The 144,179-nt window shown below is 39.8% G+C and overlaps 2 protein-coding genes and 1 long non-coding RNA gene across 7 annotated transcripts in view; 2 read left to right on the top strand and 1 right to left on the bottom strand.

Moving 5' to 3' along the window:
• The first annotated feature begins 29,838 nt into the window (after nucleotides 1–29,838).
• SLC18A2 (solute carrier family 18 member A2) lies at nucleotides 29,839–62,555 on the top strand. Of its 4 annotated transcripts, XR_005933511.1 has the most exons (17): nucleotides 29,950–30,151; nucleotides 31,921–32,272; nucleotides 39,901–39,959; nucleotides 41,700–41,783; nucleotides 44,399–44,491; nucleotides 44,925–45,014; nucleotides 45,123–45,166; nucleotides 45,242–45,302; nucleotides 50,535–50,630; nucleotides 54,107–54,185; nucleotides 54,433–54,484; nucleotides 54,946–55,009; nucleotides 56,114–56,233; nucleotides 56,797–56,930; nucleotides 57,468–58,124; nucleotides 62,322–62,324; nucleotides 62,542–62,555. XR_005933511.1 is itself a non-coding variant. In XM_030031319.2 (16 exons), exons 2-16 carry the CDS (start codon nucleotides 30,031–30,033, stop codon nucleotides 59,603–59,605), a joined length of 1,557 nt encoding a protein of 518 aa, XP_029887179.1. In that variant the 5' UTR covers nucleotides 29,839–29,922; nucleotides 30,009–30,030; the 3' UTR covers nucleotides 59,606–61,109. The 4 variants fall into 4 exon arrangements, 3 of the variants coding, with proteins under 3 accessions (XP_029887179.1, XP_040983115.1, XP_040983116.1); XM_030031319.2 differs by lacking the exons at nucleotides 57,468–58,124; nucleotides 62,322–62,324; nucleotides 62,542–62,555 and adding exons at nucleotides 29,839–29,922; nucleotides 59,498–61,109 and having other exon boundaries at nucleotides 30,009–30,151; XM_041127181.1 differs by lacking the exons at nucleotides 62,322–62,324; nucleotides 62,542–62,555 and having other exon boundaries at nucleotides 57,468–58,479.
• A 478-nt stretch (nucleotides 62,556–63,033) lies between these two features.
• On the bottom strand, nucleotides 63,034–130,271 carry PDZD8 (PDZ domain containing 8). Its single transcript, XM_030030881.2, has 5 exons — nucleotides 129,236–130,271; nucleotides 108,802–108,924; nucleotides 103,049–103,151; nucleotides 70,029–70,191; nucleotides 63,034–67,659 (listed from the first exon to the last, which is right to left on the bottom strand). Exons 1-5 carry the CDS (start codon nucleotides 130,150–130,152, stop codon nucleotides 65,462–65,464), a joined length of 3,504 nt encoding a protein of 1,167 aa, XP_029886741.1. The 5' UTR covers nucleotides 130,153–130,271; the 3' UTR covers nucleotides 63,034–65,461.
• A 12,615-nt stretch (nucleotides 130,272–142,886) lies between these two features.
• LOC121233659 overlaps nucleotides 142,887–144,179 on the top strand; it is a 2,768-nt gene continuing 1,475 nt past the window's right edge. For both annotated transcript variants that reach the window (XR_005933590.1, XR_005933589.1), the window contains exon 1: nucleotides 142,887–144,179. This exon is cut by the window's right edge and continues 732 nt beyond it. This is a non-coding gene — a long non-coding RNA (uncharacterized LOC121233659).

Raw genomic sequence — 144,179 nt, 5'->3', positions numbered from 1 at the left:
GTGCCTCTGGCCTGGGGAATGTTTGCGCAGCCAGCCCACAGCTGGAGAGCCCTTCTTAGATCAGCGCGGTGGTCGTGGTGGTTGGGCTCCGGCACAGGTCTCACTATCAGCAGCCACAGGCAGGGCAGAGGAGTTTGTGCGAGGAAGCCTCCCGAGAGATAAAACAGTGGCAGAAAGAAGATACGGAGACTGAACCGAAAAGCCATTAATGAAACCATCAGAAATATTCCTCTTACTCTCTGCTTTGTCATTTAAAGAACAGCAACCCATTCAGAAGGAACTTTTACATGAGTAATACGTCTAAGGATTCAGGAAATTCTTAATGGGATGTAGGACTTGTCATCTGTGTGCCAGTAGTTCAGATGTAGTCCAGATTTTAGTGGGCTCAACGTTAATAACATCTGATAGCACTTTGATGGCCTTTATGCTTTTTCAACTCGTTCCAGGTGGAGATGCACCCACATCACAAAAACACTCTCATATAATGAATGTTAATAGCACGTGTGGTGGCAGGCTCGGCAGAGGCAAAAGCTGAGACTCCAACTGAGAGGAGTCCCTGTAGTCCCTTTTGCTTCCAGGTTCCCAGCATACCTTGTGATTCTAATTTCCAGACCGCAGGGTGCATCAAATGTAGCATGTGTGGCTGTTGCATGCAATATGAGTGGTTTGTGAACCCAGAATGATGAGTCCTACTATTTTCCCTGGCTTTCACAATTGGAACACTTTTATTTTTATGTATTATTATTATTTATTATTATAGAATTATTATTATTATTATTATTATTATTATTATTATTATTATTATTAAGGACCTCCACAAGCTGTACTCAGCTGTTCTGCCAGGACATCCTATATTCTAAGAGCAACTTAAAGTATTTAGTTAGGCTACCTTACCTAAGGCTTCTTCCTCACCTTATGCACCACATGGTAGAAAAAATATTTCTCAAGCCATTCAAAATGATAGCCTGCATTACACCCAGAGCAAGGGAGATCAAGTTGCTCAGGATAAATTTCAATTATCTTTGTTAAAGTACATAGGCACAGATTGGTGACAGAAATACCAGGAATTTGCTTCATCACTCATAGCAAGTAATAGCTGCGTGGAGACAACAGATCTCTCATATACAAGGCCAATATTTTTAGCATAGTGGCCCGAGATCTAAGTGCAAACCTTCATGGACAGTGAAGTCCACGAATGCATTGCTTGTGCGTGCCAATAGCTGGTTGTCTGCACATGGTACTCATCAGAGAGTTTTGGGAAGTGCTTGGACAAATGTTAGTTGGCTTGTGTGCTCACGGTTTTGCATGCGAATGTGAGCTTTTTTTTTTTTTTTTTTTGCTTTGAGTTAAAAATTCAGTCTCTCAGTAGATAACATCTAGTTCTTTTGAGGTTAGTTCATACTTTTGCAAGCTGATGGAGCTCTCAGTGGCTGGGCACCACCAGAATCCTGCTGACACTGAATTTGTGCATAAACCTTTATGTCTGTGCGTTTTCAGGATGTACCAAAGACCAGAGGAAATGGAAAGAAATGAGCAACAAGGGAAGGGAATGCAAAGCAAGAAGAAAAGAGTAGAGATTTGACAGTGAAAAATGAATTGCTGTGTTAAGCATCTACTGATGAGAAATCAGGGTAATGGTGTTGTCTAAGAACATCGACTCATTACATTATCTGCTTCCACAAAGTCCTGTGTGAACAGGAAAACTGAGAGAGAAGACACCACAAAATCAGCATATAAAATTGCCAATGTACTCGATGCGCTGCTGGAAGAGAGTTATTTGATCTGCTGTGCGATGCAGACTGTCATCATGCTCTCTGATCAGTGCCCTGTAGGGGAAAGCCACCCCTTTGCTTGTCTTCTGTCACATGTGACAACAAGATTTGAGAAGCAGCGCCAGAGTTGGAGGCTGGGGCTCTGCCTGTGGGTTCCACAATTTCCCCACCTTACACTGTTCTTGTGGCAAGTAATAGAAGTTGTTGCTGCTACAGGAGTTTGGGAGTTTAGGGAATTCGGTGTATGTATGGAGTCTTCTGCCCACCAGCTTGACTTTAGGCTGTTTTTCTCTCACACAACCATCCAATGTCTCAGGAGAGCATTGACTGCCTAGATTTCATTGATGCTTAATGGATAGTTTTCCAAATACACTTGCCAGCCAAAAGCGCAGGGCTGCTGTGCTTGCCGGATGGTAGAACTGGCTGACGCCTGGATGAAAACTTCTGACGATACTTAAAAGAAGTTTGAAGAAAACAGAAGGTTTGAATATATCATAGCAGCATTTTCATAAAATGTTTTCAAAGCAAATCTGAATTCGTAGGAGGATGTTTGGCTGAGCTGCAAAATGTTGATGGTCAAAAGAGGGCTTTTGAAAAGGTTTTAGCAATTTCATCTTTGAATGACTCCCTGAGATGAGCCATTCATGTGAGTAAGAAAGGAAGGACCTGAAAGATAAAGCTCTTTGTGATCCCCCCATGCTGTCGCTGTAACTCCAGTTTCTCACACAGAGATGGTGACGTGCCAGGTGAGGAAAGAGGACTGGCTTTCTCCAGGGCTGATTCCAAGTTTTTCCATATCTCCCAGCAGAAGACCAAACTCTGGTATCATCTACTTCAGACAAAGAAATACGTGGCCTTCTTGTTAAAAGATGTTTCTCAAACAGTTTAAATAGCCTTATGTTAAGACAGCTTTGTAGTTACTTGGAAGAGAAAAAAAAGAGCAAATGAAGGCTCATGAACTTTCCTTGGAGTTTAGGAGCAGGACATGATTTGCTGTACTAAGACGTTTGATTTACTGTCTGGGTCTGTAAATAAAAAGTGCGTGCCTGGGCTAACATTTGACAGCCAACAGCACTTCTTTTCTATCTGCTCTGCAAGAAAAGTTATGCTGCCAAATGCTTTTTACAGCAATTTGCTATGCCGATGAAACAAATATATTTTGTGCTCAAAGAGATTAAGGACTGGCATGTATACATGTTTTTACTTTATAGAAAAGCCATTTCTAAATGCTTCCTAACAAGCAGAGGGCTGAATTCTGATCTTCTTGAAATCCATGGCAAAGCTCACGGTGCCTTTAGCAAAATCAGGTTTGGAAACAAGTGACAAATAGAGTATGTTTTGCCATTAATCCCTTTGATCCTGGCTTTAGAAGAGCAGTTTCATGTCTAAACTGCCATCCCATGGAAGGGTTTTTTCCTACACACAAACTGGCTAAATTCCTAATGGTTGTTGCTTGTCTCTTCTTTTTCTAATGAAAGGGCTGGCTATTTTTCCTCGCTATCAGCAGTGACCTGCAATCAGGACATGATTGCAGACCCTGGAGACAGGGAAACTTCTCAATGAAATACAGCCAAGTTCTTTTTGGTCAATAATGGACAAACATAAGAAGTATTTTATACCTACATCAAGCACTCTTGTGGTTACTAATTATTTTTTCTGTGGCCGTGTTTTGTCATTGGTTTTGGGCAGAGTTCCCTGTCTCCGTTCCTGCCAATGGCCCAGCATGCCTTCGGATCCTCAGGCAGAACCCAAGATGTGTGACGTGCTCCCTGGGACACGGCGGCTCACCCTGTGATGGGCCAGAGGTTCACTTCTTCCTTGGAGAAGCATGGACATTCCCTCTGTTGGCCTTGTTTTCCATTGAAAGAGAACAGGGAAGCAGAAGCACCGATATTAACAATGCTATAAACACAGCAACTAAGGAAGTCATTTAACCCAGTCTCCAGGTGATTTTAAAATAGATTTTAGGGATGATGTTCAAATAAACACTTTGACCAACTCTTGAGCTAAATCAAAGCCCAGTGGTTTTAAAGTCAGACATTTTATTTTTTTCATTTATAAGCTTTTACTCATGGGAACAGGAAACCATGTTAGAAACTGTTCTCAGTATTTATACTGTTTGGAAAAAGGTGTCATAAAAAAACATTAGGGAGTCTGTTCCTGTAAAATTCTCCAGCCTACCACTTCAGACAGAAGAATTTGAAGTAGTTGACTTTGGTAAAAGCTTCTTTGATCCAAAAAATCTCACCTGCTTTTTGGTCTAAATAGCATCACCGAGGAGCTATACAACCTTTCATAGTACTTCAATTATAAATAAGGAGGACAAAAGATTTGGGCTCTGATTCTGACTTCACTTTCAGCAGTTTCAGAGGGAAGCAGCTCTGTCAAAGTCAGCAAAATCATTAAATTATAAATCCAGCATGGGATTAGGGTCAGGGTCAATTTGAATTCTGTTAATAATTATTATTGCTCGTGTTTATTATTTTTATTATGGCAGTTCCTTGGAGCATCTTAGATAAGGACCTTAAGTAACCATCCTTTATCGAAGAGTTTCTAGCTCCATGCCTGCTGCAGCATGCATCTCTCTGTAACTAAAGCAGACCTTATCACTTCCTGCCGGTGCTGGCTAAGCAAGAAAGAAAAAATCTTTATGGCGACTGTACAAATATGTGTCACTGGGTGATTGAGTAGATCTGTGAAGCAGCTGCGGTGTATTTCAAAAAGGAAGGAACCTAGTGAAATAGGAGCCGTCAATGTAGAAGCTTCATGCAACACAATGAAATTTCATGACAAGGAAAGTGTGTTCATTGCCCGGTTGTCCTGTTCCAGCTGTGTCACTTCACCCTACCAGCTGTGGTCCAGCTCATGGGCACTTGACCTGACCAATCAATCAGTCAATGCCTGACCAATGCATTAGTTTGGGGTGTTAGTATTTATAAATACCTATTGTGATCTCTACATAAACCTCTTGGGTGACTCCTCTGAATATTGGGAAAAACATGAGTTTGTCAGTCTTCAGTTGTTAATTTAGCGTTCAGCAACGATCTGGATAGCTCTCGTTCAAGGTTCTTGCAGCTGCCTGGAAGGCTGGAAGAATGGGCTAATCCAACAGAGCAAGAATTTGACAAGCACAGTGCGAGTAAAACACTTTTCCCCTCTCCAGAGTGGGGAAAGAGAAATGTGATAAACTTGCAGAATTGCAAATCATTGAGCACATTTTATGAAATTGGACTAGAAGGCATGTACATCAGGGAAGTGATTATATAGAAGTATTTATGGTCGTACTATTATATTGTCAAGATTATGTGATTTATAGTAAAAGAATCTGTATTCATGAGTCCATAAGCATCACTTGTTCACAGACAAAAGTTGCCTTTGAACCAAGCTGGAATGGTTGCAGAAAAGATATCAGTCAGGAGAGCAACCACACTTGAGTGCTTGTCATTTGGTGAGAACGGACTGACAGAGAGTGGTAGATCCTCAGAGAAGAAATGTTTCAATTCAGAGCCTGCCTGACTCGCTCTCTGAAACATTTGTCAAAATTGGGCAGATATATGCTAAGCTGGGAGAGACCTTCATAGCAAGAAGGGCTTGAAACAATGTGATTTAAAGGAAAGCAGATTATGATGTCTGAAAGAGAGCTGGGCAATGCACAAACAGTCCAATAGGTTATAACTGTCAAATTTGGCAGGGAGATGAACTCCTGGACCTAGGATGGCCCTTTCTTCACTTCTGCAGTCCTAGATGGATCTCTAGAGTCAGCAAAGCAAGACGTATCCTTGCAGTCTGCTAGCACTACAGAGGTCTCTGGGTCCTTGCAGTCTGGAGAATACACCCCTACTCCTTCCTGCAAGATTAACATAGAGATAACCTCCCTGGACTAACTGCCTACTTTAATTTAATTTATAGTCCCAGAAAACACAGTGAGTGAAGGGAAGTTAAATTTGCATTGCAACTGGAAAGCAATATACACAAAATATTGTCCACTTGAGCTGAAGTTCTCTAAAATTCCCAGAGCCTTTTAAACCAAATAGGCTCCTTACTGCCTCCTACTTGTTTAAAATAAAGAGAAGCCAAAATGCCAACAGAAAAGCAAAGCAGAGAAGCTGGCCGCAGCCTAAGTCTGTCCGGGCCCCGAGGGCACTAACAGGTCATAATGTCCCTGCGCAGCCCCCCCGGGGCTCCCCCCACCCTCCCCAGGAGCAGCCCAGGACCAGCAGTTCCTGCCCCAGCAATGGCATAGGATGCCAATCTCCAGCTCCCCACAGCCCCGCTCTGCCCGACCACGGACCCCCCTGAGCCGGGCTGACCCACAGACCGACGTTCCAGCCGGGCCTCTACTGCTCACGATCTCAGCAATTTCTGTGTCTACATATTAAGCATAAGTTCTACACTCTTGTAGAGTTGTGATCATTATTATATTGGGGGTGTCTTCTAATTATTTATCAGCACACTGTCCTCGTGGGTGCAGGAACTCCTGTCTCTGTTCCACGGAGAGAAAAGACAGGAGTGGAGACATTAAATGATTTTGCTTTGGGTTTGAACCTAAATGTGTTGAGTGTTCATGTGGGCTTTTTCATCATGATGTCCTGCTTCTGAGAGGAGGAACCTACATGTGTAAATACGCCACGAGAGTATCTGCTTTTGGAGCTGGGGTCTTTGATTACAGGAGGATGCTACCTACCTTGCAGGTGAGTTGCTTCCACGTCTTGCCACCACACTCATCTTCGTGTACTCTGTGACTCCTCCTGCTTCTGGACATGCAGAGTTTAACTGCTCTTCCCGTGGCAATAAAAGCTGAGGTGTCATAACGTACTGTCGATCTATCAAAACATTTTAGCAATGTCAGATTCATTATTCTTTCAGCTGAGAGTTCACAAGAGCGCACACGATCTGTTGCCTCTGCTAGGCGTAGGGCAATCTTCAGAAGGACAGTCAAAACAAATAGGTTATGGCAACCAGTAAGTGCTTAAATTCCTAGAAAGGCTTTCCAAGTCATTGGGTACTTATGCTCTGACATGACCTGAAGACCATTCTGAGTGACGGATATAATTTACAAAGAACTCAGTCCAGGTGGTTTAGCAGGTCAAGTGCTTAGCTTGTAAAATAAATGGAGTCATAAATATTAATAAGTATCCTGAGTCCTTACCTAACAACACTGTGATAGGAACCATTTTTCTGACTTCAGCTTTTCTTTTTGTTCTGGAGCCAGAGGCCTTTGGTGGAGGCAATCAGCTAGGTAGGGCAGGTAGGTTCTTTGGGGTACTGGGAACCCCAACACACTGACAGAATGCTTGTGTTTACTGGCAGCACTTCCAGTTTGAAGGCTGGTTCTTTGAAACTCATCTATATGTGGTCATCATCAAGATACAAATCTCAGCTATTACATCTACCCCCCCCCAAAGTTTTATATTTCTATTTGTCCTGAGGGACATTAATTGTTTCCTAATGGGTTAAGCTCAACTTTCTATATATACACCATACTGTCTTGATGAATGTATCATTTGTATTTGAGGAATTCCATAGGCATCCATTAAATATAACCTGGAACTTCACAGCCATGTGCCTGTCTCAATGTTTCCTGGATGCTTTACATCCTCTGACATGATTCAGATGGATCTCCATGGTGAGAGGACAAGGCGCTTCTTGCATAGCTCAGGTAAACTCCTAAACTCGAGCAACCGACACCAATTGCAACTCTTATTTTCTTCAAAGGAAAAACAAGGACCTTAAATGTGACCCTATCCCTGAACAATGCAGCTCCTGCCATTTTAGTTGTACTGCTGAAGTCCTGGGGGATGCCTCAGTGCATTTCAAAGACAATACCATCGTTCAAGTCAAGGGAAGTATTGACTCAGTAAGGCCTGTGGAGTCAAGGCCTTTAATTGCCCTCTTCTCTGTAATTGTGTGTGCAGAAGAGCCCTGGTGATTCCCAGCTGTGGGCACTCCCCACATCTGCCTCAGCATCCGTTGCAACGGTAATATGGAAAGTCATTCACTGGAAAATAATACGCCACAATAATACTCTATATTTCATACAGAGTATAGAAATAATGCTCTGTATTTGACAAGTATATTTCTAAACCTTCCTCAAAGCTAAGAAGTTATAATTATTTAATGAAGTGGGGAGATGAGGGATGTGGAGGAGTGAAGAGGCATGCCTGAGGTCACCCACTGGCAGAGTTCCCGTAAACTGCCAGCTCTGGGCTCCCAGTCCTTGATCTTACAAAATTTATGTTTTAGTCCTGCTAAGTGCTGGACTCAGGGGCTCTTAGTTAATATTTCTCATCCCTACCCTAGGCAAGGTGGGAGGAAAGAAAGGAGGGGAAGGAGAGGTCATTTCTCATTGAGTTGACTTAAAAGTAATTTGGAAACCCACAGGATGCTATGAATTAGGCTGCTCTCCTGAGACAGGGGCACTGCTCCAAGCCTTCATCCCCATCTTCAAAAGCTTGTGCCTGAGTGTGGGTGTCACAGAGCTACCCACCGTGAGCAGACCAGCTCTGCTCCAGCGCAGGCAGCGTGCTCTCTGCCTTGTCTCGTCTGGACAACAGGTATGAATCCAAGGGAAGGTGAGAGAAGAAACAGGGCAGAATTGTCAGTACTAAAGTTTGCTCTCGCACTTTGGGTCAGAGATCAGGTTGTCTCCTACTGCTGAAGACTGATTTTAATATTTTGGCTTTGGCTATCTGCACCTCTCAGAGCTTGTGCCCTACCAAATCTACATCTTCACTGCTTCTCTTTAGTAGAGCTGGCATGAGCAAGGTGTGAAGCAAGCACTGACGTCAGTAAATACAGAAATTTTCACACTGGGACAGCACATTTGGGATGGGCAAATGCCCCAGATTTGTGCTAGGCACTTGTTTTTATGTGGTGTCACAAGGCAAGCTGTGCTGACACAAGGTAGCACTGATTAGTGTAACGCTCCCAACACAGCAGCAGCCTTTGAAGGAGAAGAGCTGGGAATTTTTAAAATGCCTTGAGGAGTTCATGGGAAAGAGCTTAGCCAGCCAGAACATCCCTCCTAACGGTCAGATTTTCAGACAACTTCGTGGTGGGGGTTAGACACCGAAGGGATGCATGGGGTGCTTCTTCCCACCACACAAAAACTCATCTCACTGGTGTAGGGCTGGTTCAGACGGCACCAGTGGTCCTACTGGTGCCAGAACCTGCTGAGTATCGCTGTATTGCTATGCTTTGCCACATGTCTCTGCCAGGTCATACTGTCCCTATCTGAATGCACCTGAAGATTTCAACACTGGCCTATGAAGCCTGCGGAAATAAGAGTAAAAGGCTTGGAGGTATTTACTTCTGGGAATACCTAGGAAAAAACTAAGTTACTTGATCCCAACACAAGCCATCCTGGTTTGGGATTACGTTTTTCAGTATTACGGTTGCCACTGAAAAACAGTAGAAATGTATTTATGGAAAATGATCTTTTTCTTTAACATTTCTTCCTAGAAATGTCTCTTTCTTTCCATTCTTCACTCAGTAAGGATGACAGGATACTCTCTCTGCAGCATCCCTTTCACAGCTCTACTTCTCTCTGGAGGAAAGTAAAGCTGTTCTTAAGCAACTGCAAAACGAAGGATGTGTGATAACGATTATGGTCTGACCTCCATAATCTCAGCCCTCAGAAGTGAGGTTGGAGTGATGCCTTTTTAGGTATTATTGTGGAAGAACCTTCCTTCTCATGTTGTTTCTTACAGATTCTGCTTTTTGTGCTTTTAGTGGTGATAATATGAAATAAAAATAGGGAAAAAAAAAGAATTAACGATTAAAAAATTCTCATTATATTAGCATAGGTGAGTTTTTGTGCAGGTAAGTGTGCTTTTTGTATTTCCTATGTTCACTTAGAGTTAACTGTAATTGCAAATGCCTTGTCTCTATTTTTATTGTTCAGGCTTGTTGGTTATTTGGGCTGGGAATAGAAAATCCCTTTCGCTCTGTTACCTTAAGCCACTAGATGGTGCAACCAGCCCTCGTTCCTTCGGGAGGCCAACTGCCACCAGATGGCAACGGCTGGGAGCTCAAGAGCTGCACGGAGATGGCTTGAGTCAATCTTTGCATTTAATCTAATACTGACAGCCATTTGACACCGCCTCGGGATCTGGTCCTGCACCGCTAGTGTCCATCTGCTTGGGTAAGCGGAGAATGACTTAGAAAATTTTATGCGACGTTAGGAACAAGTTGCTTTGCGTAGGAATAGCGGCATTTGTAGGTGGAGACTTGAGAAGGGGTAGCAGGTGAATACAGCTTAGGAAGGAAAGAATAGCAAAATGCTTAGACTTTACATAGAAAAGTCAATCTGTTATTAAAGTGAGACCACAAATATCCCTTAGTGTGATGCCTTACATTTACCTACACAGAGGGAGCATAGATTTTAGGATGCTCATCAGTCAATTCCTATTTTAACCTTTCTTTTAGACAAAAATATATAGCATGTGTCGAAACATCTCAAATTTCTTAACCATGGCCATATGAATGGGTAAATTGAGTCACAGAAATCCCAAAGTGATACAGCAGCTCAGGGCCAGCACCAGAAACTGGGGCTGGTGACTCTGCAGTGGTGCTGTCCCCCCGCCCTGACCGTCCCCAAATCCTCTTCTATTCCTCCGCAGGTGAAAAAAGAATTTCCTCCAGAGGAAGTGACGGAGCGTCTGTTCCTCAGCCAGACCCACCCAAACCGATACGGGAGGCGGCCAAGGAAAACCGAGGCCTTTGCAACCCTTGTTCATGTGTGAGGAATGCCACGAGGGGTACAGCCACTGCCCCACGCGGCTGTGCGTGTTTCTAGGGAGAGCCACTGGGTGCTGGCGAGAGAATATGATCTAGAACGGGGCACTTTCTGCTCTGTTTTTCATTTTTCATCACTTTGGCTGAATGACCTAAAGCAAATTACAGACTTCCTTGGCTTCATTTGCCCTCATCCACTGAAGTGTGGTAATAATACCTTTGAGGACTGTGGCAAAGCCTAATACGCTGTTTGTTCAGCATATGATAAAACATTTAATTAATACTGGAGGAGGGGCTAGATTTTAATTCTTTGTTCTCAGAATTGATCTCTACAGGCCTTTCTAGCATTAGAAAATCAACATACAAACCATCTCAGACAGAAAGACTTATTTTGAAGTTTTTCTGTCTAAAAGTGCCAAAAAATCACTGGAGAGGAAAAAAAAAAAAAAGATTATAAAAAAGGCAAAACAAACCACCACCCATCACAGTAAAATTAAAACAATGGTCAAAACAAACCATAACACAGTCAGAACAATGTTGAGTTCAGGGTGTGTTGGAAGACAGGGGAGCTCTTGGAAGTCATGTCACCAAGCATACCCCCTCCACAACTGGTGGTGGAAGATGGGTAATCACTTCGGGAGTTCAATGGGAGGGTGTTTGTTACCATTTCAGGATTAGGAACAGAGTGAGAAAGAAGAAATAAATCCTTCGGTACTTGATTTCCTTTGAGCAATAGCTTTCTTAAAATAAAGCAGCTGCAAGAGCTCACCCTTTCTGCTTTCTGGAAATAGTTGAGGAACAAGAGTAATGTAAGGTGGGTAGGAATATGGTTGCTCCAGGAGTTTTGTTTGGACCAGGACTGCACTTGGAAGTGAATCTCTTGCTTTTCCCCACTTGCTGCACTTGGATTTGCACCCCAGAGTGGGCACATGGGATCCCTGGGAACCTGCGGGGTCCTCATGAGGAACCTGCCTGAAGCACTTCCATTGCTGATGGCTGCTGGGTCGACAGGAGCAAACCAGACCTCATCCAAAGTAAAACCCCTGAAACATAGACAGTGTGGACAGGAGTCCCCATTGCAGCTGTGCCACCCTGCAGACCTGCTCCTACTGCGCTGCTTTACTTGCTCACGTAGACATGTAGTAACTGGTGCTGAATCCTGTTGGAGGCAAGGTCCAGGAGACTATCCCCTGAGGGTGAATACAAATGGTGATATTCATCCTACCTAACTGGAGTGACTGGAGACAGACAGAGGCATGCAGTCTGAGTCACGTCAAGACCTCCTTTGTGGTCAGAGGAGAGAAATTGGCATTTCCAACCCATCTCTCAGCACTGATGAGGGAGGGAGCCCAGACGTCTTCCTTCTTGATGGATGAAACAACATGAGACATTTCTGTGCACGCATTCTAGCAACCAGCTGTGCTAAGACAGTGATTTGCTGTTGTAAAATGGTGAGCATTGGTACCATGGCACTTATGGTCTTCCTTACCTTCCTTGCCTTTTCCTCCCTTTCCCTTCCATCCCATGACCCTTCCAGTCCATCCGTGCCCTATGCTACCCCACAGTGCTTGTCGTGGCACTTCTGCTTGTGTGGCCAACCTGGAAGCCGGATTAGGGATCAAATCCAATTGAACGGTACCCTGAATACACAAGTTTTCTTTTCAGGCAGATCAGTTCCCCCATCTGTTTCACACCATGCCCATGAAAACAGCTGGGGGAAGGATGTTCTCACAACCGCTCTTTAAAGCTGGTGCCACCACTGAGCACTTCTAAATGTCACATAGCAGCCCAGGGGTGAAATCTATGTCTCCACTCAGATTTCACACTGAAACAGCATCCCTGAGATAGCCCCCTCAATGTGTACCGTGCCTTTTTTCTGCTTTGGATTCCTGGCCTTCATTGGAAGCCTCCAAACATCATTTTTGCTTTACAGGTTATCTCTGAAGCAAACTCTGCCATTTCCATCCCACTGCAAGCAGTGATTTTCCTATTCTGTAGCTGGTCAATATTTGAATTGGCAAGAAGGTGGGTGTTTCAAAGGACAGATAATCTTTTGTTTGTTCTCTTCCAACCTTGCTCATACTCAGCCCAGACTTCTGCTTAAATGTCGCCGGTTTCTCTTATTATTGTTATTTTTAGTGGAATTTAAGTTGCAATGGTAGATGCCATAGGGCTTGAATCATTCCAGCTAATAGTTTTGGTAGCGTGGCTGATTATAACTGCATGAGGCAGATCTGATGTAAATACACGAAATGTCAGCTCCGGCACCGCCGCCCCATCCCAGAATAACACCGACCTTACCACCCCTTTAAACGCTGCTCCGGCCGCTGAACTTTTCCTGCCCTGAATGCAGGAGGAAATACAATGCATGGGGAAATATAATATAATGGCTGCCAGCAATGGCAATAAATAGATCGTGGATGACTCCGTTGAAATCGGGAAGGAAAAGGAGATGTTAACCAGCGGCGACATGCTCCTAAGTGTCATTCCCGGGCCACGGAGTACAGCGTGCGACCTTGGGGTGCCTTTCGGCGAGGAGGGGGAGAAATGGGCGCAGATCCCTGCCGATGGCCCCGTGCCGCCTCCTTCACCTTCCCCGCAGCCTGCCAGCCCTGCACGTTTGCAGAGGTTTCTCTGTGTTTGCTTTTGAAGGGGGGGGACAGGGCAGGTGCTGAGGGTGCAGAGCAAACACAGTGGCCACCGTGTCCTCCCCCTGCGCCCGTCCTCCCCGCCCGCCTTCTCCCCTCTAACGTCTCCCCCCGAGCAAATCTCACATCGGTTCGGACAGAAATCCAGGCAGAATTTAATGTTGCTTAGAGCAGCGTGAACTTGCCAAGGAAGGCTTCAGAGGGAGAAAGAGAGCGATGGAGAGCAGGGCAGCGTGAGCGCTGTGCCAATCGGGCTGCTGTGCAGATCCACCTCTGCGCAGGGGTGCACAGAAGGGTGAAAACTGACCCAAATTCACCTGCCCGACACGGATTTATCACTCTGGGCTTTGTCAATGTCCTCATTTACGTTTGCACAAGCCTTATCTGTGACTCCGTGGCTTGGAGCCACAACAGGCCATGTTTTCCCAGGCAGTGGTTATTGTCAGATAAGAGTAAGAGAAAACAGAAGTGCAGTTCACGCACAGAGGGTGATGGTGGCTGTACGTGTACAGAAAATAAGTCCAAGTATTAATTTTGCTATCTGCCCAATGAATGTGGCTTCTTTTATTAGAAAGGAATGACGGGAAATCACTAACAAAATGCTCAAGAGTTATACCGGAGCAAGCAAATGATTTTGGTGAGTATTAGTTAACATTTGCCAATTAATTTGTTTTGGGCAAACACAAATTTTAAAAAGAGCAAGATCTGTTCCCTAAAGGTACCATCTGAACACCTACCATCAAAGCATTGTGCTTTAAATAGTGTCATATATCCATAGACAATTCCTGGCAAGGCTTACGTCACCCAGAAAGGAAATGTTTAACATTTAAAAGATGTCTTTGTTTCTGTTTATTGACCTCCTCTATACACTTCCGACCTGGTTCTTTCGCTGGTTCTCCAAGTTCTGGATATAGAACTGACAAATAGAAACAGAAGCATGTTATCTGTGTAATCAAATAAAACTAAATCACATAGAAAAGAGTTTCTAATATTATCAGCCATTTACACTGAATGGCTTGTTGCCTCATAAAGAAATTCAAATTAATTACAATATTTGATAAATACCAAGAAGGTGTGCTCTGCTTGTGCAATATCCACAAAGAGAAGTTTCAACTACAGAATATTGCTTCTGCTTTTGTAAACATTTTAAATACAACACTGCTAAATGGTTAATAGAAGTGCTGTTTGGACTTAGGTAGTCATGTTCGGTCTGCAATGGAACAAACTGCTCAGCTCGGTGCTGTCTAATAGAGGGGTGTTGTTAATAGTAATGATAAATCCCTACTGATGTATTAGTATCTGTATGGAGGTAGCTCGTAGTCCCAGTCCAGGACTAGAAGCCCTTTATGCTATGCACTGTATCACTAAATAATATAAAGGTAAGGACTGCCCAAAGTAGCATATAATCTACATCAAGCAGAGGAGAGGCAGGGAGAGCTGCATTAAGGAGCACAAGGGGAAAAATGGCATCATCTAACAACAACCAAGCAGGCAGCAATTTCTACGTGCCAGATGTCCACCTGCTTGCCAGGATTTTTCTACTCATCATGGGCTGAAGGATAACACTGTTTCTTTAATTTTTCTTTGGAGAATGCTTTTGGTGTCAAGAATAACAGGAGAGAAAGCACAAGATATTTCTTAGAAACATAACAAAGTCTGAGCATCAGCAGCAGGGTGAAAGCATCCTGGCAGCATAGAAGTGCCCAAGGACACACCTTCAGCCAGGCTCTGCGTTTATTTGTAGCAGCGTGCCTTACTTTGGTATTCATGGACACAGCCACTGCACTTTCCAGCAGGTGCAGTAAATGCAATTAGTTGCTATGGATATTGATCCTGCCTTTAGAGTCTAACTTTGAAGTTGTTTCAGGTTATCTGAAAAACAAAGATGTAGCGTGATGCTTTGCCTTAACTATGCTTGCAAATTATTTCTTTTATCCTTGATTTTTCCCTTTATTACTTTGCTTTCTCTCTTTTATTTATTCTTGTGAAGAGACAGTCTATGCAAATACTGTGATTTGAAAATATAGGTGATGGAGGCAGCCTATTGAAAGCTCCTTTCATGTCGATGTAGGCTCTAGCAGAGCTAAATTAGAGGTTATTTTTTGCAAAAGGTGGAAGTTGGTCTACCTGATTATTTTTGACAAAGAGAAAGCACATGGGAAGCAAAACATACAGTCTTTAATGATAGGTGAAATTAGGGAGATGTTCAAGCTACGTTTAGATTCAGAGTGAGACTGGGAACAGTCCAGAATTCAGAAGATGTCCAGCTCCTAACAGAAACAAGGGCTGTTTACAAATACCTAGATGTGAGCTTTGCATTTCCAGAACTCCTGAAGTTTACAGGAGCTTGATTCTCAGATCCTTGGCTTGGGTCTCCTCTCTCTGAAAGTACGTGGGATCTGCTACAATATACTTACATCACAATCTAAGAAGATACAGAAAGAAAATAAAGTTTCTAGAATAACAGAGGTGTACTTGTCAGGTTAATGGAAGAGAAGACGCAGTGCTCCGTGAGATAATTTTGCGTCTGAAAACTGCTTTGAACTATCAGGCCTGCATCTGAATGACTGCAATCCAAACAAAATATTATTTCACTACAGCCAGATGGTTGACAGTGTGTTGTTTAATATTTAACATAAAATATAGCAGAAGGATGTGAGGCCTCTTGCAGTTACAAAGAGGGAAGGAAATTCCAGTGTTCACCCTGGGCCTGATCTATGGTCCTCTAGAAAAAGAGGAAAGCCTCTTCAGAAATGATGCTAATTCAGGTTTCGTTTGCTGTAGATCTGTAGCAGACAATCAGTGGTGTCCAGCAGACAGAAAAGTGGATCAGGGAATTTTGGAGATATAAACAAAGATGTGAGCAAAATGTAAGCTACATTTTAAAAATCAATATTTAAATTTGGAAATTTATCAGTTACGGGTATACAATGTTGAACAACTACGTTCTGTTAATATTTTGGTGCTTCATATTTTTATCAGAAGCTTTTTCGTATGGTGATTGTTCACAACGTACTATTTCAAACATCCTTCATTTCCCAAAAAAGGATTTTTAATGAGACTACCAGGAAGAGTTATCAGGAAACACATCATTACGCAGAAGCCAATTAGCACCTCCATCAGTTCTTCACCCTCTTTAGTGTAGGCGATCTAGGTGGTTAATTATAATTGTAATTACAGTTACAGATATAATTTACAGCTTTCAGTGGATATATCTAACCTGGATTCCTCACGAAAAAGGCACAGAAAAAGAAGGAAAAAATGAATGAATATATGCACTCCTGCTAAAATCCAGAACCTTTTTTCCCCACGTCAGGGACTTAAATAATGAACTAGACCAGACTGCAGAGATGATAGTCATCTGTTAGTGCAAGTCAGCGTGCTGCTCTGTCCATTTCCATTTAAATCCAGAGTATGCCCACAAAATGGACAAAATGGGATTTATGCTTTAAATCTGTGTATAATTCTTGTGTGAAGCACCCGTAGTACCTGGATTTCACGCCACTAACTGCAGTCATTTCTGAAAACGCAAACCCCACTTTCTTTATATAACAATTTCCTTTGATAAAAACCGAAACAAATGTAGCCTGTAAACCTGCAAGTGTTTATCCTTAAAGCTATTCTTGTCCGTAACTTCACACATATGATGGGACCCCCTAGAAGCTAAAAATCAAGTAAGCGTGTGCAAATATTCACTGGCATAGAGCCGTAAAGCTCAGTAAAGGACCTGAAAGTTGAAGGGAAGAGGTTATGAAAATGGCTTTCCCTTAATTTAACCGAATGAAGCAAACAAACCTTTGGAAAATGAAAATGAGGAAATCAGATAATGAATAACTATAAAGGCTCATTAGAACTTAGACGTGCTCCCCTCAAATATAATTATGCTTAATGTGATTTCATCAAATGTCACTGAAGAGCTGGAAACTCATAACGACGAAACACTTTTCGCTCCTTCTGCCCTTCAGTGAGAAGGTCTCATCAGGCTTTATAAATATTGACAATGACTGACTCTTCCTGCAGGGAAAATCTGGTGACTGGAAAACATGGATGCTTAATCTAATACACAGCCCAGCCAGCGTCACACGTCGGGCGCGAGATCGAGCCTCTTGGCCCCACGCCGCACCGCTCAGCCGCGCTGCCTGCGTCCCGCGCATCCGCAGAAAGCTGCTGCCGCCTGCCTCTTGCTCCAGCACCCCCGTGTCAGCCTTAGATGGTTTGCAGGTCGACCTGCCGAACCTGGCACATGAGATCCTGGAGCAGAGGAGGGACAGCGATGCTGCCCCGTGCCTCTAGTAACGTCCTACTGGCAGGCACTTAAGCAGGTGGACCCCCCGGTGACGCTCAGCGGTGGGAAAGTGTGTCCTCTCCGCTCACAACTCACGTATCGGGATGCTAAACATTTGTCAGACCTGGATATCTAACTGTGGAACTTCCCTCCCCTAAACCGTTTAAACTTTTCAGTGATTAACTAACCTGCATTGGATCAAAACTTCAATTGTGGTGAGCTGCCATTGAAAGCAGAGGAACTAGAGTGATTTATGACTGGCCCCAAACATTTCATATGTGATTGGCTTTGTTCACACAGAAAAACTGAAGGGGAAATTATATAAAACTATATAGGTTATATAAAACTACATAAAGCCAGGATTGTATGACAAAGAAGATATTCCATATCGCAGAATCCTGATTTTACATAACTTCTCTCCTTCCTTTTCAGAAAGGTAGAAATGCTCTACAGTGGAAGTTTAATTCCCTTGATGTCATGCACAGAGGAATCCCTTCACTCCCTTTGTAGAAACACTCCCCTACTCACAAGCTCATCCCTCATAAAGATGGATGTACTGCAGGTTTTTAAATGCAGTGTTCAGCAGATCACATTGTTCCATTTCATGGCTTCTATGGTCTTATCCATCATGTTGCATTCTGCTATGTTAAAGGAAAAAATCTCCAGTTGCCAGTCTAAGCCTTTTTAAGGCTTTCAGGGAAAGGTCTGGGCTCAGCTTAGTTTTTACAGTTCATGGCTTCTCAGTTCGAACAACTGCATCTTTTGACTCAGCAGTAGCTTCATTATTTATAGTTAACTTTTCAACATGAAAGGGCTGAATCGCTCCCTTCCCTGACTCTGTGAAGAAGCTTGGCACTGCTCACTGGCTCCCAACGACCAAGCAGAGTCTCATCGGAGAGATGCTGCAAACTCTCTTCTCCATGAGGGCCCTTGCTCAACTCTTTTCCCACCTGTGTTAATGCCGATAGCATTTTGCTCGCTGATACCACCTGCTTCACGCCTACGCACCCCCCATTCCTACATGCCAGACACAACTAGTCAAGATTTCTTGCCATTATATCCATTGATTACTGGTTTGTTAACTGTCTGACACCATGCCAACTTCACTCCTCTGTTACATTAGTATCAATATTTGAATACAATGGGAAAAAGAAAGTCATATAAGAAAGTACAAGTGTACAAGAAAGCATTTTATTGAACTGCTTTCCCCTGGAAGATCCGTGGAAATCCTCTAGCCCATGTACTATTGAGAGCTCATCTTAGGACTCCTGTGCTCCTGAGAAGCTATCGCCGATAGCAGATCTAACACCCTGAGAAAGATTTGGTCCTTAAAAGAGGAATCTCACACAAAATTGTGCAGCAAGCTTGCCAACGGCTAGAACTTTCTTCACTGCTTGGAGCTTTCTGGCTCATATTTGCTTCCTCTTTTACTGAATGCATTTAACATAGCTTTTGCTCAGTCGGAGTCAGAGTTCATTAATACTTTTGCTCTTTGTGTCCCTATGGAGAATATCAATAAAGACATTAGGGAAAGCTCGGCCAAATGTGCAGTTGCAAAGCATACATTATATGAGGTTTCACATCTCTTTGCTAAGTAGGGTTGAAAACAAAACTGCAGAGCACACTTTATATATATAGTGTACCCACACATATACATGTGTTTATATATAAATCTGATATTACATGTCCGTGCTCATGGACCCCCTGCATGTACTATGCAAAATTACCTATCACATTAAGACTGTAAAAGGCTTACAAAAGCTCAAAAAACTGACAGAAAGTAGGAAGTAGCACAGTTAATTTTGATGGCTTCCAACATGAAATGGTAACCTTTGTTTTTCAGTTATGTCAGTACAGGCCAGACATCATGCGTATGGGCAAACCCTGCTATAGCTAATGGAAATATATCCATTAGCAGCACCAATTTATTCTTTTTTTGGTTCTATAAAGCAAAATAAAATAAATAGCAAAGCAGGCTTTATGCTAAGGGAAATGCAATTTTGAATTTAAATGCATGGAATCAGTTCTGGGAACGGATCAGGAAAGAATCATTTGCTCAGTGTTTTGGGGGTCATTAGTCTGTAAGACAGCACAGTGCAATTCAGCACAGTCTAAGTTTGCCAGTGATGGTTCTCATAGACCATGAAGCTAATTAGCCCCTCTGAAATTCCTGCTTGATCCCTTGTGGATTTCTTTCTGAGAAGCCTCAGAAAGTCAGTATAAAAATTCCTCTTAATGCTTTACGTCTCCAGTTCACTCTAATTTTCAGTGTAGGACCGGGAAGAGTATTGCAGTCTTGAAGATTACGCACAGCTCGCCACACTTGTAAACACACACGCTATTCTGATCTTTAGTATTGCTGCCATTAATAAGAAAAAAAGGAAAAGGTTTGTCCTGCTTTGATTTTCTATTGCTAAAGTCAATGCTGAAGAAAAGAGCATGTGTAAGAACCCCGGCACTTGCACCTTCAGGTCCAGGCTGTAAGCACCACCAAGCGCGCGAACACTGGCGCTGAGAACACCGTGGATTTCAGCGGCTCTTCAGGGAAGCCAAGAGCTCTACTTACAAAAGAGCTAATGGTTGCACGCCAGAGTCCTGTTTTCTGCCGTCTCCTTCACTGACTGCTTCTTCCTTTCCCCCGTTCGCCTCTTATCCCGCCCTGCTTGCAATGTCCGTCGGTTACTTCTGCTGCCTCAAAGGCTTTCTGTGAGCAACCGTTACGAAGATGCCCTCTGCCAACGGCAGCCCAGACGCGCTGTCTCAGGATCGAGCCTGATACCCATGTTATAAACTCAGACTCTCACCATTATTTTCTTAGCAGACTGACAACATGTTTTCTCTTCGGCTGAGCAGTGCCATCAAGCAGCTGCAAAAAATTACAGGCTGTGAAATCTCTCTGTATTGTCCCCTCTGCTAGTGGTAAGGATCTGTTGGAGCTGAGATCCTTTCCAAATGTGTAAACTGTTCTCCCCAGGAATACTCTAGCTAGCTCTGCTCTAACCAGCCACTGTTGGGTTATTTCTAGGCATTAAAAAGATTTTCTTCCAATGAACACATTTAGGATTTTCTAATAGCAATTTAAACCTAATCTGAGAATGTCTGGAAGTGGAAAATGACTTCTACATGCTGAGGATAGTGTTCCATTACCAGTAATTTATTGTCTTTAAGAGCATCACTGGAACATTTATTGACACAACAAAACACAGACATTTCTGGTTTATTGTAAAATCTCATTGGGCTCAGCCATTTGTGACTAAGCACAGCAGTGCCGTTTATATTCCCAGGCAGGGCTTCCTATTTTTCCAAGTGTGTTTAGACTCATGTGAAGACTGTATAATCCAAGGGACAAAAAAAATCTCCTATTGAAAACAAATGCAAAAACACATGCACTCTTGGCGGAAGAAAATTGAATAAGATTTTTAAAAAGGAATTTGGCTGAAGAAATTTACTACTGCATTTCCAGTAGTGTATGCAGGTATCTAAGAGATTATGACAGATTTGATGAAGCAAAGGATTTCAGTCATTTCAGATCATAAATCATGTTTTTCTGTGTTAAGAATTGTAATTCAACAAGCTCATGTAAGATATAAACTTAGTTTGTGTCTATTTACTTGACTCTAGAACAGATATTCCAGAGAAATATAATCTTTATTAAAAGGTTACAGAAAACAACACTGTTAAGAGACCAATTTAAAAAAACAAAACAAAACAAAACTTAAATACTTATTGTTATTGCTAGCGGGTTTTAGGACCCAGTCCTGCAAAGTCATACTTTGAGGTCAGGGATTATATGTGTGAGTAACTGTTAGGGCTGTCAAAGTATTAGAGTAGAAATCTTCCTTGAATTTCATCCATTAGCAATGGGTGAGGAGGGAATAAGTCCATGGATGGTTTTAAGCTACTTCAGATGCCCCACAACAGCCAAGTGTTTGTTCCGGGTGTCTAAGGAGATCCTGAGTGAGTCACGTGTAGCTGAGAGGTCGAGCTCATCCACCCCACATTTCACTGGTATTTTACTGCAATATTCGAAACAAACTCAGAACCAAAGTTTGCAAGAATTCAGAGCCGTTCAATGTCAATTTTTAACCTTCAGATCTTTCAGAGACAGTCCTGTGTATTTCTTTTGAATGTATTTATTTCTTGGTATCTTTGACCAATCTGTCGTTCAACCTGACCTCTATCACCTTTTAAAAGGGAAACCCATTGGTTTGTCTAGGAGAGCCACATTGCTCCTACTTGCAGAGTTGCACCTCCCTTGGTTTTTTCTGATGTTCATTAGAAATCTTTTGTTGTGTTTGTGGCCAGATAGTTTTAAATAAAAGAAAACAAGCTGGTTATTCAATGATATCTCTCATGGAAGACTTTCAAACATAACTTATATATGTTAACTAAAAAGGCTGTGCGAGGCTACCGGAGATTAGGTAAAGAGCATTACACACATTATACTGAGGCAGCAAGTGATTATGTCGTGGGCTTGTGACTTGTTCCAAGTCATATAGGTTAGCACAGAGAGAGGCAGGCACAGAGGGCAGTTCAGACCGCAGCCGCCCTCTGAAAGCGCCCGTCACCCTTCCCTGAGCTCTCAGGGAGCCCGAAAGGGAAAGAGGTAGGTGGCATAAACCTCTCCTCTTCTTCTGCCATCTCACCTTTCCCACACGACCAGGATATTTTATTTAAGACCTTGTCCTTCTGCAAAACTATAGCAATTCCCTCCAGACCAGGCAGTTAACATTTCTCATTGACTGCATTTATATATAACATATTACATACAGGTCTGAAGAGATTTTATTTATGCCAGCAATATAAATAAGGCCACACAAAAGCTTTTCATCTCCCAGCTAATCTAGTATCTTTGTTCCTGCATTACAGTTGTTTGTTTTCTCACAAGCTCTGAATGTTTCTTTGTGCTCTTATCCCGTAATTATTTCATTAGGATCCATAAGGCTGTTGCATCAGCACAGCACATTCAGCCCAGGTGTTGCTAAAATTGTAATCTATGGGAAGCGATCACACTATTCAGCAGCCTGCAGGTCACGCCTGCTCTGTGTGGTTGGCTTGTCTTTCATTATGAATTTTCCACAGGGTTTAATCCAGGATAATATATTTAGATGTAGGTCTGGCATGTAGGTCTAGGGATTTTAGAGTGGATTCACTTTCCACAATGGACGGGATTTGCTCTTAAATGTTAATGAAGTAGGCCAACTTTTTGGAGCCACTTCCACTAATGATGATTGTGTATTTGGGGGATTCTACTACAATATCATAATTCTTAAACACGGAAATGAAACCTTGTTTTATTTTATTGACACTCAACTCGTCCTTTAGAAAGACAAAGTTACAGATTGGTTTAACCTTTTTACACAAGCAGAAGCCATCTGTGCTAAAACTGTGTTAAAGAACAAGGCATGGCTCCACGAGAAGTCCCAGGCATCCCACCGCTCAGTGTGGCAGCCCTGACGTGACTGCTGTGCCCTTGTGACGCGGTGTGCCGTCAGCTGCCATCAACACCAACCCCAGGGGAACCAGAGGTCCCTTTCCGACAGTGCACAGATACGGCTGAGCCAGCCAGCTGGTCCTGAAACGGTTCATCTTGGTCACGCTGGAGGATTTGGTAGTGAACAGGCTGAACACGCTGTCAGGGAAAAAGCAAGCATGAAAATCCTGGACAGAAGAACCCCAACAACTACCTGGCCCAGAGTTTTACTAAGCCAGGACCCCTGGTATGGCTTTCAGGCTCTTGCAACACACTGTGCCTTATCATGATGGCCCAGCAACTGAACTGAAATGCAACCAAGAGGTAGAAGTGCTTCATCATATGTTTTAACCATCTTTCTTTCTCTGTTTGCACATCTTTCTTTGTGCTAAATGAAGGTTTTCAGATCTATGGGAGGTATGGACCCATCTCTTTACTCTGGTGGTTTCAAAGGTATGTGGAAAAAGGAGAGCCTGCCCTGACCGTCAGCTATTTCCTCCTATTGGAGGCAAATATTTCACATAACCCCCTTCACTGACCCTTGAGTGATGTCTGGAACCTGTAGAGATACTTGGGTTGAGTTCAAGCAGGATATTCCCTACAACTGGTTCAAGACCTGGCACAAGTATTTCCCTGCCCGGCAGTCCTGCTTTATATGTTTCCACCTCTGCAGTTCCGCTTCGTGAGCTTTTCTGGCTTTGTGACTGTCGCTGTCTCTGAGTATTTCCTTTTTTCTACCAACACCACAGCTGATGGGGAATGCATGTCATACTTCAAACTTGCCTTACATCACTGTCGGCATCTCTTTTGCTCAGGAGACCCCTGCATTCATGCACTCAGCCTTGGCCAGTTCTGCGAAACTAATCGGTGCTAATGCAGGCAATATGTTCTATGCCAGCAGAAAGAAGAGGTTGAATACACTTTCTGATGTAGAGCTATGTTGTGGTAAAGGGCTTACGATGTGTGCGAAAGCTGGCTAATCTTTTACCGGTTAACAAATGTTAAAGGTGAACAACTACTTAAAATTGACCTTAAGGCTTCCTGTACACTTCTGAGTTACTGCACAGGCTGACGCCTGGGCTAAAAAAGCAGGATGGTATTTGCCTCTGAAGCACAGCCACCGAAGGAAAAGCTGTTGCTTCTTTTCCCCACAACCTGCTCGCCCTCTGCTTTGCCTTCAGACTTCCCAGGGCGTGCGGCTTGTGCACCGTGACCTGAGTAACTGATGCCCAGTGGCATCTTACACGCACACACATATATAAGCAGGCGCACACACACACGCAACCATTTATGTGCATATGTCTCTGCGTGTACAAATACAAACACATACTACATTCTTATTGCTAACCATATTTCTTAATATATGGAGTTCACAGTTTGTGCCTGGAGGGGACTGGGTTTTTCTTGCAAAGCCGCCTAAAAGGCACCAGTTTCAAAAGACATGTAAGCAGTCAATATAAACACAATTTACATGCAATGACTGAATTCCTCTAAGCTCCAGGGATAGGAAAGATTTTTTTGTCAGCTGCCTTTTAGTTTCAGACAAATTTCTGAAGAAAATAATTAGGTTTGTAAAACAGAGGCCAGCATGTCTTCCCATTGATCACGGAGCTAACAGTGGGCTGCCCTCAGGGTTGCGTTCACTGCAAACAGAATACCAGCTTGGAAAGAACAGATAAAACAAGGTGTTATTTAGCCTAGTTATCTTCCAGCTTTTAATGTGCTTGGCAGACCCTTTTTTCTTGTCAGAGCAATGAAACCTGTCAGAGCTAGACCTCACCATCACTAACCTGTGGTCAGTAATACCGGAGTGGTTAGACAAAGCCTGCCACGGAAAATGCTAAAAATAGCTTCCCTGGCCATCTTGCAGCACGATGGCTCTCCTGACAGATCCCGAGGACAGTCATGTGAAACCCTCAGCATCACACACCTCTTGCTAGCGTTTGCTTTCAGGAAGGAAAAATATTCTGGGTGCAAAAAGCCAGCAGAGGAATGATGATGTTCTGGGGCGTGGGACCAACGGGGACTGCCCTTCCCTCCTCACGTCTCGCAGACAGGCAATAGTAACACAGCACCAGAAGACAGGAGGAGAAATCAGGGCCAGTGCTGATATCTCACCCCTCCTTCAACAGTTTCGGGTTTCTTTAGGTTAAATTTTCAAGCAAGTCTAAAAGGTGAGGTTGTACACCTGAGGCATACCATTGCACTGATCAAGCATTACTGGTGTTTTTTCTGACATGACTTTAGCTACTGTACCCATATGTAGCTAAATATTTTCTCATATATAGCTAAATATGTTCATGCTATAACATGCTAGCTTAAGTATTATAGGCTGTGTGTTTTCTTCGGGGGTTTAGATAGGGAGCAGGGTAAGCGGTGATTTTTTTACTCAACCACTTCCCCAACTCCGGAGTAGCCGAATGTTTTTTCTAATGTGAATAGCAAAATAGTTTAAAAAGTGAATTTTAGAGGAGGGATGTTGTGCTGTAGAATAAAATTTTCTAGTTCTGAAACACTCTGAAAATTTCAAACCCTCACTGAAACTCTTACAATACTGTTTCCCAACCATATCAGCTTTGGGTTGTGGGCTTTTTTTTTTTCAGTGTGAATGGTACAGAGAAAACCTGAAGGGACTGCACCTCATGCACCTCAGACTGCTGCTGCTACTTTGGGCCACGACTATGTGTGAACAATATTTTACAATAAGTGCCCTAACTTGAAAAGCTTTACTTTTTAACAGGTTAAATTATTTTCTGCATAGAGATAGCCTATGCCATTATGTATTGCGGTCCAGGATTTTCTCCATGACACATCTGTATGTCTCCTGACGTCTATCACTTCCCATAAAGATCACAACAAAGCATCACCTGTTTATCTTCATCTCTCCTTCTACCTCTCTTCCACTGCAGCCTTCCTACCTCTCTAAAAAATTCCTGCCACAGTTTCTTGGTGCTTGGGGAAATGGCTGCCTGACGTTCCTACATGAAAATTAACGTCTTTGTTCCTGTGCGAAGGGGAGCAAGTGATGTTTTACTTCTTTTTAGTGGAGACACATGAACTCTGTAATATCTTTTCTTCCCCCGCACACCCTGTCTCCACCCTGAGCCTTTCTGGCTTTAAAGATGAACCCCTCATAGTCTCAGACCTGGTTATCATGCACACCGTTGTTCAGCTAAATAAATGCTTAGCATTATAGATTAATTGATAAGTGACCCTCTTAAAAGCAAAATATCTGCTTTTTCTCTCTCTCCTCTGAACATCACATGCCACAGTGAACAATCATATATATAAATATACACGTTCACACATACGCTTACTGTGGCACACTGCACACCACTCATACTGCACTGTAGGCTATACGGCAGAAGATTAAAATACAACGCATATCCTCAATGCCTGGAGAAAAGGAGATGCATTATTCAGTGGAGCTAACTACCACATAGTCTTACTGCAGAGTAATTAGTAGCATGACTGTCGGGCACGAAGAAAAAAGTCTTGAAAGAGCTACAAAGGTTGAAAAAGCTGACTAAGTATATTACTTGTTATTAGTAAAATATAAGCTGCCAGGTATGTCTTCCAACTGAAATTGTAAAAATTATTTATAGCAGGAATTTTCCCCAATAGCAATAACTGCAAATAATTAATTCATACAGAAAGCTAAGATAATTATGAATTATTGCAAATTAAACTCCAAGCACTAAAAATAAATGTAAATCTTAAAAAGAGACAGCTTTAAAAGGGATTACTTTTCCCAAAGAAGCCAGCAAGGTAGTGCATTTCTCAGCCTGGATGGTGAGAAGCAGAAGTGTTTTTTTTCTAAATTTCAGCATTTAAGGAACCTGTAGGCAAACAAGCAAAATGTAACAACATCGTGCCGCTTCCCATGCCAGCATTCAGGACATCTTGCCCCAGAGGAATTTTCAGCTGAGGTCAAAATTTTGACTGCTAATAAGTACTATTCTCCAACATCGTTTCCAGACTGGTGATTATTTGCAGTCATTGCCTATGTGTTTATGGTTATTTTATTTGTCTGCCTAGCTCATTGGGCTACGCAGGCTCTGTGGCACCGGAGAGGTGATTCAGGAGAGTCTACTATTCAGTCTGCCAAAGCCTGAGAATCAGACACCACATTAAAACATTTTTTTTTCATCACCAGCTTCATGATGCTCCATGCCTTTAAGCCTACGCCCTAATGGCTTAGGGGCGTTTCACGCAGAGGGGAGTATTTGTAAGTCCTCAAAATTTTGATTCCTAAATAAATATATGCTTTTGGAACTCATTTCAGAGTTTATAATTATTTCTTATTAAAACATAATAAAGAGAGAATATTATTAAATCTAGGTATAATAAGCACATGTGTACTTTAAAGGATAGTTAAAGCAAATAAAAGGTAGAGACTTAACAAAAGAGGTGGAACCGACCAGCATTTTTCAAAGCATGAAATTTTGCTCAACTGTTCTGTTGAAAGCTCAAATAACAACTGGAAAAATCCCATGGCTTTTCTTCCCTCCTTTTTTGACCAATCTTAATTAACAATTATATAATAGGAAAAAATTCAATCAGAAAACCAAATCGACAGCTTCCCAAAAGTAATTGCTGATTTGGCGGTGGTCCTATTCCTTTTCTGCTTGTTCTTCAGAAGACACAAAGATCACCGATTAAAGGTAAACAAATATCAGTGAAAGATCGTTATTTGCCAGAACACAGTTTACACCCGCAGAGCAGCAAACCTAGCAGGTTCCTGACCTGCTCACTTCCTAGAGGTTACCACAATTTCATCGGCTAGATTAGTAAAGCAGTAGTATCCGTGCACAAGTAGGCATCTTTACATGCAAATAAATATATTCAAATGCTCTCATGCTTATCCATGCTAGTAGTGCAGGCATGATTTTGCATAGATATTTTAGCATTATTTATCAAACAATCGATTGGCTGAAGGCAAGAGAAACTAGGGCAGTAGGAAAGAGGAGTGATGTAAAGTCCAGCAAAGCAAAGTGGCCAGATGCTGCCAGTGTGAGTGACAGCACCGCAGCGATAGATGGATGAAGAGGAGAAATATTCTAGAAGAAAGGACTGGGAGGGGAGGGAGGGGGAAGGGGAGGTTCATCTTGTCACGTAGATGATACAGAGAGAAGCGAGTTGCTTCTACAATCATGTCCCTCATCAGAAATGGCTGGAAAAGGATCTTATTTCTCTCCACATCTGCTTTCTGACAGGTGACAGAAACAGCAGCACCACTGTCAGTTAACTCTCCAGTGAACTGCTGGGAATACAAGATACCCAAGCCCCTGTTTTCCGGGTAGAATATTACTACTGACACTTCACTGACATGCATCCCGTATTAACGCTGCTTCTGCTGCTAATGAGAGCCGGTGTTCCCCTTCTCCTTCTGCACTCCACACAAGTTCTCAACTAAATGATGTAGTTTGCTGTCTAAGTGCCTTCAGGATCTGATACTTGGAAGATGAAACATTTCTCCCCAGTCCAGCCCAGTAGATCATACTTTTCTCTTTCCTCTGAGTACAGGAGCAGAAGCTCTGTTTTGGAAATTCAACTTCAAACATGAATGTGCCCAATTCCCAAAGTTGCTGGTTAAAAAAGTTTGGGAAAGACAAACCATCTATAAGCCATCATTCAAGAACTAATAGCTTATTAATAGCCTTGGGTGGTATTTGTCATGTACCAGCATAATAGGTCCCATTTAAAAATAATACATGGTGGACACGTCAAACAAAATCAAAGCTACCTGCATGCAAACAAAAGAGAGATGTGCTATCAGCATATCCTCTCCCATTTTTCATTAGTTTTAGAAAATTCTGTGTACAGCCAGTAACACACTGGACTGCAAATTTCCTCCCATTCCCCAGGCCTGTTCAACTTCATCCAGAGACGGATTAGGACCTAAGAGAGCAATTTAGACCATAAACATCTATCTTCTACTGTTACTCACATTGGCAAAATTCCACAGTGTAAATGTCTTTTGATATTCCTGAAACTGGGTGTTTACAGCATGAGATGACTGCTGCCACAGAAGCACCAGCCTAAGTTTGAGCACCGCTTCCCAAGAAACCTGCATTAGTAATGAAATCGCATCGCATTGCAAATGGACACCACTAAACCGGTTAACATACGCAGCAGGCAATGTAGTTAGAGAAACAAAGGATTTGCGTAGTGATGATGTCATCAGCTTCAGCCTGACGTTTGGGTCTGGGACCATTAAATTCATTAAGAGACTTCCCTCACGTTCAGTGGGCTTTGCCAAAAGTGGAGCCCTGTGAAGACAGTGAAGCAAAGAGTGGTTCACGAAGTTCAGTACTGGGCTACTAAAAGAAAGCAGTGTAATACGTGATATGAAAGACAATGTGTTAAAAAAACGCAAGTCTTTGTTAAACCTGTTTCTTGATCGGTTCAACGCAGTTAATCCCTTTCATAACATAGATTGAGAAAAATTCCAAATGATGCCGACCAAATGCCCCAGGCTGGGTACACCTCTTGGCAATCTGTGCGGAGCGGACAGGCGAAAGGAGCGATTGAAATGCCAAACGGGGCAAATTCCTCGTTTCGGGAGCAGAATCGATCACTGACACTCTTCCGATTTAGCTCGCCGAGGGGGCACGCTGCTCGCGTGTTTAAGCGTACGAGCAGCGGTGACTTTTGCCCACCTTTTTGCCCACCTTGCCGGGCACACAGAGCTTTTGGCGTGGCCCTCCCCGCCGCCCCCCGCCCCGCTGCTTGCCCCGGAGGGGAGAGAGAGGAGCGGAGAGGAGGGGAGTCCCATGGGGGTGTGTGTCCCGCGGTCCCTGCGCCTCTTCCAGCGCTCCCTGCGCTCCCACAAGGACCCGAGGTGCCGCCTCCTCCTCCTCCTCCTCCTCCTCCTCCTCTTCCTCCTCCTCCTCCTCCTCCTCCTCCTCCTCCTCCCCGCTCCAGCCCAGCCGGCTGGCAGCGTGCGGCCGGAGCGGGGACCACCGCCGGGAGCCGGGAGCCGGGCCGGGCTGCCGGCGGCTGGAGGTTTGGGGGGGGGGGGGGGAGCGGGGCTTCGGGGGGGTTCTCCTGCACCCGGCGGAGGTCCCTAAGGGCCTTTCGTGTGTCCGCAGGCAGAGCCGGCGGCCGGGGACGATGGCTTGGGGCGAGTTCAGCCTCCTCCGCTGGCTGCGGGAGAGCCGGCAGTCCCGGAGACTGATCCTGCTCATCGTGTTCATCGCCTTGCTCCTGGACAACATGCTGCTGACGGTAGTCGGTAGGTAGAAGCGGGTTTGGGGTTGGTTTCTGTTTGGTTTTTTTTTTTTTTTTTTCCCCTCCCGATTTATGCCAGGAATGATCTCCAGTGACAGATGTACTCCCCGAATGCATGATTAATGCTCGCAACCCAAACATTTCCAAGCACTGATTTTTTTTTTTTTTTTAAACGCGACTGATATGCTAGGTATTGCAAACACGCTGCCATGCACAGCAAAGGCTCGCTTTATTTCCACGCTAATTGCAGGACGAGGAATGGTATAAAAAGGTCTTCGTAATTCTTTTTTTCTACTAAACGCCACTAACACTTCACGGAACGACAGATAACAGTATTTTTAGCTCACCATCGTTTTTTCTCCTGTGGTCATGCAACTGAAACAACAGGCTAGATAGCATTGGAGATGCCTGTTTCCTGGCGATAGTTCCTCTTTCCCCCGCATTGGTCTTAAAATGATAGGTTAATAAGAAAACTATCTAACTGGGTTTTAAGAAAAGCACTTCCGTGAGCTGGTTTAATAAAGTAATCCAAGTTTTGATCAAAGTCGAAGATGCAACTTCTACTGGCTTCAGTGGCACAGTGTCAAGATTTAGGAATCTACTCAAATAAAACGCTTGAACTTTTTTTCACTGGTAGTTTTAGAAGTCCTCATATTCAAATGTTTATATGAATTTAAAGAAAAAGGTTCAGAGAAACTAGGGCTTCATGGCTGCGCACACACACACACACGAACGCACATGCTTCGCTCAGAAGTGAATGGGGCTGTGCAGAGCCGGCTCTTGGATGATGCTGCAGCGTCAGCTTCTGAATCAGACTCCTGAATTTCTTAGGGGACTTCAGCTTAAAAGCTGATGCCACAGTATGGACCTTAGCTAAACACATCTATTTTTGGCAAGTCGATTTGGCATTTTTTTTTTACATGAATATACCTTCTTATAAAGTTATTAACATTTAATTACTTATTCAGTACGATGTATGCTAGAAGCTTGAGAAATTATTATACCCTGCAGACTTACCAAAAGAGTGGGCTTTTTCAGGGTGAGATGCAAGGCAAGGAGGGGTGATTCTGTCGCTAGTGTTAAATTGAATGAACCTGACATCTGTTTTTACACATGCTGAAATGCTAATGTCTGAGATGCATATTAATGCAATTCAATTGCAGCAAAGATCCTAAAGCATACAAAGAAGGTCCCTTCTGGATGATCTTTTCAGTGTAAGTTTTTAAAAAATAATGAGATATGCAAACATCTACACATTAGTTCTGAATACTTAATACAGGAGTGTTGCTGTTAGTTATCAATATTTTTGTGGTTTATTTTAGAAGTGTGTTTTATTACATTTTTTATATTTTGGTTTAATAATAGTTTCAATGCTTTTCTTATCTTTCATGTTTTCACAATCTAATAAATGGATTTGCATAGTCATGTGCAACAAAGAGACTCTTCAGACATGGGTTTTGATACTTCGTACATTTTGCTTTCTGAATGATGTCTGTATAGAAAATCTTATATTTATGAAAACTGGCAAAAAATAAAGACTAACGTAAAAGAACTTTTTGTTTTAAACTGAACTTCTGAGTTACTGGTGTGTTTTTTCCCATGAGCAAACTCCTATTTCAGTTCTGTGTTTCCGCGTTCAAAATCCTTACTAATGTGCTCTGTAGGAAAGCCTTGTATTTCCTAATCAGTGGCAAAGCAGACAAGAAAATTTGGTGATTCCATTTACAAATAACCTGATAGTAAGATGCCAATATATTCTATTTGTTTTTCCAGTGCCAATAATTCCCAGTTACCTTTACAGCATCAAACATGAGAAAAATGCCACAGAAATCCAGACTACTAAGCCTAACGTAGTCTCAACAACGATGGACAATTTTCAGAGCATCTTCTCCTACTATGACAACTCAACGATGGTTACTGGAAATGAAACTGATAAGACACGACCCAGAGAGTTGCATCATACTCAGACAGAACAAATGATAGTAAATGTGACTCCTTCCCCGTCTGACTGCCCTAAGGAAGATAAGGACCTGCTGAATGAAAATGTTCAAGTCGGTCTCTTGTTTGCCTCCAAAGCAACAGTGCAGCTAATCACTAACCCCTTCATAGGGCCGCTGACAAACAGGTATGTTATTTCTGCTACGTTACTCAGTTAGGATTTTATATTGATGTTTTAGTCCGGATTAGTGTTTCAAACAAAATATCTTTAATTCTATTGTGGCCCTGGCTTACTGGCCTTCTCACTTTATCTGGAGGAATATTTTAGTGAAATACGTTTGGTGAACACTTCTAAACACCTATATCATTTTCAAAATAAATCGCTAAGCTCCACGTGAGCCATCTGATACGTTCAGTATCGTACACTTTTCCTCCAGCTCCTGAGGCCTCTGGTTTTTATAGAAACTTTTGCTGAAATGGTGTTGAAACGTCTTCAGTGCAGTTATATGGGGCCAAAAGACACTCCAATGTAGTATTTACAAAGCACCGTGAATTGATGATATATCTGTTACACCTACATTAGGCAAACATAATATTGAAACTGTAGGCAGCGTTCATATCCCTCCCTTGCTCTCACAGAGATGCGCAGCTCTTGGTGTGATTTAGTATTCAGTGATTTGGAGTCATCTGAGTTAAGAATCAGCGGGAAATTCATGTGGACATCAGTGAAAAATGAACAAGTGTCAAACTTTGCTGATGCCATGTTCATCATCGAGTTCAGTGGATCACAGATTTCCATCAGTATATGATCTAGCCCAGCCTTCAAACTGTTCTCTCTAAATTCTTGCATATATATGATGTCTTGAACAAAGTATGTTTAAATGGTACTTCATAGAAAATCTATTTGAGCCAGGATCAAGGGTATAGGCACCAGTATCGTGACTTACAACCCCCCCAATCCAAGCACTAATGATGTTTACACGGAGATTAAAAAGTGTTTATAATATAATTTAAATTTCTGATGTTAATAATTAATTTGATTTTATTGTTAGCTTTTTGTGTAACTGTTCCCCAGAGAAGCAGCTGCAGTCCTCCAAAACAGAATCTCTGCAGGAAATGAACTCTAAATTGTATTTAGTCAGGTCACTAATTTTCATATTTCTTATTTAAGCTGTTTTTATAAAGAAGAATTTTTCCTTTCAGAAAATAATATGCGGCAGAAATTTGTCCTTGCAAAACACTTTTGTTTAAGCAGTCAATGCCTATCATACATGACAATATCCAAAACAACCAACACACTTTAATGCTAGATATTTCAGGTTTTGAAGCCAAAACCACCTTTCTTAGGTTTTACAGCTTTATATATATATATATATATATATATATATTTTCTGAGCATTTAATTTCAATCTGATAGAAGAGTATCCAACTGAGGGCTAAGCGGTGGTTTGACTCGCAGTGTTATGAATTCAAAACCTGTATTCAATCTGTGGAACTGATCTACACACAAAAGCTTTAAATGAGATAGTTCCATTTCTCTCTCATTTCACCTTATCTCCTACTGCAAACCACCTACAAAGATACAAGTATGCCACTGTAAAATTACTCTTCCACAAATATTGCTGCAAGTTGAGGAGGAAAACAGATTTTTGTTACCTGGATTTTCTTTATTGTTTTGTGAGGATATGATAGCTCATCCCCAGGCAAAGTAACACAACGTCAAATAATATTTTCGTAATAGTTCTTTAGGTATTCCAGATTTTCCTAAATGTCTAAATTATTGCCCTGTCGATATTTACTTTCCTCTGTTAGCATCATCATTTCCACAACCTGCCAAACCAGGAGAAGGGCAATAATAACGCCGCTCCACACGGTCGACGCCTTTTTCAATAGCGCAGTTAACGTCATACTGTAGCTAGGATCTCCGCTCTTTCTTTGGTAGACATCTGCCTAAGTCAGAGGGTGCGTGTCGCTGCCGATGCCTCCCCGTCTGCCTCCGCATCTCGGGACCGGAGCCTGGTGCTGCCTGTGCCAAGGCACGGGGTAACACCTCTCCCCCGGAGCCGGCTGCCGGGACACGCGTGATACGTCCTTACGTTTGGCCGTGGGGCAGTAGCTGTTCTTGTAGCGTCTCCCTTTGCTGTTAGGAGAAGGGTTGGCAACACACCGGGGTGAACGTTAGCGCTGGGAGCCGAGATTTCCTCCTGGAAACATCCTACAGGTTTTTGCACGGGGCTGAGCGTGTCACTGCAGTCACAGGGGCAGGTCTGCAAGCTCAGAAGGTCAACAACTGCGAGAAGAAAAATCAAGGAGCACATCATCCCGGTGTCCTGTGCGACAAACTCATCTCTCGTACAGCAGAAATGAGTGCCTTAGTGGCAAAGTGGCCCTAAATTAGATTTAAGGATAACTGGTTTTCCTTCATGTGTTATTTGTATGTTGGTACCAGTGTCTGCCTTTCTTTTGAGAAATGTTTAGTGGGAAATACCAGTTAACACATTTATCAATTAACTGTAGAAGTAATTGGCAACCTGCCCCCCAAAGCTGACATTTCCTAATAACAATGTATATGATCAGTTAAAAAGCAGTGTGAAAATTGTGATTATTATAAATGAAACAGAAAATATCTGAGTTATCATTACAAAGACTCTTCCTTGCCACTGATAAGCTGTTCAGTGATAATTGTTATTGCCATTGTTACTTTTGCAAAATTTCAGAAAAACATCACAGCTTAAGGAGAATTGGTTTCTTGGTTCAAGATTAGTGTGCGCAGTTTGTTAAGATGCCCAGTAAGTTTCTTTTTCAAATAGGTAGCACACTGTGTTTATGGTTTTTATTTTTCAATTAAATATAGTCATTCAAGAGCGGTTTAGATTTTTAATCGAGTATGGAGTTACTGGCCTTCAGCAGGCATTGGCTTTGAGTGCTTGAGTTTGTACAGGATGCAACAGGATGTTCTATTCATACAAGTCTGTGCCAATAATTACTTTATTTTAGGTTTTCTGGGAGTTTTGTAGGCTGTTTTTCCCTTTTTCTATAACTACCGGAGGTATAGATTTTAAAAAATAAATTTCAAAATTGGTTTCATTCAAGCAGTATATTCTGCTAAAAATATTTCTTATTTAAAGACCAGCTCTTTCTGCGGAGTACCAGACGAAACACACACCTGGCTTAGTGCACTGGTTTGCAATTCATGAAACAACGCAATTTACCCTTGGCCTCACAAAGTCCTAGCAAAGGAAGCGCTAGGTGATGGCTTTGCCATAGGATGTCAACAACACACCTCCCACCGTGGCACGGTTTCAGGGCAGAGCTGATAAGATTTTGTGGCTCAGATGCACGTTATGTTTTCCCCTGTAGTGAAATTGGTAAGAAACTATACAAATAGCACACCACTTGGCACAGGGCACTTTGTGAGGAGGATGCCCTGGCAAGGGGAGATCGAAGGCTCTGCCTAATCCTTTCCAGTGAAGAGAGTGGGCAGAAGGCTGCCGTGCCCTCTATAACTAACTGATTTGCTCCATTATTTTTTTCAGACTCTTGCCAAGCTCTATGAGCGAGGCTGTGAGCCCAGCCGTGTTAGCCCCCCAATCCACTAGAGCCAATGAATGTCTCCGCGCCATGTCTCTCTCTCTCCCTTTAGTTATCAGTCTGAAAAAATACATAGTTTTAACCTTGTGCTTATCCATATTGGCCTCAAAAATCAGTGACAAAGGAATAGATATTTTCATCATCATTTTTACACCAGCCTGACTACATTTTTAAACTTCTTTGCATGAGAGAGAGAGCGGCTAGGACCATGACATGTTCATGACCAAGACACATGCAAAGAATGAGGCAGAGAAATAAATAACATTTGTAACTACAGCATGGAGGTGGAGAATGCATGGATCACACTCCCCGTCCCTGCTGACCCTGCAAGTTCTTCCTTACCTTCACACACATTCAGCGGTTCATTGGTCCATAACCTCGAGGAAAATATTCTTCTTGCCATACGTCCTCCCCAGTCCTCACTGGAAGGGAAGAAGGTAGCCAAACTGGCAACCAGGACAGACTTAACAAGGGGTGCTCACACTGGTACCGGTGTAGCTGTGTAACAACAAGGTTGAAACCACCGGATTTGCAGCACTGTAATGGATGGATAATTAGGCTCTAATCACCCACAGCTGCTAACCTGGTTAGTGTAACCTTTATTTTACTGCTGCACAGGACCCATCACTTGGTTGTCTTATTGTAGGGTAACCTCGTTAATGGGTATAATGCACTTCCAAACAGTCCTGCGATCTGGGGCCAACGTGGGACTGAAACGGAGTAATTTCGGTGTTCTCCATCAGTGGCAGCCTCTCCTCTCCCTCCTTCAGCTAATGACTCCGGCATTTTCAGAAGTCAGAAATGCTTGTAGGAAGCACTTTTAGTGCAGGTAGCCTTGGTGAAACATGCTGGACTCTGCTTCAGATTCTCTTGGAGGGTTTTGCAAGGAGTGCCCAAGAAAATCACATGCTTGAGTGTGGTAACGAGAAAAAAGAAAAGACAGGCTGTAATATTCTTTTGTGTTGCACACATGCAGAGGAACAAAATGTAGAGATAACTGTGATGGAGTATGCCATGTCATGGCCGAGAAGTAGAAACTGCACATTCACAGGTTTCACCTGGCAAGAACACGAATGGCCCAGGACCAGGGGACAGAATCACTGAATAGTTGGCTGTTACAGGTAGTGCCTCTCCTTTTTGTGATTATTTATGTTATATAGTGTAATTGTTCACCAAAACCTCCCTGTCTGTGCTCTCTAAAATCCTTTGGACAGATCAGGGAATGCAGCTGCAGATTACACATTTGTGGTAGCACAACTGCCAACTAATTAGTGCTGCTATTTCAGGAGGAGGCAGGGTTTGCTAAGAGGCAGGGTTTGCTAGATTATGCAGGAAAGGACAATCTGCATATCTAACTAAATGTCAGCTGGATGTGGGTAAGACCATCCCCTGACCAAGAGCAACACAACTTCTAGAGGTTCAGCAGTCTCATGCAGGGGCAGCACACCAGAACCGTGCATCTCCAAATTGTGCGTGAAGCTCCAGGCAATTTTTAGCTTTTCAGGGGATTATAATGACTTGTTTAATTCAGCACAAATGCATGCCCTGTGCTGACCTATATACCTTTGCATCATCTTGTATGATGGATCACTGGCAATGCAGACTTTGGCTGAAATGACTTGCCGTGCCCACACAGAGTCTAGTTCTGAAATGATTCATTTCTGTGTGGAGGAAAAGGTACGTGTTAGACCTCGGTATGTGTGATAAAGCATCATGGTCTGCTGGGTAGCAAGAGTAGGACTGCGTTCTGCTCCAGTTCTGCCCTCATCACCCTCTGCTATGTATCGCTTCACACCTTGCTGTGACCCTGTTTGTCCAAGATAAAGGAAGAATAATATATGTGACAGCAAAAATTAAGAACAATGCTTGAACAGTATTTCACTGAGCATTAAAAGTGACTTCCAAAATACTTGTTTTCTTACAGCCTTCAACCACCAGAAACTTTCCAAGTGTAGGAAGCCTACTGGAAGAATTGAAATCTGCTTTAGCTTGATAGAGTATCATTCAGAACTAGTATGATAGCCCATCTCTTTGTTTAACTCATTAATGTTTACGGAAGGTCTCACAGCTCGTGTCTCTGATCTAGTGGTCGAAATGTGAATGGGGGAGCCAATCTGGATGGCATTTGTCTTCATGCAAATAACTGAGTTTTAATTCAGTGTACTTGTAGCAGAAGCAAATTGCTGTCTCATGGCCCCTTTGTCAAGTCTAAGAATTGCTTGGTTTCTGTACTGAAATCAGATTTCTCCCCCGCAGCGTCCATCCTAGATACCTCTGGGATAGCCTTGACTGACACAACTCTACTTTACTTTGCAATGGAGGAAGGCGTAAGGACATTCAACTTTTGCTTTCATACCACAGAGAAAGATGCTATCGCTCACCAACAGCAGTAGCCATACCTGCAGGGTTTTTTTTTTTTTTAATCTGTACTTCTATCAGTGCTTTCGTTAACTGAAAAATTCAAAATCAAAGCAATTACGGTCAAACTCGCTGTGGCCTGTTCTACTTGAGCCCACTGGGAAGGGAAGTGCCCACTTCAGCTCTGAGGCAGGCATGAAGTTGGTAACAGGTAATTTTTTATTTCCTCGTGTACGTAGAAACTTCAGTGGAGATTAGCACCCCATTGTACCACAAACACGAGCAAGAGAAGAGACAGGCTTAGAAAAATCATCCACAAAGTAAAGCAGACAAAAAAAGGTGGTAGTATTCTCTGACAGGCCAGGTATCAAGGTCCTCGGAGATTAAAATGATTATAAGGCTACAGAGGAAGTCTGTGATAGTGCCAGGGATTTAAATTGCTTTGGAGATACCAGTCCAGTTAAGCACCACATGAGTAACTAGTCTCTGCTGGATATTTGTAACACCCCCTTACAAATTTCAACTAGAAGAATCCGCGTACTACCTTTTTGACATATTGTAATGTAGTGATGATATTTAAGGCAAAACTGTTCTTCATTAGAGATTTCTGTGGCATGTAGAAATGTGCATGCTAGATTTCTTTCATTCACAAAACTCAAACAATTGTTACAATGAGACATATAATGAACGTCGAGCCCTGCACTTCAGACAGTTTTCCATTATCCAAGGTCCTTAATTGTATAAAAATTATATTAACAAAAAAACAAAGCACAGAATAATTATTTTGGTTTCCCTATGTCGTGACTGCTATTATTAAAAATTAAAAGGGCCATTATAGACTCTTCCCTTATTTGATTGACCTACTTCAGCCAATACTGCCAATATAAATGCCTAATACTGTCAAATCATTGGAAGTTGAAGTCAGTCAGTACTCCTTGGAAAAGCATCACCCATTGTTGAAGAATTTGGCCATGAAATAATGTCTTTGCAAATACATTTGAGATGCCCGATCCTACAAAAAAGAAGCCGTGAGTAAAGTGTGCTGAGTAGAACACACAGACTGTCTTCAGAGTTACCCGGGTAGTGTTTTTGATTCTAGGGTAGATTTTTAATGGTGTGAAAAATAGTGTATTTTGAATTTTTTGTTAAAGTTTCAGTTTTAGCTGCTCAAAAATTGTATTTGCTTTCCAGACAAAAAATTCTTCATTTCCTGGAAACTTGAAAATACTTATAGCAACCAGGCATTTCTACAGGCTGTTTAGAGTCCTAATGAAGAAGTGGGCTGATGAAGAAAGCTTTGATCAGCTCTATTTTTACTCCTAAACCCATGGAAAGCAAAAGGCTTATTCTCAGGCTCTTTAGGACTCTTCCAGTGCTCCTGGCTGAGGCAGAACTCTCAACAAAGCTGATGACAAATTTTTCCAGTAAAAAAGCCATTGGTTTGACTGTGTCTCATTATAGTCATTGTCTCATGAGGATGAAAACAGATGAGCATTGAAACACCACTGGGATATTTCTAAGTTCAGCATGCTCAGACAAATCTTCCCTTCTCATATCCTTGGCAACCCCATGGAGGCCCAGAGGGGCTTTATTGAGAACAATTATGGTGGAACGAGAACAGGGCAATCAGATTCTAATGAGAGAAGGATTTCTTCCAGGGATTTCAGATACAAAGTCTGCTGTGCCAGATGAAACGGCGTTTGTAACACGGACAAATTTGATCATGTGGTCCACAATAAATAGTTCAAAGCCTACCAAGGAACTACACGTTGGGTTTTTGCGGTGTGTGCACTCATGTGAGTTAAGTCTAACTCAAAATGTCAGTGAGACAATCCCAGAAACGTGAATGTTCATTTTGTTTTCCAGAATAGGCTACCAGATTCCACTGTTTGCTGGCTTCTGCATCATGTTTGTGTCAACAATCAGTAAGTGTCCACATCTTATTTGGTTTGGCCCACATGCAACTTTTAAATAAATGATCTATAATAATTATCACTAGGAATTCTTGTTGATGTAGAGGGACTCATTTCTAAGGAAAATTTAAGGGCGGCTGCTCCATGTGGATGGTGATGCTGATGAGATTTGACAAGTATGCTCTTATGAACATGCTCTAAGGAATTCACCACCTTCCATCCTACGTCGGCTGGTCTCTTCCTTAGCTGAACCTTTCTCTCAGGTTCTTGTAATCTGAAGTGGTGCTCAGACAGTTTTAAACCGATAGCCATGGGAGGGCCATCAGCCATGAGAGGGCTATTTTGCAGGGCCCTTAACAACTAGCTATCGCAGGGGCTTATCAGAAAGATTGTGAGGCTGCAGTGGCTCATGGGTAGAATATGAGTCAACAGTGTCACAGCGTTGCTAAACATCGCTGTGGGATGTGCAAACAGGAGCATAGCCTGCAAGTCAGCTGAGATCATTTGCTCTAAATGACACTGATACAGCCTCAGCTCGTGTTTTATGTTCAGTTTTGGCATGGCATTTAAAGTAGTGGCCCAGATGGAAAGAGTACAGAGGAGAACATCGAGGATCATTAGAAGCCAACAAAGAACAATGAAAGAACCAGGTTTGCTTCAGAAGGCAGATGCAAAACATACCAGAGTCTATGACAAAAAGGAAGGGAACAAACAGTTTTCCATGTCCACTGTACATAAGAGAAGGAATAATGAGCTTAAAACTGTGTCAGAGAAAATTTAGGTTAAATATTAGGAAAATATTTCTAACAGCAAGGGGGCGGGTGGGAGAAGTGCATGTGGATCTCGTGTTTAGCTGGTCTGTAACAGCTTCCCCCAGCTATAACTTGTCTGGCAAAATTCCTTAGGCGGCCAACAGATAGGAGCTGAAAAATTTTTTAAAAACTCACTGTAGATATAATGCCACTGACCACGACTCAGGCTCTACAAGCAGAGATGCGCTTGGGTTTCTGGGACGCTCCTACTTTCCAGTGGTGTGGATGGGGACTTTAGCTGGACTGATGAACGCAGCATCCAGGGGCTCTATCCCAAAAGACAGAGTAGAGCCTGGCATAAAATCTCTTGGGGTGAGAGAGAGAGGCACCTCCTCGGGTGAAATTTCTTTAGTGGTCCGCTGTTGGGAGGATCAGGAACTTGCCACAGCCCTTGAATGAGTGGAGCTGGCTTCCCTGCACCTTCAGCCAGCCGTGCTGCACAGCATCTATCGCAGAGCTGGCAACACCAGGGTAAAAACTCTCTCCACCCATTTACTTGTTGGAGGAAACATCGGTGCATGCATGCGTGCGGGTGCATGTGTGTTAAATCCTGCTTTCCCTGAATGCCTGGAGCTTCAGACTGGGCAGCCCTAAATGAAGCAGTGTGGGGAGGCAAGGCTGGAAAGAAAGGTCTTATAACTCCTTCTGTGTGCAGCTGAATCAGAGCAGGATGTAATCAAATCCTAAGTAATTAGTTAAAACTGCTTGTGTGCCTGCGTTGTGTGTTACCAGGAGGCTTAGACACCTGAGAGCAATTCAACACTGACACATCTAAATGCAATAAGAGCAAATAATGCAGTTAGCATCGAAAGTGGCACAAGTTGCTGTAAACACTTGACTAAATTGTATGAAGTTTTTGTGGTAGTTTCAAGAAATCTAACTTTTTAACCTAGTTAGAGTTAACCTAATTTTAAAAATTTACCTCTATTTTTTTCTGTAGTGTTTGCCTTCTCTGGAAGCTATACATTACTGTTTATTGCCAGGTCCCTTCAAGGAGTGGGTTCCTCTTGTTCGTCAGTGGCAGGTAAGAGAAGAGATGATAGAGTAGAATGCAGATCACTGATTCTGTCATTTTTAGTCATTTTCTGAATTGTATTTTGTCTGTGGTTTTGATAATTAATCCAAAAATATTTAATTACATCAATTTCATGTTTTTTCTGTCCGTTTCATATAAAGTAGCTCAAAAAGCAAATGTCTTCTCAGACTTCCTTGGTATTTGGGTTGCGGTAAGGTAGAGTACTAAATGAACTGCGATCTCCATGGGATTTCTGCATCTGTCCTCTCAACATTTTAAATTCATTTTTAGCCATTTTAAAGGTCATTGGGAACTTATGTTGGTACTTATTATAGTAGGGATAGCAGTTCTGTCTGCTACTGAAATTTCTGTTATAAAATATTTTCAAGGACTTACCATGCCATCTGCAAGTTTGGACTCAGTTTACCTGTACCAGATTTCCAATACTAGGTTATAATTTTTAAATGAGTAGGTGAAATGGAGTATGGGTTTTCAGCCCAAATTATTCAACCATTTCTGAGACTGAGATGGGAGAAAATATGTTTTGTTCATGTTAGAACATTTCGCAGTCTTTTGTTGGAAAAATTTCCCGTGATGGCAGCAGCAAGATAAATTTGGCTTGGGAAGGGAGGTGAATACAGTGTTTTGTCAAGAATGTCTTTTGGCTTCCTCGGGAAAATTCCCCCTTCCAAGTTGGACTGGTCTATAAGCAGGGTTCACACACACTCCATAGAAACTTCACAAGAATTTGGCAGCTGAATTCCTCCTCGGTTCCTTTTGCAGGGATTTTGCTCCAGCCCACATCTGGGCAGCACTGCTGGGGGCAGCGGGGGAGATGCAATGCCCCAGACTGAGCATTTGAACTGGGAGCAAGAAGCTTCTTGTGCTTAAGATGGGCTTGAAGCTGTGCAACAAGCACTGGTTAAGCAGAGAGAATTAAGCCTGGATGAATAGTGGAAAGAGCAGGGATATGGCTAAGGGAGCAGGCAGGGGCTGGGATGAGGAGCGCCTTGAGATACGGCTCTTAGATGAGTACATGACTTTTTTTCACAGGCATCCTACAAAATAGAGCAGAAAAGACCAAGAGACCACCTAGTCCACCCCCTTCCTGAAGGCAGGATCAGCTTTGTATCTGTCATTCCTCATGCATACTTGACAGGCATGTTCTCAGAAGCCTCTCATCTAAAGCCTCCTTACTGTCATGTAAACCCATTTCTGCTTCCCATACTTGAGAGAACATGAAGAACAGTTTCTTTTCTTTATCTTCATGGCTCTTTTTCATATTGCAAGATGATTATCACATCTCGCATCGTTTTTCTCCTCTCTGGTTTTAAACTGAAAGTCTTGCAGTTGCCCCTCACAGATATTTTTCTATGCCTTTGCTCACCCTCATTGCTCTTCTCTGGAGAGTCTCCAGTCACCCCCCACCTTTTCTTCTTGTCCTGCACCAAAACCAGACCCAGCACTCGGAATAAGCTCTAACTCCTTACAAGAGCCAAGGGCAGTGAAAGTCACTTCACGTATCTCACAGGCAAAGGAAGTTTTCTGTAGTATTGCTGCCAATCAGTCTTTTACCCCCCCTGCAGTTGTGCATGTAATCATTCCTACCGAAGTGTAAAACTTTGTGTTATCTTGTTTGTATTGTGTCCTTTTTTTTCCCCAGAATATTTCTCCAAGTTTCACAAATGCATTGTGAATTCTGATATTGTTCTCTAACTTGCTCTTCAACTGTTCATGCAAACAATTTGATGTCATCCGCAATTCTCTAAGCATGTTCATCCACACAGGACCTCTGCTTTTTTGGTGCACATGATGGAGGGTATTCACTTAATGATCAATCATGCAATATTTTTTGTTTTCTTTTTCTGGCTCACTGTATAGCTGTGGACCCTATTTACTGAGTCCTACTTAAACCTTGATTTGAAAACAGAATTATTAATTTCTATGAGGACTCTTCTGCAGCATTTACCTCTACAGTGTCCGAGTGCTTCACAGAAAACACAAATAAATTGAGCTTCATGTTTTCTTTTGTGAAATGAAGGCTCATCACCAAATGCAGAAGTGAGGCGTGTGAAAATAAAGGTCAAAAGAATCCTTTAATTTTGGATGCTGAACTTGAAATACTAATTTTCAAAGTAATCAGCTCTGCATAATACCTCATGCCCAGAACAAGGCTAGCACTGACTACAGTTACAGCTGGGAGTGGTCACCAGACCTTTGTGTCAAGTGCCCCGGCTATAAATAACAGATCCTGAATAATTGTCAAAAGCTTTGTTTCACCTAGCTGAAAAGCGGCATCTAAAAGCTCTGTGAAAAAGATGGGGACAAAGAATCTAGCAAATGAGGGCATCATTAAATTACCTGAGTAATACTGTATAATAGAACATGGTCTTAGAGACCATTTACATTTGCCAAATGTCCTTTTTGCTTCAAGGTGAATTCCATGTGGAGGGGATATATATATATTTGTATTTATATAGAGAGAGATACCTGCTGTCATGTCTGTATAAATGTTTAGTTGCGCTGACAAATGATGACCATAAACTATAGTACACAGCTGCCTAATTTTGCGTTGTGCTTTTTTAATTTCTTTTTTCTTTTTTTTTTTTTTTTTTTAATTTTAGGAATGGGTATGCTTGCCAGTGTATATACAGATGATGAAGAGAGAGGCAACGCAATGGGAATTGCACTAGGAGGCCTTGCTATGGGAGTATTAGGTCAGTGAGATGGAGGCTCTGCTGGCAAGAGAAACCACCCCCCAGCCTTCCCCAAAGCATGTATTTGGGATCTATGAAAGCAGCAGAAGAGTCTCGTCGAGTGCAATGTTATCGCGCTGTCTCCAGATTAGATTCATGGTGCATGTTAAGAATAGTTTTTCCCACAGAAGCACATTTCTTATGCGGATACATATGTCAGGCAATAGTCTCTGAGATGTTTGGGTTTTATTTACATGGAAGAGTATTTTGGGGAGTGAAGAATATGGTTATTGTCTTGATCAATGAGCTTTGTGGTTAGGTTTGGTTTGTTTTTTTTTAAATTGAGCTTTTTGGGCACTGAGTGCCAATAGCAGGATGCCCAAACGCTTGCAGAGGATGTTTGCTCGGTCAGAGATGTGGCTTCACAACTGTGTCCTTTCTTTCCCCCTGGCAGTGGGCCCACCTTTCGGGAGCATCATGTATGAGTTTGTGGGGAAGAGTTCTCCTTTCCTGGTGCTGGCAGCACTAGCTCTGTTAGACGGAGGTCAGTAAATATGAAGAGTCAATATCGCCATGTAGTACATCCCTTTCATATTACTACCATCTAACCCCCTTCTCGAAGAAATGTTACAATATTGATTTCTTTTCGCAGCTGTTCAATTATTTGTTCTGCAGCCATCCAGAGCACAAGCAGAAGTAAGTATTAAGGAAAAACACTCTAGGCAATGGATGACACTTTGCCTTTCCTAATCCCAAGCTTTTGTTTCATAGAGTCAGAAGGGGACACCGTTACTGACACTTTTGAAGGACCCGTATATCATTATTGCAGCAGGTACAAGATCCTTTCCCCACCCCCACCCACCCCCCCCTCCTTTAAACCAACCATGGGTGTTATACCTGGCATCCTGGAATGCCTCAGGTTGAGCTGATTTAAAAATACTGTCATTTGCTGGTTTCATTTACATAAAGCTCAAAGAACTTGTTGGTAACACAGGATGAATATACCAGTAGAAACATAATAGGTAGAAAGTTTGAAATGTAGGTGTCTTTCCAGCTGAGAGGACACTAATGACTTGTGGTTGCTCGTTAAGGCAATGAGATGTGACCATGAAACTTTCTATGAGGCACGTGAATAGGGCCAAGGCTTTTGGAGGGAGGGATTGCCAGCATATCCCAGGCAGGTATAGGGAATAACAGTGAACTTTGTTTCCGTTTGAAAACTGAGTGAATTTGGTCTCTAGAGCATGGATTATATTTCATAAAAGGTCTAGGTTGAATGGTGAATGGCGTTTGGTATTACATGTATCGTTTGTCTAATGAGTCTTTCTGTCTCAAGGGAAGTTTGCCTTTTTGCGTTGCATTTTGTTGAATATTTATTCTGAAGTCTGTAATTAAGCCTGGCCATTTTTAATGTTCATAAAATATCAGAAAAGAGATCATAATTTTTGCAGTTTTGTTTCTTAATCTTAACCTGTATGTCCAAGAAAGCAATTCTTCCAGGTATATTTGGGGTTTGCTGTTTCTTGGTGGTCTTAGGGAATGACCATTACCCTAACTCTTTGACCAGACACTTGGTCAAGCTGTGACTGAAGTTATGCAAACACTTTTACTTGAGATATTCTTAGAGCATTAAAAGACTTTTTCATAGAATGAAAGCATTTGAAGGAAAAGAGTAGCGAAGACAGTACCTGTCAAAAGAGATCAGATCTATCATTCATCTAACTCAGTACCTTGTCTCACAGTGCTTAAAGCAGGTGCTGCAAGGTGAGGTTCACCTAGCATATAAAGTAGATTTCTGGAGAATAATGTAAACCCTGCCAAGGTCTAATGTGTGACAGAACTTGGTTTAAACCACAAAATGTGACCGGGGACTGATTTCAAGGAGTACTTTGCTTGATTAAGACTTAGCTGCTCATGCCAAACTAGTCTTAGCCAAGGAAGAGAAAAGGTACCAAAGACCGTGGATCCCACTATTTTGACTACATCCTATGTCCGCTAAGAGCGGGGATGGACTTTGTTCCCATTTTCTAGCACATTCACATGGCATTCAATTCCTGCAGCTGTTCTCTTCTCTGAAGCTGTTTCAGCTGATGTTTCGGGGCTCTGTAAAGCAGGGCTGCACAAACAGTCTCAGGGCAGCAAAATAGCGAAAAGATTCAGGGCTGGGTAGCCTGAAATCAGGACAGCGTGTGTCAGAGAGACCTTACCTTTACTGCCCTGGCTCTTTTTGCCTCTTGCTTCCCTGCACGTGCCTGCAGGTACTGCCAGTGCCTCCCGTTTCCCCTCCCCATCTTCGATCCAGAGCAGCTGGGCACGACCAGAGAAGGGAAAGGAAGGATGTACAGAGGAGCAGAAACATAAAGACCCTCTCTGTTCCGATCCCTCCTGCTCTTGCCAACTGCTCTGGGCGACCTGTCCTGCTCCCACCAAGCATCAGTGCCGAGGATCCGAGAAAGTCCCTCCCGTGGGTTACCGGCAGGGTTAGGTACAGCACCCAGGGTCCCTGCCTCCCAGGACAGAGACTGCCCGCGCTTTGACAGTACGGATGATGTTGATGTTCCCTAACCACAGCCTCTTCTCCCTGTGCTTAATTTCCCTTGCAGACCAAATTTGGTTTTTTCAGAGCTGAATGCCAAATACCAACTAGAAATTCAGCCTTTTTTCTGGCCTACCAGTGCACACCAGTCCAAAAGCAGATTTCTTGAAGCACCAGGAATACACTGTTTAAATGTTAATTGCTTCAGCCAGGAAGTTGTTTCCTTTTACAGTGAAAAGGGTCGGGAAGTTTCATTTGCTCTCCCTTACCCCAAGGAGTCTGGTATTTTCCTTGCTCCGTTTTCTAAGATGGGAGCTTCTGATTCTGATACTAACGGGGAAGGTTGGGTAAGCGGTTGGTCGGGACGGCAGAGTTAGCTCCATGCTCTGACACCTTGAGGCAATCATGCCGCATTTCTCCATATCTAAGCCGGGATAAAGTCTCCTGCTTCACGGGGATGCTGTGAATGTAAATGTCCCACACTGCGTACGATGTTCAGATACAATGATTATATGAGGAGAAGGTTAAAAGTCCCACTGGGTTTGCACGGCTCAGGGAAGATTAGAGGTTTTGAATGGCTTTTAAGGTGGTTAACTACCTCATTAAAAAATTGACTGCATCTCTAGTGGGCCGACTTGTTAACCACAACTAAAAACCAGGAACATTTTAGGCATGCTGCAAAGGGACTAGCAGCTTAAGTGTTCTTTGCACTCTTGATTTAGGTACACTAATTTCATGGTATAAACTCGGATTCAATCTCCTGAGTGTGCGTCATACGCTTGAGTCATAATTGTTTGTATTCTCAAAGAACAAGCACTTTCTGACCAATTTGGCTTATCGATAGCACAATATTACTCTTTAACACAAGGTGTCTTGAACTCAAGCATGGTGCTCGTCTCTCTTCTTTCTGAGAGTATGACTTTTTTCCCTCGATAACCCACGTTGCCTGTGAGTTAATAACGGTGACCGTCAGACGGGAGGCCAGTGCTCTCATTCACTCGCTGTATATATCGCAGTCCCTACGGCCAGTCCTGCTGCCTGTTGCCTTTGGTGCCAGCAATAGCTTTTGCAGGATGCGTTGTGGCCATTCCTGTTGAACGTGCACTCGCCAGTCACGGTGGGAAGCTCACAAAGATGTGGGCATCAGAGGGACAGGACCAGGCCATATGGCAAGCTCGCATGAAAACCTCTGCAAGAGAAAGGAAATGTGAGCAAATACAGGCTCTGCCTCCTATGTGGATTGTGTCAGAGGTGATGCTTCAAAGTCAGTGCCATCAGTACTCACTGACCCAGGCGAAAGAAACGTTACTGATGGTTTTTGTCGCTGCTGGTAAGAGCTAAGTGAATGAAGTCAACGTCATTCTCGCAGCCAGACCTCACTGACAGCGATTAAAGAAACTTTAGGCGTTACTGGGTGACAAAGCTGCCTTGACGGACAAGTTAGTTTAAATTATCAGGTCCAAAAACCAGAGTTGAGACAGATGTCATCATGAGCACGTGGGTTCCTGAGAAGGTGTGTGACAGCTTTTTGCTGGGTACCTGGTTTTTCGCAGAAAAATACCAGTGATGTCTATGGCACTCTGCCAAAAGCTGAGTGGGTTCTCAGCTGCGGAGATGGGATCCAGCTGGAAGGTTGCAATTTCACACCTTCTGGCCAGCAGAGGATGTTTAATCTAATTTAAAGAAGAAACAATGTAGGATTTATGCCTTTGAGATATGGCCTTCTAAAGAGTGGTCAGCTCCATACAAGACAGAGGAAAAAAATATTTTATCTTCATTTGGGGAAGCTTTGCTAAGGTAGCACAGTCTTTATTGGACTTTACCCTGAGTTTGCAGAATATCAGCTCAAGTTCTCACTTTTCTTTTGGGGCACATCCTCAAGATCTGAAGCACCTTTGTCACCACGTACCTGACTAATTCGGTAAGCTGTGGTGATGCTCCCTGACCTAATGAGAAATAGATGCAACACACGTGTGCATGCACACCTGTTTCTCATTTCTTTGTGAAGTTTAAGAGTAGAGTAAGACCTTTGCTATTGAAGCCATCTCTGTTAGAATGGCTCTGCACTTTTTGTGGCCTGAAATTTTTTCCAGCATCAAGGAAGCCGTTCGAGCATGGCTGATTTTGGCTCGGAAGAGGGCAGCCCTGAGGTGTTTAACTGAGGCTGCTTACAGACACTACACTAGTGGGAGCTTGCAGCAGAGTGGAAAGGTTAGCTTTAGATCTAACCTTTCGTCCGCAGGGTAGAGCAGTGCTGAACTGTTTCTCCTTGCCCTGGGAAGGGAGTGAGCCAGCTAGCCTGGAAGTTCAGTTTAGGAATTGTGAATACACAGTCTAATATATTCTGACAGGTTTGAGCAAAGAATGGCATCAGTGCTCATTTTGTTTTGAAGAGTATGATGAGGAACTTGTTCCAGGAGAAATAAAATTTCTCTGACCTCAGACAAATTAAGCGCTTTTTTTTTTTTTTTTTTAAAGTAAAATTTGGATGGTAAATGACTGTAAGACCCTAGAATATTTTCCTAAATTTCAGAGATTGTAAATATTAGGAAGAAAAGTGGGAACACAAGTTTGAGGCTGTCACTTCTAGTGACTTCCAAACTCCCTTAAAAGTCATTTTGCAAGGGATTAGCAGAGGGGACGTGTCCTATTGCCCTGCATTAGGCTCTGACTGCCTTGGGTTCTTTTCAGTAAGTGGGAAAGGCATCTTGAATCCAAAGAAATACCATGGGGTTTAATAATCCCTGCACTAAAGCTGAAGTGCGCTTCTGAGGATAGACGCACTTGACACAAACCCACTGGAGCCTGGATCTGCAGGCAGTGGCATAGGGCAGAGCCGAGCCGGCGGGCAAGACTGAATCAGCATTTCCACTGCTTGTTATCCTTTGCGTCTGGGTGACTAAAGGTCCAGAAATTCAAAAGAGATTTGGAAGCATTTGAAATTCATAGGGGTGGGCAAGCTCAGCCAGACCCATGCTGTGCCGCAAGGACTTACTGGCTGCTCGCTCTAGGATCTCTACACAAAATTCGCTTTTGTAGAGGATAGACATCTCTGTGGTTGTCTCATGGTATTTTTAGGATCGAGACCTCCACATCTTACTGTAGTCATTCTCAGATGACGGAGGCATAGGGTCAGAACCTGTGCCTCTTACACAATAGGGTTCTGGTTTTGCCCCAGGAGACTAGGTAAAGACCAAAAGATTGTAGTTGTAGCTAATCATTTGTACAACAGTCGGACCTCATGAACTTTCTAAATGTCATCAAGCTCGCTGCAGAATTTCACATTATGAAAATAGCTTAACCTTTATTGTAGAATTTCTGGGAGAATAGAAATATATAGAAAGTTAGTCTTCAGTGATTTTTACATTCTACTCTATTTAACATTAATCAACATTTGCTGCATGACAAATAGGACTGTAAAACGCAATGTTTTTTGTAAAAGCATCCATTCTTTGCATGGCTTATTGTTCACAGTCAAAAGAAATAATAACTACTTTTTTTCCCCTCCTGTTCTTTCCTCCTGATAAGGATCAATCTGCTTTGCAAATATGGCAATTGCTATGCTTGAACCAGCATTACCGATCTGGATGATGGAGACCATGTGTTCAAAAAAATGGCAGCTTGGTAAAGTACAGCATACTATTTGTATCGCTATGTTTTGTCTAATGACTGTCTCAGTTCTGGTCCTGTTAATGATGGTCCCCTTACACGCTTCAGGGTAGTAATTTTTTTTACGATCTTTAAATTGTCGGTGTTATACCTGCACACCTGCAAACATCAGTTTGTAAGAAAAATAGGTAGTGGATTGATGTTATTGCAATAGAGGCTCCAGTAAAGGGCAACACTCACATTGCAAGGAGAAATAGATGGAGGCAGCCACAGCACTGTGCTTGTCCCGGCTCCTTCGGGAGCCCCAGCAGCACCTCTGGCAGTGGCTGCAAGATGCCCGTTGAGCCGCAGAGCCAGCCTAGCAGGGCAAAATAATTTGTTTGGATTCCCTTTGGGAAAAACCCCATCCTCAGTTCCTAGTTCGAATTGCCAGGAGCAGGCAGCCACAGGAGGTGCACTATGTTTGGTGCAGAGCATGCTCATGGCAACACAGACTCCTTCCAGGGCTGCTCCTGGTACCATGTGGAAGAAGGATGGACTTTACTTTAAACACGGCCACCGAGGACATAAGGAACACTTTCCCTTGAATTTGATAATATGACACTTTTCAGTGGTTACTTAGTCATCCCATTCAATACCAAGCAACAGGTCCCAGCTTGGACCATCTTATAACCTGTAACAGGGACACAGTCTCAGGAAACCAGTGTCCACAGGCAGACTGAGAATTTGTCCCACGTATCAAGTTAGACTAAAGAGTAAAATTGCGGCAGTTACTTTCTCTTTGAGGTGAACAGAAGCGGGGGGGCTGAAGAAAATGGACTAACTTCAAGCGTCAGACTGTGTGCGGGAGGTTGATGTGAATTGTCTTGGGTGGGGGGTGCCTGGCCTTTGTGTGCCACCACGCATAGTGCCGATCCTCTGTATCGATCTGACTGATGTTTACCTTTTTAATAGTTGTAGGAAAGACTTACCGTTACAAACACAACACATATCTATTTGATAAAGTTAATGAAGTGTTCTGTGCTGTGACACTTTGCGAGGGTATTTTTTAATATCAATATACGGTGTTTGAAAGAAAAAGAAAAATCCTTCATGAAAATGGTGTTCAGCTAGCATCCGACTAATATCCCTACTCTGTGTAAACATAGGTGTTCCTACATTATACAGAATGCACAAACCTGAGTTCTAATTAATGCAGGGTGGCCATAGGTAGCAGCCCTTAATGTGCTGCTGTACTGTTGAACATGGTAATGACTGCTAGCCTGTAATATAGCAAAATTAACACACAAACTTAGATGTTTTAAACCTCACAAAGAAAAAGGAAGATCGCTTATCTACATTCCTCACTACAGTTTTGTATTACTGGTACAACGAAAATGAGATTTACAAATCTCTTCGTCGAATAGAAGTTCCTAGAAGGAAAATATCCATTTTAAATTAACACTAATTTTACCCCTTAATGATATAAGTAATTGACTCCATTATGCTTTGTCTGATTTGACAGCATTAATTAAAGTTTTTTAAGCCTCTGAAATTATATCTTGAACTGCAGGGTTTTAAGCAAATTATTATCTTATGCAATTTGGAGATCCAGCTGTTTGAAGCATGATCTGAAGAAGGTATAAAGAACCTTGATTTGATCCATTAATGTTACTGTGCATAAAGCTTATTTAGAAAATGATGGTTCTGCTTCAGTATACCACAGCTTACACACCAACCTGCAAGTCTTACTTAACGAGCCTTTGCAGTTTTGGGGTTTTTTGACAGTTGTCAACGTCTGCTATATGTGACCATTTGGTATAAAATGCTAGCTCCAAGCAATACAAAAGTAGTTGCGGTTACACAGGTGAAAATATTTCCCTGGTATCACCATTGTAACCCACAGGGATTTTAATCACAGGATATTGCTGTGCTAAAAATTACCTCTTGATTTTTTTTTTTTTCTTATGAATATCAGAGAGATAGGAAGGAAGATGGATAGGCAGGAAATGAGAAAATCTATGTTGCCTTGGTGAAAGATGAGGAGCATATACACTTAAAAGAAATGGTTTGATTGTGCACTCTAATGTCACGGCTGCTGTCTAAATCTGTATTACCTGATTTAACAGTGACCAAATGGAAGGCTTGTCGTGGTGTGCGCTATTTTGTCGGACTCACCCAGTTTTGTCAGGTTTCCCAGCTTTATTTTTCTTAAGAAAATGCAAAACTTAGGGGGAACAACAGAAAAATACCGTGTGTTATTACTTCCAAGGCACATGAACCATTCAAGACCATTGCCCAAGCATCCAGCATCAGGCACAGCCGCCCTGTTTCTCTGCCTCTCGGATATTTTTCATACAATGCCTTCTCCTCAAGGGCAGTCCCTGCTCTCTCACACGCCTGCATCATCCTCCCTGGCGCTTTCCAGACAGCGGCAGCCAAGGCAGTAGCACACTATAATATTTATTAACATTTCTTCTGCAAGGCAGCGGCTTCCTTTGACGCTTCCCCTCCGGCTGGGTCCTGCCCTGTGACTTACCTGTAGGGAGAGGATGAATCCTCAAGTACAGGCTGTAATTGGCTTTTAAACCAGAGATATTTCTGGCCACCGTGCAGGCGGCATCTACTCCAGCTACAGCCGCTGCTGTGGAAACCTCAAGACTAGAAAAAATTGCTGGTCCCAACAGTATGTTCTTCTGAGTGGATGTGGGGGAGATGGGAGGGTTTGGGTACCCTCCCATCAGGCTCCGAAGGAATGCTCGGGTGCCCTTATCTGCAAGTCATTACATATAATTAGTTTTTTTTAAATTTAAACCAATAACTAATTTTTTAATTTTAAATTTTACTGGAAATATATTGGCTAAATAATTTCAAAACCGTGATTTTAAGGTTTCTTCACCTTTACATTATTGATATATACTTGGCTTTGGTCGCTGCTTGACCAAGGACCGTATTGCAGCATTACAAACTCACCGTAACACAAAGCCTCACGGCATTCACAGGCTTGCAGGGGGACCGTGACTTGCAAAGCCACAGCAGCAGTCCTGCTGCCCACTCCTCCAGGGAGAGATTCACCCACCCCTGACTGTCCTGGGCTTGCTGCATGTGCTGAGCATATGCTCCATAAGCCGTGCAACCGCAAAAAAGTTGCCTTCCTTGACCTATCCCAAAGCTTATTGTAGTTAGAGATGAACTTTTTGCTCTTTGTTGTTCCATCCCCTCTCCCATACCAGTTCTTGCAGCTGATGCTGAAAATCTTTTTTCAAAGGCGTTGCATCGCTCCTGCATTTCATAGATGATGTCCTTAGATTTCATGAGAAGGCTGCAACAAACCGGATATTTGATTTTTTTTTTTTTTTTTTTTTTTTTTTTTTTTTTTTTTTTTTTTGGGCTATGCACAAAGAGTCTATTAGATACCTTCAAATCAAAATTGCAGTGTCTGGAATTTATTAGTTTCTTCTAACACTTCACTAAAATCATTGCTGATAAAACATCTCATTCATATTTTTCAGGCGTTGCTTTTATTCCAGCTAGTATCTCTTATCTCATTGGGACTAATCTTTTTGGGATACTCGCACACAAAATGGGAAGGTATGCTTAATTTAAAAATACTAATAATCTTCCAGTCAGTTCATGTACCATTTCCAGTATTTCCTGGGGCAGTTTTTTGATGATGGAAATTATTAAAGTTTGTTCTATAGTAGCAAGATTGCTTTTTTTGAACACGTTGCTGCTTCGGTTGTGTAACTCGGCACTTCATACATGACTTTGAAATATTCAAGATCAGCTCTAACATCTCAGTATCACCAATCTCTGAGTGACGTTTCTTCTTTGATAGGTGGCTTTGTGCTTTACTCGGGATGCTAATCGTGGGAATAAGTATTTTATGCGTAAGTAGAAGTTCGTGTATCTTTCAAACCACCTGAATGTTTGTGTGTTCATCTTCAGATATGTGCTTTCCCCATGAAATTTTGCTGAAGTTTCTGCTTCATAAATACGTTATTAAACAATGTGTAGTTAATAGGTTCTAGATCAGAGTTTTGAGTGCTTTCAAATTTCAACGCTTTAATTATTTTGAAGGAAGACTGGCTCTGAAAGGAGGAGGATGATCATCCTTTTTTTTTGAGCTGTCACTCAGCAGTTTATTCTTGCTTGTAATAGTGTGTCAGTGGTTTAATGCCACAGTTGTCTGAAAGAGTAGCCCAGAACAAGGATCAAACTCTAAGTTGCACATAAGTACCAAGTGTGCCATAACTACTCTGAGAATTTATCTTGGGGAAAAAAAAAAAAACCCTAACCTCATTAGCATGTGCAGTGTGACTTAATTAACTGTCTGAAATTTCCTTTGTAGGTACCGTTTGCTAAAAACATTTATGGGCTCATAGCACCAAATTTTGGAGTTGGATTTGCCATTGGTAAGAAAATTACGACGACTTCTTACAGTCTGTTGGTTATTCAAAAATTATTTTACATGAAGTTACATGGAAAATTACTTTTGTTATCATTCTGATCTGACAGTGGTGAAGCCTGAGCTGTGGCCCAAACTGGTAGATAAAGGAGAAAGGCTTAAAGGAGGGTGCACAGGCAGTTTGAACCAGGGTGCTGTTAGACAAGCTGGATTCTAAGGTCTGTCCAGAATTGCCCCATTGACCTAAACAGATTTTTCTAACTGTCCATGAATTTATACCTTGTTTTCAGAAATAAAGCGATGCGCTGCCCAAAACCCACAGTCTTTCCTGTTGTGGAAAAGAATTTATAGAGGCATTTTCATAGAAAAAAGAAAAAACAGGCTTAAATTTTTGTTCATCAAACAGGAATTCCCAAGCCCATGCACATGTACTCTTCTTCCAAGTAGTATGTGTGAGCTTTGCTTATGCTGGGCCACGCAGTCAAGCTGGAGTGGAGACCACAGCTTGGGTTTTAGCACTTGGCTGGTCAGCAAATGTTCTGGAGCATCTTCACACACAAGGGATGTGTGGTTAGGAAAGAAGTTACAGGCACAACTACAAATCCTCCGGTATCTCAGCAGTTTCATCAGCTGTCTTGTGCTGTTTCTTGCTAGCAATGAAAGCGTGGCTCAAAAGACGTGTTAAAACCACTGTAATAATTTTGGTTAACTGGAGGCTAATGCAATCTTTTAGGCCTACAGTAAGTGTAAGTTCATACAAAATAACTTTCCCCTAAATGAAAGCTACTTGGCTGGTAATGTGAGATAGCCTTTGCACGGGCAGTTGCTGGGAATTGGTTGATGTGCTCTAAGCTCGCATCTCTCTTGTTCTCTAAAAGTGTCACAGGTACATGTCTATACATGTCCTTACATGACTCAGACACAGTAAAGACCATAAAAAGCACAGATAATACAGTCTATTTTTACACAAATCTTTTGCTTATTGAAGAGTAAGCATCCTTTTAGTTGCTTTTGCATCCCTTTTTAGCACATAGTTGGCCAAGACGTTAAAAGAAAAAAAAAAAAAAAAGGTAGCATTTTCCTGAAATATGTTTCCCTCCCTCCCGACCAGGAATGGTGGACTCCTCCATGATGCCAATTATGGGCTACCTCGTAGATCTGCGTCATGTATCAGTCTATGGTAGCGTGTACGCAATAGCTGATGTTGCCTTTTGCATGGGCTTCGCCATAGGTAAGTCCAGCCTTTTCCTGCCTATAATGCACAGTTAAGGAAAAAGAATATGCTACGATGCCAGGTGTGAAGTCCAGTGACTTTCACAGGCTTTATGAGCAGGGGTTCTTATTTTCTGCAGGAAATCAAAGCAGAGGGAATTGTGTTTGGCATCTGTTCCCCTCCTCTGCCGTGATGCCGTGCTCGGCTTCATTAGCTGTAAGAGGCTTAAAGGTATCGGGCACTGAGCACAAATAGGATATCGCTAGGAAAGAGGCCTTGGAACATTTAAAACTAACACCACAGCTGTGCTCCTAATAGTCTGCGAGGGGAATAACTCCCCACTGACCCCCAGCCTCCTTGAGTGCTCGATTCAGATGCCCCTAGGACCATCTCTAATTTCTTCAATGAATGTGGAGTACGGAGCCAGGAAAGGTTTATGTTATAATTACAAACATGTCTTTACATTCCTCAAATCAATTTGTAAAGCGGGAGTTTTGTATATAAAATTACTCTTGTTTAAAGTGACTGCTGCAAATTTTGTGTCCGAACCATCTTCAGAAAAGGGGTTTTATTTCTACAAGGTCCCTCTGCTGGTGGTGCCATTGCAAAGGCCATTGGATTTCCATGGCTCATGACAATTATAGGGATTGTGGATATCCTCTTCGCTCCCCTGTGCTTTTTCCTTCGAAGTCCACCTGCCAAAGAGGAGAAAATGGTAAGCATAACACGGCTTCTTTCTTTTGGTTTTGTTTCAGTGAAACAAATGATAACTTAATTCTGCATCTTTGCCTCTAATTTCCCCAAAGAGGGACTAGCACAGTTTATTTCACCCTCATACATCATCTTTGGAATGAACTCCCCCTTCCTTTTACGTCCAAGATGTATAAAGAAAAGCTTTTTATTAGTTACATGTTACAAAGTCACAAATTTGATTATCACAAAACACGGTGCAGCAGACATTAATCTGCAACAGCATCCGCTGTGGTGGAGTCAATATAATAGGCATTTTTGTTTTCCTTGAAGTGCCAGAACTGTATTGACCAATTTTGTTTTATTCCTTTGTGTGCCTCAACCTGTTTTTTTCCCATGGTCCTCTACAGTATATTTTGCATCATATTTTTTCCTTCTTCTTCTCCCTCCATACAGATCGCCTGTCCTTACAAATTCATGGCTTCTCTTATCCTATCTATACCACAGGCCTTATCCTGACTCTTTTTTTTAATGTAACTTTGCCAATGACTTAATTTTCTAGAGCAGTCAGTGCTCCCCAGCCACCGTGTGGTGTGTAGGAAGAATGATGCTTGGCCAAATCAGCATCTTGCCCAGTCCCCTGCAGCCCACAGTGGGTACCTAGGGACGAGTCTCAGAGCAGGTGAATGTCTTGTGATACATCCCTAAAATCAGGGGCTAAGAGACCTAAGTCAAAAGTGACACTGTGATTAACAGCCTTTAACAGACTTTTTCCTCATCGATGTTCACATTTGCTAAGTATATGTAAAAGTCTAGTTTCAACAAGACCTGGAGTGAGGAGTTCTCCTATTTATTCTACGAGTTCTGCCCCAGGACACTCACAAATGTGCCTGCAGGAACGTTTCACTCCTTCACTCCTATTGCACACTGTTTGCTTAGCCTGTCACGCAAAAAAAAAAAAAACCCAACCAAAAAACATTCCTGCTTTGGTTGTAGTAGTCCTTTTTTCCTTCCTTTCCCCTCCTATACTGTTCTTCTTTCATTTCCCATTTCTGTAGCTCAATTTGCCCTTTCATATAATGTCCTCTATCTGCTCCTCTACGCTGCTGTTCCTATAGATTTATACTAGATCAGGTTCAAAAGGCGTCTTACTGCAGGAGGGGATCCATTGCTTTGCTCACTAGGTTTCCTCTGCTCAGCAAGAAGATGGGAAGATCCAGTGCAGTCAGTAAGCAGACCAATCCCTCTTGTGATTCCAGGGCTGGGGAAATCCTGGAAAACAAGTACCAGTCTCTGCTGAAATGTGTCACCATTTCGGTGATGTAGGCCTAGCCCATCCAGCGCTCCATCCTTGCTCATGCTGAACAAGGTTATCTGGGGCCCAAAATGTAGTTGCTAGTTGTTTATTCAGGTGAAAAGAAAATGTAATTTTGCACTGCCATGGTCTTACTATGCAGCACCACATCTCTGCAAGGTAAGGACAGAATCTGCTGCATGTGCTGCTCACGCTTTGTGCTGACATGAGCAGAACAGAAGATGGAAAAACGAATCTTGCCAAAATAGGTGCATATGTGAGACCAGAGACCTTTCGTTTTGCACATATTCGGACTGCAGAATCCCAGAGATTCCAGTTAATCCCTTGTCATGACCTTTGCAGACTGCACTGATTTTTTTTTTTTTTTTTTATATTGACTAAGGCTGAGGAACAGAAAGAAGGAAAAAAACCCAAAAGCTGTTGTTTGCTAGAGATACGCCATTTATTGTGTGCTTCCCTAGTCACTGCCAGGGTTTCACCTGTAACACAGTAATTACTGCAGGGTCAGAATCTCTCCCCATGGCTTAAACACCTTCCACTGTCTGCCCCCCCTCAACATACCTTTAAATGCAAAGTGACTCCTATGCCCACAGTGGCTTGTGGCAGTGAACTGATGTGCCATCTCTTTTGGGTTTGAAAAGAGTCAAAAGGAGGGTCCCTACTTTGTGCTCTTTGCATAATTAATTAAAAACCAAACAATTACATTCAACACGAAACACGCTACACAACTACTCCAAGTACAGACCCCAGTTGTCCTAGGAAAAATTCATCCCAAAGAATGTAATATTGCAGCTGGCCTCCAAATACGATAATCGCTTTTAGCTTGCCGTGGATGTCAAGTCACAGCGTTTGGACGACAACCCTCAGCGGAGCCCAGTTGTGCTGATCCGGAGCTCCGCAGAAAGGGGTGGGAAAAGCAAAGCCAGTAAGGGAGACTCACCTTGAGCAGTAGGACTCTTCTTGCTCGTTCATCTGGCTTTTAATAGCTGGAGATTAAATACAGGAGAGGTAAATTACTGGAGAGCGGGTAGATGTATTTCAATTTAAGCCCATGGATTAAATACTGGTTCCAGTAAGGTAATAAAAATGTGCTGGTGATGTCTTCGGGGCCAAGATCCCACCTCACACAGACCTACAGGCTTGATTTACTCTAACTGAAATCAGTTTGGGTTCTACTTTCAGGGAGGAGAGGTGAATCCCTGAGTGGTGGGGTCAACCACAGACCTCACCTGGATGCTAAGCAGAAGTGCTAATATTCATATTCCGTTTTCTTTTAGGCAATACTCATGGATCACAATTGTCCCGTGAAAACAAAAATGTACACCCAGAACAACATCCAGTCCTACCCCATAGGTGATGAAGAAGAATATGAAAGTGATGAATAACATGAAAAGCCATATAACATATTTTGGTGTACAAAATGCAGTGTTTCATGTGAAACATCTCATCCAGAAATAGGTTTTAGTTGTACTGTACGTTTAATAGTGAAATGGTCAAAAAAGCCAAAGGTATATTATCCATCGCCCATGGTTATAAAGCAGACTGCTAACTGCCTTATAAGGGGGGGAAAAGCTTTTATAGAGGATTTGTATAGTGCTAATCTTTATTTTGTGTATTTAATTTTATTGAATATTAGACTATATTTTTTATTAAATGTGTAGTACAAATCTGTATAAACATGTGAATTTTAACTATTTGTTTTTTAAAGTCAACTCATTGACATACAGTATTTCATATTTTGTTTGGAGTTATGAGTTACTGTCAAGAGCTTGGGTCTTTCTTACCTAATTGGAAGAAAAAAAAAAAAAAAGCAAAGCTCAAAGAAAACCTATCCAATTTGCCTCCTTTCAAACTGTACCCTTGTAAGTACATTGAGAGGAGCTGAAGGCTGGAATTCAGAGCGTGGACATTGCTACCACTTTTTTGATCAACGTTAGGTCATACATTAGTAAAATAAAAGGCACAACTTCTTTGCCAATTTAAAAAAAATGAGCTCTCCTTGAACCACTCATGGAATGTTGGGGAAAACAGTGTTTTAAACAGATGAGCGTATTGCTGTTAGTCAGTACTATTTAATGAAGTTTTAATTAGTTAACTAGTTGTGCAATATCAAGCTCCTGAAACACACAACACTGGGTAAACAAGTAGGTATGAATGTGCACTGTTCCTTTCCCTTAAAGGGAATAAGGACGGCATGAAGATACTTTTTATATTTCTATCTTTTGAACCTTTTATTTTTAACATAACTTTATTTTAGATGCATCTTAAATGACTGGTTAAGAAAAGCTGCAGTATCACAGTATTTAGTCTTAGCATGTACTGAAAGTTAAGCTGATAACTTAAGCAGTTCAAACAAAAAAAACTTTTACATGCATTTGCATACACATCTAGAAGTTCGATATACATTTATTTTTAAAAAATGAGCTAAAATATCACCTTTGCTAAAAATAATGAAAAAAATGACCAGTTTGTTGCCAATATCTCTTAACATTTGGGGACAGAGTCTAATACAGGTAAAGGACTGTATTAGGCAGTTCCTATCTGCACTGAGAAAAATCAGACTTTGAAAGAAAACATTTTAAAACAATCCCGATGTCCTTATCAACCGTGTTGTATCTTTTCATTTGTAAAATTAAAATCTTTATGTGCCTTCTTTCATGTAATTGCAGATGTTTTATGTACTGCAGCATAGATACTATGTTTACATATAGTTTTGTAAAGCATATATACTATGGTCAGAAAATATAAAAAAATATAGTGGATCGAACTTCAAGTATTGCTTTGTCAATAATTATACATTCAGACCACATTAAAATAAAGTTATCTGAAAGAAGTACATGATCTATTGTAATAAAGTAAAAATAATAAAAAAAGAATCATCCCCCTCGTTATTTGCCTTCTGCATTGTGTTTTACTGTATACTAGGGGCACGGGGAAAAAGCCGACAAATATTTCAGGTTGTGGGAAAGCACTCCTCATTTCTAGTCCGTTTGTAACTCAGGACAAACATTTTCACTCCAGGTTACAAATACATGCAACTTGTTTAAGTAACCGTGATAGCTTCTACAATCATTCTGTCACGTGGCTGCGGGTCTGAGATTTAACCTTTTGGGAAATCGATAAGGCCAAAATGTGCAGTACCAGGGGACACCCCTGTATGTTCTTTAAACAAGGGTGAGGATTCTGAGAAAACATCGTAAGAGGCTTAAATGGCGTGGAAGGCCAAGCAATACGTCCTATGGTTGATTTGAAAAATCCACTTACAGATTTTTGTAGTGGTATATTTTCAATTGCATTCTTTTGAGTATGTAACAGATGGAAATCCTTCCTTCAAAGCTGAGAGGTGTTTGGAGAGAGACATTAATACAGCATAAACCAAGATACTGTAATACGTTGACTACTTCACTGTCACTGAATAAGTAACAGTTGTGTGGGTTGATGATTATTTACATTAAGTTCAGATTTTAATGTTGTACATCATTTGGATACTTGAAACTTTGCCCCCAAATAAGTTATTTTACTTAGCTTCACTGAAGTCTTTTGGTCAACATCAAATTGTTAATCCAATTAAATTTGAAACTAATATACCAATGTTAGAATTCTAAATTATCACAGGACATTTTCATTTATTTGCCAGCTAGAGTAACCAATGTACTGCTTAAATTCACAAGTATAAAAGTAATGCAAACATAGCAACTTACATATATTTTTTTTTTTAAAAAAGCATAGAATGGCTTACTTCATGGCTTGGTTTTGTACTTGCGAGTACATCAAAATTAAGGAAGAGCTCACATTAATCTGCAATGCAGAACGAGTATGAGAAGGAGGCCCAAGGACAGATTAATTGATCACATTTCTCACAGACGAGCATCTTACCACGGTTTGCTCAGCAGACCCACACAGCTCAGTCTGGCTCCCCTGTGCTTTTGCTCCGCTCCTGGTCCACCAGAAGTTAGAGAAAGACAGAATTAAGAGGCACACAGACAACCACGTTTGGGCTCTCTATGCCACCTTTTCCCCTAAAAACAGATATTTAGGAGTTGTTCTGCATTTTGTATTTTTGGAGGAGTAAGTAATCAAACCTTGTTTGCTGACAGTCAGGAAGTAACTTTAGTCACAGAAAATATACCACCCCCCCCACCCCCCCCATTCTGTCCTGGAATAATTTGGGTTCTTTCATATTTTGTGTATTGTGATCTGTGTCAATTAAAGTGTGATAAAGTCACTTAGTTCATCTGCTTCCACTACTTAGTCCTCCCCTGTAGTTGTAAACTTCCATACATGTTTTATTTCAAAGTTGAAGGAAAAATGCCAAGGATAGGGAATTACAAGGAAAAACTGATTAGATAAAAATGAGCTAGTAAGCAGTAAGGATTTGTTTAGTTATTATCCCTTAACATTTTCTGAAGGACAGGGCAAGTCAGAAGAATTTTTCTCGGACCATTTTTTCCCCTAATGTAACTCTGGTGGTAGTCACTATCACCAATGTAATTTCTGCAGTGCCTGGAGGTCTTATAAGAGACCCACAAATATCCTTACCTTTTTATAAGATTCTCTAGCCACACAAAGAATCAACTGGAATCACCGTTTCAAAAGAAATCTCTGTTTACTATTAAACTGTGTAAATAAAAATAAATGCATATGCAGATAGAAAGAATGCATAAAAGCCCAATTAATCCAGCAATCAGCAGTTTTATTTAATGCAAAATGTGTGTTTTTCTCCCAAAGATCTTTCCTTTAAGGAGTGGCTTTAGATGATGAACTACTGCAATACAAGTGTTTAAAAAACATTAACACAATGCAAAGAAGTTGATAATTTAGCAAAACTATTTTATTAAAGCTTATTCTCATGATAAAATAATAGCCAACAAAATCATATTAGGCAGATCTTCTGCAAATGTGTGCAGCTGCCACCTATTCAGATATCATTAAGTCAAGATATTCTTGTTTTCTGTGGTATTCTTTATTTTCAGCTATTTACAATCAAGCATGAAGCAAAGATTACATCAGGAATGTAGTATTACAATTTTCCCCTCAAGACTCACCGTTTATTTTAATTAATGCCAGGTAGGAATTTATGTTTTCCTTCTTATCACTAAAATACAACTATTTTGCCCTTTTCCCATTCGGTATATTTAAAAATATTGCACTACGTTTAATTTATCTCTTACAATCATCATTAGCAATACTATACGAGGAAAACTATATCCAGCTTTTCTTACCCACTGTATCACACAAGTCAATTTAAAACCACGAATGTGTTTTTGAAATCAGTATTTGCATTGTTTTCACAGCTCCTTCATGTGTACCAGGGTTTAAATGAAGTACTTGGATATATTTGAAAACCTCTATAGTAGTCCATAAGAGCAAACACTGATGGAGATTGAATGCAGATCACCACCAATGGTAAGCCACTGAGAAAATGGAGTGGGGAAGTCTTAATACGCATCTCAAGCAAGTATAGGTTAAATAAGTTTTAGTCAATAAGGGAAGCTAATTTTGTGCGATTATTTGCTGAAGCTTAATTTCAGGTGTGTCACATGCCTATTTTAGCATGGATAGTGTTTTCCATACATCAACTAAATAAGTATCAACTGCCCAGAACTCACAAAGAAGTGCAAGTAGTTGCATGAGTGGAAGTAACCGTTTTGTTTAGAAGTACAAGTATGCTCTTCCATCTGTGAAAACCATTGCTTCTTAATTTTGCCCACCGCAGAATAAACCGAGAAGCAAATTTAATGGAGAGGTACATTACAGACTGCCTGAAAATTTAAATCAGTTATTTCACCATCTTAGATTCAACTCCATTTCCACAAAGGCATTTTTTTTTTCTACTACCAGTGATACCAGTGATAATGATACCAGTACCTAACACAGTACCTAAAATAAAGATGATATTTTATACGGCATTTCTATACACAAAAGATGAAACAAAGACATGTTTACAGGAAATAAATAAGAATGGCCTTAGCCAGGTGATGCTAAGATGCACAGTTTACACGTAGCACAAGACCAGATAGTTCTTTTCAAAAGCTGCTGGCTGAAATTCTTGCTCATCTCTACTGGACTCACTTATTTTGACTCAAATAAAACATGTTATATACACTATAGGACATTATTCGGACAACGGTGATAATTCTGCTCAGACTGTCTCTTCTGTCTGAGAAGCTGAATGCAACTTACCACTATATGATTACTCAAAAGTGATGAGAGAACATGTTTAGCTATTTTGTAAAGTATTTTGTACCTTAAGTTTTCTGAAATGATAAAGTCTGCAGCAAAATATTGGGTTTTTTTTAAATTACTTAAACCATCATTACATGCTTTTTCATAGAATGCAATGAAACCTCCAACTCTTGTGAAGAACAATTTTCCTTTATCAGGTTATCAGATAATACAACAATACTTAAACATATAACTTTGTTCTGGAAGGCAACCAGCCTCATCTCAAAAATATTCCCAATTAAAATTATTACAGGATACTGGCATGTACTTTGATATATAGTATTATTCAATCAGGACACAATAGCCCAAAGTTCTAAGGATGACTTTTTTTAGCATTACTGTATTTCATGTTAATTACAAACTATGAAAAGTTCCTGTACTTAAAAATATGGAAAACAAATGATATGCAATATTAACTTTAGTAAATACTAATAACTGACAAAATGAAAGACTTTTGTTTGCTTTCATGATATGTTTGGCAAAAAAAAATACACAACTACCTAGAAGATGTACAATAAAACTGTGATCAACGTTGTAAAGCCTGGTCCCTCAGTGACTTCTGTGTCAGTCATCAGCTTAGGCATGCAACAAGCTTATCATTTTTTCATCATACGATGGAAACTAAACATTTTGAAAATCCTGCCAGTTTCCTGTTGAAAACACTAGCTCAAAAAAAAAAAAAAGAAGGGGGGGCAGGGGACGGCAAGTAATACATTAAGGACACCACACACATTAATGTGAAATGGTAAGGTTACATAATTAGAAAAAATAAAAATAAGTTATTAAAAATAAATTTCCAATATAAACCTCAAAATGTAGTTGTAACCAGCCAGTTTGACAAAACGATGGTGCTGTAGCTGGAGAACCATTATCAGCTGTACTCTTACACAGGCAAACAAGTGTGGAGAAGCAGGACACGTACATTATACCAGTGTTTTAATTTACTTGGTGTGTGTTTGTAATTAAGTGCAAAGTATTCTTTTAGTCCATTCCTTCAAAGGCTAAATACGTAAATATCAGTCTACTGATTGAGGTGGATCAACTGGTTCTTCCGATATGATGTTGAATGTTGGAGCCTCTGTCAGACTGACATCTTCATTATCCATTTCTTCTGCTATATTGGGTTCCTCTGAATCTTTAGTCACTCTTTTGGACTGCCGCTCTATTGACATGTTCTCCAAAGACTCTATATCCTCAATGCCTGCTCTGTAGTGGATCATCAGCAGCGTAAGGGCCTGCAGTCTTTCACCCGACTTAGCCAGCGCAGCAGAAATCAAGGCTTTTTTCCTTGCATCGGTTGTCTCTTTTTCTTCTTTAACAAGTGAATTATTATTTTCCAGCTCCTGGTCTATTTCATTCTGCAGCTTATCCAACATAAATTCTAATTTCTGAAAACGCTCCTCTGTGGGTAAACTTCTGTAGAGATCACGTCCAATTTCTTTAACGGCAATGAAGACACTGTCATCTAGACCACCCTCCTTTCGGACCAACTTTATCCCAGTACCTGCTGCACGTTTTGAAGGACTGCTTGGCCCACTGATTTCAGTATCGCTACTTTCATTATCAGAAGTGTTTGGTGTGTGCTTTGGTGAAGGTTCTACCACCTCTGTTCCTTGCTCAGAAAGGCGAGCTTTGGGGACTTGACGAAGGTTTAACAAACGGGTGCTTGTATTGATGATATGCCTGGTCAAACCTGTAGTTCTGTTAACAGATTTAGATTCTGAATCAACGCGAGAGGATGCAGCTTGGGGAGCTTCCTGTCCTTCTGCTCTACAAACTCCCACAGTTCGATCAATTCGCTTCTCAGCTCCTACACAAAAGGGTGTCTCAGCTAGACACTTTTCTTGACATTTTTTATGGCAAACATAAGCACAGAGCATGCACTGCGAAGCCGCTTTAGTCCATACTTTCTTTTTGCAGTAATCACACCAAGTTGGATTCTGAAACTGAGTATCTTGAAAGTTATGCTTGTTCTCCGTAAGAACAATTTGTCCCAAGTAAGGATCCTCTTTCTGAAGCGCACGAGCTTCTTCTTCCAAGTGGCATTCCCTTTCCTTCTCCAGAAGGAAGTTTGAATCATCTATTTCACCTTCTTTTAAATATTTGAAATGTAAAGTCACATCGCCATAACAAAATTTTTCATTGAATCCCTTATGGGTTGTCAAATTCCGCAATGCTGTTCTAGTGACTGCTGCTTTAGGTGTAGGAGCATCCAGTTTAAATGTTCTAATATATTCCATTGAGGATGTAGCTATACAATCTAAAGCAATTTCTTCAAGTTTTATGCTTGCATATCCTAAGCAGATAAAACCACCTGCTTTGAAAGGGTCTCTGCACCACAGTGCAACATTAAGGTACTTATGGTATCCTTCTACTTCAAATAGGCAGGAGGATGTTCTCGTCCTTGGCCATCGGCCTTGACGGATTTTATAAGGAATTTCTGGCGATTCCCATGTTTGATGATCATCTCCACTATCTTTGTAACTACGTGCATTTTCTGAAAGTCCATCTTTTAATGTATCTTGTTTTGGTGCTGTTATTACTTTTGATACCGCTGGGTCTTCTATTTGATCATTATTCTTTACTACCTTCTCTGTACACTTATCTCCATTATTTGTAGGTGGAGGTGGTCTCTCTGGTTTTTCAGAAGATACACCTCCAGTTTCCAACAGATTTTGAGTTTCACTAGTAGGCAAAATAGGCTTACTTTGTGGCCTAGGTGGCACAGGAGGCTTAATACTGGATCCTTGTGATTGTTTACCTGATAGCTGTGATGCATCTGAACCCTCCATAGTTTTGGGCATTGCCACTTTAGCTCCATCTTTTTGTTGCGTTTTTGATGTTGTCTGATAACTTCCTAAATGTAGTTTTCGATTCAGAATTGGTGATATAGTTCCAAGTGGTTTAGCAGCAAGTATTACTACTGAACGTTTGGGACTCGGAGTTGTTGGCAGATCTTCTTTTTGGTCAGATGATTCACAAGCTAAGTCCTCAAATTCTGAATCAAAATCTCTGTTATCAACATCAGCTGATAAACTAGCTTGGTCATCTTCTGGCTGTGTCAAGAAAGCAGTGTCTTCCAGTTGTCCAAATCCATCCTGCAGCGCCGAACCATGCTGATTATACCCAACAGGCCTTTCATAAAAGACTAAAACTCTGTCCCCAGCCTGTCTAATAAGCTTCAACACTTGGACAGTTGATGTGATTTTAACACCTATTAAAAAAAGACAAAAATTGTTAAGTGTTAATTATGATAAGAACCTAAATGGCCAAAAACAGTCAACAAACATTTAGATCTTTAATAGTGGTAATAATACTGTTGCTCACTAACAGAGGAAGCTCTTCTGTCATAACTGACTTAACTAAAGTGTAACAGATAGATCCTTCCCATTTTATTCATAGAAATATATCACTTCAGGAGCTGGAAAAGATACTGACATAAATACTCCAGTTTGCTGTCTGTTATTAATGCTGTAATCTTGTAGAGTAATGCTGATTTTATATGCTAACATTTTTAACCTTGATCTTATTGCAAGTTTGGACTTTTCAGCAGCAGGCATGTAATAAAGGATTCAAAAGAGATGGGAATCTTTAAATACAGTTAGAATTAAAACAGACGCAGGCTAACAAAGAAAATAGTTCCAATATGTTAACAAAACATAGGCGTGATGCTACATTTTCAGTGTGGCTGAACAGTGAACTGAATCATCTCCCTTATCAGAACTTTCAGAGCCATTTGACAGTATCTCCAACCTGTGGTAAGATTCGACAAATTATATGCAAGCTAAAATATCTTAATGAGCACATAGTCCAAACAAAGTCATGCAGGGGGTCATGTAAAAATGACTTTTCCCTTGTTCTAGAGCAATCATCAACTGCCTGTCTGAAGCAACTCAAAACCCTTTTAAATCACTGGAGCAATGCAATGGGGATTTAGGCAGTACCTAATCACAATAACTCATTGTAGTGATTAAGGTCTGGTCTGTAAAACCTCAGGTAAAAACTTAAAAAAAAAAAAAAATTAATGCAACCGTGCTAGCAGGGAGTTTAAGTAGTTCATGTCATAAGTGTATAAAGTTCTACCTTTATAGTATTTTACCACACTAACTCTTTTACGGTATCTTAATGACTTAACAGAACCAAATATAAAATTACTTTACCTCTTATTTATTCGGTTAACGTTTGGAGAAGAAACATGTGTGCTGTCACATGCAGGGATATCTGGGATACTATATATAGCTCATAATTATGCAGTTCTTTCTGCATTTCTTTCTCTACCAGTGACATGATGGAGATAATCTCCAAACTCACAATATAACCCTAACAGAATTTCTTTTACCGTTTTTCCCCTAGAGTGATTTCAGTTTACATTCTATTTTATCAGTGGTACCTACATTTATTTCTAAAATGTTATTAATATATAGTGATACTCCCACTCCTTTTTAGTCTCTATAAATCCCTGGACAGTATACAAGCCCAAACAACTTTAAACTAAGCTACTTATGATTCCTACTCCATAATGTTTTATTTAGTCCCACAACATCCAGTAGAGTAGAAAATATTGCATTATTTCTTAATGATGATAAACAGGATCTCATCTGCTGCTTCCACTAAGTTGATTACCCATGGTTCTTGTTAATGGTTTATTTGTCCTTCTGTCCACTGCCATATTCTGTAGGTCCCCTCCAGTTCTCAAGTTTAAAGCAGTAAGATTTCCAGGATCAGTTTCTGATTATGGTTTATGATTATGATCTAGTTCTTTGTTGGTGACAGGGTCCATATACAACAGAAGCATTCAAGCTATATCTGGAGATGGTCTAATTTAAAACTGTAGAATATAAACTAGTATCAATCCACTTCATAATGCCCAGGCATTTCAACAGAATCTTTATTAAAAAAAACACCACCAAAATACAGTGCCCTTCCCTACAAAAGTCAAGGGTAACTTTTGCCTCAATGCAGCACTTACCTACCAGTTACAATTTGGACAAAGTCTTCAAATATGAGAACTTCAGAGTAGATTTCTAAATAATAATTAGGCTCCCACATGTCAGAGCTGACAAAAATTGATACTAAAAGTATAAGAATACTATCAAATACTCAGCAGATCTTCTTGAGTCATTCTGGCATTTCAGGCAATTACTCTGTTAGTAAAAAATATATTTATACTACTTGTTCCATACTCTATTTAGTACCTTTAGGTTCAAAGCTGAGTATGCAGGCCTAGGATGTAAAATGTTATGGTTTTCCTTGTAAACTAAGCACATTTTATAACATCACTGGAAGAAACTAAGTAGAAAGCCTCACAGCATCACTATTACAGCAGTTAATATATAACTACACTCAAATGTTTATTCAACTTTATTTTGGCTTTTACCTAGCAAAGAGTAAATAAACATGCAAAAAAAAAGAATAAAGTGAATGATAACCTTAAGTGGCCGTAAAAACTAACATTTATGTATTTATTATGAGTGCCAGGCATAACTGTAATTGCTGCAAAAGGCAGTCCAGTTGAACTGTATGCAGACATGTCCTCCTAGTTTGCAAGGTGACACTTATTTTGAAAGCTGACATGTTACTCACTGCCAATTGCTAGAAGTCTGTCTCCTCTCTGTAGATCAGCAGCTGCAGCAGGTGAGTTTGGAGTCACAGTTTCAATGACAACATGCCCTGCATCTTCTTCCTTGGACTGCACAAGGCGGAGCGTGAGCCCAACACTTTGCAGATTCCCTTTCACTAGTTCTGCCTAGAGAGAAAGAAGTTAAGAGTATGTCAATTAAGCTGACTGCAAGGATTCATTACTACTAATGATAGCTTAAATAAAATTATACAACCAATATTATTTAAAAAATTACATTAGGACATTCATTGACTTCATTAAGCAGGTTATCACATAACAGATTAACTGTCTGCCAATCCACTTTACACTCTGGATGGAACCAAATGACACCAGTTCTGAAAAGCCAAATATGCCAAAACTAGAGACCAGTGCAAGGAATTGTCAGCAAAATAAATATATAAGTGTATGTGTGCACACATCTGTTCAATAGTTTATATATAATTAATAACAAAACTGAGCTAATCTATGCAAATACAAATCAGCAGGAAAGGCAATACATGGCTCACCTTGCAAAAAGCCCCGGTCCTAACAAAGCTACAACTAAACACAACATCATCATCCATTTTATTGGGAAGAAGTTTTGTTAAAAGGAGCACTGTGCAATCAATCTAGGTATCACTTTGAATATACCACATTTGTGTTATAAAACATGTTACTACGAGTAGCTCTTCAGTAGTCTACACAAAAAGGTGTTTGGAATGAGAAAACTATCATGTACTTAGATATTGCTAAAGCATATTTAGAACAAACTTAAATTAACAATAACCTAAGAAGTTTCTTCAAAGACTCAGAACACTTTCCTCATTTATCTTGCAAGGTAAACACAAGATAAAATTTAATTCAATAATCTCAAATACCTTATTCTTTAAAAAAAAAAAAAAAGACTGAGGTGCAATGCCTGTAGTAGAGTTTCATCCCACACCCACGCACAGATCTCTTATAATTTGTAAGTCCCTCTTCAAACACAAGGATTTGGAAATCTTTTTCCAGCCTTAATCCTTTAGAACAAGACTTTCAAAGGAACCATCATAGGAAAATTGAGATTTGAGTACTTAAACTCTATGGCAAATCTCAGAAATAATGGTATACACCATTAGATATAAGAATATATCTAGGTAGTGGTCAATTGTTTACACACCTCAGTGTCTGAGATCTTTGGCAACTTTTTTCTTAATAAAGACCGTCCTTAATGAATTTAAAAATATACTCCCCCCCTTTAAAGCACATTCCTTCTGGACTGTTTCAGATGACTGTCTACTATCATTCCACTGAAGTATATTCTGTCTGTTTGAAAGGGGAACTCATAATCTATGTTTCAGCTCCAAGGTCAGAAATTTAATTTGCTTTTTTGATTCCCAAGAACAGAGACAGACATTGTTTGTAGAAAACCTCCATAGGAAATTTTCTATTTGGTTTCAATTTACTGAGTTTAGGTAGACAGTCTTCTCCTCCATCCTTCTGCATTTACTTTGTTTCTATTCATTTGTCAATGTTTGAACTGTCTGGAGTTGATCCTCCTCTTTGGAAATGTGTTCGTTTGCTTAGTTGTGTACAATGGCTTTCCACAGATGAAGTGGATCACTTAACTTTGGTACATGACCCTCTCCTTGGCTGAATGGCTTTCACTCCTTTCCTATAATCTTAATAGCACCACATCCTGGATTTTTGTTAATTGTTTTTCAGTTCTTTATAGAAATAAAAATGCTATACTATGTAACAGTTTGCTTAACAACAACATGGAGTTTGAAGAAGCAGACTTGCATTAACTTTCTAAGCTTTGTCACTAATTTTCTGCATTTCCCACAGTCACTTAAAGATAATATTTTCTCTCAAACTTTGTTAACGTCTATTGTGAATACCCAGTAATGTAAGAATACCAAGACCAAATATAAACTTATTTCAAGTTCCAAGATTCAAGGTTCTTCTATAATGCAAGCAAGTAAATAGCTGCCCATGCAGACAACTGTGGTAGGGTTTGGGGGTTTTGTTGTTGTTGTTGTTTGTTTGTTTTGTTTTAATTAAGGCAGATCCCATTTACACCAAAGAAACTCTGATACATAATTAAAGTTTAAAAAATTAAATAATAAACTCTTAAGTGTTAAGAAACAGAAAGTATTAGAAATACCTGTGGAAGAAAATAGAAATGTTCCTTTAAAGAAAAGAATTACTCTTCTGCTTTAGTCTTTTATTTACATATAGTATGGCTTTAAGTTAGCAATTCACAAATGTTGCATGTGCTGTATGGAAACAACATGAATGAGGATTACTACAATTTCAAACAACACTAGTTGAATATTTTAACTGTCAAAACCACAGATGACATGAATTTGCTGTGGAGGCATATAAACCTGCAACAAAAACTCCTTCCAAAAAATCACTCCCCTATGCTATGTAGCTCTGCATATTATCAAACAACAAGGAGACAATTATTTCTGAGATTTGCCACAGAGTCTAAGTACTCAAATCTCAATTTTCCTACCATGGTTCCTTTGAAAGTCTTGCTCTAAATGACTGAGGTTGGAAAAAGATTTCCAAATCCTTGTGTTTGAATAGATAATGAAACTATCATAATTAAGATCAGAAAGTAAACTCCCACTTAAGGAATGCTGACAAACATGAATATTACAAAGGACAATATTACAAATTTCCTCTTAACACAAAGTTATTCTGGCCATTTAATTACGCTCCTTAGGGATACATCTATTTTGATGAAATATAGTTTCTTCTGAAATCTTACATTAGTTCTGGATCTTAACGCCCAGAACTGGAGTTAATTAATAAGACAAGATGTTTTAAAGTCATGGCTCATCCAAGATGGATAAGTCTGTTAGTTTGCATCACTGCAGAAGAAATGTTGCTGTAAGTTTGTTTGCAACATGAGATAACTCTTGTGCAATCAGTCTTTGAGCAGATCGGAAAAGTATCCGACTACTGAAGGAAGCTGGCCATCATAACACTTTTACAGGAGTTACCTCATGCAAATCTACTTTCTTTTACAGTTGGATATTTTCTCATCCATTCAAAGAGTGGCACAAAGGAGTGGTAAGATTTCTAAAGACCTGTTCTTCAGAAAGCAACAAGTCTTATTTGAAGGAGAATGTCAGAAGGAAAACAAGACCTGGTACTGCAACATCTAGTATTTTGAAGAAAGGCAGCAATGACCTCTAGCCACTGTTAGTCCTTGCAATCATGGCAAACTGCATGATGAGCAAAATATGGGAAAAGGGCATAATTAGACAGTAAAAAGAAAAAAATGTTACCAAAAGGTCTCTTACAGAGTTTGTCAGTACAGACCCTCATCCTCTTGAGCTTCCTTTGAATCCAAGGACTTCTTTGAGCAGATCTCCATAGTGGATGACTTAACGGTGAAAATATTCTCTACTAGAAACCTCTGAGGTGATTCCCAGCATTTCACCCTTCCCTCCTCCCCCAGGGTGAGACCACATAAAAGAAACGAGGGACAGCTGGGACCAAAGACACTTAGGTATCCCTGAACATTTGGCTCCCATGCAGTGACACCAACCGCAGATTACAACGCGTATGACTCACTGATGGCAAGGAGACTTCCAATATTCTAGCAGTATCTGATGGAAAGCTGTTTTTGGAAGGAGAGAGCCTTTGAACATAACAAGCAAAGTTCATCTCAACTTTTTATTAACTTTGGCACAGTCACAAGCTTTCTCACGAAGTAAACTGGTTTTATTTATCAACCCAAACCAGATGAATAGTTTCCTTGATTTTTCTTTCTGGCAACTCCCAAGTTTCACCAAGTAATACCACAATATTTCAGGCTAGCTGCAGTGCAGGTAAACACTGTTTCAAGCTCTCGAACACCCCAAGTAGTACACTCACAAAACCGAGCATCTTCATACACCCAGCACAGCTACTTTATGCCTTCTGCCTCTCCCTCAAATTAAAACTTGATAATAAACGTAAAGAGCCAAAGATCTACTGGAACATGAAACATCAGAAGGACAAAAATCAGCTAAATGAGAGAGGTTAGAAGAAAACTGCTGATAGTGAGAGGACATTTATTATCAAGGAAGTTTGCTGCAAGGGAGAAAAATTAACAGCTGTGCCTAGGAGAAAGGAAAATTTTAACCAACTAGCTATACCATAAGAAAGCAAGTTTATTTTAATTTGATCTAATTAATAGCTGGTTTACTAATTCCTGCAAACCTTAGTAGTTACTTAAATAAGGAGCAAGACAAAGCAAATAATACGAATTGCTTGTCAGTGACAGGCATACATTCCAAGTAATTTATATTGAAAGAGTTAGAGCTAAACTGTGTCATGGAACATAGAAAATGCACCTTTTTTAAAAAAAGTAAGCAAGCCCCAGACTATTTATCAAATACTTGTTGAGATTAAGATGCAACAGAACAGGAACAACTATCTTAGGAAAAAATGAAGAGAAGTAATTTCCTTAGTGTTTTATTATTCAAGAAAAAAAACACAAGAAGAGGACACAAGATGTCCATTCACTTTCAAATTAATAAAACATTTTGATGTGGGGCTGTGAATGCCTGACTTTTACAGGACAAAGTCTATAAGCATTGATTTCACATTACAGGCTTTAGTTCATTTATATGCATCAGTGTATGAGCCACCGCAGAGCATAACCCCACCACTACTTTCAGTTCAATATTGGAAGTATGCTCTGGAAATAAAATGCAGCAAATAATTATGTTGTGTCTCATAGCCTTTCCTTACCTTAGCCTTGTCATTCTGAAAGCCTAGCAGATATTGGATGTCAATGAAAATCAATTTTTCCAACCTTTCTTAACATACTGATACTGAACTCCACAGTGATCATTCAGAAGTTTATAGCTTGCTAATACCATTTAAATGGCCAAATATTTACACGAGTGTCAATACAGGATGCAGTTTTAATGGTCGAATGCTTCATTAAATTATCAGTCTGAAAGAATTTGCAAATGCAAAGGGACAATAAACAAACATCCCTCTTAAAGGCACCACATTTGTCTGTTGCCATCTCATTTACTATTTGCTTCCAAAACTGTACCTACAAAGTTAGGTTATTTTTGAAAACAGAGGTAAGAATGTCATCAGTAATACTGTAGTCTCATAACTACAACATAAGTTAACATTAGATATAGCACTTCCATTCAGAATTTCTAAGACAAGACACAATAAATAACGTCCATCAATAAATACGGAGATTACAACATACTGAAACAGTATGTATGACAACCTCTTACTAGTAGTGCAATATCATTCAGCTAAACTTTAAAAACTATTAGATGCATACAAAAAAAGTCACAAAACTAAGCCACAGCATGATAGTTAGAGCATAAGACTTTTGCTTTTAAACCAAACTACTTGTTTTCAGGAACTAAAAAGGAAATGTTTTTTTGAAAGCTTAATTTTACTCTATAACTAATACTTCATATTTGCTTAACTATTTGTAAACATTAACATAATAAAGCTTTATTAGAATTTAGTAAGTATGTCACATTCTTTTGAATAAATGCTAAGAAAAGCTTGTTCATCCAAGCACATATAAGAAATCTTATTTCATTGTCTTTACATCAACTAAAGAAGAATATTTTTACAAATATTTCTTATTCCCTATCAGTGGTATGTAACACGCTGTATGTATCAAAAATTGACACCATGTATGTCAGTGCTGTACTGTAGATTAAAACCTTATTTTTTTCCAACCTGTCAGAGTCACTAAGTGGATCTTAGGTATTCTTGAAAGGGATGGTCTAATGTGTTTTGGGGGAAAAGAAGAAATAATGTCGATGAATACGCCTGTAAAGTATTACATTCTCCTAGACGACTCTGCATGCTGAGAGGAAAGGAAGGAATATTTCATGTCAAAAAAAAGTAACATTAAAGTACAAAACCAGGAAGCAGTTCCTTCTATTCTGAACACTCAGATATTTGTATTATTAAAAAAAGGTTTCTGGCATGTATCTTTAAAATATGGACTTTAACATTATTGCTTTTTTCAACCCTATTATTGAATGCAGTCATTATATATGACCTGTACAGTGAAGTGATTGCTAGATTATTTATATGGGCTAGAGGAGACAGTGAAAGGAAACAGGTATCACCAATCTCACGATACACTCCTTCGTAACACTAGACTCAAAAGAAAAAAAGGAATTTTTTTTGATGTTCTGAGATGATTTCCATCTCTGCTTTAGAGAAGGACTAGATGTTTTTCTTCTCTTTGTGACATGGCCCCAAAGCCCAAAACTATGGGGCCAGTGTAGCAAAAGCCTTTTCCAACCTATTCTCCAGCCCTCCTGTCCACATGGCAGGATAACGCCTGAAGTATTCTGGGGAAACTGTCAAGAAAACAGTCTTGCAAAGAAAAGTGTCTGATGTAGACCATGACCAAGGAATCCATGATGACAGGCACACTGTAACTTCCCAGGCATAGAGAAAACTCCCAACAACAGAAAGAGGAGAAAGTTTTCTAAGCATTTGAGAGCTAGCCTTGTTCTTGGGATGCTTAAGTAGTTCAGTAGTCAATAAAGTATGTACTAATTATCAGTTATAACCTGTGTTCACTGTTATGTCTTATTTGTATGTAGGTGAATTGATACATACATACACTCACACAGTCGCACAGAAATCCACTAAAAATTTTGGTTCATAAAAATAGGCTGGGATTCCCAAGCAACCTCCTGGTTAGTATGCATTCAAATATACTGCAAAACCAGATACAGATGCAAAAAGAACAAGCCCAGGAATTGGCTACCTAAAATTGGACATGTACTTCCTTCTTAATCTTTGTATTTCCTTTAGCAGGTTCAGACATGTGAAAACATGCTGACAGAAGATTTAAAAAAAAACCAACAAAACAAACAAAACGAAACAGGGAAAAAAAAAATCAAGAGCTAGATTAGTATTATAGGATCACTAGACTATACAATGTGCCAATGAAAAGAAAGGAAATAATTTCTGTAATTAACTCTAGGTAGAAAATGGACTCTTTTTAATATTTTTTTCCCCACCACTAGAAACAGGCATTAATTACAAACCACTATTAAAAAAAGGCTGAAGGTAATCTAATGCAAAAGATTGTATACTGGCTCCTTAAAACATCAGGATACACCACAGCCAGAAGCAATACTATATTCTAAGAAACCAACATATACTAGGAAACATATTTACAAACTTGGAAATTATCTTACTGATTTGTGGATTAATTTTTTCAAATTGTTCATAAAATGTGTTTCCTAAGATTGCTTGAATAAAAATCTGACTTTTGTTTCCATATCTGAAGCTAAATCTTAAAATCTAAAGTTGTTACCGTTCCAAAATCTCGATCAAGGCTTCTACAACAATAATTAACATACTCTTTCTTGCTATGTGATGTTTCCTCCTTACCAAAGAAACATATACCTTTAATATCAGGCTTGGTTCAAAATTTTCGTGTATTTTTTCCCCCCATTCCCAGGTTTGCATTGATTCAGTTAATTTCAACAAACATGTTTATTTGTGTGTGTGTGTCCCCAATTTTTTTTAGTATCTTGCCAAAACATATTAGACAAATATGTTGAATGAACATGTATTTGTTCTAGATGTACAAAAAATGGGGGGGTAGGTTGTTTGTTTTTTCAAAATAATTTACAAATATATTTAAACATTTAAATATATATATGAATAAAACTTTCAATAAGAAATTAAAAGGAAATTATCTGCTGCTTATGAAAAAAATTAATTTGTTGAACAGCAATCCTGAAGATCCAAATTATTGTTCTTGCACAACTCATTTTACAGTATACAACTGAGCAACTGCCAAAAATATATCCTTCTGCCCATTTTGCTTGGAAGAAGAAATTTGATAAAACCATTGAAAACTTCACATGCAAAATGAAAATAAATTTGGAAAAGCTACCAACTGCAGAATGAGCTTTCACTACAAGTAGATACCACTGATAAAAATAAAACTTCATGGCAAACAGGACTGAGTTACAGTGAACATAAAAATATGAAAGTTTTATCAGAAATCTATATCCACAGGGATATTAGGGAATTTATTTAGGTGTGTAACCACATTATCTTAATCCATCCTATACCACTTAGTTTGATAGTTAAACCATCCCTTGCTTCTCTCTACCCAATGTCCACTGTAGTGTTTCCAGTGGGTTTCTGGACCAGGCTAATCCTTAAAGTTTTAGACAATTTTAACTATGTGCTTTTTGCTTTACCTGGTGTCCTGCTTTCCTCTACTGCAGCTCTTATTCTGCTCTGAAAACCCACGACTCTAGAGAGGTTTTTCCATACTTCCATAGCTGTCCTCAGCAGCTGTTCACTTGCCTAATCTCATCAACTAAAAAAGTCCACCTTTTACATTGATCACCTTTCTCACCAAAGAACTCTGAACAATGCATTGTCATGAAAACAGTCTTCATCAGTAAAACAAAGGAATCGGCTAACACTCAAAATCATCTTGAGAATGAATATTCACGTAATTTTTCTAGTACAAATATTTGCAATATCAGAAAATATGTTCTTCAGCTTGTTTAGTTTTATTCAATATTGCCAGTTTTGCAATTACTGCATTTTTATACATATATTTGTGTTCTATATCATACCAGCTGAAAATGCTTGCAGACTGGAGTATACATAACCAACTGAAACACCAATTACTAACTGGCAAATTAGGTACCCATGGCACTACTGATCATTCATACTTTATGGGACTGGCTAAACCTTCGTGCCTTTTTGGATGTCACTGAATGGATATTAAAATCATTAGCTTGTGGACTCTTAATGTTTCCTTGAAAGGAATTCTATGAAATTATCCACTTCTAACACAATGGATTGACTCAGGCGTTCACTCACCACCACAAGTATCTCTGCAAGTTTAGTGTGACTGCCACAGACTTCTCAAAGGGAGCTCTGACCACTAATGAAAGCAGAGGAATTACACAGCCATTTCAAAAGGTACAGTTTAAGTTCAAATGCTAGAAAATAAAGCATTCAGAGAGAAGTTAAGAAAGAAACACTGGAGTCCTAATAGCACTGGACCTTTTAAAGATCTTTTTTTAAGTTGTGAAAAACTCAGCTCCAGAAAAGATTTTTTTTAATTTTTTTTTTTAAATTGTGGTTACTGTTCTCCCACTCAGCAGATGATGCAGATGACCTGCACACCACTTTCCCATTTTTTTCTCCCCTTCACTAAAAGCAATAAACCCCAAAACCAATCAACCAAAAACCCCCACAAACACACACATGAAACACCTTTGCCTTCAAAAGACTTGTTACATTTACTGGCATCTGGAAATGGCCAGTAAGTCATCAGTTCTTACGCTCTCCCGTGACTAAAACATAGAAATGTATACACTGACTTTAAACCTGTTAGTCTGTATTCTAATGTCAAAGTAGTCAGCACAAGATGAATTAGCCTACTCTGAGTTTGATGTTGAGACAGCGCTACATCTTAGTACAGATAAGTTGGTACTGCTGAGTTATTTCAGGTATAATTACAGTGCTGTACTGCAGTGTGGACCTACCTTCAGTTACTTTGAGAGTGTCTATCTAAGATTTTTACTATTCTCCACTGTTTTTAATCTCTTGTCCATTTCAATTACCTCTAAGCCTAAACACAGAATTTTCTCCAAGCTATACTGGAAGCAGTTTTTAAGGGACAGAATTTCCCATTAATGGGTACGTTACAATTCAGCCACCCCAATTAATAAAAATAAAAAAATAATTAAAAAAATTAAGTGTGGCACACACTTTGTATTTAAACAATCAAATAGCATTATTAATGAAAGTCTGGACAGTAAATGTGTCACAGAGAAATTAGGCTTATAAGCAATGGACTCACTACCTCTGCTTTCTTAACAAGGTCTGGAATAATCACCATCTTTGCTTTCTATGGAATACTAGGAACAACAGATTTTTAATGACAATAAAACAGTGAAAAAAATGGAAGTGGGATTTTAGACCTTTTTCTGTTAATTTTTCCACCTATGTGAATTGTGGTCTGTGCACAGGGAGACACAACTATCTCAGATGAATGTTGCAGTTTTCATATTTGGGTTTTTCTACTTTTAGGAAGAAGCATATTTATGGATAAATTTCTTGAGATTTTTTTACTAGTCATCTTATATAGCAAGCTAGTAGGGCTCATTATTTTCTGTTCTATATATCTTACAAAAACCAAAAAATACAAGCTACAAAATATGATGGTAATTTCATTCTAAAGTGAGTTACATACTGGACCAAGACCATATTTAAAGTAATAGTTCATTAAGGCCACAACACTGCAAATGTTACACACATGTCTAACTTCATCATCATGCGCTATTTGTCTGAAATAAATGGGACAATTCATGGTAGTAAAGTTAAACACCTGCATGTCTGCCTGATGAGCACTAAAAACACTGGACATCAGAAAAATCCAAAACAGGCTAGTTACTAAACAAAATAAGGAGCTACATCTTATTTTCCTCAGTACTTCTGACACATTGCAGGCACTCTTTGACTAAGCTACTACTAAAAAAAGTGTACCTTCCAATTGCAGGGTGAAACAGGTTATGTGACATACAGAAAGTAAACTGTTTAGCAATTATCATGAATTGCTGAGGCATTCTTACTAAACAGCAATTACAGGCATTGAATGGAGGAGTTAAAGACAAACAAGGCAGCAGAAAACCTGCATTTAACTTCAAAGTGTCAGAAGCAGGTAAAATGCAGACCTTCAGTTTTACGTGTAGCTCTTCTTTGGAGAGCAATTTAGTACAAACACCAGTGTAGCTCTTCTTTAAGTGCTCTTACTCACTGACATCCTTTTAGTCTTTATTAAACCCAACTGTGATGATTTCCTTTGGCCCTGAAAAAATGGAAAAGATTGATTTTTTTTTTTTCAAATCTTCTATCACCATTTATGTCTTTGATAGGAAAAAAGCTTCCTCCAATATTGCTTAAGCATGACTCAGTCATCATATAAATGTTTTGTAAAAAACTCAGGTAGTCTAATAGCAAATAAGGTTGCTGAAACTGGATATTATAAAGAACAGAAGTTCATTAATAATACCATGTGTGACACCAAACCAATAAAAAGTTTACCTAGTTAATGGTTTTCTTTGTATAAATTTGTTATGAATCACCGCAATGCAAATTACAGATTAAGGAGATTAATGAGAACATAAGAGTTTATGCACTGTGAATATGTGCACACTGAGAGGTCAGTCCAGGGTTTTGTTCATTTCTGAGACGGAAGCAAAAAAAATGAAAAACATTCAAGTGTATACATTAAAAGCAAACCCTCTAAAACACCTAGTAATTACTTATATTTACCTTGGAAGTACCTAATTAATAGTGATAAAATGGTTACTATTAATCTTCATGTAATAAATTCAAAACATTAGACTATCAGGTAAAAGTTCTTTATAATGAAAATAATATTCATGGTAAAGAGTTTTCTTCTCCACACAGAGAAACTGCTTGGCAATTTTGACTATCACACCCAGCAGCATTAACCACCTGATTACCGACATGGATATTGCCATCAAAACTAAAAATACGGAAAGTTATTACCCACTGTAGTTACAGTAACATGTATCACAGATGCTAGTTCCCATGGAAATAAAATATACAATACTACTTTTCTAATGAACATAAATCGTAACTCTTAGATCTCACTAATGGGCTTAAAAGTTACATTTTAAAGGGCTTAAAAGTTACACTTCTGACAGAAGAACGCTGATGGAAAGAATAAGTGCATTATTTATAGGTTGATTTTTATTCTGGAGCAGAAGTGTTTTCTTTCGAGCAACAGCAATGCTAATTGCAGAGTTACATCTGGAGGACAGTGCATCTTCTGAAACGAGCAGGAGGTTCACAAATACTCCTTGCCTGGGAATCTTCAGCAAAAAAGCCTCCCTGGATTTGGGACGGGAGCAGAGCCCCTGCTGCAGCTCTGCTCCGAGGAAGAGCTGGGTGCTGGCAGAAGCAGCGCCCGGGCCGGTGAGTACCAGCGGTCCCAGGAGAGGCCAAAGCGGCAGGCACGGCACCCGGCTTCCCAGCTCTCCCCCAGCCCTGCAGCCTGGCTGGCCCCTGGCACTGCCCTCAACTCCAACAGGATCGTCGGATCAACCTTCGTACCCCCCCGGCACTGCCCTCAACTCCAACAGGATCATCGGATCAACCTTCGTACCCCCCCGGCACTGCCCTCAACTCCAACAGGATCGTCGGATCAACCTTCGTACCCCCCCGGCACTGCCCTCAACTCCAACAGGATCGTCGGATCAACCTTCGTACCCCCCCGGCACTGCCCTCAACTCCAACAGGATCGTCGGATCAACCTTCGTGCCAAAGGTGAGGACGTCAAGCAGTGTCGTTTGACTTATTAAAGACGCGATGTATTTAAACAGTTACCTACACAAGAGCGTGCAAGAAATATGTAAAAAACTACACTCTCGCAAGCAACGTCACAATTCCAGGTAACAGAAATTACATTCTTTTCAATAACGTAGTCAAAGCAACAGGGGCCTCACGTGTACCTCGAACCAACCTAATTATACAGTTTGAAATATCGTAGGACTTAAGTGAACACAGTTTGTTATTTCTGCACTGCATAAACACACTATCTTCTTGACAACTGTTACATTTCTCATCAATTTTAACGGCTACATGGCTATTAAAGAAAGCACAAGCCTGCATAATATCCTGCGTGACCCAATCAGTTTTCAGACTCCTACGTTCCCACAGAACTAGCTAAACCCAAAGGAACTAAAGCAGATGTAGTAAAATGATTCATTATAACAGCTCTTCAGAGATTAAATACAAGATCCATCTGTATCAAAACAAAGTTCCTGTTGCATACAACCCCCCCCACAACCCCACCCTTTGCCTGGTAAAACCAGAAGATGGCTTTTCTTCTGAAATTCTACATTACCAAGGCCAGAAGAGATGAGGATTTATATCTAGCTTATTCCAAATAATTGCTGTAAGAAGGCCAACGTTTTGTATATAATAATCTTTCCCTACATAGAAAGGCAGCCAAACCACACTGAGTTGTTTTCAATTAAGTTCTGGACACAACACTGCAGTACAAACACACAACTATATAACCAGTAAAGATTTCCACGACCATACATCTATTTCTGGTTATTTTGTTGAACACATCACATCAAATCAATTTGTTTATGGTTATAGGGCACAAGTCGCTGCCAGGCAGTGAAACAGCAGCTCAATGTCACATCTAATTAGTAGCACCAAGACAACAGCACACCTAGAAGCCAGATTTTCATACTGTTACCATTCCTCACTTATAAAAATTGCCACAACTATTAAACTGAAAAAGATCTTTACACCAAGTCAAATACTGACAATTCACTTTGCAAAATAAATCAATACCCAGCTATATTTGCTTTGCACTTGAAAAATAGTCTAATTTTTTTTCCCCAAACACACATAAAGATCACTTCCCAATATATCTGAAGAACGATTTAGAAACTGAATGTTAGCTGTAAATTGTAATCAACATGCTATCCAACTTTGCAACCTAGCTTCTGTGAATGCTTCATGAAAATCCAGAGGTCTGAATTTTTCATAGAATCATAAAATAGTTTGGCTTGGAAGGGACCTTCATGTTGCAGCTTTCCACATAATCAATGTGATCATAATCGGCTAACAAAAAGTAGGATTTTTTTTTCCCCTATAGTTAGATATCTGAATGACAAGACAACAGAATTGGTATAACTACTTAGACAAAGCACTGAATATCCTCCATTTCTAGGCTATGAAAAAGCATTATTACAATGGATGTCCTAAAAAGAAACCAAACAAAAACAACTTAGCTATGCCACAGATTCCTGTTAAACATTTGAGACTGGGATTGTGCATTACCATGAGGCTTAGTCACAATTCTGGCAGAAATCTCTCCCATAATTTACCTCCTGTCATTACTTCTGGAGGTAGCAGAACATACAAGTTCTCCAGAAACCCATTTCGGACCCCAAACCACTAACACTGAAGCATGCAAAAGCGCTAAAAGAAAAATACTCTTCCAGAAACAGCTTATTAGGAAAAAAAAAAAAGTTACAGGAGCAGGACAGTACCCATAATGGAAGTAAAAGTTCATTCATTTTGACTGGGGTTTTTTAAAGTATTTTCTGGCTCGGGGATGTAACATATATGCATTCCTCATCTCCCTATCGTAAGGTAAGTCAAAGAATGAATAGGAAATTATGTCAAGCTTAAAAACTTCTTCTTTTACTTTAGCACTCCCTATAACTTCATATACTCTGGTTTTATGCTCTATTATTTTTAAATTAGCAACAGATCTTATTGATAGCTGGTGAAATATGTAAGAAAAATACCCAGCAGATTTCATAATGCAACATCTATTTCCCGTTCCCCCTTCTCTTGTCCACCACCAGAAACAGGGCTTGCTTGTGACTGCGACCAGTTACCTTCCCCAAAGAATTTACAACTCATTTAATTTAAAAATGAACAAAGAATTAGTCAATACCATAGAATACCTGAGGAATAAATATATTTTAAAAAATAAGTCATACTGAACAAGGGGGGGGGGGGGGGGCGGAAGACTGTCAAATGCACATGCATGACAGAAGCTGTCCTTAAGTAAATCTAACTTGTTTACTTAAAAGTGGTAAATATTCATAAGGTGGTAAAATCTTTCTACATATTAGAGGATCAGAATCTGCATCAGTTCGAAAACCATGAGTTATTTGTTTCTTTGATTTCTTGACTTAAGTATGAATAAGTTTACTTAATAATTTGAATGAGCTCTATCAAACAAAAAAAATTGAAAATTGCATCCAAGAAGTTGATGACAACATTCTGTGTGATACAATTTGAATACTTAGTATCAAGCCATATTTTTATACTTTCTTGACTATCACTGTAAGGCTGTTGGTGGAACAGCCCAAAAAAGGCACTGTTCATAAATGGCACATTTAATACTAAGTATTCAAAGTCTGAGGTTTATCTTTTAAATTGACACTTTTAAAAATATTTGATCTGAAAACCTACAGCTTTAAGAGATTAGAGCTCTATAGAAAAAACAAATGTGAAATGTGATGAATGATGAAATACAGTAAAAAAAAAGTAAAAAAGATGAAATATGTCATAGCAAAGCTTCAGGATACAAAATTACAAATTTCATCATTAACTTGCTCCCAATTTGCTATGCAATCACTTAACTCCCACCACCGTTCATGAGAGCAAGAGATGTGTTAACTCAAAAAAATTGTTTGCTTTTATAACCTCTGCAACACACTAAAAAGCCTAAGATGAAAGTACCTGAAAAATTATATTCAGTCAGAGTTTGGGGGGGGGGGGGGGGGGGGGGGGGGGCGGTAAAACCACTGTGTTTGTAGAGATAGGGAGGGAAAGGAAGATAATGATATAAAAAAATTAGATCTGGATCGGAGAACTGCAGTCTGCAAATCCATGGGTGCAGTACCATGGCAAAACATTCCAAGTTTTCCCTTTCCCATGACCTCTGATTATTAAAACTTTATTAATTTACATCGACTACCAAGAAACGCATAGCTTAAACTCAGATTTTCTACTACCTGTCTGTGTACAGTGTTACACTTGGGTACTCACCATCATGAACATATTACAATATATTCTACCAGAAAAAAGTATTTGTGAGACAAAAAAAGACCATTTTGGGAGCTAAAAAAGCAAAACTATCTGCTTTTTACTTAGGACTCTGTTAGTCTGCAATGCCAGAAGAAAATCATAATGAATAAACATGTGTGTTCATCATGCACAGCTTGCCCTTCTTGATGAACTCTCAAGGTTCACAAAAATAGCCTTTGACTTACATACTTCAATACCATTTGAAGAAGAGCACTGCAAGATAATTAAAACCAAGGTAATTCTACACTGCTAAAGTCATACAAATACCAAAAATGGACTGTAATTTAGATGTTTTCAGCAGAACCACCATTGATTTCCCCCCCCCCCCCCCATTTTCATACAAGCACACACATCTGAGTTGAACTGGAAACAATATTTTGCGTACAAAGCAAGCCAAGGTTAACAAAAAAACCATGCAAGGATCATGACTTGTGTATGATGATGAAATTAAGTAATATGTTGCTTATAATTATTGAAAGAGCTATGGCTTTATTACATAGAGAGTTTTTTATTAAGGCCCTTCTCCATGGCAGCCGACAGTGCCGTGGTTCACAGGGATAAACACAGCCCTGATGGGGACAAGTGGCAAGATCCACCCCTGCCCAAAAGTGAGTGGAGAGGGACAGGGGTGGTCCCACAGCAGCACCCTTGGCAGCAGGAGCTTCTTGGCAGGCAGGCTGCCCTGTTGGAGCGGGTGACCCTGATGTGGTATGGGGCCCAAGAGCCAATTCACCCTACAGAAAATCAGAGATGTTTACCTGGGCTTGTTGCAGCTGTATATTGTTGGGGGAACATAAATAGTAAAGCTCTAACAACGACACAGGGCTAATGGAGGGACTAGAGCCAAACTGCACTGCCTCCTGGTTTAAGTCTCTGCCTGGTTAAATACTTACATTTTTCTCAAACAGCAGTTCAAAAACACAGATTTTACAAATCACTGTGGTTTCTTCAAAAAAAGTGTTATACAGGTATACAGATACTCATAGGGGTATAAAAAGATATCTAACTGCATGTGAAAATGAGACTCTTTCAATGAATAAAGAGACACTTTGAAATGGATATCAAACTTCTGCCTCTGGACTTCAGTGACACTGAACTGACATAACCACCTTAATAGAGCATGACCAAATATCATTTTCTGAAACCGTTAATTACCAAGAAACTGCAATACTAACAATAACCAATTAAAAATTAATCCTTACATTAGCAAAGACCCCTAGCTAACAGTCGTATTATACCAAGTATTCAAGATAAATGGCACCTTCCAGTTACCGGCCAACTTCCAGCTGCCCCCAGGAACTGTTCTTACCAGAAGCAGTAGTGGCCAGCTAATGCTAGTTATCTCAATAAGCAATAGCATGCGCATAGAACCAGCCACAAAAAAACAGAAGCGTGAGACCACCTGTACGAACCAGCACACCTGCAATAAGAATATGGGCTGTACAGAAATCTGGCACCCAGCTACTAAAGAAAGCAGCTACTCCTGTGAAAACATTATCTCAAAGAGCAGCAATACTCAGAGAAGGGAACTAAAGGATATTTTAGGGGAAGGGGTGAGGCGATAGACAGATACTAAAAAGAGCATGCCTTTGTGTACAGTCCACTCATTCAAGTTTTGCCTATCAGCTATACTCTCTCTCTTACAGAAAGCATTGCTTTAAAGTGTTTCTGGCCAACTGATAGTTGCTAGTTGCCTGCTCATTCAGCATTCTCCACTGCTATTCTTTCTATAATAAAATACACAGAAATATATGATACCCATAGATAGATAAAAGATAAAAGAATGACTGTCATACACTTCAAGATCACGATCTACTTGCGAAATCTTCTGTGTCTTAAGTAATGGTTGGCTAACCATTGCTCTCCTATTTTGGATTTATGCTATTGCCTCAACAGAAATTCCACCTTTAAAAAAAAAAAAAAAAATTTATTCTACTGACAATAGAATTTACACTCCTGCACTTCGCATTTAACAATACATAATGCTTGAAGCTTACCTAGGAATTTGTAGGACTGCTTGACACCAGGCACCATGAAGCACATAGCAAGGAAAAAAAAAATCTAGCTTGAAGAACTCCTTTCAGAAGGTGGTAAATTTATTCTCCAATAAAACTTAGAAATAAAAAAACAGGAAAAAAAGGCCAAGTTTCAAGGTCAAAGATTTATTTTCTGATTTGATATAGACAGAAGGAGTTAGCTTGCACATCTCCTGTTCTACAAGTGCTTTGCTGAAAAGGAGGCCCAGGATACGATCAGTCAAGACCTATATAGCGTCTTTTCCTAAACTGTTCTTCCTGCAGCCACAGCAACATTCCTTGCTTCTCTTCTACTGTAGCTTTAAAATATTTATTTCAGCATTTGAAGAGTTATACAGTGGGTTGGGGGTTTGGCAATGTCAAAAAAGATCTCTCTGCTCCACTAAATTATTTTTTCGAACGTGCAGAAAAGAGTATATTCTGTCCAGGCCACATTTCCAATGCCTTCATAGGTTTCTACTTCCAGCTGTCAAAACAAATCCAGAAATGAAACTAATATCTGTAAAAGTAAATTGTGTGATCTTAGCTAGAATCAGATTCTTTACTTTCTGGTAAATCTCGTTCACTTTCATTCCAATTATTAGACATGAGAGACTATTGCTCTAATGACCTTTCACAAAATTACTTCCTCCTAGTAGCTATTTTTAAAGCTCAGGAATTAATTACAATTCTTGGTTACCTCAATCATATGTAACCAAGACTGTGGTTCCTAATGCACTTCTGTACATCAGTTGGCAAGAACCTGAATGCCTTTGCTCACAACTGCAGCCAAAAGTCCGTTCGTAGTTATTACAAACATATTTTTAGAATATATGTTATTTCAGATTCTCTTCCAATAGCTACAGCTTCAAGAACTGTAACGGAAATAGAAACATTTCTCAAACGTGGCAAAAAACTTTATTAAAAAAAAGGGCAAAACACACTCTTTACTCAAATATTGTTTGCAAGGAATAAAAATCCATCATAGATGTTCTCACAGTTTGGCTAATCACCCATTGTAGCCAGACTGCAGAAGTTTAATAAATGAAAAAAATATTACATATTTTTTATTTTCTCTTTCTAGAAGGTCTGTAAGCTCAGGCATAACCTTGATGCAATTTCATTACAGAGTTTTTAGGCTAAAACTGCCTCCTGCCTGGACAGCCTGCAACACAAAGAAATTTTACTCCATCTGAAACCATCCCTATAGAAACAGTCCTAGACTGGTCTCAAGACTAAATTGCTCTTTTTATGAATTATTTTTATTTAACTAGTCAAAATGAGTTCAGATAGCTCTGCTGCCTGCCCGCCCTCCCTCCCCGTGTAACAGTATAGTCTGTCACATACTATTTAGTGAGGAAAAAAAAAAAATTTTAAAGAAAGACTTTTAACAACTAGCACTGCCTGGCTGCCAGGGCCCCTCTAAACAGGGTCCTGAGCAGTCTGAGCCAGCTTAGCCCTGACCTGGGTGAAGCTGGGACCAGATTACCTCCAGAAGTCCCTTCCATTCTAAATTACTCCTAATAACCAGATAGCTTGTCCAGATATCATTTAAATCTTGTTTGAAATTACATATATATATATGTATGTGTGTGTGTGTGTGCATATATATATATATATATGAAGAAATGCTTGAAATCGAGCCAATATTTCTGCTGAAGCCAGCTGTTTAATGTTTCTGATAGCAACTCCCAGGAAACTTATAGCTGTACTATAATGTACAGATAACATACATTAATCAGGTATTTTAAAGATTCCACACTAGCCAAATATTTACAGCTACTCTACTCCCATGACCTTACTACTCCTATGACTTTGTTGGAAATATTAATCTGTTAGACATCTTCTATTCTCTGTTTATGCAGCTGAATTGATGCAGTTATTCATCATCATACCTGGTCTCCTGCACCAAGCTAATAGTCATTATTTGCTCTCCCTTACTACTGTGCCTGCTTTCTCCTTTCATGATTAACAGATACTACATCTCTAAGTGCTGCTTAAAGAACTGGCTTGGTTAAGTAATACAATTCCTAGCACCTAGGGTATTTTCCTTATTGGAAGCTTTCAAAGAAATTCCAGCTAACTGAACTCTTTTTCCTGAGCGCCTTATTTTTCCTTGCTGACACGGCTGCTCAACTAGCAAGGCTCATGCCACGGCCTTCCTAAGCTCCCATGCTGAACACTGCGTGCAGTATTTCACTCCTAACACATCTTACCCCACCTAAGTGGAGAGCCTTCTTCAGGTCAAAACTGTGTCCCTGTAATTCAGGCACATTCATATCAGCCTCAAAACAACAAAACCAACCCTACCAATCAACAAACTCACCCCTAGCACTCCCTTAATTCCCTGTACTTTAACAGGGCATCACAACCAAGAAAACTCAGGAGCACCCTCAAAATTCTCATCTCATCAATACTCAGCACTAGACTTCACTCCTCCAAAGTAAAGCAACACTTCAAAGAGGTAACAAATGACTACCAAAGCAAGTGTAGCCACTCCGTTTTAGGTATCACAAGAAATCAAGTCACCTAGACAAGACAGAAGAATATAGTCACCTGCACATCATCGCTACCTGTTTCTTTTCCATTTTGAGCTATTTTACAGGATTTGAGTTGTATATATCAGATCTATCCTGTCTTGCCCACAGTTCCCCCCTCCCAAATACTTAACATACGGGCAGCTAGAGCCCTCCAAGTTTTTTTCTCCTATGCTGATACGTGAAATGCTTTCTTTCCACGACCTCCAAGCCCCTTACACAAAATGACTTCTGCATCAGCCTCACTGCATAATCTAAATGCATCGACAAGCAACCCACCTCCCTGCCGCCACCCCACAGGAGGTAAAGTTTAACCCAGGCTTCAACAGCCCCTCAGTTGCTTCTTTTCTATGCCCTCCATGAACAGAAAAAAAAAAAAAAAAAAAGCTTCATGACCTTTTGCAGACAGACCTCCATGCCATGTGCAAGACAGCAACAAAATAAACTTTATAATTTTTTAGCTCATTCAAGAGACAAAAGAGGTGGGAGCAGCAATCCAGTCAACACCGAAGATGGAATTTACAATTTAACAGTTGCTCAAAGCATATGCCTACATTTGCGCTTTAGTTCAGATCAGGTGTGCGCTCTTGAGGCAGAACTCCCCACCGTCTCCACCTACTGTGCTTTGATTTGCATTGCGAAGTGCCCCTGAAACACACAAAGTGCATTCCCTCCAGAGGAAGCTACACCCGACAATGTGCTCCTAACACTAATCCGTGGTCAGTCCAGGCCAGACCAGAAGCAGACCCCAGTAAAACCTCCACGATGCGTACGGTGTGGAAGTCATGTCCTCAGCCCCCAGGCTGTACCACTTACTAATGTACTAAGCATCCTACTGGCAACACAGTTTGTGATATGCACATCCGTTTTCCAAACTGTCTTTCATTTATTTATATATACATGTCCATGGAGAGGACAACTTTATCTACAGTCTATACACAGCTCTCAGATCCAAAAATTATGAGTAAATTGCATGTTATACATGAGTATGTACAACATCTACCAACACCTTTGTCACATGGTGTTTTTCATATTCCCTAAGAACAGGCTATATTACTCAAATCTATTTTGACTCCACATTTCACAGAAAATACCATGTGACTGAACAGCAATTTATCATTTAAGCAGGTTACTCGTTATACACTTAACTAGTTCAATGAAATCATATACACTGTCTATTTTTGTCTCTACTTATCACAAATGTGCATCTGATTTGAGACCAGTGGAAAACACTGGTTTGAAAGGGGGAGAGATTACAGTGGAGATGGACCACATGTTTGTTTGTGTTATAAAGTTATGAACACTGTAATCCTATGCTCACTTCACATGTAGTTCACATTGTTATGTAAAGTGATTGTATTTTTAGTTTACAAGCTGCTGTACAGCTTATTCTTTAAATCACACATCTGTGGGAGTATATAACTACCGAGCAACCTACAAACAGATTTCTGCAATTGCTCTCAAACATCATCTTTGTATTTCTTGACTCTTTTGTACATCAGAGCTGTAAGCACTGATGAACTTCAGGTAAGCCAAGCTCAGTTTCTCAGGGGTCATTTATTGTATTTACAAGTATCTACATTTTTAAAACGCATGGTTAACTTGTTATCCATGAGACTTCCATATAAACTTAACTGAAGAAGAACAACTGATGGGTTTTTTTCATTTTATATATATGTACATAGATCTGTATATATTAAGTGCATGCATTTTTATATATATGCACAACTTGTATATACACTTTATATATTTATGTATATATTTATATATTTGTTTAGGTGTGAAAAACTTTATGGCTGTTTTCATAATAAAAAAAAACAAAAACAAACAAAAAAAACCAAACAAAAAAACCACAACCAAACACCAAAACCCTTTCTGCATACCCGGCCTCAGATTTTTAAGGGCTTTTTTTGGTTTTGTTTTCTTCCTTCAGCTAAGGAAAATATATAGCTTCAATTAACATCAAATGGATCTGAGGGTGCACAGGCATGATACTTGTCCCAAACTAAGCACCTAAAAATGGAAACAGAATGACATAAGTATAGATCTGAAGGTACTGACTTTTGGTTAAAATATTTGTAATATTTATCTCACCAAAACTTTAATAGAAGCAGCCTTTTAACAGACTGCATTTAAAGGAAATGCTCCATTTTCTAATGATGATTCACTACCGATTACTTCCGATATGTAGGTGTCCTTTGCAGAGCATCACTCTGCTATATCTAACCTTAATACACTGGAATGACCTTTTAGTCATTTCATGCATGTGACGGGAATCAGCAATTCCATTTTTGATCCCCTAGGCTTTTCCAAGGCAATTGCTATGCTGCCCACTCATATTACTTTCTCATTTCTATCTGCTGTCATTATAGAGCATTTGGAGACACATACCGCACTTGCATTACAAAATGCTTGCTTATACATTTTTTTTAATTACGGAAAGTGTTTTTAAAATGCTTGGTCACCCTTAAGAAAAAGCAAGAAGAAGAATCACTTATCCTGCACTAATAATTATCTTAACATGCACTTTTGTCTACAAAGCAAGATTTCACTCCTGCGGTTTTACAGACACAGGATAGCCACAGTATCGTAACTAGTGAAAATTATAATATCAACATATAAATACTCCAAACACCATTCTCATTCACTGTGTTGCCTCCAGGTGTTGAGCTCCACCCTACTAGACCTAGAAGGGACTTGGAGCACTGAGACAAACATCTAATTTCTACTTCAACTTATGACTGAAAAGCAAGAAAGGAAGAAAAAAAATGAATAGTCATTTTGAGATAACGTTCAGTTAAATAATTACATTCTAGGAAGGTAAGACATGACACATGTAACAACACTGCATTACCTTGAGTTCAAGAATCTGAACTACTTAACCCATTTGACTTCATAAATATAGCTACATTACATGAGTGTACTCAGAATAAGGAATTTCTCCCACAAAATTAAAGCCTTTCATTGCAGTTACTCAGTAGTTTTTTATGCCTGTATTTTGACACATGAACCACAAAATTTAAGACCACTAGATATCAACTATTTGTGGTTTCTGAAAATGCATTTTGATCCCATTGAAGGGCACTAAATATCTACATTAAAGAACAGTGGGCTCATTAGTTAAATCATTAATACTAATAATTATTATCATACTATATATTATTAATTAAGGATATTTTAAGAAATCTCCATTCCAGATTTCTTCCTGGTATTTAACTTGCTTATGCTTTTGTTTAAGCTAATGTAATTGTTAATTTAGCTGGTGGAAATATAAAAATGAGAATCAGAACCAAGCAGCTGAGATTTCTTCTACTAATGGGAATGTTTATATACAAGCCATTTTGTGAAAAGCAAAACTATGGAATCTAATGCAGTTTGCCCTGTAAGCTCTCCTCTTCCCTTTACATGCTCTATAATATGCCTATTTAATTAGCATATACTTAATGTTCCAGAAGAGTTGAATACAATCTCTTCTAAAAGCTCATCAGAACAAAAGGATACCTGATGAAATCCAGACAGGAGCACTGATGTGTAGGGCCATCACTAGGTAAGAAGTCTGAATAATATAGAGAACCAGAGACACACTCACACTTCTGATTATTTTAAAAAGAAAAGAAAAAAAACCAATGCAAACAGCTGCACTTATGCAACTCTAAGTATAAATCACACTTCTAAGCGTAGAGCACGCTGCAGGCAAAGCAGATGTGTAAAAGAATACCATCTTATGCCAGGTGCCTACAAGTGAGAGCAGCCCTTACTGACCAGGAGCTCAGGATGGATAGGAACAGAGGCCCTGCAGATTTTAGTGGATAAGCAAAATACATGCTTGTCCAATCTATGATATGGCCACACCTTTCACAGCACATTCCTGCTGGCTGCCCGTGCTATTTATGATCATCTTCACGATCCCTAAAGACTTGCAGAGTAACTGGATACCTTGTCCTATTGTCACACAGTGTGCATTCTGAGGGGGGGTGCGTACGGACAGCGAGAAAGATGGGAACACAAATGCCACAAACTCTAATTAGCTCTCAGTCTGTCCATTAACTAAAAGCAAGTGGTTGTTTTGGATACTTTGATGCATCTATGGGCATTAAAAATGAGAAACAACAACCACCAAGCAAACTTCTGTTAGAGAAGTGACAGATGACCTACCAACAAATGGATGTTTTCAGTCACGCAGCAGCCTGTAATAACCAACCTGTTCAGGACCCCTTCATTTTATACATCTCTCTAAAGCCTATTCTTAGTGCTGAAGAACCTGCTCACCTGGTGACAAACATCAGTTAGTAAGTACCAATCAATGCCCTTTCTGCTGTCTCCATCTGCTCCCTGTATCACAGTTTGTGTCACCTAAAACATCTGTTTCAGACAGCACAGTTCAGCAGTGTAATGTATGCCACTATGTTTCACTCTGGCTCTTCGTTTTGTCAAACTGAGCTGCTAAAAGTTGATATTAGTCCTAGCCTAGTTATGCCTTTTTCAGACTATCAAATGAAAAATAGAAACATTCCAGGAGGCAAATCTGCAACAGGTTTACTTTACTTCAAGAAATGGTCTACCATAGTTAGCCATCATTTTTAGTCATTTAAGAGGACCTAAAGACTGTCAAGTCTCCAAACTCCATCTGCGAACTTGGGTTAAAAAACAAAACACCACCACAAAACAACAACAAATGAACAACATAACCAATTTGGGCAAAATCCTCCTAAAATAAGTTAACTCCTCCTGGACATTCATTTGCACACACTCTCCCTAGTCCTTCTCTAGTACAGCCCATAACAGCAATAAACAATGTAGAGAACAAGGGTAGGCAAAACTCAGTAGCAGCATTTGACATACTGCAAGCGAGCATGGGAAGCTGTCAGACAACCTGTAAAGAGTAAACCCCAAATTAAATGCAAGATCTAACTCCAGGCTGTTGATAAACTTCTAGTAAAAAAGCTGAGTAGCTTTAATTGCTCAGACTGAAAACTGTGAACAAAGCAACTAAATAAAGTGGCATTCAGAAGAGAAGCCTTCTCAGTAGTTATTACTGTACTTCAAAGTCTATAAACAGGTGAATTGTTTATACTTGGAACCAAGGGCAATACCAGATTATTGAAGGCACTAATGGGTCAGAAGTTAAACATCAGCTGTGCTGCGGTAACTACAAGCACTTGCCTATCCTTTGACAATCTGCAGAAACTACAATGTAATTTTCCCTTCCTTAATTGCAAGATGAACTTCCAGATGATGAAGTACTTGTGGGAGTAACTCAGACAAGTTCCCGCTGAACAACTTGCAGTCAGAAACAAACACCCCTACAACTTTGTCATGTGTCAAACCCCTACACGTCTCACACAGATTTTAGAAGTTAACTGGTTTTAGGAGAGCATATGAGCACTAAGTGCCAGTACCTCACTACTTAACAAGTATTTTTACTCACAGCCACGGGCCCCTTTTCCAAGACTTTCTACCCACCCCCAGGCTTTCTCTCTTTGTGTTGTTACAACCTGGAAAAAACATTTTTGTTCAGTAATTAAACATTCAAACACAGGCTCCCTTCTTGGTTATTTTGGGAGACGTAACTGTTCACCAATGGAAGGAAACAGTTTTTGACATGCCCAGCAGTTTATTTGGCGAGGTCCTGATTTGGTAAGGAAACATTATAACATCACTAAAATCCATACAAATGGGTAAATTAGTTTCAATCCAATTACTACCTCCTTAGTAGGAACAGATCCCAATCTCTCAATCTGAAAAGAAAAAACCTAGTATGTTAAGAAGAGGTTAACTTTTATAAAGATGCTCTAAGAAAATATATTTAAAAAGTAAACTAGAAGACTGAAGAGGAAAACAAACTACAAACAAATGAGAATAAAAACTGCTTATTTTTCGAAAGGTGGTTGTGGATGTCTGTGTTTAAGTAAGTCCCTCCCCTTCTACTTCCAGCCACGTGCAGCAGCTTCCAACCTGAGCTGCTAGCTCATCTGGCTGCACAACTTTGCAAGAGGATGTAACAACATAGTTTAGAAAGTCATTCCAGAAATATACTGAATTACCCAGAAACCACCTTGTTTACTCTGGTCAATAAAACACTGTTATCTCTCTTACAATAGGCCATACTGTTAATGCAAACAAAGTTAGCTTTCATGCATCAACCATCTATTTATTTAGCAAGATCAGTTACCACTGTAAATCAATTTCTTTGCAAATGAGAAACACAGCTGCTGTAAAACCTGCTTTAAACTCTTTCTTGCATCCAATATTTGGACATGCAGCAGAATAGATGACAAGAATACAAAAAAAAAAAGTCATCAGCAGCACATCTAGTGACGCACTAAAACAGTGTGCCCATCTTAGCTTTTACAAGCATTTTTAAGGAAAAGATATCATTTAGTGTTTACTTAATAGTTTTGTATTTTAAATACAAAGTTAAAAAGTATAACAAGAAAAGCTTACAACTGCTATTCAAACTGTGTACTATCAGAAGGATATGGAAGACAGGCAACTAAAAGGTAACTCAAAGAATCTGTACTACAGGTTGGTTATTACATGCACAACCTTCAAGGAAAAAACACAGCAAAAATGAATGTTGTTTATCAGCTCTGTAAAAAGCATTATAGAACAGAACTAATCCCTGATCAAGCTTGAAGTTTTATATAATTTCTGTCCTAGAACAGTCATACAGAGAGGTCTTACAAAGGTAAATTCACCCAACACAGCCACCTGAAAGGCTTGTGCCTCTTTCATGACTCTTTCTGATGAATCAGAAGGCAGCCACTACCACGCTTTCAGAGAGTACAACACCCTGCAAAATATCAACCTGGAAGACCAACTGAATAGACAACATCACCAATGGCACCTGCAATACAATTTGGTTACAAAAATCTAATGGAGATTTAGACTGGAATTAAGTGGCTTCAAAACAGACCTCCTTCACTATATGAGCCAAATATCTGGCTGCAGAAGAACTTCTCTTCCTAAGTCTGAATACTACAAATAAGTTCTGTTGGCAGCTCTTAAAGTAGGAGTTGGCGATGGGGGAAGCGCAAGCACACACAGAGCATTAAGCCCTGCTCATTACAGATTCTTCTCACTCAAGTTATTTTATCCACTAATCTTTCCATCTGGTATTTTAAATTTGAAACTCAGCAAGTCAGATTCATTGCAAGCAGTCAGTCTCTGCAGCACTCCAGGGAAGGCTGGGAAGGATCACAACTTCAAGCTTGGACATAAGGAGAAAGAAGGTGCAAGTAAGGGAAGCTACAGACTTGGTTGCACATGATGCATTTAGTACTGTCTGCTGCCAAATGCAAAAGCGTAGCAAGCTCTGCTTTCTACCCATCCCAGGTGAAGGTATGCATGCCCAAGGATGCAGTATATAACTTTTGAATGATTCATAAGCAGGCAAGAAGTACCAGGTCAGGCTGTGACTAGAGGGATGACAACTGGTTCTAAACAACTATCTGAATATACATACACTAAAAAAAAAAAAAAAAAAAAAAAAAAAAGCTGTTAGTGGGTTTTTGTTGGGTTTGGTCTTTTTTTTAATGTTCATATTCAATAGACTCTGAGCAGTAAAGAACTACAGTGCATTTTCACAGAAGGTCACTCATTAAATCACAGAAAAGCTTTCTGAAGCCCCAAGTCAAAAAGCTTAAATGTTTAGGATGAGACCGAAAAAATCCTGATGGCCTTCAAGTTTATTTGAAAGACGGATTACAGAATATTATGTAAGGCACAAATCTCAGAACTATTCCCCATTGTATTTACAAATATTATCAAATTTTACAAGATCATGAATTTTCATAAAAAGTGACATTTTCAAAAAGCTTCTCTTACTTTAATCCTCCTCCTTTCTTTTGATAGGATTAAATGCTGAAATGGCAGGCTGTTAAATAAGCACACTGAAATGCCAACTGTGAGGCATTTAACTCTATGTATTTACAAATTAACATTTCACAGCTGCTTTAAATTTTGACATTATAGTTTAGTATCTTCAGGCAACTCATTTCAGAAGGTGCTGGATTTGATTTACATTATTTCTCATTTTACATTCATATGTTACAGTACTGGAATACCTTTAAGTTTCCCTTAATCCCTGATAAAAGAAATTTAGTTTTATGAAAGGCTGAGACATATTGCTTTGTTTTTATAAACAGGTACCAACCAGCCTGCCTACAGCAATTTCAAAGTTACCATTAAATTTACCTATAAAGCACCATATCCATCAAGATAACCTCACCAAAAGACATGGAGATCATGGCCTATATATGTGTATGCACAAATTCAAAGTGCAATATTGAAAGACCGTGTCACTGGTCTTCCCCTTCAGTTACTTCAGTGCTGACCACAACGTTCAGAATGAACTGGAGAAAACATTAATTTTGCAGTAGTTTCTACAATTTGTGGAAAACCAATTTATCTGTCAGAAAAATCAGTACCTAAAGAAAGGTAACATGACTACCAAGATGTGCAGAGCAGTTCATAAGAAATAAGATTCGTATTTCAATACAACTATACTCTTGATTCATTCTCCTGTACAGTGCTGGAACCAGAGGAAAGTGCCAGCGCTTGCCACACTCAGGGCGCTGAGCATCCATTGAGCAGTCAAGGCATTGCATAGTCAATACAAGGGATACTTAAAGCTGCGAAGCTCTCTCAGGTCTCTGTTACTAATACTTCAAGATAATTTCTATGTCCATTCTTCTGCCACTTTTAAGGAAGGCAGACTATACTTTCCTTCTATTCATAAACCAACTTCAGTTTCTGCTGAAAAATTGTTACTCTGTCACAACACTAGACATGAAGTGTTGGCACAAGTAAAGTTAGCAGCAAGATTCTGACTAAGTGTAACAAGGCCGGGGTCCACTCTAAACAGATGTGCTCCAAGGGAAAACAGAACAATTTGGTTGGTTTGTAGAAATCAACCTGGTATTGCTAACTGGCAGTTTGGTGGACATAACCATTCACATTTATGACACAGCCTCCATTTAATATCTACAAACATATACCTAATTATTCAGACATATCTAATTATTTAGCCACAGAACACCTGTCTAGTAATCCAATGCTGCTAATGCTAATTACTACATCCTATCCATACATAATTAAGTTTTACAAAGCAATGCAGTGATTAACGTTAATTCCAGCAGCACGTACTACTAATTAAGATATTTAAGAATGTTTACATGTGTCACATGGGAATGTGCCAAATCACCTCTCTGAAGTTCACATCTGAACACCTTACTGGTGTTTCAGATTGATTTGATGAAGAGAAGCCTGAGACACCTTTGTATTATAACAGACACTTCAATAATGCTCTAGATATGTTCAATAACACAGCATCTTTTTTCAAAACCAATTTTGACACCTACTAATATTCCATAAATAATGGGATCAGATTAAAGGCTCGCCAAAATTCATTATGAAGTATTAAACCTGTCTAATCTTTTATCACCGCTACTAACATAATAAAAAGAATGAAAACGCCAGGAAGTATAGAAAGTTATGAGAATTTTCCTCAGGAGCATTGTAGAACATAGTCTGAATCAGAGGATGTATTTTCATGCCTATGTGAGACTCTTACAAATTAGATGCTTTTAAACCACAATGCATCTTTCTACTTTTCACTTTAACTTAGTCTGTCATTTCTCCTCCATAGTTTCTGAAGTTGTTATTCATTCCAACAACTTCATCTCAAATAATTATTGCACATTTCAGCGTTAAGAGAAGGATGTAATATTAGAAAGATACTAAGTATTATGATCAGCTGCCTTGTGGTTAACATTGCATTAGAGGTAAAAATCACAATTAAAGATACAAGTAAACTTTTTGTTTGGAAAAATATCACAATGTTTTTTCTTTATTACTTCTTATTTAACTAATCACACAGTTACAATTTCTGAGAAAAATAACTAAGTTCCAGTGTTAAGTGTGTCAGGAACGCTTCTTATTTTGTTGAGGATCTTTGGCAATACTCTTGCCACCCAGTGAGATGTCCTAACATTTTGTAACTTAACTTGCATATTTAACCTGATTTCTTAAGGAAAAGACACTTCCGTGATTTCACTACATCTGTTGAAGATAAGTCAAGAAGCAAAAAGTAGTTCTGCAAGTTGCTAATTTTCAGTTTCTGTATTCTACCGTATCAAGATTTTCAAAAGCAGGATCTTAAAATTAGGACGCCTATCTAGCAGCCTAAAGTTCAACATGGTTGAGCACAGTGAATTCTTCATACTGACAGCAGAGCTAGAGCAATTCAGATGAAGGAGTCTCTGCTCTCTGGCAGGCAGTGTTTGAACTATGTTTAATGAAGTACTGCAACAAAGATGCATAGAAAGCGCTTCTCTACATTGCAGGCCAGATTTCCAAAAGCTTAAGAAATTTTAAAAACCTGCCATTTCATTTTAGATGCTGAAACAGAAGATGAGTTCTTGAGAGTCTCACCCTGAGTACTTTTCTGTAGTTTTAAAAAAGGAGCCATGCCACCCTCCATCAGTTTAGTCCTACTGCCACCTGCTGTCACAAACACACCAGTGCCATGCTGCTCACAGAGTGTTTTTTCTTTCCTCTTCTGTTGCTAGAGTGTAAAAGAATACGTTCCAATATTGCTACTGAAAATTATATAAAAATAAGCACAAATTAATTTGTCCAGAGAAGCATAATGGTAAATCAGTGTACTGCCACCTTCATTGCTACAGCACCAACCCTGCAGATTCGCACGTGGTTTCATACATAGCTTACCCCAACAAAAGGCTCGTTCACATGAGTAAGTATTAGCAGCATTGGGTCCAGATCCTGAAATTGTTCGGGTTTTTGGTTTTGTTGTTGGTTTTTTTTGAACGCTGGCAGTATTGCTTGTTTCTTGAAATGTTTGAAAATATTTATTATCATTATCATTAGGAAAGGGTTAAGACTATGAACTGGCCAGACTACTAAGGCTGAATTGCTCCTACCTTATCCTCATGTGATCATGCAAAGAGGCTTAAACCTTTAGATTAGAACAAATTAGAAAAAGTTAAACAAAATTAAAAACTGCTGCATAAAACAGATTAAACAAAAAGGTCTGAAAATAAATTACTCAAATCTACCTCCTGCCTAGTGCTTCAATGAAGTCTAGCAACCTCTAGAGTTAAGCAAACCCAGTAATTCCTCTCAGGACCACTGGAACACTTTAGGCCATCACCTCTGGTGGTGCCGTGCTTCAGCAGTTTAAACTAGCTGAAGCTGCTGCCGTCCCACCCTTCTTTTTCCTTTCCACCAGCACTGGAGCTGTCGTGCAGCAAGCCAGCTCAGGGAGTTGACATGGCTAACTCGTAACCACACAAACACCACTGACCATGTTAGGAGCAGGTAGAGAGGGGGCCAAGACAGAGACAACTTCTGTAGAACACAGTCCTGAGCTGCCATTGGTTTCTATGATGTCTGGCTGCTGAACCATGGTCTGGGGAAGTTCTTCTCCGAAGTGTCTCGGTCTGCGCTGCAGCTGCAGGCTCCCCGCTTGTCGTTTCCCTGCCACACTCAGAAAGCTAATTGCCACCCAGTGTTATGGGTTCCTACGAGACTATAGGTGAACCTCTACCTTCCCTTCAAGATTTTCATCTGAGTAAGAATACAGCAGCTAAGATAACAAAAAGAGGCTTTCTGTCTGTTGCTCAGCCATACAACCTTTTAGCAAAACATAACATAGAGTAAGCTGAAAACAAGTATCATAGCATTTGTTACAAGGAGTTTTAAAAACAATGCAAAGTGGAATTTAATTGCAGAAACTGAATGAGATGCTGAAATTCTGGATTCTTGCTGTTCCAGTGGCAAAACGATGCTGGTCTCCAAACACAACTCCAGTCAAATATAACAAAGGCACAGGGCTTAAGCTAGTTGCACTCAGCAGAGAGTAAAATGCAGGACATTGATTTTTGTTCCAGTGATTTCTTTGCATTAAACCAATTGTTAACAGAAAGTATTTTTAAAGTTTCTGGGGTTTTGGTTTTTTTGTTTGTTTGTTTGTTTTTCAATAAGCACATTACTTATTGCTCAGCATAAGCCCAATTCAGTTTTATGACTACCATGATATCACTCTAATGTGAAACTGAAAGACTCTTTCACACATGGCACCCCTCTTGTTTGAAGGAAAAAAAAAAAAAAGGCAACCCTCATCCTCACACACACACAAAAGGAAAGGCAATTTGTAGGCTGTATGCTGCTAAACTCATGTTATCAAGCATGATAGTTAGTAAAGGATTAACTTACAATACCACCACCACTACTACTTTCTATATTTGGTGACACTTGTAAAAGTATTTTTCTTTGCCAGACAGAGTGGATTCATATGCTCTAAAAAAAGTTAAGAGATCTACAGCAATTGCCTATATTTTCACAAAATGCAGGCGAAAAGGAGAAAGACAGTCACATCAGCTACCTACCCTCTGATCACGCTGTCTTCAACACTCACATCAGAAGGGAATACACTACTGGCCAGTGAAAGACAGGTAAATCTTCCTGTTTTCTAAACATTGCCCCACTGAAATATAACAGGACTATAAAAGTGCATATTTTACACTATTTGTTTTAATGCAGATGGGCAGTTGACAATATATTCAAAGTAGGTATGTTTTCAAGCACAGTTGTGATAACTGAACATGATGTTATCCATACATGTCAATTTGACAGTGAAATACTTTGGATTAAGAAGTAAATAACTCATCTGTTAAGTTTTGGGTTATTTTTTTTCTGCTCTATCACTTATTTGATTGTCCAAAGATACACTCTTTCCAGACAATGTATTAAGAGCATAAGACATACTGCAACATGCAAAGATTATACACTTTTTACCGTTTTAATAGAACTTCTTGATTTTTCTTCCCAAACATTACTGCTCAGCTCCATTGTGCAATGAACATTTGTTTCTCTTTCATAGGATCCAAACATAAGTAACCTGAAATAGAAAAGCCTATAGTAAGAATTGTAATACTGTTACATATATCCCAGATATCATATTAAACTCACCATTCTTCATTTATACAGTCTGTTATCAATGAGTACACACAGAGAAGTCCACACAAAAAAGATTCCACAGGCACAGCCTTACACCAAAAGGAAAGACACTGCCACCCTCTAGTGGAAGAACTCCATAAATATAAAATATAACTTAAAATTTTTAGCTAGGGGTTTTTGAGTTCTGGGGGGTTGGTTTGGTTGGTTGTTTTGGTTTGGGTTTTTTTTTTGCTATTGTATTTCCCTCTTTCTTTTGATTTGTTTTTTTTTAAATAAAGCAAATCAGCAGGCTAGTGTTTTTCCATAGAAGAATAACTTTTTTGTTTTTTTAAAAAGCAACAATAGCCACAAGATTCTTCCATTCTAGTCCTAAACTTCACAATATACTGCAGCTCTTCTTGGTTCAAGAGAGTGTTACTATGAATTAAAGTCACAGTTTACTACTGCTCATGTTTCTATTTCACTAAACTGGGATCCTCTCATATCTAATTTTTTGTAACATTCATAACAAAAGAAAGAGTGGTTCTTCATGCATGATACCCTATTCCAGAAGGCTATAAAGCTTTTCAGGTAGATATCAGTACTATAAAAGAAAAAAAACAATAACCTTTATGCTATAGAACAGCAATAAAGTTGCACACAGCTTCTCTCACAGTAGTTGGAAGCAGATAAATATTTCTGAATAAAAACTTCAAACAAATCTTAGTCTTTCAAAACAGCTACTAGATTTTAACTCCCCACCCCCCAAACTTTCCATAGACATTTGACAAGGACAGTTTCTAAGCTTTCACCTGAAGTATCCTATTTGTGATTGTGATGTGTTACACAACTCTTTAGATGATATAGACAAAAGCTGTTAGAAGAACATGTCAATTTTCTCTGTTTATCTTGATGTTGTTAAATAAAGTTTCTAGGCTAAATATTTACGATCAAAAAGTGCCTAGCCTTCCAGACATGGAGATATGTAGTATACATACTTTGAAAATTAAGTAAAGCTATTGAAAACAACTTTCACCAACAATTAGAATTTGCAAAATTAAGCCAATCCCAAGGGAAAACACCTCTCTGGCTATGACAGCTCTCTAGCTTGCATTGCAGCAAGGAGAGGTAAATAAATATTTCTTTTCTACATCTCTCGATGACGTATTTGTTTAACTGGTTTTTAGCTGAGTACATGAATGCATGGGGGAGATGATAGGGGAAGATCACATTTGGGTTGGCACCCAGCACACCTGCTTCACAAAGTGTCAATTTTTTTTTTGTTCAGAGTTAGTGGCTACCTCCTGTAGCCCCATCTTCAGGTGGAAAGTTTGCATGCTCTAGTGAAGCACCGCAAACAGCAGCTGTCAACCTCATTTCCACCTTGACCTTCAGCACCGATTTGTCTAGACACTATTGATTTGATTACTGTAAGCAGAAATCCAGCCTCAGAACCAACTGCTTAGGTATATCGTCTGGTCAAGACTTAAGTTAGTTCAAGGTTACTTGAACTGACAAACTCATGCTGCCTTTGCTTATTTTGAAGCCATCCCCAGCAACCCTCTGTGGCTTTTCTGTTCTGCTTGTAGTAGGTGCTTTTGAGTAACACAGGTTTTCCTCAGTGTCTCATTGATATCAGACAGTTCATTAAAGCTTTTCCACAGCTGATCATTGGCTGCACACATTTCATCTTCTGGTCACCTAGACACATTCTCGGGAACTGTTCCAGTGGTACTTATTGTCCCTCTAACATATCAGCACAGTAACTATTTAGCTGTCTTGTACTAGTGGCAACTAAGGTAGAAGAACAAGGACAGGAGGCAGCTCAAAATGGGAATAAAATAGAATTTTCAGCCAGAACCATAACAAAAGTCACAAGAAAAACAATGACTCATAATGAGATTTCACCTTACATTAGGTTACCAACACCCAACTTGAAGGAATACGTAACAAGACAGCAAAACTACGCATTTAAATTTTTAAGAGCTCTCCATGCTGGAGTTTGGAATTCAATTTCCAATTTCAGAAAGACAAAGGGGAAATTTTAACTGCTACTACACCAAGGGAATTTTTGTTTGAATAATACCTCCATTAGCATGCAAACAGAGGTACTGTATTCTATAACACAGCTGCAGATAAAGACTAACATTATGTCACAACACACCCAAAACAACTGGATATTAAGGAGATATCTATGTCCTACAGATTGAAAGTTTATAAATCAGTATGAAAAGATGTATGAAAGACATCCCGAAACAAAGTTTATGACCCCAACTATAATTAAATTAATAAAGAAATGTGATTAAATTACCACCTGAGTAATTAAAATACACATACAGAAAGTGAATTTTTGTTCCTTCTTCAGTTGTAAATCAGATGGTTTCCTTCAACAAGTAAGGATAAGGTAGGAGAAAGTGATTCAACAGCATAGCTATAGATACAAAAACAGTTGTTTGTAGCTGTCCTGCTTTCCAGTCTGAAAGCTACAAGGACTCCAAGACATAAAGTGTTTGTCCTGTGATACAGAACAACAGAAGCACATGGAGGCTGTGGTCACCTCAACTCTTGAGCCGAGCCAAGCCAAAAACTTCAGCAAGTCTTTATAGTCTTTCGGAAAGGAGGATAAATAACAAGGCTATCAAGTTTCCTGCTTTTTGTAGGACGAATACTGAAGTACTGATCTGCAAATCTAACAAGAATCTGGTATGGGCAGACGAAGTACACACCCACCTTTAGTAACATGTTATTTATTACCAGGTGCATAAAAGCAAGCTGAATTTATTTCCCTTACAATGCCTTCCTAAATTTTTTTTTTTATTTCAATTGTGGCCTTTCTATTTGCAAGTATTTTAGAAGCTGAAATAAGGAGAATATTTCCCACATTTTAAGAATGTCAAAAGCAGATTCAGTATTCACATACTTAAAGGTGCCACTGCTGCACACTGAAATCTACTTGAAGACAAAAGGAAAAGAACCCATAAAAGTCCATATTTGACAAGTCAGTCTCAGGTACACTCTGGTATCTGATGAAAACTGCCTTCTCCACAAAGGTTATCTATTGAAACAAATGCTAATTTAGAAAGCCCACTTGATGGCATAGTTTTGGAAGAATATTCTCACCCAACATAAGAGTTTATAGGCTTTAAGACTTTCTTCACAATGTATCTTTTAAAAAAATAAATGTAGCAAAATTTAACAGCATGTTGCTTTGCTTCTTCCTTTTCCTTAAAAATTTAAGGTAATGACAGATAATAGCATTTTTGCAACAACTGAGTTCTGCAAGGGCATTGCACTTGTACACGAAAACTTACATTTTCAACAGGTCAGACAAAAATTTGCAAAACATAATCCTTTATTATTTACATCAAGTTCCCATCCTTTCATTAATTTAATTTTGAAAATGTGCAAAATTTAATTTTTCTTTCAATAGCATGACAGCAAGGAAATTAATGTGGTCAAGCCTGCAATTAGAAAAGAAACAAGTGCAGCTATTTGGTTGTGTGAAGACTATGATGAAATTAAACTAGACATTTATAACACAAAAAATTTGCTAAATGTTTTGTCACTATAGTTCCACCACTGTATTTTAGATATAAGCAGGAGAAGTAGCAGAACTCTGTTACCAGACTAGATGGAATATGTCAGCAGTCAATCAACTCCAAATTCTATACAGAAGTCAAAGAACAGCTACTGTACTGAGAGAGAATACAAAAACCTTCTGAGGCACTGAGCAAAACTGAAAAACACACAGAAGTTAAAGTGATCTTTCATTTCTGGAATGAGAATGATCGCTAAGAAAAATTTTCAGGTCCCTACGGCAGACATGAGTGATAAAGCTCTGTATTTCAGTATGCAGTGCTGCACTGCAAAAGAACCATTGAGAATGATCCCAGGCAACCTTCACAAAAGTTCACATACAGTGGTGATGAAAAAGGAAAGCTTCGTCATTGTTACTTTCATATATGTTGTGTATTTCTTCTTTTACTACCAAAATCCTCTATATGTCTTTCAGCTTCCACCTCATCAATACCTTCAGGTGCAAAGTAAGCAAGAATATTTACTCACAGGGGGACTCTACGGACAGCAGTTGTAGTTTAGTTCAAGAAAGGATGGGACACCTGGAAGATCTGAGAAATTACTAGGGACCAAGTGTCAGACATCTAGATTGAGAGGTGTCTGTTGAGACATAATTTTCAAGTGTGTGTCAAGAAACGCCAAGCGGCATAAAACAGTCGGATTAAGTCAGACCTGAAGCTTAAAAGACCTGACAAGCCAGCAACTGCATCCTCTCCCATCCATCTGATAAGCATCTGTGACAGCTGAAAATACTGAGAGGTCAGATGATGATGTCAAACTGAGCAATCTGGCTTCTAAATGTAATGGAAAGAAACACAACGCTACTGACATGTTGGTGATGTTACACAGTGTTTCAGATTCAGGAAAGACACAGTATTTAAAAGATTACTTTCCAAACCAAGAACAACTGCACACAACTTAAGGTAGTTATTTTGGGCCCTCTTATAATAAAAATGAATGTACTACCAGACTGAAATTGCAGACTGCCTATAAAGAGAGATCATGAGTTCCCTTACTCTGTATGGGTAAAAAGGAAACACTCCTAGCAGCCAAGGAGTGCACAGAGTCATTTAGTATCCTTGGATCATTCACAGAAAACATAACACAAAGCTAAGAGACAGGTAAGCAGCAATTTTATTACGGAAAAAAAAAAAAAAAAAATCACCGCTGTGGCCCACACAATCCTTAGAACAGAAGAGTATCTTCTGGAAATCCATGGCACTGATAAACCACATTAGTACAGCAAACACAATTCAAACAGTTGTACAAGGCTACAGAAAAAAAGTGCAAAGAGGAGCTCATATGGTAATACAAGCAATGAAAACAACAGGTTAAAAAAAAGTCTTGCTGCAAACCAGAGTTTAGTTCATAAGGAGCAGAATGGCACATGACTAGATCAAAGCCTAAACACTACTTGGATAAGATCTAACATAAACCAAGAACTAAGAGGTCTGAAAAAAAAAACCCCAAAACCAGACAAACCAAGAGCCCACACACCTTTTCTCCAGCTTTAAAGAGAATAATTTTCTCTTCAATGAATGAAGGAAGTAGATTTTATTTCTTTCCATTATTTTGTTTGAGACAAAGACAATAAGTAATGCCTTATAAAAGTTATTTGGATTAATCTAAGTAAGACTGAGTGAAACAATTATTTCCCTTTGCTTACAACATAATACAATAGGATAATTACAACATTTATGCTGTCCTGGAAAGAAATTCATAATTTGGTGCGCCAAACAAACAAAAAACCCAAGAAAAACCCCAACAGGAGGCACAGATTAGCTTGTAACCAGGCAAAATTCAGAAGAAAGGCAAATGCATGCACCCACACAAAACATGGAAGAGCCTCAGGAACTTACTGCAACTTTCATTTGTTCATTTTTACTTAAAAAAATACATTTCTTCATCAGAGCACAATCACAACACCAAAGCTGCTAGTTCATGAATCAGAACAGACCTACAGCTATAATTACAACAAACTTAAGTAACATGGGTACTTGCTTAGTCAAGAATGAGCAAAAGACCACAAAACATACCTTGTACATTCAATTAACGTGACTTTTAGTCGACCTTCTGTCAATAGAAAATCCTGTATACAGAGGTCTCGATCTTCATATTCATCAGGTGGCAATACTTGAAATGGAAAAAATGGCTTGAACCTGAAAAATACAGAAGAGACTTATCTTAATTCAAATGACATAAATCACACTAACACACAGAAGTAAAAAAAGGTAACAGGATTACAATGAATCTTTAACACTCCTAAAGAGAAATACTACCATTCCTACATATTCATTGGTCAAAAGGAACAAGTAGAAGCTACTAACACTTTTTGAATGCAGAAGACTGGAGAGTACATAAACAAAGGTTGCTTCACAGGAATAGATTATTTGAGTTATATTTACTAGTGCATATAATTTTCAGAAAGTGGGAAGCTGATCAAATCACACAGTATGTTTATGATTGCAAATGTGATTTAACACAAGAGTCCTTTTGCAGTAAATATCTTACCAGGTCCCTCAGTTTTAAATTATTCTGCATAAAGTATCACAGCATTGAAAGGAAAAAATACACTATGAGCCTAAAGCTTAAATTTTTATGACACTGCTGTACTTGGAGGACTGGTGCATCCTAATAAACTGTACACTTTAGTTACACAGATTGATACTTCTCTCATTTTGTGAAAAACATTCGGTCGCTCTTTTCAGGCAGTCTTCTTCAATTAAAATATACAGGTATTCTAAATATTTGCCCTTGAGCTTTATTTCCCTCATCACAGCACATGATTCACAGGAAAAGCAGTTCATATTCAAGATACTAAGTGTTTTACACACACATTATCTCACCACATAATTCTCTCTCTTTGATAAGAATATGCCAAGTTATAAATACCGATTTCATTTTTCAGTGATAGTGCTTCAGTGTCGGACACAGCCACGATCTGAGGGAAGGAAGGAGGGGGAGAGGCTGCACAGCTGCAGCCCCATCACATGGCAGACACACACATGCAATCCTAACAGCAAGCACCACAACCCTGCAAATAGAAAGATATCATGGAATCTGCACCAGCATTTATATAAAGTATTTGAAAAAGCACTTGCAGGATATTCCATCTTTCTGGTTTTATTTATCGCTCATTTCTTAGCACTGCCCTGTGACTTGGTTTCCATCCTCTGTCACAGCCTCCCAGTGATTATTTCTGTTCAGAAGACTTACAAATAGCAGGACACAAGCACCACTGCCTGCAGGATGTATCTGCCATTTCATGAGAAAGAAGTCTTTCATAAGCACTGTTTGCTCAACCATCAGAGGCATCTGCTTGTCACATTCAGAGATCACAATATGTTCAGGAAATAGTCACATGGATCTGAACTGAAGAGTTTCAGAAATTCAAATAAATAATTAAGCGCCCTTTAACTGTCGGCACACTCTTCGGGTGGGAGCTCAACACTCTGATTCGAGACACTTCGTTTCTGTACGAGCATCAGCCTCGTACAGAGCCATGAGAAAGACATTTCTTTTGTTCTGCTTGTGAATAAATACAACTCAACACTCCAGCTATTTTCCTGAAATCCAATTCAACTTCTAACTTTAATTTGGTTCCAAGTTTCTCCCTCATTAACTCCTTCAGGAAGAAAACTGTTTTGAAACTGGTCAAGTAAAAAAAGAAAATCAATTTTAAATACTTTATTCCTTTTTTTTTTTTTTTTTTTTAAGTCTGTGTACAAAAACCATGAAGCTATTAAATCACACTGGCCATGGTTCAGGCTTATGAGTATACCATAAACAACCAACTCAAAATATGCCTTGTGCATGTACTATTTGGTCTGATATTTTACTCATAATCTTCCTTTATAGTTCTTGAATTATTAAAGAAATAATAAGCATCACAAGGGTAGGGAAAATACCATCAAGACAACCCCACTATTTTCATTCTACAAGACTTACTGGCACTTCAGGGCCTGGCCACCTCCCTGCTCAGACCCACTCCGAGACATCACAGCACACACCACCACACACAAGCAAGGGTACCCTGTTCCTTTTAGGAATGATTTATACCCCCTCAAAATATAGATTTAGCTCAGATTTTGTTAGGCAAAAAAAGAAGAGTTAGGCAAGCACACTGGAAAATAATGCCAAGGTTTGAGTGAACAAATACTTGTAGGTTTGGGTTTTTTTCAGCACAAATAAACAACTTTTCACTTAGTACCAGCAACCGCCCATATACCTTCTCCCAAAATCTATTAAAAAAAAAAAAAAAAAAAAAAAGTAGTTTTCCATGGGAACCTCAAAGTAATGACCACCATCAGGAGCCTCAGTGAGCTACTGAAACAAGATTTCTGGGACGGAGGAACAGACAAAGAAAGAGGATCCAATAGGTTACTATCACGTCTCCGAATTTCTGCAAATATCAGGCTTAAAAGTGTTGGTATTGATAAGGTCTTTCCCTTATATATACACACCATGAAACAGCCTGCAGGCTATTTACCAAAAACACAAACCTGGACAAATCTATTTTCAATACTAAAAATAAGAACAAAACAAAAAAGCAAAATAACAGACTAAAATATTCCAATAAGGATGCAGACATATCTACCTCTACATTCAAACCAAAAATGTCATTTCTCAAGTAACTTCAGGACAAAGCTTTAAGTACAGCACACACTGCAATCTTTCGCTGCAGCACAGAATGATGAAATAATCCTCAGAAGCAGCCAATTTTCTTGGTAGATTAAGACATAATGTTTACTATAATTTTGATTTCTATTTTCAAAATAGCCTTTTTTTTTTAATTAGTACAACAATGAATTAATTAAAGAGGAAAATATTCTAAAATACCAATACTGTTATATACAATAATATGCAAAACACTTAACAGTGTATGCTGGACTTTGTGCAGCACTAGTTAAATTCTCTGCAAATATGGGATTAAAAAGCAGTCTCAACATCATTTTTTATTTACAACAAGCGCTTATGTTCACATTCTTACCACTGCAACTAATTTGCAAAATCCTTTGCAAAAAACCTAACACATTACCTATTTCCATTGGCATTAGCGACGTATAAAGAGCTAAATATCCCACGTTAAATGCATTTTTAGTGTTTAAATGCTGCTCTGAAGCCTTCCAATTTTATACTACAGCATTTATCTATTTAAGGTAATTTACTGAGAGTTTGTACATTTCCAAAACTAAACATCGGACAAATTACTATTCCAAGTAGATTTCAACGATGTATTAGTTAAGCGAACTGTTGACAGACTATTTAAGTACAAGATAACCCAAATTTATTTTGAAAGACTTTCCTACTGGGAACTGGTGAACAAATACAGACCCAGATGATGACAGTCAGTAACACGGCAAGACTCTATTCCCTTGTGTTGTAAAACCACACATGGGCAACCTGCAATCCATGCACATAACTGAGTCGGGCATCACAGGTTCTCCCATCTTTTTCCCTGTGGTAGGGAAAGCCTATGAACTACCCTACCTTTTAAAAACACAATCGCCATTAACGAAGGGCACTCTGAGGAGTGCCATCACTGCTGCTCCTCTGTTCGGTCTAGCAGGAGTGCAGCAAAACAGCAATGGGTGTTCTCTCCTCTGCGGAGAAGCCAGATTCCCCACATCTGTACCATCTCTCTAACTTTCCTGCTTGAGAACAGTCACAGCACTACACAAAACAAACTGTAAAGTTTGTTTCATAAAACATTTACAGTAGGGACAACAAAACACAGTTTTAATATGAAAGCAAAGCTATATTTCATTGTATTAAAGTACCAACAGTAGGCTTTTAGCTAACAGTGCCAATAACACAACTCAGTGAAAAAGACAAGAGTTACAAACTCTATTCCCAAGCCCTGCAGACTGCTGTACCTTTGGTGATTCAGTACCTTCCTGTCCCAAACTTTCCCATGTAAAGGAGAGAAGTTTCCCATCATCCTGGCTTTGTTGTTACAATACAGAATTTATTTTATTAAATACCTTGTGTAAATAACCTTGCTCTAATTTCTGTAATAGCTTTAAGAGTGTATTTTGCTACTTTCTATTATTTAGTCCATCTTTAAAGAGCAAAAGTCCACCAATAAATGCCTTAGAGAAATTCATCGTATTGACTAAGAAAGAAAAAAAGACCATGTAGCCTACCAGTAGGCCTCTATTCAAAAAGTCTAAAGAAACCTTGACAGCAAACTAAATGCCTCAGTTAATCTCAGCTGGTCTCTGCCCTCATCACAGCAGCCATCCCAGGATCTGGTCAGTTCTCATAGGTTGCTCTTGCGAATTCAAGACTCTCACTTTGCAAACTCTGAACAAGAAAAAAATATGTGGTTTTCTATTTGGCTGTCTAGATCTTTAAACACTCATCCAGTATTCTCAGCTCCCTTTCTTAACTTCAGATGGTAACCAAAAAGGTTAGTGGACCTCCATCAGTGGAGAACAAGCCCATAACAAATGGTTTGCAATCGCTCCATTCACCGCTGCAGCCTGAGAAAAAGATTTTAAGCCACGACAATGGCGTGGGGAAATCTAGGAGTTGATCCTGACAGTACAACAGTTGAGAAAATGTTACCAAAAGGTACTCACAAGAAATATAGTACCTTTCTAAACACTGCTGAGCTGCTACCAGGCTGTCCAAGGCAAATTTTCATTGCATCTATATTAGACTCCTTTCAAGTGGGGTCTAATGCTGCCAGCTCCTTGCTCAGCAAGGTCAAAAGGCAAAATTCATGCTCATGTCACAAATGCTTGACCTACAAAGCAGGATTACACCAACTCAATCCATATATCCGAAAGCCTCCTCTTCAATTCCAAACCTGTGAAATGATATTAAACAACCACCAGAAGTAAGGTAGATATTTTATTGTCTTTAAACCATATTTGTTAAGCCTTTGTAAACTTTTCATCTTTTCTAGAGGAACAAAATCAGCATATCATAGCTATACAAGAAAACAGACACCTTACACCCCTGCCCCAAAACCCTGCTTGGATATGGCATGCTATTAAAAAAAAGTCTTTAAAACTGCCTTATATTAGATGCTTATAGTGTGATAATTTAAAAACAAATTGCAAACAATCTCCCTCCACAAATTTATCATCTTATTTGTCCAAAAGTCCAAAATTCAAATAGCACACTACTACGAAAATGTTAGTTAAAACCCAGCATCTTAACTCAATAATATGAATATTAAGGGAAATACCTATCAACTGAACTTCATGTGAAATTTTAGCAAGTGAAAAAAAACCTATGAAAAAAATATTTAAAAGAAGCTGTCGAGTAGCAAAAGTGTTTCTCAAATACCACAAGACACAAACAGCATAAAAAAAAAAAAGTAATTTCACATGAGGAATTAGGTCAGATGACTGTACTGAAAGATAATCAAGATAAAGTTACTCAATTAATGCATAGGATTAAAGTTATACTTAAAGTAGCATAATACTGAGCTCTTCCACATACAAAGCACAGCAAAAATGTTTCCAGACACTGCATGCAGTCAGTATGTCTCCTTCATAACGAAAAACTTCTACACTTCATTCATGTCATATTTCAGAGTCACTTCAGTGGCTCATTTGCTCTCATCTCATCACCACCTCACTCAAAGTCTAGATCAAAATTGCATCTGAAAAAAAAAAAATCCCCAAATTAATCAAATTTGTTCCCCTCACTTTGGGTGTTTTCAGTCCCTGAACAGTGCTAATCTTCCTTCCAGTTGCCAGTTCTGTGGAAGAGGAACTCACCTACTTGGAACAAGACTGTAATTCAGTGATTTAAGTTTTAGAAATGTCTGACCTATATTTCCATTAATTTGTATTCACTATTCTGTGATGATTGTTTTGTGTTCCTTTAGCTAACTTTTAACAGAGAAGAGGACAGGAGTCTTTTATACCTTAGTTTAATTAACCTATTACCTAAATTAACTGCTCCCACCAGTACCTACTTAACTACAATATTTTTAGTTGCATGAGGAAATTCATTAAGAACTGGGAAAAAAAAAATAGCAATTTATCTGACCAAAGATAACCGTGCACTTACATGTTTCTGTTCATTGCATCTGTTAAGAATATCCAGAATCACTGTAAAAAAAAAAATTGTTAAGAACTAAACACAGACAGGAACAAACTTCAAAAGCTCTCAGCACTCCATTTCCTACTTGGAGAAGCAGAAGGACTTACAGCTTCATTTGTAAATGCAGGAGGCGGCTAGGATTTCGTAGAGCTTTTGCTAAGAAGTGAGAACACTTTTCTAGAATAAGTTCTGGAAAAAGTTTTAAATTATTCTCTGGTTTATAAGGGAAGTTTGATATCTAAAACAGTGGTGTAAAAATTACTGGGTATCTGTTTAAGACCACATTAATCACTTGTATTCTATTAATTCCAGCACTACTCTACTGCCATAAAGATTAAAAATTGTCAGGTTTATGAATTTTTTTAATTGAGGTACATTAACTGAACATTTAAATCTTAATAAACAAGGCAAAAAGACCTTAAATCTCAGAAGAGCCCACCAGCTAAAACTGCAAGTATCTTTAGCATAAGGCTACTTTGTATACATTGCAAGTCTTACAATTTTGTTTACCACTAAGTAAAAATTAAATCAAAATCTAAAGACAGACTGTGTTTAGTAAAACACCAATTTACTTTTGTAAATGTTACTGTATTTGAAGATTCTAGTATCTAAAATACTTTTGAAAGAATAACTGCTGAATTTATTTTCAGTTTGGGGATTACTCAAAAGGTTCAACAACTACAGAACAGAACTCAGTCATTTTTAGATTGTCTTTTTTATCTGATTCACAGAAATACAAGTCATGCGCTTGTTAAGTGTATAAATTTCAGTCAGTGACTGACACCAGATATTTTAAGTTATAAAAAAGTCCTCTAATCTTACATTGTGTGTAATTTAAGTTTACTTCTACAAAAATTCTAAAATATTACAAACCACTCCTAAAAAGGCATGATCACATTAATAAGATTTTAGAACTACTTGTCAGCTAACATTTAAGCTTGTTAGAGTTAGGTATTATAATGCAAACAGCTTATATCATGCTTCACGTTGAAGAGGTAAAAATGCAACTCATCCTTATTTTGAAAAAAATTAGTAGTACTTGTCTTAAAAAACAAACAAACAAACAAACAAACAAAACCCCAAACCCAAGAGTACTTTAAAAAAAAAGTACCACCACTGAAGATTTTGCAAAAGCAATTCTCCAGCTTCCACTGATTTCACAAGGAACAAAGCTGCGGAACTGTGTCAGTATTCATATTCAGGGGACTTCAGTAATTCAAACTATACTCTTATTCAGTATAGAAATCTATTAATTTCAGCTTTACCCATACACATGAAAATTTGGCTTATGAACAACCTGAAAAAACATTGCAATAAGAGTAGGTTTATTTTCTAGGAAATTTTATGGAAAACTGCAAATCAGTTCTAGCACTCCACCCACTATGTTACAGGATATTCTGCCACAGGCATGTGGGAGGCTCATACACGTAAGATCTCAATATATGAGCAGTCACTTTTTAAATCAAGACCTCAAAAAAAAAAAAAAAAAAAAGCAAGGATTTTTTTTTCCCTTCAAAAATGTCTCACATTTCCAGATTCTTAAACTACTTAAACTATACCTCTGAGGTATATCTCAAATCGGACACTCAAGACAAACACTTTTAAAACTTTAAGACCCATTCTACAAGAAGAAATAAAAGAACAAATGTTAATAGCCAAGTAGCTCTTCCAAAAAGATACTAGATTTTTTTTTTCCTGCTTATATGACAGAACCCACTGTAAACACGGCAAGGAGAATCTTAAAAGATTTGCCATTGCTGTCTGAATTGAAATAGCCATGGTAAAAAAGAAATCTTGAATCAGGCTTATCAAAACTACTTTCTTATCAGAACAAACAAGATTAATTTGACCACGCACAGACTTTTTGGCATTTCAAGAATACTAGTTTCCCAAATTCTAAATTCCATAAATACTAAAATAGCTTGGTTAACTCAATGCAGCCAATGCTTGTTTGATCTCTGAGTTTTCATGTGGTTTGGTTTGGTTTGTTTTTTTTTAAATTGTATGTGACCTAGCTGAAGCCAACTGTTGGTTCAAATTAGGAGAAAGAGATCAAAATCCTGCCATATTTCAGTCTCAGACAGGACGAAGACAAAATTTCCCTGTCTAACCAGAAAGCCTGAATCATTGTGGCTCTGCTCCAAATGGGACAGAAGATGCAGAAAATGCTCTTGTTCACGTAGAGCTGGAAGAGAGGCAGGTATGGTTCAGCAACCAGCTTTTAGGCATTCAAGGAGAACAGCAGCAGGAAAAAACACACCAAAAAACCCCCAAACAAATAAATCCAAGCCACCCCAAAGCTCTACCTTTAGCCAGTTGGGTTAGAGATTGGTTCCAGTAACTGATGCTAGCAAAATGCTAGCTTTTTCTCACTTCAGCAAGAAATTCTCCCATAAGGAGGTCTCAACTCTCTCTACAAACATAATCTCTCTGCAATTCTGGTCAGAGGAAAACGATGTTGATGTTCTAATAGAAGTCTAAGCTCTGTACATGACTCATTCATTGAGCTCAAGAGTTTTAATCCTCTTCTCTAAACACTAGCCTATGTCCATATGAAAACTAATGACATCCTCTTAGACTCCTTACACAGAAAATGACTGCCTCACTGCTGAAAAGAGTCTCTGACAGCTGTAAACCAAAAGTGAAAAAATATTTGTATCTGTTCTGAATTCTAGACAAGACAGCTTTCCAAGGTTTATCCTCACTCCTCCAGTTAGTTTTAAAAATGCTCGAACTGCAGAAGCTTCTCCTCACTCTACATTTATCTAATCACTTCTAACAAGACAGAAGATGGTCAAATTCACACCCTTAAAGTCTTGCAAAGTGGTGGAGATAGTCTAGCCCGGGATTAGTAGTACCATTTTCAAAGCTGAGATGACTGACAGTTCACCTTTTAATTTTTTAACAGCAGTAATTAAGGCCCTATTTTACAGACAGCTCAGCTATTCAGACTGCAATGGTGGGGAAGGCACTGATGGGGACCAGAGGACACACCATGGCACATACTTGCCATTACAACTGTCCCCCAAGCAAAGGTGTCACCATTTGTGAGTCACAGCATTTTATTAATGGGCCCATACTGTAAACAAACAGGATCAAATAACGCAGAACCTCAGTCTGGAGGTGACCTGTAGCATCACTGTGGACAGTCAAATACAGGAGAGGCTTGCGAGATTAATCAACAGGAAGGATTCCTGCACTTTGCAAATCCTGCATCACTGATGGCAAGTTACAGTTGGGACTTACGATTACGTTTGAAAGAGGCAGCTGCTCAAATTACCATAATCTTTTCCCACCATCCCCATGATGAATTTGGATATTTTCTCTAATTTGCCCTTCTTTCAGAAGAACAGGAAAAAAAAAAAAAGAAAAAAATTCTGAGTTTTTGTAGTATTGTTTTAAAACAATACCACTGACTAGCATTGCTGTTCCCACCCCACCTCCCCTTGTAATCCACTGGGCTCTTTGCTTGGCAACATTAGAATTTGTTTTGTTTATTCTACCATATTGCATTAAGTTTTGTTAGCAAGTATGCAGAGTTAGTCTTAAAAAAAAAAAAATACAAACTGCTGAAGTTTTCAGAGTTACACAGCATCATTTCCACTGCTTAATTACTTAGGAATTATTCGCCAAGGCAGATCATTCACAGCGGTGATTCAAACACCACCATGAAGCCTTCTGCCATGTCACTGCAAGACTATGATCTTCAATTTCCACTCTTCCTATTTTAGCTCAGACAAACAGGAATAATGGTTTAAGTCATTTACTATACAAATGATGTTCATGTAAAAGTCTAATTTAGTTCTTACTACACAATGGCTCACATGTAAAATATTATATAAAAGGTGTATTTGACAGACTACTTTTCAAAGGTTTTAGCATCATTTAAAGCATTTTACATATGTGGTATTAGTTGTTATAAGTATTAGTATCTTCATTTCAGTGACACTGGCAAACACCACAATCTTGCACTTAATGTCATTAAAAAAGCAGATTGTAATATTTGTACACATTTCCTTCTGAATGGGCCTTTTTCATAATTATGTTGCCATTAAAACTGATGCAGAAAAATATATTGAAGCTTAGCATTAAGACTAAGTTGAGAAAGTCAGGAAAAAAGTATAAGTGTTATGATTTCCATAATTTTAAAATATTGGACAGAAATTAAGAAATAACTTTGTAAATTTACATCTTAAATTGTCCCTGTAAGTTTTACAGTTTAAGCAACACTAAATCACTAAAAAAAAGTATTCCCGAATGATTATCCTAATTTAATTTTATGCTAGTCATATCTGGCAATTAATTACTGTCTTTGAGTATGTGTAACAGTCTGATTATCATCAGCTCATCTCTGTAATACACTCCTTATTGCAGACAGATTTTTATGACATCTGGTAAGTCTTCAAAAATATGAAAAATGTACTGCTGTAGTAGAATCCCTGTACTTTCCATTACATGAAACAGCTTTAATGGAAAGGGCTGGGTGCACTGCTCCTCACCGACCTTTCTGCTGAACTATAGAGTAGCTGCAAGCTGCACAGGGGAATTAAGAAATTATAAAGGTAAATTGTTCCCCATGTAGTTTTAAGGCTAAAACGAATTACAACAGCTGGGGGGGGGGGGGGAACAACAACAACAACAAAACAAAAAACAAACAAACAAAACAAAAAAACCCAAACAACAACAACAAAGTAGCTCTCCAGAGCCCAATCCAGACTTGAAAACAGTTTCTGCTTTTCTCTCATCTCACAAAAAATAAAAGTTTTCCCTCTCTTTTCATTTCTGCTACACCTAGCATCTCCTTGGCAGTCTTCATATCTATATATATGGCCACAGACAGGTCTAAAATGCCGCCGGGCTCCAGCTGGGTCCTGCAGTAAACGGTGATGAACTCCCAAGTCCTCAGAGGGCTTATTAACCCAGGCAGGGCTCCACAAGAGTAAAAGTCCTTCCAGAAGGAAGAGTGCTTAGGGAAGCAGATGCACCCAAACAGCTTTGGGCAGGTGTGATGCAGAAGTCCGAGCTACCGAACCCAACACAGCATACACCCAGCTTGCTGGGTAGAGCAGTTCAGGAGCACCCACATCCATGACACCACATACACAGCTATTTCACTCTTGGTTGGGCACTTTAACTGTACCATAGAAACTTTCTTTGCAACACAAAAGTATCTGTCAACTGAAGTCTTCATTGCAGATTTTTTTCACTAATTTACTAGATATGCTGGCTGGGGATCATTGAACATCTTGAAAGTCTGAATTCTAGCCTAGATTTGATTGGCTTGTAAAACAACTGCAATTTGTTAAAACAGTGAAGGTAAATAGTAACAGGAAAAGCTTCCAAAACATATGTGGATCTTACTCGTGTCTCTTAACCGAGATGAACACCATTCCAGCAGTAAACTCTTTAGTTTAACCAGAAACTCTGACTGCAGCAGAAACTACTCAAAGAAATTATTTATAAATTCTGTGTTCAGCTTAGTATGTCACAATTAACCTGACAAATGTTTATAAAACAATGATTCCCAAATCCCTTCACACAAACTGGTATCCGCACTCATTTCCAAAATGAGAATTTATCCACTGTTATGAACAAGCACTCTTCAACCCTCAAACATCAAAACAAACACTTTCAGTAGAGCATTTTTTCTTAATTATATAAAATATTGATATTCATGTATCACACAGAATAGAACCTGCTTGAAAAGCTAATTGTTCCCAGTTAACATTTATAATGCTGGATCATTGCTTTCTTCTGGACAAAAGCACAGTTTGAGATCATCATGCAAAAGTTTCTGTAGTTGCACAATTAATGGATTTTAGCAGACCGAGGTGGTACAAATTATCTATTAAATGAACAAATCACATAGGTACGTAACATTCTCTCCATACTCATTTTAGACAATAAATTTTATTAATCCTAGAAGAAGTTTAAATTTAAAGTCTTTTACTATTCTCTAAAGAACAGTAATATCAAGAATAACCAAATGTTGAGATAGTTTTAAATCAAACAAGTGTGAACATGAACTGTAAACACAGGAGCATATCGGGTGACTTCAGGCAATCTCTGCAGGAATGCAGAATAAGCAGTTTCCCATAGAAACCCAGTTACATGAAAGGACTAGCTCCAATAGTGAAATCAGCAGCCTGAGACTAAGCTTCTCCGTCACTGGAGCACCACACAGTTCTACCACGCTGACTACTAAAACCTACTGTCCTTCCCAGGCTACTTATTTAAGAGCTTTCTGATCATGTATCATTTGCTAATAAAAAGATTAACTATTTCACATGCTCAATACATATAAAATAGGTTCTACAAGAGACTCATGCATTTTGACATAAATGAACTACTGAGAGCTGTATTAGCTACCCATTTTTACACATAAATTCTGTGCCTCTATTCCTTGAAGTAATCCCCTTCAAGGGAAATCCAGCGTTCAGTTTTGTGTGACAGGTAGGAAACATTAGTCACACTATCTATCCGCAGAAACTAAAAGTCATAATACAGCTTGTAGAAGGTGATTCAGAATAGCCCAACTCTAGAGCTTGAACACACCTACCTGCTCCAACAGACAGGCTCAGAGCCAAACTCAGACATTTGTTAGATGCCTACAGTTCGGTAATGTGATTAATTCCTACATGCCCTATATTTACTTTGAAATAAGTTACCTTTCAAAAAATAACAAGTACTACTGCTTATTTCATATTTTATTTAAAAGAACTGAAAGCTATACAAATTATGACAACTGAATAAAAAGAAAAGTATTTGTTCTCACTGAGCAGCAAGATGAGCTTAAAAGTTCAAGATCAGAGTTCAGAGGAACAGAAATACGAAGTATCAATGCTAGTGCATGTAAAATGCCATTAAGTACCAAATAAATCTTACGAGATTTTTCAGAGCCTTCATTCACTATCTACATGAAAGCAGCTCACTGCAGGACTAATATCAAGTAATTTTTAAATACAAAAGAACAAAAGTGTTAAATGAGGTAATTTTGTTTTCATTATTATTGCACAAAGAATCTTTTATACACTGTCTCAAGTAAGAGAAGTTGAAGGAGGTTTTATTTTCCTGTCAGACCAATTAACCTTAATGCTTATTGGATTGGTATCTGTGGCAAACACACAGTAATCACCAAAACTTATTCTTTTATGTCTTCATCCATCTCTCCCTCCAACTGAGTTTGGTTTGGGGGTTTTTGGGGGGGGTTTGGGGAGGGTTTTTTTGTCCCCAGCTATACCTCTGGTCTCCTAGTTTCTTCACTAATCCACCTCAAGTCAGTGCTGTATTAGCTCCTCACGCTTGCAGGTAAGGAAAGAAAATGAAGCATCTGTTGACTGATCATAGGAAAAGTCTCAACTCTTAACCTGAAAAGAATGCCACCTTTATACTGGGAAATGTCCAATATGTAGCTGGTCATTCATTAAATCTGACTTTACAAAGAACAAGTTTCAAACTGGCATTCTTTCAGAATTAGATGTCTCCAGTGTGAAAGCCCATTGTCCTGCTTTTGGCTGGGATAGAGTTAGGTTTTTTTCTAGCAGCGGGTATAGTGTTATGTTTTGGATTTAGTATGACAATAACGTTGATAACACACTGATGTTCTCAATTGTTGCTAAGTAGTGTTTAGACTAAGGCAAGGATTTTTCAGCTTCTGATGCCCAGCCAGCAAGAAGGCTGGAGGGGCACAAGAAATTGGGAGGGGACACAGCCAGGACAGCTGACCCAAACTGGCCAAAGGGATATTCCATACCATGTGATATCATGCCCAGTATATAAACTGGGGGGGGTGGGGGTGGTGGTGGAGGTGGGGGGATTGCTGCTCGGGGACTAACTGGGCATCAATCAACAGGTGGGGAGCAATTGCATTGTGCATCATTTGTATATTCCAATCCTTTTATTACTACCGTTGTCATTTTATTAGTGTTATCATTATTAGTTTCTTCTTTTCTATTAAACTGTTCTTATCAACCCACGAGTTTTACTTTTTTTTCTCCTGATTCTCTCCCCCATCCCACTGGATGGGGGGGAAGTGAGTGAGCAGCTGTGTGGTGCTTAGTTGCTGGCTGGGGTTAAGTCACGACACCCATGAAGTGCTGGAGCTGGGGAAGAAGACTAAAAGGTTTCAAAATCCCTAGAACCAATATATTTTGAACTTGATATCTATGTAAGAAGATTTACATACATACTTTGTACCACATACTTTCATTTAATCTGAAGAAACATGTATTTAGTGACCCTCCAGACACAATGTAAGCCTGAGATAGACCACTCCCAAAATAAAGTAAAAAGCTCTGCACTACAAAAAGCTTCCTTCTACACATGTAGCACCCTTGATGAAAATATTTAATGTTTTGGGGTTTGGGTATGTTTACTGTGTGTCAGGTTCCCTACAGATCCATTTATCTAACTCCTGTATGAATAAGAAAAACTGCTTGTCCATGCACTACAAAGGTAATTGTCGAAGCATGAAACTACTGTCTACAGACAGATCTACTGATTCCAGTTATCAGCGCTTTGCCATTAGCAGAACAAGTCTTTGTGCTGTCATCATTCAGAGCATTACCTCTCTGGAACAGTCTGAAAACCCACAAGTATCACAGTGCTGCTTTACCATTAATTTTTGCAGAGCAGAAAAGCACTCGGATCCTGGGTTGGTTTTTTTTTTTTTCAAATGCTTCTGTACATTAGAAGATTTTTTGCACCTAGAATAGGCATGGCATTAAAAAAAAGAAAATAAAAAAAGCCTCCTCTTTCCTTTCAGCAGCAACAGGAATGAGAACTTCAAACAGGAGTGCCTTACAGATTTAACTAGTAAGAGAGATTCATACCACAGCTACAGTAGAAATCCACTCAGGAAAAGAATCTCCATATCCTCTCCCTTTGCAGAAGCTGTAGAGAAAGTAGGTATCTCTACTGGCTACTCATTTCTGAAGTTAAGACATGCTCACAATCCCAATCTCTACAATTATTTCTGGTATTTCCAAGTATAATCTCATCATATGAATAATACATACTTTTTTAAATTTTATACTTTTTCCAATACCTCTATTACCATATTATGAAGTCATTTCTATTATAAAACACACTCCAAATCAATAACTACTTACATTACTACTTAGCTTAAGTTTTGCCAAAAATAAGAAACTGCTGTGTAACTCTCAAATTGCATTCTATAATGGTAAATTAAAATAGGTTTGTCTAATGGTTCTTCCCAGTGAAATTCAATATAGCCCCGGCTTCCAAATAAAGCATAAAACTATTTAACATGACTAACTGTATTGCAAATGATCAGTTCCAAGGATAATTCATGTTGGAAGGGACCTCAGGAGGTCATCTAAATCCCTGATACAGAAATGTTAGAAGTAATCTTTTGTGAGATTACTTGTAAAGAAAAGAAAGTTATTCCACTCTGGGGTAGCATGCATTAAAATAAAGCAAAGTATAGTTTCTCTAACAGGCTAGTATCAATACAAAATATTAGCTTTTTTTAATGTAACAAACTGAGAAACCAAGTGTTCTTAAAATATACAGAACTGACTCACTGCTTAGGCAATATCTAATCTGCTTAGAATCTAAATGGATGAACTTGCAAGACCTTGAATTTTGAAAAAAAACCAGCAGCTGTCAGATTTTCTACATCATTGGTTAAGAAATACCAGGCAATTAAATTCTGGAGTAAGACTAGACCAGGAGTACTTCCTCCTCACCCTTTACATATATACAAAGAGCTTTGTTTCTTCATTATGGCAAAGTGTATTTTTATTGTCTAGAAAGAGCCCAAAACCCAAAGCTCTCTGAAACCTACACAAAGCAAGATCAGGACCTGTTCAAAACAGCAAAGCTACAGCTGACTGTTAAGAACAGGCTAGACAACACAGAATATTTAGTGTACCTATATACCCGACATGATGGGGGGGAAGGGAGAATATCAAGGTTGCCACCAATAAGCAGCTTAATAATAGGTTAATGAGCAAGGTACAGCTCATTAGAGAGCTAACAGGGATGAACCTGTGAGCACTGCAACAGCACAACCAAGCAAGGAGATACATATAGTAAGGACCATTTCAGGTGTCTAAGTACTAAACACACTATGGCAATGCTAGTAGCTACAGCTTAGTGTTAACCACTTTATCCTACTATTAAAAGGACACAATATAGAAAGTTAAAACCAACATGAACAATGCCTATAGTACTACTTGTAAAGAACTGGCTGAGTGTATACAATGAAAAACCAAAGGTTGGATTCAGGATAGTAGATAAACTCCACTTTGTGCTGATCATTACTACCTACCATCCTGCTCTAGTAAAAGAAACCTACATGAAAAATACAGTGTCAAGTCAAGCCATGCTGACAGGCAAGACTAACTGAGTCTGGTTCCTGAGAGTGCCAACACTAAAGATTTTGGGACAGCAAGACACAGCTGGTGGGTCAGTGGCCACCTTCCAGAACACCAATAGCTGACATCACGAACAACCAGTGGGGAAGTCAAGGCTTTCCATGCTCATTCTCAAGCTCCACCCAATGGTCAACTTGTCTTAGAACTAAAAAAAGGTATAATTTAAACTGTTAATTCAAGTCAAAATAGAGTTATGGAGTACGTAGAGCCAAATAAATGATGCCTAAAATTCTTCATTACCTTACTAAGGTTAGGGCTAGTTATAAAAAAGAAAAAAAAAAATATTGACTCACAGTTTTCTAGTTTCTCAAGAGTGCACCAGAACTCATGTATACTGGAGAACAAAAAAAAAAAATTGTCATTTTAGATCTTCCCCACACCTGAACAAGTAACTTCTCTGACAGGCCACAATGTTTTCAGAAAAGCTGCTTCTATACAAAGCAACAACAAATACATTAAGGTTAAAGTTAACTATAAAACAGTAGTAACTCTTGCTACTAGCAATTGCACAAATCCTTTACCAACAATGACAAAAAAAAAAAAAAAAAGCCTACCATTCTCTGAATGTTACCACCAACCTTGTTTCTAGAGATTTAACCAAATTCTACAATATGAGATAGCAATTGCCATTCAATGGCAGAGCAGCTTCGAAATAGGGTGTTTTGCCAGAAACAAACACATTTCTTAAAGAGCCAAAGAAAAGTGATTACACACTATTAGAATAAAACACAAATTACTGCTTATTTGTTTAGACATAAAGTGCATTCCTCCTTTTTCAATTAGTAGACAATTGCTTTTATGGAGAAAATTGTACATAAAATGCTAGGCAAACTTTAAAACGCACTTACTAGTCTACATTGCCTCCCCTTATAGACACTTAGGAGTGCATCACGAATGCAACATGCCTTCTTTCGCTTTCAAGCTACAGTTATGCACATCACAAAGTCACTCCTAGCAGTGGATGATACAAAAGAAGATGATCTTCCTAATCACTGCTTTGCTGCATAAAATTTTGTACATAACTGGAAAGAATACAAAAGTATGTGTGTAGTAATTTGGCTGTAGCAACAGATGGTACACATGTGAAAACACAACACGTTTTTTAATGCAGTATTTTACAATTAAATAACAGAGGAGAGGAGGATCTGCTTTACACAAACTTAGTTACAGGATGTTCAAAATCAACTATTGGCAAAAGTTCTCTTCTTATACCATTCACTACCAAGTAATAACCTCTAGAAGTTGCCTAATACAAAAGACAAAGAAAATAGCATATTTTAATTTTTAATGCTACTTAGCATCTTGAAACGAGATAAAACTCCTTTGTGGACTTTAATCTGGATGCTAGCAGGGTAACAAAGTGCCCCTTTTAACCAGCTGAAAAGAGAACTCCTTGCACTCCAAGTGCTTTTGTTTACAAGGTTGTAATTACTGCTATTCAAAGATTTATTTACAAAGTTATTTGATGTAGGGAGACATCAGAAAGGTTTTGAACTACACATGGAAGCAAATACTGACTATGTACTTAACCAAAAGGCATATAGGCCATAGGAAAAAAAATGGGGAGAGGATAAGCACGTTCCCTGTAGATGAGAAATTGTTAAGCTTTAAGTAAGGTAACAGGTTATTACTTACTTGTGAAACTCTCCTGACTTCTTCCTACATATTCTTTGCTAAAGAATATATTAACATACCATAATCCCAAGCCAACATATTCTTACAAATTCTATTAAGAATATCAAGTTTTGCATCTTATCAGCAGGAGGCTTGATTTTCCAAATCAGTTCTCCATACTGTCTAAAGCATAACGTCTCAATTCTCAACTATGCTACCACATAAGAGCATGTTGTTACTACTCAGCTGTTACCAAGTTCTGCTGCCTAGGGATCTACCTGCATAAACTCATCTGAGACACACTGGTGGAGAATACGTGTTTTCAGTCTGTCTTCCACAACCTTGGGCAACTGTGGACAGCTAAAGGTTCCCATGCAGGGGTCTGCGTTCCCACTTGAAGCTTTAAAGGCAAAGTTCTAGACAGTTAGGCGACCAATGACACAATCTTCCTTCCTTAAGACAATTTCATTAATGCGCATTAAGCTTAGTGTCCTGCCTTCCCTCTTTACCACCCAGTGGGTCAGAGTGACATGTTCAGAACATGGCATAAAATCTAAAGGTAAAAAGCTCCATATACACGGTTGGACACTGTTTCACTGAACATCTGCCACCCTGTGCTACCAGCCTACCATGTAGTGTGAAAACCAGCTATGATACTGTATTTCCCTCTCAGGCATTGACAAATTCCCAACCCCTTATAACTTAAAGAGAACATTTTAAAATAACAGTTCATTTTTCTTAGTTCTATAATAATTTATGCTTCCTATGTTGTTCTCAGTGTCAGTTACCTTCTATCCTCACACTTCTACTCATTTCTGCCCCAAACACTGCGCTCTGCTTCTTTCCTTATTTTCCCCTCAAGTCCCTTTAACATGTCAGTGGCTCACACATGCCTCATGCATGCTTTCTGGTGCAGAAAGTTTGAGGAATATGTGGAAAATTCATTAACTCTAACTAAATGATGAGAGCACGCTACTGCCCAGGTGCATCTCCCAGAGGAAAAATAAAGATGTCTGTCTTCCTATGCTGAAGGGGAGGAGCATATCACCACTGGTTCCACAAACACCCTAAAAACTTGTCTAGAGAGCGTAAAGATCATTTGCTCTACTTGCTCTTTCTAGGTATGCCGAGAGTGCTGACAGTAAGAGAATGGAAGCAAACTTGCTCTTGACAGCTTCCCTACTGCCCAGGGATTGTTCTCTTCTGGAGAGCAATTCAGTACCTCAAAATTTGAAAGGACCACCACATTACTTGAAGAAACTACTTATTGCCCTGTCAGAGCTTTCCAAATCTTGGATATTTTACACATCCACTTTCATGAGAAGTCTTACAAATTCAATTGCAGAAGAACCAGCTGAAAAGTCTTTAAAAATTACATCACTGCAAAGCTAATTATACTTCAAAATTCAAACAGGCAGTTTCGTTACTCATCTCTGATGAATTTCACAGAAAAGGCTTACTGGAGAAGAATGTGGTAAACAAAGTAAAACAAAAATCCTTACTTAACACACAATACAAGCTACAAAGAATAAACAAAAGAGAAAGGAAATATGGTATCCTAAGAGTGGTAAGACGCATGACAGAAAGGGAATATGGTACCTGAACAGTGATAAGACATTCAATATCTTTTAATCAGAAACAAGGATGGAATCAAAGCAAAGATGCCACTTCTGCTACAGAAATATCACTGAACGTTTCATCATATTCACTATATAATGCAGTCTGCGCTGCAGTGCATGCACTTGTAAAAGAAAACATACTATCTTACAAAAAAAAGACCAAAAAACCCCAAGAGGTCCCCCAAAGTTTTACTTACCACAATAGCAGCAATACTTCTCTTACCAACTTCTAGATTTCCCCAAAGTCACTGAAGAAATTCAGAAAACCAGAAAGGAAGAGGACCTAGAGATATTCCCTAGAGAGTGAACTTTATCCTTTCTCACATTAAGTCACAACCACCTTGCCTCTATAGGTAAGCATAAGCCACAAGTCTTGCCCAGGTGGCTCACCAGTGGCAGAAGCTTGGAAGAAGGACACCCCAAACCCACACACTGTCCACAGAGCCATCCTTCTACCTTTTCCAAAGAGTGATATCATGGTCCTGCCATTGGACACCTGACAGGATCCCAACATTTTTGATACCTACTAATTCTGCCATTTAGTTACACATAGTTTGGGGCATGTCACAATCTCACCGTGCAATGGCTTCTTCACCTATTATAAATCGAAAACGATGCTTACCTTCATGGACACCTTTTGATATCAGACAAGCAATGTACAAGTACCCCTACTGTAGAAGGGCCAACAGAAATGTCTTTTTACCTATTAAGAGCAAAAGAGCAATTCTAATGCACGCCACCCAAAGCAACACTGAGGATGCAGGACATCTTACCTGATTTTATAATTGGGTAAGGTGTGCTTGCGCTTAATAACTTTCTTGAACTGGTTCACAATGATGGAAGTGAGCTGAGGCATGGGCCTCCCTTCAAACTGAGACTTCACTTCAAAGAGTATCACAGGGTCATCCATAAAAGAGAAGGACCAGTGAGTAAAGGGCAGACGCGTGAAAACCAGCTTCAGCTTCCCCATCACCCGGGAGATCTTGACAAAGAGGTAGGCCGACTTGCCAAAGACCAGGTCGGCATCGATGGCCAAGTGGAAGCCACCGTTGTACTCCAGGTCCACCTCAAAGCCCAGCTCCTCGGGGCAGCCTTCTTCGTTGCAGACCACCGGCCGAATGAGCTTGACGGCTTTGAAGACGGGCAGGACGTTGCCGAGAGAGACGTCCCTGAGGCTGAGCCCCTCCAGCACCTTCCCCGTCATCTTGGCCTGGAGCAGCTCCTCAAACTCCACCTTGATCTTCTTGGTGACCCAGTTCCTGACCAGGGCCGTGTCCCTGAGCTCCCTGAAGAGGAAGAGGAAGATAGCATTGAGGAAGTGGCACGTCTCCTCACGGGAGGAGGGGGCCGGAGGGGACTCCGGCTGCTGCTGCTGCTGCTGCGGCGGCGGCGGCTGCTTGGCGCTGGGCTCCGGGCCCGGGGCGGCGGCGGGAGCCGCGGCGGGCGGCGCTGAGGCCGGGGCCGGGCCGGGGGCCGGCTCCGGAGACGCCTGGCTGCCGGCCGGCTCCGAGCCCTGGAGGTAGTCCCTGAGGCTGTGGTCGGTCGCGACGCGGGCGTAGACGAGGCCGTCGGAGGCTGCGGCCGCGCCGGGGGGCTCCGGCTTCTTCCTGTAGAGGAGCAGGAGCTGAAGCAAGAGCGTGAGGAAGCAGCCGGCCAGCGCCGAGAGCAGGATCACATAGACCAGCAGCATCCTCGCTGCCGCCCGGCGCCGCGCCGCGCCCCGAGCGCGCCGCCTTCACCGCGCCGCCGCCATGGCGGGGGCCGCGCCCGCAGGCCGGCGTTTAACGGCCGCGGCCGCCCGAGGCTGCCTCATCCGGGTCCCCCCCCCCCACCGCCCTCTGCCGCGGCGGCGGGCAGGGGGCGGGGCGGGGGCGGCGGCCGGCCAACGGGCGGCGCGGGCCCTCCCCTCCGCGCGGCCCCATTGGCGGAGGCGGGAAGGCTTCGCCGCGCGCGTCACGGCGCCGCGCGCTGTGGCGTCACGTGCGCGGCGGGCGCATGCGCGGCGGGGGGAGCCTCCCTGCCCGCGCTGTGGGAAGCCCGGCGGGCTGAGGGGGCTGAGGGAGGGCGGTCGGTCGGGACGGCCACGCCACGGCTTTCCTCAGCGGCCCGCTCCCGGGGCACAGGGGAGCGCACAGACACACGCACGCAGCCTGCGAGCCTCCGGAGCGCCCTCCGAAGCCCGTCCCCCGGCACGGTCGCTCGGGAGTGGCGGGGACGGGGAGAGTCCCTCCCCGGACCCTGCCCCGCCGCCGGCTGTGAACGAGAGGGCCGTGACGGGCTTCATTTCGGGGTACTTCGCCAGAAGAAGGTCGGGGTGGGGGCAGTTTACCTGAGTGCCGTTAAGTGTCGGGCGGGGGGGGGGTCTGGGACGCCGTCGCCGCTGAGCGGGGGCACGGAGAGGGAAAAGGTCCGGCCTGTGGGAAGGTGAGCGGTTTCGTTGGGCGCTTCGTCGCCCACGGAACGTACGAGGAGCGATGAGAGAGAGAGGGCATTTAGTGCCCTCAAAAATAGGCAGGCGGATGCTGCTTGTTTTAGTAAAATTGCTCTGGAGAGGGGCAAAGAGGCAGAATCTGTTTTCGTGGGAGTTCTGTGGCTTCCTAGAACTGCTTCTCCATTTCCTGCCGATGAGAGACGCTTTTAGCAAATTGTGAAAATGCTACATAGATGACATTTTAGCAAGCTCTACTTTTATTGGTGATAAGATATAAATCTGTTTCCATCCTCTTCATTTACTAATGCTCAAAAGCTGTCATTGAATAAATGAAGAAAAAAACCCCAACAAAACATATGGAGGAAAGGAACATGAAGAAAGCTAAGAACTTAGCACAACATCATGGTATTTCAGCCTGTGATGTACATGAGATCGCTGTTGTCTTGTGTGTAGGACGGAACTACTGTGACAGTCAGGGACAGGGGTTCCTTTGTAGGACTGACTGTGGCTTCATTGAAGTCAGAGAGGTAAGGAGAGGAGGGCATCTCGCCTCCGAGAGTGGGCATAACCCTTTCAGGGGAGGCAACAGATGTAATCTGTGCAGGAGGCAGGGCAACTGGGAGCCGATCAAACTGAGGACCAGGAAGAATGGACTTTTATAAAAATCGCTTTGAAAGCAATGAACAAAGGTAGAAAGAAGCATGACATGAGGCAGAGCTACAGTAAGTGGGAAGAACATATGTGGAGGCTCTTCAGAAAGAGTCATTTTAAACATTTGAGAGACCAGCCCAGAAGTCCCATTATATTCAAATTTGGTTTACAGAAGTGTTATATAAAATAACCATATTTTTACTGGAAAATATAAACATACTTCAAAAAAACCCTCTTATTCTAATCTAGAAAACTCATTTAAAGGCCCAATCAAAGCAATGCGTACTGCACATTGTTTTTCCAGGTACTTCCCTGTGTCAGGGGTAGTCTTGTCTTTCAATCCTGAAATAGAAGTTTTATAATTTCTGAAAGACAGCCACAATTAAGGCAAAAGTTACTTAAGTGATAAAGCTTGGGTTTTACACCTGTTCTCATTTTTAGTTAAATATCTAGCTAAAAGCTTCTTAGATAATGTTATATTTTAATAGAATAAAAGAAAATTCAGGCTCACGTTGTTGGTTTGGGTTGGGGTTTTTTTGCCAACCTCCAGAACTATTTAAAAATGCAAACAAGAGGAGAAGAAAATGTAAAATTTAAATGCCAGGAAGATAAAAGCCCTCTTCCCCCTCCCCCTTCATAAAGTGTGTGCGGTGGGAGGATTGAAAAGCTCTTAATGATGCAGTGCTGTGGTTTGAAACTAGAGATTCAGAGTATGAATTTTTTATAGGTCTTGTGACTGAAAGTTGAAATGCCTGGGTGTTTAACAGAGCATTTCTATAGAAATACCAGAGAGGTCGTTAGTCCAACATTTGAACTGCTCTGTTACGGGCCTTTACCATGGCTAATACAGGCACATGCAGTAAGAATGGAAAGGTTTTGGATTTGCAACTAAATGGCTTTTCAGATAAGGAGTAATGTATTCAGAAAGGCAATAGCAGCCTTGATTTGGGGTCAGGAGGAACAGCAGGAGAAGAAAAAAAAGTCATGTTGCAGATGTCTCAATTGAGTATTTTCTTCCGTTAAACAAGCAGAATAGGAAATCTGGCACATTTTGTGCACCTGATGTCAGCTTAAGAGCTTCTGAAATGTTCAGCTCAGTAATCACTTCTCTCCCAGGAACATTTTCAACAGGAGCTATGTTATCTTAAAGACACATTATGAAGCAAGAATCCGGCGTGTTTTAGCGTTTTCAACGAGAATGAAAGAATAAAGGGAAATAGCAGCAAATACATTAACATGAGTACAAAAAGGAAGTGTAAAAATGTTATATAACATAAAATAGGATTGAAATAAGAGAGACAAGAAAATTATTTGTCAGGTAGAGAAGGAAAAAAAGATTCATCTTAATACCATCTAAAAAGGGCCTTTAAGAGCATATTTTACTTTGGCTTCAATTTGGAAGTTGCTATTTGCATTTTCTGGAAGTCTGGATAAATAGAAAGGCGTATACAATCTCACCAATTTCCACCCTGGTTACATAGAGCTTTGTAAAACTGTGTAGTATACACTCAGCTGTTTGCACTTTGAACAGCTGGAAATTACTAAATAGGATGCAAGACATGCCAAAAAAAAAAAGAAAGACCCTATATGTATGTTTTATTTTTTTTAAAAGTACTGGGGGAGAGTTTATTAAAAGGGATATTTCACCTATATTTAAACAAGGAAAATATTATTTTCTTTTGCAAATCAATTTAGGACATGATGGCAACAAACCTGTAAGTGTAGAACTTCAAAACCAGTTTTCAACATTTTGCAGGAGATTGCCACAGTGAGAGTGTACAAAGATTGCGAAATAATGTAGAGCCTGGTAATTTAACCCTGGTAATTTAATTGAGAGCAAGTGGCATGAATTCACAGAAGGGATGTGTTTGAGCCAATTCTCCTGTTCTAAGCAATGAGTAGTGACACCCTGGGAACGTTTGTCCTCATTCCTCTCGTTCATGACTGATCCAAGGATCTTTGGGTTTAGGAGCATTTTTAGTTAACCCCAGAAGTAGGACCAGTCAAAGAGGCACACTTTAAAGTTCACGTCATGGCACCAATGAAAGAAACATCCATATCACAAGCTTAGAAAAGGGATTATGGGTGGGTTTTTTTTCAAAACTGCAAAGTAGTCTAAATACATTATTTTTCAAAGCAGGAAGTGCTGGGTTGTTTTGTAATGAATGGTTTTAGTAATTTTCTTCATCACTGGACTGGAGTCATTGCCTGCTGTCGTAATATCTGTTGGCAAAATGATTTTATTCTTTCCTGGGCCTCCTATTGTTTTTGTATTACATCTCTTAGAGACCAAAATTAGATTATCATTCTCATGGGGCTGCATGAAACAGGATTTAGAAGGTGATTAGGTAAATTCTTGAGGAAGAAAAAAAAAATCCATTGAAGGCTATTAAATAAATACAAAGATTGCTGGAAGTTATACTGGTGACAGTCTGCTGGGGGTGTCCTTTTCTTCTGACCATCCTCAGGCATCTACAGTTTCAGACAGGATACACTGCACAGAGAGCAGCTGGTCTGGTCCAGTTCTGAAGATATGTTAAAAAAAAAAAAAAAATACATACAGTGATCAGGATTGCTTCCAGTTCTAGTTCTGAACTCTGCCAAGCACAATGTCATCTTATTATCAGATGATCCTACATTTTATTGGAGTGAACCTCTTTAAAAACATTGAGGCTTTAGATCATGTGAGATTTCCTTTGATGCCATCTAAATACCTTTTTTTTGCTTTTAATTCTGCCCTTGAAGGGGCACGTTGCAGTATGAGTCTGCTCCCAGTGCTGGCAGAAAGGGCTCACCCCACCTCCAGCTGGTCCCTGGGAAGACTTCTGTTCAACTCACCTGGAGGAACTCGTCTGTCGCGAACCCTCGGAGCCCATTCCCTGCACAGAGGACAGTTCGACTCTTGTGGCTCTGTATTCATTTCCAAATCCCTCAAGTACATTTCACTGTTACAAGCTAAGTTCCTCCACTCAGAATTGGAGGAAAAAAAATACAGTTGGGTGACTGAATCATATTTAGGCTGTATTGGTGCTTTAGAGAACCACCAGCAGATCGTCAGCTGGAATAAATTGTTGGATCCATTGAGTTGAATGCATCCATTTATCCTACTGAAAAATCTGACCCCCCAACGTTTAGTTATTTTTAAGGATGGCGACTGAGAATCTTAGGAGGTTTTATTCCCATCCTAGAAATGACTCACTGTATGAATTCAGAAAAGGAAGCTAGACCCATGTTTTCAAGATTGGAATGCATATTAAATGTTGCTTTTTGGTTGGATCCTACCTGAGACACCTAAACATCAATTTTCAGAGTTAATGAGAAATTACGTAGTTTACTTTGGAACTGTGAATACTGTGTGCAGCAGGAAAAAAAAAACCAACCTCTGTTGGCTGCCCAAAGATGCGGATGCTCCAAATTGACATTCATTTCTGAAAAAGAAGAGGTTTTTAACTTTGTGTCTCAATTTACTGATCTAATATGATCTGTCTCACAACAGGGTTACTCTTGTTCATGAACAGCTTTGCAATCTTAACATGCAACAAGTAAAGCACTTGAGTTGGTTGGTAACAGTGGCTTAGAGCCCAGTTTGGATCAGAATATGTTAAAACAAAAAGAGAGTGAGGGTTTGCATCCAAGGTTTAGTTTGGCCCAAATACAAATCCAGTATTTTGACTGAAGCTCATCTTTAATTATCATCAGAAGTATGTTCTGATTATTTAATCAAGAGCTTGACATTTTGGATGTAAAGGTGCTTTGGATACTTCAAGAGGCTCATGTTCAACTGTAAAGTATCCTGGCTTTTAATTAGGGATTCTGTTACTATCTTACCCAGGCCCTGCCTTTTATTGTATCATGAAACAAGATCCTCCACTTAGGAACTGTAGCTCTCGGATAACTTTTCCAAGATTTAAAAAAAAAAAAAAATTAACTGTAAATATAATAAATTCAGACTTTTTCTATTACCAGTATCCAAGGCAAACTGAAGATTTCCTTTATTCCCTGCCTGCTGTTAGATCTTAAGTCCAGCAACTGTTCTTTAATCCGCAGACGCATGTGAAGCTTGTCACACATATTTTGCTTCTTCCTGCATTTGCTTCACTGACTTTTGGTATTCGCGTAAATGCTAGCTTGCTTAAGCTTTAGAAAGTGATACATTTGGGATAGTTGTTACCACATTTGTCATATAGTGTTCACTCAAGTGCCTTTTCCTTACCTACTCTGAAGCAGATTCACCATCCCTTGTTAAGAGTTGCAGGCAGCCTCCCCGAGGCCCTCTTGCATGCTCCCAAATCATCTTTTTCAGACTGGAGATTGTTTTAGCTACTTCCCCTAATACATTTCAAGTATAATTACACTATGATCAATATGTTTTAGATGTTCCACAACCTCACATCATTTTTTTGAATACTTGGCTCACTTCCTGGATTAATCCGAAGCAGCCTCTGGCTGATGGAGAGGCTGCAAGAAACTGCATTAAAAAGCAATTTTGAGTTTGTATAAGGGTTCAATGGCTAAAGAGTTAATACACACTTCAGGGATGAACGTAATTTGTGAGATGAGGGTCCCTGTGAGGCTTTGTGCCTCAGTTGCCCTTCATTAAAAGTGTAATTCTCTGCATCGGTCCGCAGGTAGCTGATTACTGGGCTGGGGTTTCTGCCTCGGGTCCCAGCAGCAGCCGGTCACAGAGTGTCTGCTCTGTCTCGTTAGCCTCCAGATAAGCTCGGTCAAATCAGGCCACGGCGAGAAGCTTTCTCCCTTCTGCTGGAGGTTACCACCCCTGCGGTAAGGTCAGAGCTGAACACGTGTCTGTGCTGCAGCCATTTCGGTGCAGAGCTGAGACTCTTTATTAGCCTCTATGGCCGTGAAGGGGGGGGCCAAAGGGCTGCACGGGGGGAGTGGGAAAGAACCGCCTGGCACTTCAACAATCCGAATCCGAGATCCGTGTCCTAGTCTCGGGAGAGTGCTTACTTGTGCAAATACTCAGTAATCCAATTTCACCAGCTACAGTCCTGGGATCAGTGACATGCTGTGGCAGGTCTTGGGTTTCTGTAGCTGCTCACAGCTCCCGTGTATCCTGACGCTGGCTCAGCTGGAAACTAAAACTAAATAAGGGGACAGTAGGGGATTTGAGGGAAACTGACCCAATTCTCCAAGCTGGAGGGAGCATCTCAGAAATTTTAGCCCAGATCCATGAGATTTCTTGGGGAAGATTCTGGGATTTCTCCATTATTCACCTTTGCCTCGCTGATTGCCTCTTAAGTTTCGTATGTGGTATTAAGCCACTGAAAAGGAAAAAAGGAAATTACTAGTCAGCTCATCTACTTACTGTACAGAGAAGGTGTGGTCTGTGTAAGTGCAGTGGGCAGGCATGTCTGTGTACTGCCAGTCTGGGACCCCTCAGGCTTCTAAGTGCTTATAGGCATCCATATAGGGCTGTACATCTAGGCATACGTAAATGTGTTTGCGGAGCTGAACCTTTAACAAATGCTTGAAGAGATCCTTTCATTTTCCCTCCTGTTTGGTCAGCCCTCCCTCCTCCCAAACTAACAGTTTAAAGTAAAATGAAAAGAACTTGTTCCAGGCAGTGGAAGCTAGACCAAGCATTTTGATGTAGATAAATCTGGGGGAAAAAAAAACCAACTATTTTAGGGATGAGTCTGACAAGCACTAGGTAAAGAAACTCTTTCCTCAGTTCCCACCGCAAAGCTGGAAGATGGCCATTTCAGCTCCATTCCTTGTATGAACCCAAGGCCATTTGAGCATGGAAAAAGTATATTGGCTTTTTGTTGCTTGACCTTTTGTATTGGCAGGAAGCTCAGGAAAGGTAAACAGAAACACGTACTTACATATTCTTGTTTCTGTATCTTCCAACTAACAGATTTTCACAAGTCTTCCTATGCCTGTATTGATGCTTTTATATTCAGAGAATGAAAAGATGCATGCAGACTCCCATAGCTAATCTTTACAGATGTAGTTTTATTCCCTTCACAACACATTTTTGCACAAACTCAAGTAGCTTTTCTTCAGGAGATGGCCCGAAGACTATATTTAATGACAAATAATAATCATTGCGCACATATCTGGGCTACATATTGTGATACGTATACATATGTATACATATGTAATACATGTACATATACATGTCTATCTGGGCAACATTTTTGTAGTAACGTAAGTTACTCTTCATCTGTGTAAGACAAATAGCTATATTACTGAAATCTCTGTAAAAACTATTAGTAACATGTTTCAGCTGAGAAAGCACAACGTTACAATTCCTGTCTTTCTCCTGGTAGCGTTTATTTAATAGTCTGGTTTCATACTACACTGTCTGTACTGCTTCTGTTCAGAGTCTGTTCAGAGCAAAGCAAACACCAGCCAAATTTAAATTCACCCAGAAACATGACCTCATGTTTCACAGTCAAGAAGTGACATTTGAAAGGACAGAAGCAACTCATAGTTTCACAAACATTTTGCAAGTTGGAAAACTATTATCTCTGTAGTAACAAGAGAGATCTGGCCTTATCCTTAGACACTGAGGCTGTGCCATAACCTTTTCACGCTTTCTACCTTGTTTATGCATAGGACACTGCAGGGGAATGGGCTAAATAAACTGCCTAGACAAGGAAAGTATCAAAAGTAAATAGGAAAATATTGGGGGGGGTGTTGTTCTAATGTTTGGATTATCAGTAAAAGTCGATAAAAACCTTTGGGAGAAGTATGATTTAAATCAGTGTTCTTCATGTTCACTTGCAAACTACTGACAGGGAAAAAAATTCAAATCCTTCTTAACTGGAGAATAACTTCCCTGCTTTTGGGCAGACTGTATTCTTGTAGCTTCATTAAGCCAGAAGGCAAAACTCATGTATATTCATACAGTTTTCGTTCTGTTCAATTTACATTCTTTTTTCTCGGGCACCCAGTGATGCTGAGGATACTGAATAGACTGACAAGGTGAAATTCTAGTCTGCGGGCTAAAAGAAGTGAGAAACTTGTCTGTTGTCCTCAGTATCACAGCAAATTAGAGATTCCTCCCACTACCAGCCTACAACTTTTCAGTTATTCCAATAATTTTAGAAGCATGTCTCTAAAACCACAGCTGCCTGAAATGCAGCCTATACGCTTCTATTTGAATTTACTTATTGAGCTTTCGGTCTAACAAATGGAAAAACTGAAGTAAATATTTTCAATATGAAATTTAAAACTTCTCTGAAATAAGCCCTAAAGAAGCTTGGCTTCCTGAATAATTTCTGCTAAAATTTGTCATCCATACAAGGTTATTTAATCCAAGTCAATATTAAAAAAAAAAAAGTCAGGAAGATGAAAACTGTCATATAAAAAGTGAAACTGAAGTTCTGTGAGGGTTGCGTTTCCAAATACTGTTATTTTTATTGGAATGGGTAAAGCTTAGAATACGGTAATGAAAACTTGGAGGTCTTTTGCCAAGATTTTGACTTAACTGCTTTTGATCAGCAATGTTTTCTCAAAAGCATTTAAAAAAAGCTGCCCATGTAACTACATGAGCACCAGCAATACATCTTCTGCCTTCACTGCTGTGACCTAATCAACTAGGCTTAAAGACAAATAAAATCTTTAATGCAGTCAGTACAGTTTTTGTTTGAATGCCATGTGTTGAAACTACTCAGATTTAACTGAGAGCGCTCCAGATGCATGCACTGCCAGCCGTATGAATTATAACCCTTATTTTTATAATAGGATTGCTGTATTTATCACCCCAATTACAATGATCCTAAGCACTTTTGCTTTAGAAACAAGAGAATGTATTAAACAAGGGATATCTGCAAGATCAAAAAAAACATTAATGGAGTACTAAAACTGCTTTAAGAGTTGAAAAAAGAGTAAACCTCCTCCCTAGCGTTGTTTAGTTCTACAACCTGTATGCTCCTACATACCATCTCATACAAGTGGGAGTATTGTCAGCTTCTACTAGTCTGAGAGAGAAATGTTACCTACGTGGAATGTAATCAATGCACATCACGTACAATGGCTATAATAAAGGTCTCCGTAGCAACATAAAGAACAGTTATTTTTAAATGTTCTACCTTAGTCTCATGTTCATGTTTTTTTAAATCCAACTGTTAACTGTTTCTACTGCAGATGCTGCTGTAAGCTAGTCATCCAACAAAACTCCTTTGTTGAGGCTTGAAAAGATGATCCCTGCCTTGTTTTTCCACAGATCACTGCAGGCTTGCTCTCCTTTGCAGTCAGTAAATATCCACTAAATATTACATAATTATTTATCAACACTCAGCTGGTCTGGAAAATGAACCTGTAAGAGCTCCCTCTCCTCTTGGGAGGAAGAGGAACGGGCACAGGAGTAGAAAGGATCTAACGAGGAAGACCTGATCAGGTTGTGGCCAAAGATCCCCCAAAGTGGTAGCACATAAGCAATGGAAAAAAGGTAGAAAACAAGAGGCTGAGGAGGCACATTGTGCTCAGGAGTGGGGCTGGGGGAGGCAGAGTTAGCAGGTAAGGTGGTGAGGAGGAGGAGGAAGAGGAAGCTGGAAGGCAAGGCACCTCCCTGAGCCCCCGTGGACACTGCCGCAGGCGCTGCAGCGGAGGAGCCACTGCAGGAGCAGAGCTTGGTTAAAAGAGGAAGAACAACAGAAAACAGTTGGGTTTTATCTCAGGAATCAGAAATGGCTGCTTCTAGAGGAAGAACAGGAAGGACGATAATGTTCTTCTGAGAAATTAAGCAGCATGTGGGTTTTTCTTGCATACCCCTCCTTTAGCCCTGTTTCCCCAGAGCTTCATCCCCTGCTGATTCCAGCGTAAAGACCGAGTTAAGGCTGGCGTGGGTTCCCAAACCTCCTCGTACCCAGCGTTTTTCTTTGTTGTCTCAGGGTAATCCTGTTGCCTTCCCCTGGTTTCTGATCCTTACAGAAGGCAAAGCAGTTTGCAGGGGGAATGCAGATTTCAGGCAGGTAAAGCTGGTAGAAAGCGGGCTAAGCTCAGCCCCATGCCTGGCGTGGTAGTGGGACTTCGTTTCTGGAGGGAACAGAAAGCTCTTCCTTTTCACTGTTAACTTCTTAAGAGACAACCAGCAAGGGCCAGTAATAGGAATAATTTATACACTGCCATACACAGGAGTGATACAGGAGTAACAGAGGCATTTACTGCAAGTCTTGGATTTCATTAATAATATATAAATATGCATGCTGGGTAAAAAACCCAACCCTCCTAAGTTTGTTAATAGACTTCTGAGATGCTAATCTTTGTTTCATTAGCCTAAATGCTTAAAATATAGTTTGGCAGCACTGTTTGTACCATGCAGAAATGATCTGCTTTGGAGGGAGCACAAGCTAGGGAGCATGAGTGTACTCATCCGTTATCCACTCGTATTAATATACATATGCCTCTGCTCGATCTCTGGAGCAGCTTAGGCACAAAGGATGTCAAAGGCAGGGGAAGAGAATTGCAGGCAAACATGTATAAATTACATAGTAAGAAGGATGGCAGCAGAAAAATGAGCGGAGTTTTGACAACAGGCCTTGTCAAGAACAAGGTGTCCATGGATAGGTAAAAGGAGTGAGCTCTGTCCTGTGCTAAATCTCTTCAAGGGAGGCCTGAGGTCTTTAACAGAGATACACAGAGATTCAGAGAGATGCATTTGTGCAACAGAATTGCCTGCGGTGGGGGGAGCTGGTGTATTTGGGGGTGCCTCTCTCCCTCCTATTAGGAAAGGAGTACAGATTTCTTTGGCTGATTACAGCTCTGTTCTGGATAGCGATTGTCTAGGAAATTCTCCTTCTTCAGGACTATATCCCCCTTTCACTTATAGCCTCTGCTGTTTTACTGCGAAAGCCTGGGAGAGAGCCCATCGATGGCAATTTGGCCGAGCTGCCCATATCTCTAGGAAAAGGGCAGCCATCAGCAGCTCTGTGAATGCTGAATGTAATCGGAACGGCTACTAGCCAAGCGTGTGGGGGAGGAGGAAAGTATCTGAAGATTTAGGACCAACTGCAAGGTCTGTTCAGGATCCATGCCAAAAAGCAGCTGGACAGGCTGCTAGCTGAAGCCTGTTACACCACCGTGGTTCATAACCAAGGTAATTGTCTGTGCTTGATTTTACACAGGAGATTTGTGGGCATTAATACTTCCTCCGCAACAGTTGCTCAGCTTATCTGATGCTGTAACATGAGCTTGCCTGCTTTCTCATTGCTTAAAAGGGCACCGTCAAGGACATTTTCAAAGTATATGCCAAGTTATTTGTGAAACCCTCTCAGGACAGTGAAAATACTGCTTTTCCACAAGGCCAAGTTCTTCTTTGCTTCCTACAGTTACTCTCATCAGTGTGACTCTTCCCACAATAACTTTCTTTTTGGCATCTTTTATTGGAAAGATGCATTTACCAGGGGAGACTGTTAACTTGACACAAGATAGGTGCCATTAAGAGCAAGCACAGGTTCAAATTTAGGTGAAGGAGGAGGTCAAAGATGCAATGAAGATTTAAAAACAAGTTATTGCTGCTCTACCACACACCATCGACTTTTCCCTTCTACTTCCCCCACTTTTAACTCTTAGTAGCATTAGCTAATATCCTGGTCTGTGGTTGGTTTGCATTTTGTGTTTTGTTGTTGTTTTGTTTTTTTGACACAAGCTTTATCTACAGAAATAGGTTTCGGTCAGAATTCAGCAGCACAGCCCTGTCTTCCCTCCCTACTCATTGTTCTGGCTCAACATTTTGCTCCTCTGTTACTCTGTGTTTGGGCTAAACTTGCCCAGTTTCCAGGGTGGGTTTGCTTTGAATCTGCCCCATCTCAACATCTCAGGAGGGTATTGTAACAATTTGGATACCAAACACGGAGAGGACAGCCCTGTTGGACAGCTGTGCCAGGATTCCTGCCCTAGCTCTCACCACAGACCTCAGCTGAGTTGCTTCACATCTCCAGAAGGTATGTTGTCGCCTGAATCCTCTGAGAAGATGGGGCTTAGCTCTTCAACCTTGAAGTCACACCTGTAAGATCAAGATAAATGTACTTACTAAAATTACAAGCTGTTTAGATAACGTGGTCATGTAGGCACATCTGGGGCAGCTGGAATAAGTATCCTTAACCTTCATCCGCTCTAGTGAGCTGAACATAGCTCTTGTTGGAGGCCACGGCTGCAGGAAACTGCGTTATGCTCTATCGAAGGACCACAGGGCCAAGTGAGGGTGCTGCGGTTGCTCACACTACATTTTCTTTCCCTGTGGCTTGGTGACTCATCTTTCACACTTCCTTATTATCCCATTTACCGACAATACAAAGTACCCTTTTCTAATAGAGAAGCATTTAGAAGCACTGGGTTTTGGTAAACAACATAAAAATGATTCTTGGTAGCCATTAAGAGTTTGGGTTCACAGCTTTTCTGAGGAATGCTTATCTTCATGCAAACACATCTTTCCATAGCCCACTGCTTACACCTGGGACACAACTGTTAATAGTTTCAGCAGTACCAGTGATGTACTTAGCGCTTCTCTAGTCCAGCATTCGTGATGGATGGTGACAATTTCTAATATCTGATCCTTAGCGTCTGAAGATTTCATGCTCAATAAATCTCATGCATTTCTTTTTTCTTATTTGTCTGAGAACAAAACTTCCAATGACTTTTCTGTGATTGCCTTGGTTCATTCTGCTTTAGCTGGCACCTGTTTGTTGATTAGCTCATCTAAGGAAATTAAGTCCTGCACTGGTCTGGCAGACAGTGTGTATGTTCTTGTGCGCAGGTGGAGAACTTGAAAAACATAGCCTGTTATTGGTAAATGCAATAAAAATGCTAGGGAGTAACTTGCAAGATTTTGCCGGACACATAGATCCAAACAGGCTATTGCTAAGCGGGTACTGTAGACAAACACAGCTGAGTGGGTGAAAAAGCACATAGAGGATGGTCACAATCAAAGAAAATACATTTTCATGTAATAAGAAAGGAGAGAACCCTCTGTCTTCTCATATTACAGATACTGTGGTTTATGATTTTCTTTTTTAAGGTTTTTTTTGTTGTTTTTTTTCTGTTTGGTTGGTTTTTTTAAACTAAGCGTGGAATATATTATCCCAGGACATTACTTAAGTGCTTCAGGAGTTAACCATATGGAGACTCATAGCTGCATCCCTCAAGTTTCCTGTGGCATTAAAAACCTTACTGACTAATCAGCACAATAAAAATACATTATCCTTTGTACAGTTTCTTCTGGAGATAGTCTTGGCTTGAAGAGACAAAATACAGTCTAAAGCTTCATCCTCACAGGTCTTCTGGGACACCGGGCTCTAAAACTTAGTTCTTTTTGAATAGCAGAAGATGCAAAGCCAGCTCATACTGTCTCCAAAACAGATCAGCATCTGCATGTCAGCATGTAAAACAGAACAGCGAAGAACATGAGATCATTAGATCTTGCCAAGGTTTGTCCAGTCAGGCTTCCTGTAATGTGATACTAAATCTAGCAACAGAGGGATACTGGAAAACCTAAGTGCAATTCCTTCACAGGCAATAATATGCCATTATATCTTGTCTAAATGGTTGGTTTCATCAGTACTACTTGATGTTATCTAACTTGATGTTATCTAAATTGTTATCTAATTTGATGTTAACAGGAAAGCTTTGTAGTTGTGTAGGCAAACTCAAGCAATCATTACAATGAA

This window comes from Aquila chrysaetos, chromosome 11 (assembly GCF_900496995.4).
Source record: "Aquila chrysaetos chrysaetos chromosome 11, bAquChr1.4, whole genome shotgun sequence".
In the NCBI taxonomy this organism is placed as follows: domain Eukaryota; kingdom Metazoa; phylum Chordata; class Aves; order Accipitriformes; family Accipitridae; genus Aquila; species Aquila chrysaetos.
Note: the sequence above shows the minus strand (reverse complement) of the source record. Positions and strands in the feature narration are given on the sequence as shown.

Excerpts from the sequence above, each read along its gene's own strand:
- SLC18A2 (XM_030031319.2), top strand. The coding sequence starts at position 30,031 with ATGGCTTGGGGCGAGTTCAGCCTCCTCCGCTGGCTGCGGGAGAGCCGG. Across the intron at positions 44,492-44,924 it reads CCTTGCTATGGGAGTATTAG|TGGGCCCACCTTTCGGGAGC; the intron begins GTCAGTGAGATG and ends TCCCCCTGGCAG. Across the intron at positions 54,186-54,432 it reads CTCGCACACAAAATGGGAAG|GTGGCTTTGTGCTTTACTCG; the intron begins GTATGCTTAATT and ends CTTCTTTGATAG.
- PDZD8 (XM_030030881.2), bottom strand. The coding sequence starts at position 130,152 with ATGCTGCTGGTCTATGTGATCCTGCTCTCGGCGCTGGCCGGCTGCTTC. Across the intron at positions 70,192-103,048 it reads CAAGAAGTTCTATTAAAACG|GCAGAACTAGTGAAAGGGAA; the intron begins GTAAAAAGTGTA and ends CTTTCTCTCTAG. Across the intron at positions 67,660-70,028 it reads CAGACTTCTAGCAATTGGCA|GTGTTAAAATCACATCAACT; the intron begins GTGAGTAACATG and ends TTTTTTTAATAG.